General features: G+C 39.7%; 5 protein-coding genes across 6 annotated transcripts; all 5 read left to right on the plus strand.

Moving 5' to 3' along the window:
- The first annotated feature begins 7778 nt into the window (after positions 1–7778).
- Positions 7779–67805, plus strand: LOC115056355 (copine-8-like). Its single transcript, XM_029522719.1, has 20 exons — positions 7779–7855; positions 21638–21678; positions 25293–25339; positions 25985–26088; positions 35940–35985; positions 41898–41974; positions 48464–48527; positions 50786–50889; positions 51548–51652; positions 52288–52329; positions 53185–53260; positions 55694–55750; positions 56688–56749; positions 57028–57074; positions 58725–58906; positions 63145–63272; positions 64644–64746; positions 66008–66065; positions 66748–66821; positions 67346–67805. The coding sequence occupies exons 1-20, from the start codon at positions 7779–7781 to the stop codon at positions 67556–67558; spliced, it is 1707 nt and encodes a 568-aa protein (XP_029378579.1). The 3' UTR covers positions 67559–67805.
- Positions 67806–85591: 17786 nt separating this feature from the next.
- cpa4 (carboxypeptidase A4) lies at positions 85592–92775 on the plus strand. The gene is made up of 11 exons (XM_029523024.1): positions 85592–85656; positions 87464–87545; positions 88162–88296; positions 88433–88531; positions 89162–89263; positions 89536–89637; positions 90045–90155; positions 90387–90477; positions 91120–91319; positions 91600–91684; positions 92588–92775. Exons 1-11 carry the CDS (start codon positions 85592–85594, stop codon positions 92773–92775), a joined length of 1260 nt encoding a protein of 419 aa, XP_029378884.1.
- A 1025-nt stretch (positions 92776–93800) lies between these two features.
- On the plus strand, positions 93801–109517 carry smc1b (structural maintenance of chromosomes 1B). The gene is made up of 25 exons (XM_029522595.1): positions 93801–93909; positions 94383–94571; positions 95599–95711; positions 96197–96400; positions 97989–98227; positions 98434–98692; positions 99310–99450; positions 99602–99684; positions 100495–100702; positions 100983–101168; positions 102045–102236; positions 102590–102736; positions 102863–102984; positions 103156–103288; positions 103689–103795; positions 104120–104261; positions 104511–104656; positions 105845–105996; positions 106506–106606; positions 106726–106882; positions 107122–107276; positions 107957–108108; positions 108763–108832; positions 109160–109270; positions 109363–109517. The coding sequence occupies exons 1-25, from the start codon at positions 93801–93803 to the stop codon at positions 109477–109479; spliced, it is 3735 nt and encodes a 1244-aa protein (XP_029378455.1). The 3' UTR covers positions 109480–109517.
- An 876-nt stretch (positions 109518–110393) lies between these two features.
- borcs5 (BLOC-1 related complex subunit 5) lies at positions 110394–116548 on the plus strand. Of its 2 annotated transcripts, XM_029522381.1 has the most exons (4): positions 110394–110834; positions 111598–111741; positions 113970–114127; positions 114615–116548. In XM_029522381.1, exons 1-4 carry the CDS (start codon positions 110780–110782, stop codon positions 114846–114848), a joined length of 591 nt encoding a protein of 196 aa, XP_029378241.1. In that variant the 5' UTR covers positions 110394–110779; the 3' UTR covers positions 114849–116548. The 2 variants fall into 2 exon arrangements, with proteins under 2 accessions (XP_029378241.1, XP_029378242.1); XM_029522382.1 differs by lacking the exon at positions 111598–111741.
- A 1901-nt stretch (positions 116549–118449) lies between these two features.
- On the plus strand, positions 118450–121125 carry LOC115056569 (BLOC-1-related complex subunit 5-like; the record flags this gene model as incomplete). The annotated part of the gene is made up of 2 exons (XM_029523104.1): positions 118450–118704; positions 119192–121125. Coding segments are annotated over 2 exons (489 nt in total), but the record flags the coding sequence as incomplete, so codon positions are not given.
- Between the last annotated feature and the right edge of the window lie 23054 nt (positions 121126–144179).

The following is a 144179-nucleotide window of genomic DNA, read 5'->3' on the forward strand; positions in this document are numbered from 1 at the left end:
TTTGATAAGTGGAAAAGAACAAACTGAAATAGTAAGTAAACTACACATCATAAATAAAAAGCAAAAGAAAAATATAAAGATAGAAAGGAGCTACAATATAAAACAAACTATATTACAAGAAAATACACGCCAGATCAGCAAAGCAGAAGTTGAGTGTAACTGGGTCACGCAGTTGCTTACATCTTAGCTATGAGTTTGTTTTTTTTAATCTTCTTTTGAAAATATTAAGGTTATTGAATATCATCATGTACAGCAGAATTTAGAAATTGCTGAGAAAAATATAAATATAAATGCAGATTTCATCAACTATTGATATTTCTTTTTCAGGCAAAGTTTTAAAGAAAAGTTTAACAATTTTAAACATCTCAGAGTGAGACTGCGAGTCCAGTTTCTTAGCAATTGTATACCAGAACATTTCAGCCATTTTCATAGAATATGATCCGTCTGAAGACATCATCTTTTCTGCAGATAAAAAAGGAGAATGGGACACACTTTCCACTTCACTTCTTCTGTATGATTGTCTCCTGAAGGAGAAGCTGCTTTCTGTGAGGTTTAAGAAAGAAAAGGGTTTTCTCTTATATGTCTCAAGTGGTGACATTTGGTCACAAGATGGCAGTAGCAGCAAAAAGTATCAAGTAGAAATCAAAAACGGAATTGGAAAAAAGTCCCCTTTCAACAAACTAGCAGTAACAATGAATATAGAGCGCTGGAGCCAATCCCAGCGTATACTACACACTATGGACAGGTCACCAGTCAGACATAGGCCAACACAACTGTGACAAACAACCACTCAGACCTACAGGCTATTTAGAGTCACCAGTCAACCTAAACTGATGTCTTTGGACTGTGGGAGGAAATGCAGGCATGCAAACTCTACACAGAAAGGCCCCTGGATTGGGAATTGAACCCACGGCCTTCTTGGCGTGAGGCAACAGCGCTAACCACCATTGAGTTTCTGCAACTTTATAGGGGTAGTTATGAGGGAAAGCTAACTGTCATTTTTCAGATATCTGTGACAGTTCCCCCCTTAACTTCTCAGACGCTTCATTAATATAACTTTCAATCTCCAAGCGATGGCATTTTTTTACCAATTCATTATTTGAGGCTGGCCCTTTTTTTTTTTTCACATCAGATACCTGGTTTGTGTTGCGGCAGGGGTTTGAACTCAAGGCCTCTGCATCCAATGCATTCAGCTCAACGGAAATATTATAAGAGCTTTTTAATAACCATAAAGGTTTATTTAAACTAAATTATCTGACCTTATGCTGATTTTTTCTGTCACATTTAAAATACCAGGTACAACAAGAAAAGGGTAATGAGTGCCAGACTCAGCAGGAAAGTCTGTCCAAAACAATGCTAAAAATGATCTAATTACCTTAAATATTGTAAGACTAAATATTTCCACTGAAAGGTAAATAATACTGAATCTTTGTATGATGTATGGATTGTAAAGCTGAGGTGTTGGGTTGTAAAATAAAAAAGGCCATCAGAAATCTGCTGCACTGTTACAGGCAACACCTCATGTGACTTTGAGTGATTTATTGAGTGCGTTTGGATGTCATTGAGGTTATATGGAGGTGATTTTCACTCAGAACACTTCAGAAATTTGTCTGAGAGCTCCAGAAACACAAACTCCACACTCCAGATGCTGTAAATGTACTTTACTTTAAATCTTCTACTTCTGCTTCTGTGTTTTCACAGACAACATGTGCTCATTGGTCAGTGGCCTCTTTCTGTGATGTAGGCGTATCAATCTTCATTAAAAAACTGCACAATCAGCTGTTTCTCAAAACGCAGAGATACACACATTTTCACTCAAGCCCTTCTGCTGCTCATTACTGAAGCAATCTCAACCCCCTCAGAGAGAGATTCTGACCCATCTCAGCATAAATCCAGATGAAAGGCCCTTTTACAGTGTACGATGGAACGTCAGGTGATTTTTACTGAGGTTCCTTGATTTTTTTATTTTTTTTTCGCAATCAGCACAAATGTTTAACTAAAAGTAAACAGATTATGTTTCTTTTGAAGCCCTTGAACAGACTATAGAACACAACATCTATTCTACAGCACTACAGCTGCACTGATAACTGAATTCAGTGTTGAGCTGATCATTGTGGAATGGAGCACATCCTTATTATCACTATCAATTCTGCAAGATATTGGAAGGCCTTCGTTTCAAATACAAGGTTGCAGCCCTGTAGCACTGCAGCGGACTGAACGTCTGTGGCTCAGGACTTGGAATGTTGGTTGGACAGAACAAGACAGGGGTATCATCCTGGGGGCCTTTCTGGCCGAGTTGGTGGGCGGCCCTGCACCATGGCTTTATTGCCACAGTGTGGGCGACACCATCTGTGGTTGTGGGTGGGGACTCCTCTCAGTGTGTATGGCTCCCTAAGTTACCATTTCATCACCTGGCTCCTCAGAGCCCTGTCATTTTTTGTCATTTAGTGTGCAACTGCGTATGGTGTTTGCTTTTTATGTTTTCTCTGGTTCCTTGGCTTTCTCTGTTTCTGCGTGTGTGCTTCTGTTTTCATTTTGTTTTTGTTTTTTATCTTTTTTCTTTCTTCTTCCCTTTTCCACCTGTGAAGCACTTAGTGTTGCATGAAAAGTGCTACATTAATAAAGTTTGATTTAATTTGATGTAGAGTTAATCCACATATTTATCACATTAAATTAAGGAAAGGGGAAACGGAGGAGACAGTAATTAGGAGAAGTCAAAGCTGCTTCTCATGCTGATAATTTGAAATGTATTTGTGGCACTGAGGTGTAAATGTAATGCAGTTGTGCCAGTCTGGACCCACAGGCAAGTTCGATATGAATCTATAAAGACTTCATTTGAAAGTACAATGATGGTTAGAAATGACCTCTGGAGGAAGCAGAAGCACAAATACAGCTCATTCATCAGGTACCTCCAACAAGGAGTTTGATAAAGCTGTCTCTAAATCACAATCTACCTTTCTTATTACAAATCATCAAAATGTCTGCTGTAGAAAGATAATACTGCTCCTGTAGGAGACGCTGGGATGAAACACACCTGTCATCGCTCCCAATAGAACTGGAACAGATTGGAACAAGAGACAGCCAGGTTGGGAAATCTAGGTACTCTTTTGTCGGTACATATGATTATATATCATGTTTGCTTGGTTAGTTTGACTTGACCGGTTGTTGGAAGATTAAAAGTTATGAACCTGTTTTTTAGAATTACAATGAATATGAATACTAATTATTATTAGCTTTATTGTTGTAAAAGAAAACACAACAAAAAACAGTAGAATTCATCTGGAACATACTATATTTGTCAATGACTGCAATCTGTAAAAACAGTCATGAAACGTTTTCTTTTCACTGTCACTGGCTTTAAGTGGAATCAACAGAAATGTTTATTTTAACAAGTGCCTCCAACACCCTCTCCGCTCATTCTTCCTGCATTTTACCTGAATAAGAATCTCAAAGACAGAAAATACACAATCAGCTGAATTTAGAATGTTGTTCATTTCTAATGTCTCAGAGGAGGACAGGATTCAGATCACCCTGAAATCATCTGCACTTTGTGTGAACTGCCAGATCCTGAAATCAGATATAGATCATGAAACTCGTCAGCAACAACTAAATGCCAGTATAATCAGTCATATTCAGTCCTCTTATTCAAAAACTAATAATGATAATATTGGAATTACAGTTACAGTTTAAAGTCGAATGTCATAGTAACTAATTAGAGGCTGAGATCCAGATCACCATGCAGAAAGGACTGTCAGGTTTTGGGTTAAAGCTGGGGTTGGTGTTCTGTCCGTGTCACTTTCTGTTTTATTTTGTAGTCCTGTTCCCGGTTATGTTACTTCTTGGTTGTGTCCCATGTTGATTGTCTTCCCTCCCCTGATGTGGATCACCTGTGTCTTGTTTACCACTGTGTATTTAAGTCCTGTTTTCAGTCTTGTCCTTGTTGGATCATTGTCGCTGTTGTTGTCGCTGTCATTGCCATTGTCGCTGTCATTGTCCGGTCTCCGTGTTGTGGCCTTGTCCATGCCTTGTCCATGCCCTGCCTAGTTGTCTTGCCCATTCCCTGTAGATTTTTTTGCTCCTTGAGTAAAGTCCTTTTTCCACCTACCTGGTTTCCGGCTCCTGCATCTGGGTCCTACCCGCAACACGCTCACCGCGTTCTGCCCCCCCAGTCCTGACAAGGACACAGTTTTCCAACAGGTCAAATCAAATCAGATCTATTTGTTTAGCAAGGCACTTTACATGTAGAGCAGGTCTGGACCAAACTCTTTAAAGAGACTGTGTATATTCTCATTCATCCACGTCATAGTCAAAAATTTAATCGAAAGCAACTGGACTTAGGACTTAGGTATGTCAAAGACGTCACGCCTCTTATGCAAGGGGCTTCATCAGTTTGTCACACATCGGTCTGACTAGTCCTCAAAACAGTGGGAGTGTTCCCAAAGCTCCCTGTGACAATAGCCCGTTAGTGGAGGTTCAGTGAGTGAGCGACGGTCGCTGTGGTCGTTGGAGTCACATGAGGTCAGTTTCGGGCCTCCGTTGGAGGCTGAGTTGTTAATTCTCCTGGGTAAGGTTGACAGGGCAGCATTGTAGATGGCAGACAGGTGGTGTCACAGACCTCCTCCCCCGTTGAGAGAAGGTTTCTCCACTTCTACATAGATGGCTTCTTTTACTCCTCTTTCAAACCATCTGTCCTCCCTGTCCAGGATTTTCACATTGCTGTTCCTAAAGGAGTGTGCCTTTTCCTTTAAGTGTAAGTAGACAGCTGGAACTGGACCTGAGGAGGCGGGCCTTCTGTGTTGGGCCATGCGTTTGTTTCATTGTTGTTCAGTTTCACCAATGTGTAGGTCCTTCCACTCCTCGCTGCACTGGACTGCATATACCAGGTTGCATTTGTGAGTGTGTGGATCACTGGTTCATCTGAGCTATGGCTCTCTGTCAGCCTGGCTACAGTGCTGAAGAGAAACCTGGGGTTGTTCCTGTTTTCTTCTATCAGTGCTGAGTAATATGAGCTTCTAACACCACGGAGCAGTCTTTTATACCTTTTTAAGCTATCTTTCCAGGCTCAGTGAGACTTTTCTGAGTTACTGGAACACCAATTTCTTTCTAATTTCCTTGATGTCAGCTTTAAGGCACAGATTTGGGAATTATACCAGGAAGCCAGCCTCCTCTGTTTCATTACTTTCTTTTTGAGAGGGGCGGCATCATCAAGATTTGAACACAGTGTGGCCAAAGTGCTAATCACAAGATCATCAACCTGTGAATGAGAAATCCTCATTTGAATTTAGATATGGCATTGTTGGGAATGATGACCGAATGTGCTCTTTAAATTTAGCCACAGCAGCTTCAGATAAACATCTTCTACAGCTGACTTTATCCCTCGATGCTGTGCAGCCAATTAAACTCAAATGTAATGAGGCAGTGGTCAGTCAGAAGAGAGTTTTGAGGAGAAATTGCTAACTTGTCAATTTCAATGTCATATGTTAGAACAAGATCAAGGATTTGTAGCAGTGAGTGGGTTCATTCACATGCTGGGAAAAGCCAGTAGAGTCTAGCAGGGAAAGAAACCCAGAACGAAGGCTGTCGCTTTCTACAGCTACATTTATATTGAACTCTCCCAGTATAATGATTTTATCCGGGTACGAACAGGTGTTGACCTGCAGAATGAACTTTCTGCCTTTCTCCGCAGACTAACAGGAGCTGACACATGCACTTCCAGTTTTAGCTCTCTGCTTCATGCTGGCCTGCTTAATTGAGTTTGTTTTGCTCAGGTGGTTTTGTCATCGATCTTCATTGTGACACTTTCCGCTGCTGCCCAATCCCAAAGTCATCTTTTAAGTTTATATTGTTTATTAATTTATTAGAATATTTAATTCCCACTGTTAGACCAATTGCTTTTCAGTTACGCTGCCAAAACTTACAATTTTCTCCCACTCACAAGGATGAGTCACCTGGCTGTGCTAGGAATGAATGTTTGCTAGAATGCTTGCTTGATGGAGGGAACACCAGCTTTATTTTTTCTCATCAGCTTTTTAATATCAGTTTTCTTCATAATTCAAGAATGTGGTTGTGGTTGAAATAAGCTTTTGGATATCAGGCTCATCAATGTGATAAACTCATTAATGTACAACTACTATATAAAACCTGTAGGGAAAAGAGATTATTTCAGCCCTTCTGAATTATCACATGGAAACAACAATCTCATATTCATTCATATTGAGAAAAAAGGAGTGAAGAAAGTAGTTGCCCCTCCCCAAATAATAAGTGTTGAAGCATCAGTTTTATAATGTCAGATTGGTTTATGATCAGCAACCTTACCAGCCACCTGCTGAGCTATCGTAGCTGTTTTTTTCATCTTTTACTTTAGATACAGTTTCTCATCAGCTGTCTGATTGATCGTATTCTTTGAGGGTTTTCTTGAAAGTAGGTTTCCCTCATTAACATTAAACCTGCACTCACACATTGGTTTTCACACTTTACTGATGTCCCTGGAGGTTTCCTCCAACTTCAAGCATATCCTCTACATTTGGATGTTGTAATCTAACCATAGACCTTAAACCATAAACATCTTGACCCTCCAGCCCTTATTCTGCATGATTTAACCCTGAAACCAACCTGTGCCATTTGAAGGTCAAATACTTCCCATAACTCCACTTTACCTCCTTTTTGTCTCTTCACAGTCTTGACATTTATCTAACTTTTATTGTTGTAATCATGGTTTGACGGGGACAGTGTTAGCAGCATTTATGAACCTTTCAGGCTGATTTTGTAATTAAAATAATCGCTCACTTTTCTGTGGAGGTCTCCAAAATTCATACAGACTTCTCAATTTTTGTGAGACACATATGGTTTAATGATTTATTTTTGAAGTAGCATTTTCATGTTCTTAGTGAAAACAAAATGGCATTGGTTCCAAATTCCTGGTTTCTGAAGTTAAATTCTGGAAAAGTGTAAGAATAAAGGCTGCATAAGAATATTTTGTTCATTTTGAATATTGGACGAAGTACAATGATTGAATGCTTCACTTGCTACCCATTCTTAACAAACCAACACTTGACCATTCATTTTCCCATAATAATCCATCTAAAATATTTCTTCCCTTTGATAGTATATGTGGTCCCTCCAACTGGATGGATACTGTGTATGTGTGTGTATATGTGTGTGTGTGTATATATGTGTGTGTGTGTGTATATGTGTGTGTGTGTGTGTGTGTGTGTGTGTATGTGTGTGTGTGTGTGTGTGTGTGTGTGTGTGTGTGTATATATGTGTGTGTGTGTGTGTGTGTGTGTATATGTGTGTGTGTGTGTGTGTGTGTGTGTGTGTGTATGTGTGTGTGTGTGTATGTGTGTGTATATGTGTGTGTGTGTGTATATGTGTGTGTGTGTGTATATGTGTGTGTGTGTGTGTGTGTGTGTGTATGTGTGTGTGTGTGTGTGTGTGTATGTGTGTGTGTGTGTGTGTGTATATGTGTGTGTGTGTGTGTGTGTGTGTATATGTGTGTGTGTGTGTGTATGTGTGTGTGTATGTGTGTGTGTGTGTGTGTGTGTGTGTGTGTGTGTGTGTGTGTGTGTGTGTGTCCGCCCCCTCACGGCAGTCCTCTCTTGGAAAGCTCACTGAGACGCCAATCCGACGCGCTGCAGCTCCGCGGCGGTGTTTCCTCGGTCGAACCTCCGGCATCTGACGGCTCTTTGTGTCCTCGTCACCTCTCTGCTCCTTTCATGCCGCCGTGACGGCGCTGGATCCGGGCTATCAGTGACCGGCCCAGCGGCAGCTCGCTGAACATGGCGTGTATCGGGGACGCGGATCCTTTCACCGCTGCCATACCTGCAACCAAAGTTGAACTCACCGTTTCTTGTAGGTGAGTCCAAGCTCTGCGCTGACAGAGGGAAAGGGATCAGATGGAGGGATGCGTACTGACAGCTGGAGAGAGGAAATGATGGCATGACTGTAGGTTGTGAGTCTGTTGGCAGCGGTGCGTGGTCAGGTGGAGGTTGGTCGGCTCTGAGGGAATTGATAGAAATAGTGAAAAGTGGCAGTTTTACAGCTGCAGCAGGATTTCTGAAGCAAAGATAATAAATGGATACAGCGTAGATGGAGGAGAGAGTCAGTATTCCATAGAGATCACAGTTTATTATTGCATATTTTATTAACTTCTGTCTATCTATCTATCCCGATTAAGTGACAGTTGATTCATTATTCTACAACAGTCATTCTCTATTTGTGAGTAATACAGGATGTGGATATATACCATTGTTTCCATTGTATTTTCTGGTTTTGTCCATCTAACCTTCTGTAAGTGCACAGGGCTGGCCACAGCACTTATAAATGAAAAACGAAGACAAAATCAAACAAAATTTCTTGTTAAGATGATGGTCCACCAGGCACAGCCGTCACAGTTGGTTGCATTTAACAGCTGTTTTTATTATTGAGTAATTGTTGGTTATTCTTGACATGTTCATCCAATACCTCCCAGAAGTGTTTGTTTTATAGGAAACCTGATTAGATTAACAATAAGATTAAAGATAAACTGTAAGAATTACTCAGCAACACTCCTAACTGATAGTCATGTCCATTCAGGTGGAAACTGAGAGTCCATATAAAAACTTCTCAGCCAGGCTCTGTGGCTATTCTGACTCTATAAACTGCATGCCATAATCCTCATCAGCAGATGGAGTTGCAGCCTGTTTGTCATGAAATTGTTATTATGAGCATTTCTTTATGTCAATGATGGCTTTCGTTGAAGCTCAAATTTGGTTTCTGGGAAATATAGAATGATCTTGTTATATCATTAGATCTGATAATCAATTTGAGTCATCTGCATACTGTGCGAAATTGTAATATTTTTCAATAAGACCTGGTGTGTGGTCAGGAAAACAATACATTTATAAACTAGGAAATGCTGCAGACATAGGTGATATAAAAGGAGATCAGACTACTTTTTGTTTCATATTGATATTGTCATGCACAGGTGGTGTTGTAGCAAAGTTAAATGAACAGTGTACTGTACTGTAGATCAAAATCTACCTATTTTATTGGATGATCAAAAATATATTCATAATTACGATGATACAAAGAAATGTAGCAAATTTTCACATTTGATTGGTTGGAACCAGAGAACATTTGCAAATGTTTTATTAATCAATTGTCAAAAGAGTTGCTCTATTTTCTGATTTTAGGTCAGACCCATGAAGATTTTTCTTCCAAAATGGGGAATCTACCATCTGGGGAAAAATATTCTCTTGAAGAAAAGCTCTTGTGTTAAGAGTTATGACTCATCTCAGTTGTTGGACATTTTCTTGTCCAAATATGGCAACTTCTGGTTTCAAAATTCAAGATGGTGACACCCAAATTACAAATGACTGGAGGCTGATATTTTTGAAATATTTAATCTATTGTAGGTGAGTTTTGTTGCAGCATCAACATCAGTGACTGTATTTTGTTCCGTTATGTTCACACACAGGGACATTATTCCTCTCGGAGCACCTTGTCTTACTGTGTGCTGAATTGCTGTTGGTAATTTCACTTTTCAGTGTGGCAGCTGAGTGTAATTTCAAACTAAATTACAACCATGACAAGTTGTCAGTTGGAGGCAAACAAATCAACAGGAAACCTCCAGCCAGTTGCGCCGGAGGCTACCTCCTGTTATGCATTCAATTACGCTCAATTTAAGTCCACGAGGGATGGTTTAAGTTAACTGTTAAATTGTTCTCCCACAACACTAAGTCATAGTGTTATAATGATTTATTACAGGTGTTATTGTGATAGGTTTTTGCTGTAGAGGTGTGCTCTGGGAACAATAGTGCTGTCACCTTTCAAACTACCTCCTAATGCATTCAAAGTAATATGAACTTGATTGTGGAAGACTGTTGACATGATTAACCAATCAGCATCTTCTGATTATTAGCTTAGCTTTCAAAATCAGGTATATCACAGCATAGTTTCATGAAGTCATTTCATAAAGTTTAAATTTTGAATGAAATGTAACAGCCTTTCAGCCTGATATTATCCCACATTTAAATGATTAGATTGCATAAGAGCTGCAACTTGTGATTAGGTTTCTTGATTTGATGATAAAAACTGTTTTCACAACAACAACAACAACAAAAAAAAACAACAAACCGTATTCTAGAGCCCAGTGTGATACCCTCAAATGTCTTCTTATGTCAAATCAACATCACAAAACTCAACTGAGAAGGTAGAATTATAGAATATTTGAAATATTTGCTTGAAAAAATGCTGAACCATCAATCGCGCTAATGTACTTATAATTGTAATATTAACCCTGAAAAATCAAAGCTCGCCGGTTTTCACCCATAAAACAGAAATAACCAGTAAAGCGTTCTATTTTTTTAGGTGAAGGCAGACTCGACACCTTCAGCAGCCTCACAAACATGTAATTTACCAGCTGGTGGGTGGTGTGATTTTCCCACTTTGGCATGTTTGCAGAGCTATTGAAGCATTTGGTCTAGATGGTCCCATCTTTCAGTGAAAGGCTCCCTTTACTCTATAAATCCAAGCCATCGCCCGTCTGACCACGTGTGTAGTCAAGCAGAAGAAGTGGCAGATTGATTAACTCGAGTCCAATATTTTACATCAGTGAGAAGGAAATCCTGCTGTCTGCTTCCACAGTATTCTGATCTTCTTCTTCTGATCACAAAGCCTTGATGACCCACGCTGCTTATTGCAGTTAAGTCCTGTATATTGAGAGTAAACAGCAAGCCTGACAGGCTTTTCAAGCTACAGAGTCAATCAAATTACTGTAATCCTGCAGATGGTCAGTCATCAAGGAATGTTTTTGCACAAAGATGTCGGTGTTCACCTTGCTGTGGCTGTCTTTTGATCTGAGTGGTCCACAGCGGCAAGATGGCTGTGACCTTTGGGCACAAAAGGTGGGAAATGTACACTGTCAAAGGATTGACGTGTTGTGATGTGGCTGTATTGTGCCGGACGCTGACCTGCTGGGATTCAGGTCGATGTGTCACAGCCGATATTGTGCTTTGCACGAGGAAGGTGAAGAAAAAGACAGAAAGACTTGTTGGAGCAGAGAAGGAATCCTGTGCCATTTTTTTGTTTCAATTTGGGACACAAATGTTACTCCAGTAATCTGCAGCTATATGTTTTCAGTATTTAACTAATGGTTTTCTTGTCAGTTGGTCTATCGATTATACTTTCAATTAACTTCAGAATTATTTATTACCAAAAGAGTTTAAGGTGACCTGGTTGTTGTGATAGCTTGTGTTTTATGCTGCTTCTTTTCATGCACCAAACAACCCATAATGTTCTCTTCCTCGCTGCATTGGAGACATGAGTTTTTTGTGACACGTCACTAACCTGTGTTACCAGATATTGTTATTTGCTCCAAAACATAACGTACAGGACAGTTTAAATTAATGGGTGAGTAGTATTTATAATAATTAATGGATCAGACTTTATCAATGAAAAGAAGTACACCTATTCTCTGCTCTGCTGACACTTGAACTGACGCAAGTTTCTGCGTATCAATGCGAATCGGTTAATCTTCCCATCCTTATAACAAAAGGCTGGTGAGACAAAAATGCACCTTGCAACAGCTCCAGCAGCTGCAACATGTGATAGAAAACGACAAATACAAATACAGTTTCCACCTGGAGAAAGTTTGAGGATGCATTCAAATTCAAAATTCAAATATTCTGCTCTACATTACAAATATCTCCTGTCAAAATTAAAAAAATGTCAACATATGAACATGCAAATTCATAAATGTAATGTAATATCATATATAATTAGAATAATATAATTACCTGCCCTCACCCACTGTGAGCTGGGATTGGCTCCAGCACCCCCGAGACCTGGAAACAGATAGGCAGTAGAAGATGAATGAGTGAATGAATGAATGATTATGTAATTAGCCAGATCCGCTCCGAAAACAGGAGCCACCGGTTTACATATAATGTTAATAATGTTAATAAACATAAACTCAGCCTCCCACCTGTTTTCAAAATTCACTTTTTGACTTGTCATCAACTGTTAATATTAACTGTTTGCTGGTGTGTGTCAGGGAAGTAGAAATTAGGGTGTTCACAGGTAGGCTGTTGTTTGGCACGGCAGCTGTTGTGGTGCATTGTGGGATTTATAGTATGAGTGTTATCGGTGCCTCATACCACGAGGCCATTCAAAATGGATGTATGAAATGATCTTGTGGGCCGGACATAATTTTATCCCAGGTCGGCTGCGGGCCTTGAGTTTGACATGTATGCCTTGTGGATTTTGTTGCAGTCTACATGCAGCTTTACTTTGAGTGGCTTTCCAGTTGACATCAGTGTAACACAATGAAGATCTTGGACTGGAACTAATTTTGCTTGGAAAATGATGACAGGGTTAATGCTGATGTTAAATTTAGGTCACCTGACCTCACAACCAAATAAGCAAATATTACTGTCTAACCATGTTGGTGACAGGCGCATGCCTGGAGGGGTTGCTGCTAAATGAGGGACATCGTCCTTGAGAGCAAACCTGTCCTGTGTTTTGAAGTGGTAGGGTTGGGTTTGGTTAGGGATGATGGGAAGTGAACAAAACATTTGGCCTTTTATAATTTATCAAATCAAATCAGATTTATTTGTATAGGGCCAAATCATAACAAAGTTACATCAAGGCACCTTACATATTGAGCAGGTCTAGACCAAACTGTTTATAAAATTATTTAAAGAGACCCAACAGATCCCCCCATGAGCAAACACTTTCTTAAAGAGCCAGAAACCTCGGGCAGAACCAGGCTCAGGGGGGTGAAGATAGAGAGCTTAGGTTAACCCTAACCCTTAGAAAAATAACTTCAGTTTTGTCAGAATGTAGAAGTAAAAAGTTGCAGGTCATCAAGACATGTCTGCAGTCTGACTATCTCACTGACTTCATTTGGCTTCATTGATAAATACAGCTGAGTGTCATCTGCATAACAGTGAAAGTTGATGCTGTGTTTTCTGATAATGTTGCCTAAAGGAAGCAGATAGAGCGTAAAGAGGATTGGTCCAAGTACAGAACCCTGTGGGACTCTATAACTGACTACAGTGCATGAGGAGGAGCTTTTGTTAACATGAACAAACTGATGTCTGTCTGATAAATAGGATTTGAACCACCTTAGTGCAGTTCCTTTAATCCCAATTTCATGTTCCAGTCTCTGTAGTAAAATATTATGATCTATGGTGTCGAATGCAGCACTGAGATCTAGAAGGAGAAGTATGGAGGCTGATCCATTGTCTGAGGCCATTAGAATGTCATTGGAGACTTTAACCAGTGCTGTTTCTGTGCTGTGATGGGCTCTAAATCCTGACTGAAACTCTCCCATTCAGGTGGTCGTGGTTTGCTACTGCTTTCTCAATGATTTTAGAAATAAATGGAAGGTTCAATATGGATCTATAGTTTGCCAAAACATCTGGATCAAGATTCAGCTTTTTAAGCTGGGGTTTGATGACTGTGGTCTTAAGAGTCTGAGGCACATAACCCAAAGATAAGGTCAAATTAATAAGATCTAGAATGAAAGGTTCAATTAAGTAAAATATCTCTTTAAAGAGGCTAGTTGGTACTGAGTCTAATAGGCAGGTTGATGATCTGGATGATGAGACTATAGAAGCTAGCTCTGAGAGATTCAGAGGAGAGAAAGATTCCAGATGTACAATAGGTGTTGCAGTTGATTCAAGAGTTGCTGTATTGAGTAGAAGATTATTGTCTAATGTAGGTAAGAGCTGATGAATTCTTTCTCTTATTGGGAGAATTTTATCTGTAAAAAAGTCCCTAAAATCGTCACTGCTGAGAGCTGAGGGGATCACTGGTTCAGCTGAGCTATGGCTCTCTGTCAGCCTGGCTACAGTGCTGAAGAGAAACCTGGGGTTGTTCTTGTTTTCTTGTGTTTTCTGGGTAATATGAACTTCTAACACTGCTGAGAGCTCTTTTATGTTTTTAAGCTATCTTTCCAGGCTCAGTGAGACTTTTCTGAGTTACTGGAACGTCAACATCTTTCTAATTTCCTTGATGTCTCCTTTAATGCACGGATTTGGGAATTATACCAGGAAGCCAGCCTCCTCTGTTTCATTACTTTCTTTTTTAGAGGGGCGGCATCATCAAGATTTGAACACGGTGTGGCCATAGTGCTAATCACAAGGTCATCAACCTGTGTATGGGAGAAATCCTCATTTGAATTTAGATATGGCATTGTTGGAAATGATGACAGAATGTGCTCTTTAAATTTAGCCATAGCAGCTTCAGATAAACATCTTCTACAGCTGAATTTATTCCTCGATGCTGTGCAGCCAATTAAACTCAAATGTAATGAGGCACTGTACTGAGTACTAACTCTGATATAAACTCAGAAAACTCTGATAGGAATTCTGAGTACGGACCAGGTGGACGGTTAACTGTAACTAACAGAACTGTTTTTTCATCTTTCCAGTCTGAGTGGGAAAGACTAAGATGACCTGCAGCCAGATTTTGGTTTAGGGTTGATTAATAGGCTTGATTGAAATATCGCAGCCACTCTCCCTCCTCGACCTGTGGTACGAGGGCTTTGAAAGTTAACATGAGTGAGAGTGCAGCTTCGTTAATGCTAACATACTCATCCTGCTGCAGCCACGTTTCTGCTGTACAAAATAAATCAATACAATGATCAGCTATGAGATCAATAACTAGTAGGGATTTTGATGATAGTGATTGAATATCCAATGGTCCACATTTAATTGTTATTGAGAATGAATTTGTGGCTGTTTTGATTAAATTTTTGTCTTCTGAATGCTTATAATCTATCAGTCCTCTAATTTTCCACTACATAGTAGCTGGCCAACTGTTTATCTTAAAGTTTACTGTATTCCGCTAACAATCTTCATTCATTCATTCATTCATTCATTCATTCACCGCTTATGGGTCATGGGGGGTGCTGGAGCCAATCCCAGCTCACTCTGGGTGAGGTCACCCTGGACAGATCACCAGTCCATCACAGGGCCAACACACAGAGACCAGCAACCACTCACAGTCACACTCAGAACTACGGACATTAGAGTCACCAGTTCACCTAAACATGCTGTGTGGGAGGAAACCAACACAGACACAGCGGAGAACATGAAAACTGCACAGAAAGGCCCTAAGCCAGGAACTGAACTGGGGTAACAGCACTAACCACTATGCCGCCATGCTGCCTTCTGCTAACAATGTCTTTGATGAATAATTACCATCAGCAGTTGCTCTGGCACTCAATCACATATTTAAATGCAGCAGATTACAGTTCTAACCAGTTGAGAGCAGGCAAAACATGAACACAGTGTGTGCTTACAGGTTAAATGTTGATCCTACGATGGCAGAATGTACATGTTTGTACAAGTATCACAATTAATGTGATGAAATTACAAATGACACTTAAATTATGCACTCAAAATAAATCAAGGCCTGTTTTTCCTTGTCTGCTATTTGTTTCTGTGAAAAATGATTGCAACATGTGACCATGATTGTTGTCCACCAAACCGGCTGCTGGCTGTTTTGCTCAGAAGACTTCAAAGTGAATCCTTTCCTTTCCTTTGTGTGCCATTGTCACAAGACGTGCAGGCGATGTGTCCTCCAACCTTGTCTTCATTTTCAGAATATACTAATGCCCCTTGGTATGCCCCCACCGTATCACCAAGACTAGCTGTTGAAGGTCCAGCGTGTCCAGCGTTTCACAATCAACTTTGAAGTGTTTTGAATGTATCAGCCAGGTACTTGTATTACACTTCAGGATTCCAGTATTGCAGTGACCTATGCTCTCAAAAAGTGTGAGAATGGAGTACTTTCATTTTGATACAGAAATTGTGTGAATAAATTTAAAGCAGCGAAGCTGCAGAAAATCCCCAATAAGTACCTATTTACATGTATATGTGTCACTTTTCATGTGTTCCTTCTCAAACTGTCTCACTGGTTATGCATTTCTACTTGATTTTACTTTAATCAATAAGTGGAATTGTTTGCTAATTACTAAAACAAATGCAACTTCATGTTCCATCAGCTGAAATGGTTTTTCTTCTCAGTGTTACTTTTTGCAGCAGAAAACCAACAGATGAGGGTGCTGTCAGGTGGTAGGTCCAACCTGCAGGAGGGCCCGTGGGGGTCATGGTGAGCAGCTGCATTAAAGAGTGTCTGAAGGGGTCATTTAGCCTAATTACACCGGCCAACCACTGCAGGTTCACCTGGTTACCTCAGAGGACTGACATGGCTCCATCGCATAACAAACAAGCTCATCTCCTGCCTCGGCTCCTCTGCTTTCATTTTTGAATAGCCATTGTCCTCCTTCTCTCTGATGGCTTTAGGACATACACTATATTGCCAAACATATTCACTCACCTGCCTTGACTCGCATATGAACTTAAGTGACATCCCATTCTTAATCCACAGAGTTTAACATGACGTAGGTCCACCCTTTGCAGCTATAACAGCTTCAGCTTTTCTACGAAGGCTTTCCATGAGGTTTAGCAGTGTTTTTGACCATTCTTCCAGAGGTGTATTTGTGAGGTCACGCACTGATGTTGGATGAGAAGGCCTGGCTCTCAGTCTCTGCTCTAATTTATCCCAAAGTGTTCTATCAGATTGAAGTCAGGACTCCTCACCAAACTCTCTCATCATGTCTTTATGGACCTTGCTTTGTGCTCTGGTGCAGTCATGTCAGAACAGGAAGGGGCCACCCTCAAACTGTTAACACAATGTTGGAAGCATGAAATTGACCAAAATCTCTTGGTAAGCTACCATACCATATGGTATGGTATGGTCCCAGCCAACGTTCTGGGCGGCGGTTCACCCTGGACAGGTCGCCAGTCCATCACAGGGCCAATACACAAAGACACACAGAGGCGAACAACCACTCACACTCACATTCACACCTATGGACAATTTAGAGTCACCAGTTAGACCAAACATGATGTCTTTGGACGGTGGGAGGAAGATGCAAACTACACAGAAACTCCAGCTGTAACCACTACGCCGCTGTGCTGCCCCCTACCCTAGGCATGTTGGGAAAAGTTGCTGTTCCAAAGTTACTTCAAAAGCCTCTTTCTCTGTTTAGAGATGTACATTGACTGCTGATGTTGTTGGGTCCTCACAGTGACGGATTTGTTTGTCCATTACTGGATGCACAAGGCTTTCCCCTGAAGACACATACTGTTTGCATGAATGTGGGAAAATCATTGAGTGTTAAGAGCGTCTCTAAAGTGATTCAAAGGTGGATTGATCATAAGAGCTTAGAGTTGTCTTCAGACTCAATTGACCTTATTGATCTGGTGTTCCTCCCAGCAGGACAGGCTTGTGCTGTTCCTTTAGCTAATTAGCTAATCTATAAGTTTATAGCCAACTGCCACTACACTTAAGAGTAAGCAAATCTTCCCACTGGCTTGGAGGGCTAAATGTCAAGTTGTGGACCTGCGTGATGTGACGTGATGAGATTGAGAGAGCTTTTTGATTTTAAAGAAACAACCCGGTGAGAAGGTTTTCTGGCTGAGAACATTTCCTTTCTACTTGTTTCCTTTTTACTTCCCATGGAGTTCAGTGAGCCATCACTAACCCCCGCCAGGGTTAAAGTGGGGCCAGCCAGGCAAAAAATTCACACACATTCATCTAGCTGACGGTATGTGTGAAGTTTTTTGGAGGAAGCTAAATGGTATGTTAATGGATGTTTCATCTGATTAAAGTTATTGAAGTATTTAAATGTTTTGTTGGCATAGGTTTTTTAGTTTCTGTGGGCCGTTCCCTGGTAAGAGCTTTTATATCAGTTTATAATTATAGTTTAAATGACAGCTCCTGCACCCTCTTTTTACCTGCTTTCCCCTGTCATGGTGGGACATTGTCATTGTTCATTGACTTTGATGAAATCCTACAGGAAATCCTACAGACCTTTTGACTGGGTGTGCAGGGTTTTGATAGGATCATACCAATGATGCATTTTTTTTTTCAGTCCATTTAGTGAAACAACTTTGCGTTAGGGCTGAAATAATCAGTCAATTTAATGATGAGTTCATCAAAACAGTAGTGAACTTTGACTGTGCCCCTTTGATCAGTTCTGTCAGGTTTACTGTCTAAACAGTTACTTGGAAAAACAGCTGCCCACTTCAAAATGTAACTAATATTGTCAGTATTCAACCAATTCTCAGTAAAGAGAATTGTTTGTATATAACAGGAATACTGTAACATGCGTCGAGATCAACAGTGTAATCTTATCTTCATCCATTTTGTCAGTTTGAACCTAAAACATATTCACTTTCTTTTTCTTCTTCTTTTTTTTATATATCTTGTGAAATATCCGAATTTCCCCCACAAATGGGTGTCCCTCCCCTCTCCTCTCCTCCCTCCCCCTCCCGCACATACAGGTATTTAAAGCCCTTGCTGCCACGTTTAGGTGGCTTTGATGTAACTGTTGGGATTTCAAATGTAATTCTGGTGTTGAGGAGGGACCGCTTTCATAAATGTTTGATGAACAACGAGGCACTCCACTTCGGACTGCCCAGACGTTCCCAGGCTGCCCGTGGTGGAAAGGGCTTTTTAAAGAGTTGCCTGTCTCTTGTCAGAGCCAGGTGGAAACCCTTGGGTGCACAAGATTCGGGGGAGGTTGCCATATCCATACAAGTCTGTGCACGTTTGCCTGCAAATACACACATCTGTGCACGTTTGCCTGCAAATACACACATCTGTGTACAGTTGCGTGCTGTCTTTCGTGCACTCACATTCTTCATGTTCATCTTTCCGTAGGTACATCTTGTTCCCATTTATACTCCTCCAGGAGCCGACAGGTTACAGAATTTCTTTTTATTGGACATTTATCCCATTTGGCAGCTGTAGTCGCCCACTTTTCACTCCTCCACGATATTGCAGACTTTCTGTCAGTCATGGAACAGCCCTGACAGCCACAATTCCTTTGCTTATTATCATTTATTTAAGGTTTCAGAGCTGGGGACAGGCCAGTGGGCGTGCCCTGACAGAGAGGCAGCAAAGCGTGGTGTTTTACCATCTGGGCTTCACAGGGATCAGCACAGCACAAATGCCTGATCTAGATACATCGCTACACACTCAGTGCCTGTCATGCAGGACAGGATGGGCGACAGAGCGTTCACCCCGCAGTTAGCATGATAGCAGGAACCATCTCCCCCTCGTCTGTCTCTCTTTCTCGCTCTGTCAGCAGTGCACCCATAGGGAGAAAGTCATGTTGCTTTAATTATTCCATTCATTTATTATCTAGCCTGCTTATCCTGAGACAGGGGCTTGGGACCAATTTCAGCAGGGATTTGGTGCGGGTGGGATGCAATCTCACATCCACACCTATGGTCAATTTAATGTTACAGTATCAATTAACCAATTAATCAATTAATTTCTCTGGACTGTGGGAGGAAGCTGAAGTATCGAGACAGAACGTAAGCAAACTTCACAAAGATGGTGGCAGTTTTGATTCAGGAGCCTGAAGCAACAGTCCAAACCACTACTCTGCATTCACTCACTTACTCATCTTCATTCGCTTCATCCATATCTGGGTCGTGGGGCTGCTGGAGCCAATCCCAGCACACATCGGGCGAGGGGCGGGGACAGGTCGCCAGTCCATCGCAGGGCCAACACTCAAGGACATACAACCACTCACACTCGCATTCACACCTACGGTCAATTTAGAATCGCCAGTTATTTGGAAGGTGGGAGGAAACCCATGCAGACACAGGGAGAACATGCAAACTCCACACAGAAAGGACCCAGGCCAGGAACCGAACCCACGACCTTCTAACCACTACGCCGCCGTGCTGCCTGTTGTGTTGTGTTGTGTGTTGTGTTGTCAGTTTATCCAAAATGAGGTTAATCCTCAACTCTAAGTTTGTCTTTTAGCAATAACTCATGCCCTGCAGTTTTCACATTTTACACACTTCTTCACGTTCTGTCATCAATATGGCTCAATTCCTAACTTCATCATCTGATGTGACTTTGGTGTACTTGAGAGCACATGCTTTCTCCCACTCCAAAGTGGGAGATCCTTACTGTATCAACATATTTTGTTTGCACCATAAAAACAGCGTTATCAGATTTATTCAAATGTGTTGACACTGTTGTATATTTTCTTTAGCCAGGCTGACATGCTCCTGGTGTGTCTCATCACAACTATCTGTTGGGGAAGAAAAGCAGAACGTTGCATTGTCATATTATTGAAATTAAGCCATCTTCTCAGTACAGGCATGTACTGCACACTGAGTTACACACTGAGTCGTTTTGGAAAGAAATTTTAATTTGCTGTGAATTATTGAAAAATTACCTTTCGTCCTGGTGAAATTATCCTTCAATTCCAGAGAGAATACAGTATTAGCATTTTTTCTTTGGGTTGCTCTGAACTAAATTTTTCATCAGAGTCCTAATAACAGGTCACTTACATGAGAAGTGACTGAAAACTCCCATACGACATATGCAACAGAAAGCTGCTATGATTTACTTGTAGTGCCTTCCATGACACCTGGCCAGCATTCCAAGTATGATACCACGTGATGATGACATCTGCTTGTTGCCTTAGATACATTTTATTTTTCTGAGATCCAAATTAGATTTGGCTGGCCTATGTGCTGCATTGTTCTGTGTTGTCTGTTTTGTCACCGACCTATCAAATGAAAACACAAAAAGGAATCCAAAGTATTTTTCCTTGCAGGCTCAGTACAATAATACTGAAACAGCAGCCCTGTTGGTTTTGCCAGTTAGGTGGTCTATAAGTTTTATTGTAGAACCTAAACAAAATGTTTGAGAAATTCTGGTATAAATCAAGCTCATCATAAAGCAACGTTGCTTTATGATTCATTAGTGTAATAAATTATAGTGTTACAACTGTGTAACCTTCACGTTTTAGATTTTATTGTGATGATTGCTACTGGACTTGATGGCCATGCCACCTATATTATTAGATTTTTCCAGGTTAGTTCTAGAAAAGCTTTTTGTGGTTTTAATGTGGGATTTGGCAGGATTACAAGCTAAGGGAGTGAAGGTTCACGCCTGTCCCTTTGGCTGATTCGGCTTGTCCCTGTCTTTCTGGCTACCTCCTCCTGAGACCTGGACACTGTAAGGAAATTAGTCAGCTGACGTAACTGGCTGGGTCTCCCTTTCCCGAGCCAGGGCTGCTCCTCTCTTTCTTTCTTCTTGAGTCTCAGGCAGCTGTAGCTTGTCGTCATCATGTGCATATTTAATGCTTTCAGAGCTGTTTAGCTGCAGAGTACTTCGGTGGCACTGAGCATCTGCTCTGCAGTGGGAGTCTTTGGTGCATTTATCCCCCCGTGCAAAGAGCGCAGATCACAGTTTCATGTAAATTTGATGGCAACTTCCAATGTTGTTTGTAGCACCCAGGGAGAGAAAAAAGTGAAAAATAGGTCGCCTGTTCTGCTGTTCTCTCTGTATGTTTGAAAAATAAATGGGCTCCACTTTAAAATCAATTTTACAGTCTGTTTAATGTTGCCACGTTGACTGGATGAGGTAGCAATTCCTAATCAAGTCAGAGGAGGATTATGGGTAAACAAGTTGTCAGGGTAGTGATTGAGCTAATTAGGCAAAGTCTAATGATGTAATAACTTTCTAGTTCTTACTTTCTTTGTTGAAGTGGGACAGCTGTGCAATTAATTTTTGTGTCAACGTGTCTCCTTGTTTTCTTGTTTTTCAGAAATCTCCTGGACAGAGACACGTTCTCCAAGTCTGATCCAAGTAAGCTTGCCTTTCATCATGCATGTGCAACCACACAAATGCAAATATGAACATAAACACAAGCCCTTGGAAGGAGAAACACTATCCATAATACACACACACTCACATACATATGGAAAGTATACAAGCAGAAACATCCAAAGACAAAGACAAAGACCTGGTCACATACAACAAATACACACGCACACTCTGCATCACTTATATGAATTAGTAGACATTCGCATATGTCAGCGGTCATATTTGTCACTGTTCTTTGCTCTCAATATGAGTTAGCAGACCCAGATCATCCTCACACACGAGCAAGACACCTCCCTCCTGCAGATGAAGGCAACACAAACACACACATTCACAGATACACACTGCTCAGTAGGCGTTCCGGTTGCCAATCAGTCTGGTGGTTTTTAAAGGTCTGTTATGCAATCTATCATAAACTTGCCAAGAAAAATGGGTAGTGTTGTATTGAAGGTATTTCTCAGTTCACATTGACGGTGCGCCCTCATTGTAGAGTAGAGTAGAATATGACAACATGGTTATAATGTAGTTTTCACATTGCTTGTTACTTTAAATATTCTGCATGGCGACCACCTGTTTTTAGCGTTGGTTGGTCCATGAACATATAATTGATAAGCTCTGTATCGTGGATTGGACCTTTAAGTGTCAGATGGTGGGAGATGAGGATGAGCAACCCTGCCCACCCCAACATTTATGCAAGGAGGCACTTGTGCTGCGTCCATGTCTCTGCTCTGCTGACAGCACTGGCCCCAGTCACACAGCATTAGATCGCCTCAGCGGAGCCACACACACATGCAAAAAGTGCACACATCCAAGGCCTCAGGCAGGCTCACGTACCATATTCATATTAGCTTATAAAGCCGGAGAACAATCCAGTGTTTTTGTTTGGTCCATGTTTGTGTTCAGTTATATGAGTATTCATTTTAGCTGCTGCTTCTGTGGTCATGAATGTGCATGTACTTCAGATTGCTTCAGCATATTGGAAAATGGTTTTAAGCATACAGCAGCTTTATCAAAATAAGCGCTGTCAGTATCTCCTAGCTGTACTATCGTCAAGTTCCTGGCCTCATCACCACCCTTATGAATAGGAAAATTTTAATGTATGGCCGCACAAATGCGAGGAAGTATTGCTATTTAAAGGTGTGTGAATGATATGCAGCTTTTTGTCTGCAATAATGCAGAGACCATGTGTCATCTGATGCTTCATGGAAAGATTACAGGATGACTGTATATCCAACCAGCTGAGCCCCAGCTCACTGCACACCATTCACAATGTAACACACACCCCATCCACACTGATAGCCTCCCAAAGCATGGCAAGTTTAAACACTTGATCACCACCAGTGCAGACACCGGGGAATGAGGATTTCAGTTTGTGTTCTATTTTTCACATGGCTGTAAATCGGGAAACATGAAACAAGAAAAAATTTACAAAAAGCAAAACATTAAAATCATCAGAGAGGCCTGATGATTCGATACCAAAGATGATTTTCTTCCAAGATTAAATAAAAAAAAGAAAAGTAATTTTATCAGGTGGTGGTTGCTCATATGTGAACTCAGGCATACATTTAGAATTAATTAGTGCTGCGATTTATGGTAATGCATGTCTTTGCACAGGAAGTTGCTGCCTTGATAATCAGATCAGTCACATGATCAACTTAACTTCTGAGTGTGTCTATGTGATTTACTGATCTTATGTTTTTTTCTGTGGGTTTTTCTGCAGACAGCATCTTAGTTGATGCAACATTTCACCTTCATTTATGTGCAAAACCAATTTTAACTTACGGTGAAATTTTTTTCTACTTGAATTTTGTAATTATTGATCATTAGTTGGTTATTGAAAATGACCAAGACTGCTCCTCAAGAGGGGAGTTGTAAATCCCTGCCATGTGACAGCTTTGTTTGAAAAGACTGTTACAATTCAAATGTCAGTTCAGACCCAACTGGTTGCCTCATCATTTCGTTCCCACTGCTCTGACATTAAATATACTCTAATGCCCCCTCAGAAAAAAACGCTTGAATGTCAATATGGTGCAATTTTCTGTGACTGTTACTAGACAGTCATTACTGGAGAGCTCTTTCATGCTGGACATTAGTAGAATTAATTAATTAAGATAAGACAAGCTAATCCTTTATTTGTCCCTCAGTCTGGAAATGTGCAATTAACACCTTTTACCAGATACTTATATGCCACAACATTGCCACTGGTAGAGGAAAGATCCAAGCCTTACTTGAACACCAGCTCTTGTCCAACTTTGTTTTACTAGAGCTATTTGGTTGGACTCTTGGGTAGGACCCCTATGTATCATGAGGAATAGTTTGACGTTTCGAGAAGCTTAAATAATTAAAATTTAAATCTGCTCACAACCACATTATAATATGCTATAAACTATTTTGGAATATTTGTGTTGTGCTGATAACCGTTGAATACAATGATGGCAAAAACAGACAAAAACATTGTTACCTTCTGGAGTCTGTAACTCACTTTCTTCTATTTTTTTCTTCTTTCTGCAATGCAAACCATCTAAGTGGCTACTTGTCCCCCATTTATCATTCACAGGCAATTTTTTTTTCAGTTGATTTTTATTTATTTATTCATTTATTTTTTCAGACAGAGGTTGTAGTTTGAGTTGGACATGAGAGACTGAATGAATGAATATCTTATCTATCCGCTCTACCATCTAATTGCCATAAGCTCTGACAAATCAATAATATATATGCATACATGGCGACATATGCATTTCGCAGTTACTGGTATCAAGGTATTTAGACTTCTAGACGTCAGCACCAGGGAATTATCCAGTTGTCTTAACTGGACCTAACTAATTCAGTCATTTAGCTAGTCAGATTTTATTAGTATTCAGTGCTATAATTTGAGCAGTATGATTTCTTTGCAAGGGAGAAATTAGATTTAGAATTTGCCGGTTATCATTATTATTAACATCACAACAGTATTTTGATCATGTGTCGATATTGATTATATTCCAGTTTTGCCCCTCAGTATGCTGGTGTAGTTTTAATTCATCTTGACTAAATTAAATTACTATAAAACACAAATTCTAATATTAGCTCATTTTATTGGTAGTTACTACAACTAATAACTCCAGAAATCAACAAAAGTTCTTACTGTTTATACAAACATTTTAGCAGTTCCAGCAGATTTGTAAATGTTAATCCTGGGGGAGTTTTTTCTTGTGAGTCGTCGCCATGTGACAGGCCTGTGCGAATACAGTAACGGCTTGTGGAATGCAAATGAAATGTCATTTTAGTGCCAGCTCATTGCTTCACTCTTCCCCTCTGTTGTCGCTAGTGAACCGTCATCAAAAAAAAAAAAAAAAAATCTCTCGGATGGATATGCTTGAATGTCAATAAGGAGGACTTTCTTCCACCCACACAAACCCCCACCAACCCGTCTGAAATATCATTACGCTGCCAGGCAAAGTTCTAGTGACATTTAATTAGAGCACGTTCGGTTCTCTCATGTTGAGTCTGTTGAAAGAACACGCTCTCAGCTGTCTTCTCTGCGTTATTTGTTCACTGCTGATCAGTCAATCACTCTAAATCTCCCCTCGTTCTCTCCTTCCTTGTTTCTGATTCAACAGTTTGTGTGCTGTACACTCAAGGAATAGCCAACAGGGAATGGAGAGAGGTGAGTATGGGGTTGGGTTAGTTGAGGGGTGGACAAATGCTTGTAAGTTAAGTAGCAGAAAGGGAGCATTTCAAGCATGTTCTACACAATTGCATTTTGAAAAGTCTGGCGTGGAGATGGTATTTGTTCAATAAGACAGTGTATGAATTCTTGTTAATAATGCCCGCAATACCTTCAACATGCAAGGTTAGGCATGCTTATTGAATTGTGACCAAAGTAAATCAATATCATACTGAGTGAAACCCAATTAATTTGTCCAAATCATACTCACTGTGTTTTTACTCTGGTAACGGTTAAGTCTTCCAGTAAATAACAATAAACAAAATAAAATCTCACATTACAAATTACAGCTTCCATATTGTAAATGATGACACTCAGGGCCCTGTGTGTTATGTCTAGAAAAATCTATTTTAAACATATAGGATTAACTTTTTCTATCAGGTCTCAAGACCTAATGGGATCGTTTGTACTACAAGCTTCAATTACCTACAAATGAATTTAATCAGATGAGGCTAATGCCAACTTTTTTACTTTGAATGAGTAGCAGAGAGCACATTAAATAATCGCATGATCTGTATTTGATGAGTGTGATGAGTATTAATGGGAGCCATTAACCAAGTATCTCTCATCTCTCTTCTTTTGTAGTTTGGCAGGACAGAAGTCATAGACAACACCCTCAACCCTGACTTTGTTCGCAAATTCATCCTGGACTATTTCTTTGAGGAGAGGCAGAATCTACGCTTTGACCTGTGAGTTAACAATTGACTTATCCGTGTTGCTGCGTGTGTATTTGTGTGTATTGTGTAGACATGGGTGAAAGTGCAGCCCTGTGTGGAGGACTGAAAGATTTATGATCTTTGCAGAGGGAGATGTAAGTCTTCACCCCTTTAAATAAAAGACAAGTTCTTTGCCAGTATTTGCATTTGAACTTATCCCATTCATGCAGTGATAAAACAGGGCCAGAGGCTCAGATGCCATGTGAATTATACACGTGGCATTTTGAGCAATTCTATAAATGGATTATAATCATCACATTTAACCCGAGAGACAAGTGTGTCCCCACAGTATTATGTTAATGGCATGATCCAACTGATCTTTTTTTTTTTTTTTTAATATGCATGTGATGTGTTTGCTTTTACTCGTTTTACCGTTTGTTAAAAAAGAAGATCTGATGTTTGCTGTTACCCACAACTTTCTACGTAAATGTGTTATAATCGTCAGCTAATCTCCTTTGCCATGATCATACATTTACCTGAAAGACAAGATGTGGCATATCATGATGCTGATTACAGAATGGCACAAGGGTGTCGTGGGCTGCTCACAATAAAAGTCCTTTTCATTTTTTACAAAGGCCTCTGTTAGGCACTCAACAATGGGCTTTACATGAAGGGGCTACAGATGTGTGGTCAGTGACGTAACATGTAAAGCCTTCAAATCAAAATCAAATCAGATTTATTTGTATAGCGCCAAATCATAACAAAGTTACAAAGTTACATCAAGGCACTTTACGTGTAGAGCAGGTCTAGACCAAACTCTTTTTATAAAAACACTCAGGTCTCAGAACATTTGACAATCAGTAGAAATGATGAAACTGCAGATTTTAGATTAGCCTTTTCCTGTGACCAGCCCAAAGCACACATGTTAAGTAATCCTACCTTGTAATCAGCATTGTGATATGCCAACAGATGGATAGATCATCTTCATAAAGAAGGAATGCTCATCAAGCTAGATTTAAATACAGTAATAATCAAATATGTTTTGATGAATTGAGAATGGTTAGTTGTATTACAGACTTTAAATAAATGTCATTAATGTTGTTGAATGCCATGCAAAAAGTAACAAATGGCCTCCTTTGAGAAGCAGATTCAGGAGGCTGCTCTATCTTCATCCTTTTAGACCTAAGTGCAGATCTTGACATGTCATACAATTTGATTTATGTTCTTTAAACTCTGAGTATCTCTGTGTCATCAAAGAGTTTCCCACCGTCCCACCGTCTCAAAAAGAATTGCTCTGTTAAAATAATAACGGTTCTGATGTCCCTCAGAGATTATTTCTAGTCCTAACCATTTGCTGTCCTCTCATGAATTTTGTTTTGTTCCATCATTTGTAAACATATTCTTTGCACTTTACAATCACAGAGCACTATATTAGGAACACTTCTACACCTTCTTATTCATCAAATTAGCAAAACAGCTAATTGTGTTGCAGCAAATATTAAAGGTTGACTAATTAGTAATACTATCACTACTCTACTATCTCTTTTCCTTTGAGTGAATCCAATAGTAAAAATCATGCAATAGGAGCAGCTATGAGGATGGAAAAGCTTTGATGATAACTGAGGTTACAGAACGTAAGTGGAGAGGTTCAAGTAACTCTTTACACTCGATTATTGTGATTATTAGTGTTTGTTTAGCTTATTGGAAGAAAAGTGAGTGATATAGACTCAGGAGGTTGCTTTATTAATTTATATTTATTGTAGTGAATATAAAAATATTTACATCAGCTACACCTGTTCTTTGAGTTCTGTTGCTGATAAAAGTTTGTTACAAAGTCATATATCCAACTGTAGCTCTGAGAGTCAACCTGTCTAAGTAATTATGATAATCTGGATTTTTCTCTATTGTGTTCCAGCCTCACACATTTTCACTATATTTTCCCATGATAGCTCATGAAATATGGAACGGCTCTTTTGTTTGTTTACTTGTTGGCCTGTCAGTTGGGGCACATGCTGCTTACAGACTGCAGACTGTGGGAGCTTTCAGTGAAGGTCAAGGAGAGATGCTAGCTCTGTGTATGTGTGTGTGTGCCTGTGCGTGTTTGTTGGCCATATGCACATTGTGTTTCAGCTGAAGTGTGTACATACATGTAGGAGCGTAAGGAGTGTTCAGTTTGTTGTCTCTGAATTCACTGTGTGTCTCTTGACGTGTGCTTATTACTGATGTGTTTGTGTGTTTTCATTTTTTGTTGACCTGAGCAGACCTGTCAAGCTTTTTGTCTGCTTCACAAGACATATGTGCATGTGTGTATTCCCATTTGCATGTTCCAGAGGAATGTGTTGCAGGGTTAGGGTTAGTGCATGTGTGTGCGTCTGCACATCTAGCAAAGCTCCCCGCATGGCTTGTGGGTGAGCATCAGGCCCCGTTAGTGTCTTATGGGCTGATGAGCCTATAGTTACTTGCAGCGAAGACACACACACACACACACAGCACAAGTAACCAACGGTTACTCTCCTCAGATTGTCCTGAGGTCTGGAATTCTTTGCACTGTAGCTCCTGCAGCTCCTGCAACCCCTCATTACCTCCACTGCCCTCACTTCCACTCACATCCCTTTACAACATCCATAGACAGACAATGCTGAGCTGCCCACAAACCACCAGTGTAGCTGCTGCAGAACAATCCCACCCTCTCTTTACCCAAAGACCCCAAAGCCACCCACTTCCCCCTCCTCTGCTGTTTTCTGTGCCTGGAAATCCTGTTAACTCTCACATCACTACTGGCCATCTTCCCCGCTCCTCTCGGGTTAGTTCTTTCCTTCTTTGCTTGGAATCTAAATTTGTGATGCTCACTGAAGCCAGTTCACCGCCCCCTACATACAGACATGAACACATCGAGTAAAAAGGGATTTAGTTGTATTCATTGTGTTTATTACAATGGTTTGAAAAGCCTCCTCCCTAGAGTTGGAAATCGGCATATCCTGAGCTTGTTGAAGCTTGACAATACAATAGAAGAAGCTAGTGTTTTGAGAAAAGCTTTCCTAAATTTCTTGAAGTTTAGTAAAGGCCAGTTTACCTAAGAATCAATCAATAGAAAAAATAAATAAAGATTTTATGTATGATCAACAAGAACATAATATTTTTTGTCTTTGAACCAGAAAGAATCCCTGTCACACTCTTCGCTTCCTTGATACTATTCAAATGCAATAAAACCAGTTATTAAATAAAAATCCCAAATTATTTCCTTAGAAATACAGCATTTTGCAGCTGGGGAACAAAGTGGATACCAGTGAAAGCAGTTCAGTAGTTTTTGTGTAATCCTGTTGACAGACAAACAAACAAAAAAGTAAGGAGGTTAATCATTACCTCTTTTGTGGGTGTGAAAAGCTTTGAAGAAGTAGGATTGAATTCTAACACTCGTGATTTGCTGCATTATTCTCAAATTAAACATATGACAGACTAACCAAAATGGATTTTAAATGTATCACATGCAACAAATTGATCATTTCCCTTTGAAATGATACAATAATAATTTGCGCTGAAGTGAGTTTCAATATTGCCCATGTGACTGCATTCATGCTGAAACTACTTATATAGCAGTATTTTAGGTAAAATGCAATGTTCAGGAAAACCTGTCCTGATCAATCACAGCACCAAATATATCCCAATGAAACATTTTGCTGGCGTCTTACATGAAGGCAGACAGGCCTCATGAAGGTTTCATGAAACCATGAGGAAATGGAGCTCAAGTGTCAGTGCGTTGTTGTCTGTTGTTTGCCTTTCTCTCCAGGCCCTGTTTGTTTGTGTGCCATCATTAGTCATCATTGCTCAATTCAAACAGAGCTCTGAGCAGTGTCTATCCCCCCTACACACACACACACACACAAGACAGACAGCACAGGACCAAGAGAAACCCTGTCTGGCCGTGGAGTGCCGATGGAGCTGATGTCATCCACATAAACTCACACACAACAAATGTGCACTCAAAAGGCGCCCTGAGACATCTACTCCTGTGTCTGTGTGTGTGTGAATATGTGCAGTCAAACCATCCATCATCTATACACCGATAGTATCCTCTCTCCTCTCTCTATCTTCCTGTCTTTCTCTTTCCCTCCCTCTGTGAGTCTCCCATTATTAAATAAGATAAAATGAATCATTCATGAACATTTGGGAGTGACAGAGGCGAGGGGCGAATAGAACATGAAGTGCACCTGTGCATTTAGCTGGCGGCATGTTATGTAACGGAGCCATGTTGCCTTCTTATGGAATTACGTTAGTGTGGGCATTGTATTGGAAGTCCCTTCATTCCCGTAGTGATACACACTCGTAGGTCCTTGTCATGCATGGCATGCTATCTGTAGAATCTGTAGCTTCCATTGACACACATACTGACAAACGGCAGAGACAACTAGGAAGGTGACAGGTTACGTGAAGTAAATAAACCTGGATACGTTTCTCTCAGGAGAAGAAAGTGGATCATACCATCTGCATTGTGGTGCTGTTACTTATGGTACTGTTTGAATGAATGAGTGTGTCAACTGCACACAAATTAGCTTTTAAACTGTCAAAAATCTTTAAAAACTAGATTCCCAACACGCTAAACAAATGGCATTACCTTTTATTTTGCCACTTCTGGAGCTCATGGTGTACTTGTCCACTATCTGTCATGGCCCTTTCAAATTAGTTTCGATGCTCTTCTTTGTATACAATCTCAGTTTATTTTCTCTTCTCTTGAGAACTTCATGTCCACTTACTTCAAACATTCTTGGGTGATTCACACCTGGGCTCATGAGACCTTAATGACTCTCATGACACCAAGGTGGGTGTCTTAAATCACATCCTAATTTTTTGGTGATTGCCCCCACCACTCTAGGTTAAATACCTGGGTTTCCCACACTAGTACATAGATGACAATTCACTGCTCAGACAGCTCGGACACAGTTGTGCTTCAGCTGAAACTATTCAGCTGTTCCCTCAGCAATGAAAAACACACTGCCTGCAGTGTCTGCCCTGAAGAGAGAAAACAAATATGGAGAACAGCTTTTGGATCACATGGGAAAATGCAAAAGAAAAACCAGCTAATACAGCCCAAAACACAAATGACAAAAGTCCATCCAAGACAGACAGAGCCCCGACTCTCCAGAGGTATAAACATTCATTACCAACACACTCCAGCAATTAGAAATAATGGACCCTGGTACATCCCCAGAATCCAATCCAGCTGCCATCCCATCCCATCCAAATCCACCCACCTCTGTTGAGACATCAACCCCCTCCACCACCCATACACCCAGATACACCCAGTCCTCCCCTCAATGATGCTATCACAAAGATGAAATCCACTCTAACCACCATGGAGCAGATCCTGCTGCATGAACAAGACCCTCACACACCTCTTCCATCCCTTCCTGACAACTACTGAAACATTGTAAATGCAACCATGCAAAAATATCAAAAATTCAATACAGGATCCAGGAAACAAGCAAGAAGGGAATCAGATCACACCCATTGTACTGGAAAACTACAAAACCCCTAACCGCTCTTTTTCAACCAACACGTCCATTCTCAAAGAAATTTAAAGACTCAAACCACAAGTAAAACTTCAAAAACTGGTTCACATGCAATATTCTCATCGTCCCCAAGGACATCCCCTCCCTCAACAATCTACTCTCACCTTGACCCGAAGACTCATTCAATGGAACACTTACAGACTTGAATGGAAACATGGCACGAACCCCCCATCTGAAGCTCCATCCAAATTACCGGTCATCAAAGGAATACACACCAACATCACAGAAGAGAGAGAGACAAGAACTGGAAAAAAAACTGGAAAAACAAGGTACCAGCATCACCAGAATACACTGGATCATAAACAAAGCCACCCAGCAGCCAACAGTATTCATTAAGATCTATTTCACCAATCCTGACCATTCTGCTGACCTTCTCTGCAAGGGTTTCTACATGGACCTCTTCCAGTACCGAGTGGAGAAGCCCCAGCCTCCACCCACCGTTAAACAACGCTTCAAATGTCAACAGTTCAACCATTTATCCACCAACTGCCAGTTGTCTGCCTCAGATGTGGAGAAAACCGCCACCACAAAACCTGCACAAAGCAAAAAAGAGAACCCACATGTGACAACTGTGCTGGCGAACACTCTGCTGCCTCCAAATCCTGCCCAGTTTACCTCTCACACACAACTCCATCAACCAGAGAACCACTACTACCCCTCAGCCATCCTGTCATCACTAACGGCCCCAGCTGGCATCATGACAACACTGACTTCACACACTTACACAAGGACCTCGGAAAACTCACCAAGTAATCAGGAAACACACACACTTCAACATATGAACCACTCATTGTCTACCCATCTACTATTCTTCACAATGGCTTTCACCGCATTCCTGCACAGAATTATCAGAGGAATACGAGCAAACAAACAAGAAATCATCCAACTATGTAAAGAAAATGACGTCTCCATATCCTCCATATCTCATATTCTTATCCAAAACCTCATAAATTCACATCCATGGCTACAACATCATTAGAGAATAACGGCAGACAGGACGTGGAGGAGGAGTGGCAGTTCTGATATGCAAACACATTGAATACAGCCTCTCACCAGAACAACTCAAAGGAAATGAATGTGTTCCAATCAAAATGACAATCCATTCACATCACTCCATCAGAGTCCCCCCGGAACAAATCCCTCAGCTGACCTGTTCACGGCCATCTCCAACCTCAGCTACTCCCTTATCATGGGAGATTTTAATGCAAAGAATGTCACCTTTTAAAGCAATAAAACTTACACCATCGGCATAGAACTCCAACAGATCCAACAAACAAGAACAACAACAACCTATCAATCATCAACACCAACCAACCCACCTATATCTCGCCGGCAACAGGCAGCACCCATTTCCTGGAACCCCGACCTTGCCTCAAAACATCAGTTCTCCACTACAAACCTTCTCAGCAGTGGCCATCTACCTGTTCTCACCACTTTGTCCTTTCACCTACAAGTTGTCCCAAGCAAGAAATATGACAGAAAAACAGACTGATTATTTGTATCACTAAGCAACTATGCTAAGTCAACTACTCACCCAAGTCAAGAAACTATACAACAAAACACCAACAAAACATCAATGCAATCACTACCACCCCACATCCTTGAACTCATCAGGCAGAAAGGAAAACTGCAACGTAATTATATAAGGTTCAGATCACCCCATACCAAGACAGAAATAAACAGACTCCAAATTACATCAAAACACACTTCCATAAACAAAAAACCTGGAAAACCTCATACAGGAAACTGGACCATGACAGAAACCCCAAACCTTCTGGCAGAAAATCAAGAGCATAAACGGTGAGCCAAAAAACAACACTATCCCTCTGCTCAAATTCTCTGGTACAAGAGGTATTGTCATCACTGACAATAAAGAAAAAGCCATCCTCTTCCGCAGTCATCTTGAAAACATTCACTCGTGCCCAAACTATCCTCACTTCAATAAAACATGGAAAGTGGATAAGGAAATCGCAAAACACAAGATGTTCCAGACAAATCTAACAAGTCACATCACAGAGCACCACCCTCTCCCAAAGCCTGTCATCACCAAAGAAATAGAACTGCACCTGAAGAAGATGAAAAACAAAGCACCAATCACTGACCTTCAGCACCTGCCTCACCCTGGAAGACTGCACTGATCACCATGACCCACAAACCAGGACAATTATTAAGTTTCCTAGATAATCAACAGATCAAAATTAAAGTTAAAGATCATCTCAACACCCTTCACCCCCAAAGCAGGAGACCCCAAGGTACAGTCCTAAGTCTACATTTCTGGCATTTATTACCCCCCAGCAGGGCCAGCTGGAGTTTCCAGCCCTGGAGTTTCATGCTTCAGACCAACCCACTTTAGATCACGACTGACCTTCTCTTCATACATCCCCGACTGACTGTGTGCAATGTTTAAACATCCAAGGTGTGTACGAACACGGACGTGTTACTTCCCATGGGTATGTTAGGGTGCTTGACTGAAAAAAAAAAAAAAAAAAGGGAGCCTGGGGCAGCGGCCAGTAGGAGCATATGTGATATAGTTCAACCCAGTGCCATGAAATCACTTTAAAAAAGTGAACACCAGCCCTCGCATCCCAAACATCAGACCAGCCCACCGCTCCTCCCGTTTAGCCACTCTGGACCTGCCACCATAGCCAAAGTCTCCAAAACTCCACAACTCGCAAAACTCAAAACATATATACCAGAAATAGAAAACTGGTCAAACCTCTGGAGCATCAAAATGAACCCTGCCAAGACACAATGCATCCTCTTCACTAAAAATCAACACCTGCAACCCAACATCAATCTGTCACTATACAACCACTAAACCCTCTCAGCAAAGAAGCAACTTCCCCCAGAGTCACCTTCCAAAAAAACGTAACCTGGACCAAACACATCAATAACCTGGAACAAAAAGCCCCTCAACGCCCTCAAAGCCCTCTGGGGACCCTCAACAGTTATTAAAGTCTACTTGTCATACATCAGACCGCTCTTCGAATACTCTGTACCCACCTGGATCACCATCTATTACAAACAACTGCAATGACTACAAACCATTCAAAGCAAAGCACTAAAACTGGCCCATAGACTCCCGTTTTTCTATAGTAACCACTACGCACACACAATAACAGGCTTCCAGACCATACAACAATGCCATCAAACCTTAGCCCTGAAATACTTCAACCAACCCCACCCTGCAGAACACCACTAAGGAAGGCCAGCTCACAACCAACACCCCCCTGTCATTCATCACCCAGCTGGTGAACCCCCCTCCCCCCACCCATTAAATCAGATTTAATATACATACAAATAAACCAACACTAGATACACATGAGCACCTTTTTTTTCGGTCTTGGCCCACATACGTCCTCCTTCCTCTAGAGTCCTGCTCCTCCCACCCCTCCTGCCGCCACCAAGCTCCACCTACAATGGCTAGAAAAGGGCAGAAGCCCTGAGCTATCCTTCCAGGCTCAGAAATGAAGAAGCCTTTTGGTTGAGAGGCAAAATGTCTTCATACTAGATAAGAAGTACAGTTGCTTTGCACTAAACACTCCAAGACCACCTGCACATAATTTATTGTAAACGTCTGGATTTCGATTTTTTTTCAGCACTAAAAGATTTCATATGTGGCAAAAGCTGGAGTTTTAAAATGGAAAACTGCCAGAGGAAGTATTGAAGGAAAACAGAGTAAATAGACAAATGCTGGATCAATAAGTGACCACTCCTCTATCGAACAAAGACGGGAAACTGAGCATCCCACATTTCACCTTCTTTTAATTCAGTCCTCTGTCCCATGTCTTTGCATCGAATCAAAATAAAAAAATCTCTGGAAACACATTCTGATTAATCTTTGTTTTTATAACACCAGTTTTGGGCTGCCAGCAATGTTTGGGGCTGCTGTCTTAGATAATAATAAATCTCTCTAATTATTTCATCTTTATTTAATTAATTCAAATGATCAACTACTGAGAATTGCCATTTTTTATGAACTTAAACCAGAAAGTGGAAAATGTACAGTGGAAAGCAAACACTTTCATGCAGCAGCCATTTAAGATGCTGAGGCTTCAGATGTTGTACCCTCATGCATGAAATCAGATCAGTAAAGCTTTCGTTTGCTGTATTCACCGGCGTACTTTAAACCTGAGTAGCTTGTTTGCAGTGATTAGTGGAGAAGTGCCTTGTAAAAACAAAAAGTGATGAGGTCAAGAAGCTTGTGCTATAGACTACTAATTTGTGTTTATGGGAGCCTTTGAGTCACAGACTTCCTGTTCAGACAATTACGTCCCATCATGGCCTCTGCTCTGATGTGTCTTCTCTTCTCTGCAGGTATGATTTAGACTGCAAGAGCGACAACCTCTCTAAACACGTGAGTGTCTCCTTCACCTCGGCTGTTCAGCAATCAGTCGTGCATTCATGAAAATATTATACAGCCAAATGTTCACCCTTCCACGACAATGCAAGCCTGATTTGTATCTAAATGCCAGGAGTAAGGCTGGCCTAAGAGGAACAAAGTAATGGCAATAGTGTTTAACTCTTCCAAAGAAAAGATTTTGAAAATGTCAGACCTGTGCCAGGTATTTAGCAGAGTTTTAGAGTTTTAAACTGCTGTTGAGAAATGATTTTGGTCTTCCTGCCTTTTGTGCTTGTTTGCTAATAAGGACCAGCTTAAAGCTCAGATTCCCATACAGTTCCTTTGATATTGGGCCAGTTAAATGTGTCGAAAGACGGCTGCACTTTCTTATGGAAATCCAGGATTCATGTTAAATAATATTTTGACCTATCACTAGTGACAGGTATCACCATTTCATCCACCATTTAAGATACTTTTCCCTCCTACTCTTACCCATGTAGAAAACAGCTTGACCAGGCCATATAACTACCGTGTATGTGCTTATAAGCTTAACTGTCATGACTCGGCCCAGTGGCTTACAGGTAATGCCATCTTAATGCCGAGCCCACTCAGGACACAACCTTTACTCTGTAATAATTGCATCAGCAGATCTTTCCCACTCTGTGCCAGAGCACCTTTACTGTTAAGTCAGGGTTTCATTTTTAATGCTAGTGTTATATGTTATGGATTCCTGTCCTAACAAAAGCAGGGTGGATACCTCATGTTTGCATTGGTTTGTATTCATTTTGTATTATCATTATTATCATTACTGCACTCTCTTAGGTTAAGCTACAGGGACTGGTTCAGCTGACTTGTTAGACAGAAAGTCATTCCTCAACCTTCTCTGGTTAACCTGCTTAGTTAACTGCTGATCATAGAGCACACAGGCCGAGTCACCCCTCGAGACCAAACCAAAGATAAGCAAAGTAGAAGGTTTTACAGAAATAAGAAACAAACTAACATCATGCCTAATAACGCTATTTTAGAAATATACTTTTTCAATCCTTTAAATGTTTTATGAAGGTGATGAAGATGTGATATTGGAGTAAAAACATTATGTAGCTTTCAATCATGACTTCCAAAGAAAGATTTAGGGTTAGGGTTAGGGTTAGGGTTAAAGGTTAAAGGTCTTCAATAATGTGAAAAACCTTTCCTCAAGTGTAGATGACAAGCTTTAATAAAAATTCTTTACATTTATCATGCCCTCCTGCCACTGCTGATGATGGATACAGGTTATGATTATTCCCTTCAGATTTCCTTGTCCATGTCTGTGTAAAATCTGGCTTCCATGGCCACACCTAGAGCCTTTCCCATTACCCAGCTTCATACTCGTTGCCAACTGCAAGTGGGGTTATTTTCCTCAGCTCCAACCCCAGCATGCCCTCGAGCTTCTACTAAGAGCACTGAGCAATGTGAGCACAGCGACTCACTCTCAGCATGAAGGCTGAGGATGCTTGGATGCGTCCTGTCGCTGCTGTGGATGTGTGGGAATGGAGATCTGGCACACAGTGATGGCTCTATTGTTCAGGGACAGCCCATCCCCAGTCACGTGGCTACAGAAACAGAGAGTGGAAAATAGTACTCAGACGTACAGTATCTCTCTTCAGCTCCAGAGCCAGCATTTAAGGATGCCTCCTTCCTCCCATCACAGCAGATGTTGCTGCTGTGCCATATGGTTTGCATACCTTTGTGCAGATATGCCTGCAGGGGAAGATGTGCAGAAAAAGAGTATACGGTAAAGCCTAATTAAGAGATGGATGTCCTGATTCCTCCTAGATGAAGTTGATGTGGCGTTTTCAGGCTTGTGATATGATTGTCACAGCCTGGTGCACACCTCTTTGTTTTACTCATGTTCAATTGTGTGGTAAATTCACCAAGATTTCTGATACAACAGCAATCTCATTATTTCTTTTTTTATTTTTCATTTTATATCCAGGTAGGGAAATAGCCTCTTTTTTTGCAGGCAGTAATTAAGTTAACTGGCTGTGTTTTCCCTCCCATCTATGTTAGAGCAGACAAGATTTTGCTGCAAAATTTTAATTCCCCAATTAAACACACTGTTGCTAGAAAATTAATATTTGTTGGACTGTTCAAAGTTGCAGGGAAAGAAAGACTTTCCTGACTGTTTCCTGACAAACACAATATATAGAAAACATCCAGTGATTGCAGCCTGGTAGTGCATTAGTAAATTAGCAGTATTGGAGAAGAAGAGGTTACAATGCCAAGTGAGTAGTAGTTTGTAATGATAACTAAAGGTAACTACAGCAGCAGGTACTGAGCAGGAACATGGAGGAGAGATGATTCAGATGGGGACAGGGGGAGAGAGGACAAGAGGGACAAAACACAGACTACAGGAAGAAACAAAGTTAGAGATGTAAGGATGTAATGTACATGCAGAATGTACTCTCCCAAAGAGAAGGGGGGGGGGGGGGGGGGGGGGGGGGTGCAGTGCAATCCCCAGCAGTCTAAGCAGCACAACTAAAATAAAAAGAGTAGTTAAACTGTACATTTTTAATTGCCATTATCATAAAGGAAGGTGTCAAACCCGATCTTGAAAGCTGTGAGTCTGCCCCCCAGACCAAAACTGGGAGTTGCTTCCATTAAAAAGGAGCCTGATAGCTGAAAGATTTACTTTTTGAGACTCTAGGAACCACAAGTAAATCTCCATCTACGGAGCGGCGTGAACTCCTGGGACAGTAAGGAACTATGAGCTCTCTGAGATATGATGGAGCTTGGCCATTAAGAGCTTTATATGTGAACAGAAGGATTTTAAATTCTACTCTGTATTTTACTGGCAGCCAATGAAGAGCAGCTAACACAGGAGAGATGTGATCTCTTTTCCTAGTTCCTGTTAATATTCATGCAGCAGCGTTCTGAATTAACTGAAGACCTTTCAGAGATTTGTTTGGACATCCAGATAGTAATGAGTTACAGTAGTCCAGCCTAGAAGTTAGAAATGCATGGACTAGTTTTTCTGCAACATCCTGAGAAAGGGTGTTTCTGATCTTCCTAATGTTTCTCAGGTGGAACAAAGCTGCCTTACTGACTTGTTTTATGTGAGGGACAAAGGACACGTCCTGGTCAAAGGTTACTCCAAGGTTTCTTACAGTGGAGCTGGAAGCCAAAGTGATGCCGTCCAGAGTGCTTCGGGCCGAGTACAATAACTTCAGTTTCGTCAGAGTTGAGTGCCTTTTCCCAGTGCTGTTTCTGTGCTATGACTTACTCTAAAGTCTGACTGAAATTCTTCAAACAACCTATTCCCATGCAGATGTTCACATTATTGACCTGCAAATTGATTTATCAAGAATTTTGGCGCTGTCCCCCCACAATAAGAAGATCGCAGGTTCGATTCCCGGCCTGGGTTCTCTCTGTGTCTCACTGTGCATGTTCTCCCCGTTTCTGCGTGTGTTTCCTCCCGCTGTCCAAAGACATGCATGTCTAGGTTAACTGGTAACTCTAAAATTGAACGTAGGTGTGAATGCGAGCGTGAGTGTTTGTTTGTCTCTGTTTGTCTTTGTGTGTTGGCCCTGTGATGGACAGGCAACCTGTCCAGGCTGTACCCCGCCCCTTGCTGGATTGGCTCTAGCAGCCACTGTGACCCGGAAATGGAAAAAGCGATAGGATCTGGATCAAGATTAAGCATTTTGAGGGGAGGTTTAATAACTAGAATCTTGAAAGGCTGTGGTGCATAACCTAGAGATAAACACACATTGATCAGATCCAGGATGTACGTGTTAATTATTGGAAAAACATCTTTAAATAGTCTGGTACGTATTGGGTCCAAAAGACAAGTTGATGGTTTAGCTGATGAGACTTTAGAAACTAGCTTGGAGAGATTAAAAGGGAAAAAGATTCCAAATACAAAGCAGGTGTTACTGATTGAGGCGCTGCTTCATTTGATAGTGGACTGCTGCCAGTTGTTGGTAAAAGCTGTTGAATTCTGGCTCGCATGTTACAATTTTATTAGTAAAAAAAGCCCATAAAATCACCCCTGCTAAGAGCTCAAGTCATCCATGGTTCCTCTGAGCCTGGCTACAGTACTGAAGAGAAACCTGGGATTGTTCTTGTTTTTTTCAATCAGCACTGAATAGCAGGAGTTTCTGGCAATGCAAAGAGCTTTTTTTTATATATTTTTAAGCTTGCTTTCCAGGCTAAGTAGAATTCATTGCATTACTGGACCGCCACCGCCACTTCCTGTGACACTTGCTTTAAGGCAGAAATTTGAGGGTTCTACCAAGGTGCCAGCCTCCTCTGTTTCATTACTTTCTTTTTCAGAGGAGCCACAGAATAAAGATTGGAACACAGTGAGGCCATAGTGCTATTCACAAGGTTATCAACCTGTGTAGTGTGCTTGCTGGCTTTTGTGTTTTGTGCACACATATAGATTTAGCCATGAAACCACACAGTGTTGCGCATCTGGCCCTCAGGGGTCAGGACACCTCAAGACACATCGGCAAAAAGTATTGACATCCTTACACTTTTGTCAGATAAAACACCCCTTCTCCCTGAAAATCAATACCGTTCCGAATGCTTCAGTATTCACGTGTGTATTTTTGTGCTTTTTGCATTCAAGCAACACAAAAACAGCTGAGAAAAAAATGCTTATTTGATCTTGTTCCACACATAATGTAACCATGAATATCTTTTTTCGCAAACTGCTCCAGTTTGGACTCATTGCAATCCATTTCAGGACTTGTGTGTGCTGTCTTCAACAGTTTCTGAGTACATTCGGAAGTATGTATTGCCTGTATGTCCCAGGCCTGACACTGGGCCTTACACTGTACTGTGTCTTTGTTAGGATACTGGAGGCCTAAGAAACAGAGAAGGGATGTTGTACTTGTGGCATACAGCTGTGCTCTTTTCTTACTCAGAGATATCCTCTAAACCTTTTTCTTCCTGTCACCACTGAGCCTGTTAATTCAAGGCGCAGGCCTGAGCCTCCAGCTATAGATTTGTTAGGCGTAGCAGGCACTGGGCTGGGGCAGCTATGGAAAGGCTGGAAATTTTTTGTCATCTCTTTTTGTTTTGAGACCTTGGCTGGGAGAAGAATTCGATGAACACCGGCAAAGATCTCTGGAGCAGCTTTCTGCCTGCCGGACTCAACACAGTTCATCTGTCAAGCACTTACACACACACGCACACATTTACTCATGCACATGCATACACATTCTGGTAGGGGAGACCTCAGTATCAGTGCATGAACAGTCAGCCCAGGCTTCTTCTGCGCCTTCCGCTCCCTGTGTTACTCCTCTTTTTGGTCAAAGGCTTCTCCTCCTTAAACAAACTCTCCAGTAATCAACAAGGACACAGGTCCGTCTGCATGCTGCACTTACATGTCATCATGGAAAACAGAAGGGATGACATGTCTCTGTAATCTCGATCATATGTACAGAGCAAATATAGTAAAACATTTTTTTAGATATATTTAACAGGTTTTTTTCTCTCTTTTTCTCTATATGATGTCTGATCCTGTTTTCAATTGTGCATTTTGCTATTAAAGCAGACATCTCCATATTGAAGTACCATGATGTTTGCCCAATGTACACCAAATACATATTTAATTTTCCAAGATGATGAATGGTTATTTACCATATTTAATCAAGCAGCAGACAGTCGTGTAGAAAAATAAAGCTGACAGCAGGGCACCTTCTTCAGATTTTCAAATCTGCTGTTCAGAAAGCTCTGGGTGCTGTCCCTGAGGCTAGGTCCGGTTTTATGGTTTCTATGGTTGCTATACAGATAATGGCACTGAGTCTTTGGACAGAGTTCAGCTATTGCTAGTTTTTCATTCTTGTTCCTAGTTAATTTTGGCATAATTAAAATAACGTACAGATAAATACACTACAAATATGAAAGTGAAAACAAATACTGATGTACTGTGGTGTGTTTTTCAGGACTTCCTGGGCCAGGCTTTCTGCACATTGGGTGAAATTGTCGGCTCCCTGGGAAGCCGCTTGGAAAAACCTTTGGTGTGAGTAGCACACATTCCTGTGGGCATACATGCACTATGAATGCACTCAAACAATTTGGGTTCTGCTATTTTAAATGAAACACTCATAACCTACAGCAAAGGATTTACAGACTTGTATTTGGGAGAGTCACTGTATCAGGTACCATAGAAAAGCTTTTTGATTTTACTTCCTCACCTACACACATGATGATTGAAACGGTGATGAAAGCATGCACTGTCTCCATCAGCCAAATGAAATGAATAGTTAAACAGCAGCAGAATTAATGACAGACTGTAAACATTTTGAAATGGTAGACAGCAGGGAGTACCAGGGACATTTCAGCCAAATGGAAGATGCCATTAGTGAGCCTCCAGATCATTTTCTGAAGAAGCCCACGCTGAGCGAAAGCCTAACGAAATCATCAGTTATATTTTCCTTTGACGATGTGCCTGATAATCGGAACAACATTTTCAGATTTCAAATATGTCATGATTGTTGCTCTGTGTGTGGTTGGTGTAAGCATGGAAAACTCCCATGGTGCACTGAAAGTCTTCCCCCTCTGAGGTTTGGAATCACTCTCTAAATTTCAACAGTCTAATCCCAACAAAAAATTCGAGACAAAAAAAAAAAAAAAAAAAAATTGTGTCACCCACCGAATTGTCAATGTCATCAACAAAATGAACTTTATTTAATTTTGAACACAACAGGCTGTAAATGCCCCATAATAAAGAATGTTTATACCAACAGATTTTCAACATTTTGAAAGGGTTACAATCAATGGGGGAAACTCCAGCTCAGTGATGTGATGTCAACAACTTTTACAACTGCAGGGCTCTTCCAGTCTAGGTATGTGTTCATACTAAGAAAATGCAGGGATTTAAAAATCAAATAAGACTCAAACTCAGTTAAGAACACATGCAATGCTCGGTGTAAATGAGTACACCCTCACCGAAAAGTAACATTTAAAACAATATCTCAATGAACACAAAAACAATTTCAGCAATAAATCTGGGAATTCATGATGCCATCAATGAAATGCAACCACCACCACGTTTCACTGTAGGCACCATGCGTTTGTCTCTGTCTTCCTCACCTTTGTGACGCCATCAGTTCGGCTTTAAGAAAGGCACCCATGCATGCCATTCCTCTGCAGTGTACGCTGGATTGTGTCTGGGGAAATAGTCAACCCAGTTTGGCTTTCTACTTCTTTAGATAACTGCAGTGAGCTTGCATGCCGACTTTCTTCAACCCTTCTCATCAGAAGATGCTCCTGTCGATGTGAAAGAAGAGAAAGAAAATTATGTCTTTCTCAGGTCTTGTGACATTTCTTATCCATGTGGTGCCATTGCTGACAACATGAAATGGGAAGGGGTTTTCTTTAAGTGATACCATCTTATAGTCAACTGTCTGCTGGACACCTGTATAATGAATAGTTAGACTCACCTGCAGTTGAACCTTGTTAAATTAGACATTTGCGGTCTAACATTTATCTTTGCTCCAGAGACTTTCAGTGGAGTGTACTTATTGTTGCATCACCCTAATTTGAGTAAAACTGAAAATTTTGTTCTCTAAGTTATATTATTAGCCTTACCTTAACGTTATAAGTAAAAGAGATGTTATATTAAACTTTTTCTTATTTTTGTGTTCATTGAGATATTGTTACTTTTCAATGGGGATGCACTCGTGTGTTATTGTTGTTGCCACAGTTCTGTTTTCTTTTCCAATGTGTGTCTGTGTCTCTTTACTATGTTCTCTATCCTTGAACCTTCTGTGTCTTTCTGTATGTGTGTGCATGTACGTGTGCCTTTTTGTGTGTTTGTGTATTGCAGCACAACTGAGCAGTTGCAGTTGAATGGTTTTGATGAGAATGACACACAACAAAAATGATGCAAAAATTTGTCAACAGTGTTACACAATCCCCTATTCCAGTAGTCCAGTGGTTATTCACACAGCCATTGAGTGTGTGTGTGTGTGAGAGAGAGAGAGAGAGAGAGAGAGAGAGAGAGAGAGAGAGCAAGAGAACGCTTACCTGCACAATTTATTTTTATCCTTTCTATAAACAGCTGAAGATATTTTGGGGATTTTTTTTTTATCTCTGTCATTCTATAATTCTTAGTGCTTGTATGACTGTGTGTGTGTGTGTGTGTGTGTGTGTGTGCCTCTTTGTGTTTGTGTGTTTTGCACTGCACTGCCTTTAAGTACAAAAAAACAAAAGCAAAACTAAAACAAACAAAATAAACATCTGAAGCAAAGACATCACACACATCAGTCAAGTGGAGGTAGGTAACACAATTAAAGGGAAAAGCAGACATCAGGGTTGACAGCATATTGTAAACACATGCATCACAGTGACATATCACACATTTTCCCCAGTCACTAAAAGTGCATCATATGTTGTGCTTTGTCACAGCAGTCAACTTTTAAACACTTTTAACAGTTGGCAAAGTGCCAGAAAGCCCCAAGTTTCAGCATTTCAAATGAACTTTTCTCACCTTGGTGACTTAAGGTGAAGTAGCATAAGCCTTCCAGTCATAATCACAGAAAAAACGGAGAACAAATAGCTGTAAAGAAATAACTGTTGTTGATAAAAAAAACAATACAGTTTGCCGTGTGCTGGTAAGTTGGTGCATTCTTGGAGGTGTGCAACTTTAACTGTGAATAAAATATAAATTATATCCGCCTACAAGCAATTTTACACTCTAATGACTCCTTTTTTCCCCATGTGAAGGTCCATTTCACTCCTGCCCCTACTGCCCCAGAAAACCCACCAACCTATTTGCCTGTTACTGAGTCACATCTCTGCTCATACAGTGAATTCATTCTCTGCATCAAATGATAACTGTGTGTTTCAGGTAACAGTGTGGAGATGGGGGGCGGGGCTTAAATCTGCCATCATATGATCATGGGCTAACTCCTCATTACTGGACAGTTCTTAGCCAAAAGAAATCATCTCTGCCCTTCCTTGTTCATGTTCTGCTCTGTGGTTTTCATTTGGCCTGTTTTAGTCTTAAGATTCCCTTGGCTTTACTGGCTAAGTATAACGCTTCGCCAGCTCAGGATATAAACATCGAAAGTATTTAGACCCCCTTAAATTTTTCACTCTTTATTACATCGCAGCCATTTGCTAAAATCATTTAAGTACATTTTTCCCTCATTATTGTACACACAGCACCGCATATTGACAAAAAAACACCCACAGAATTGTTGACATTTTTTGTGAATGTATTTAAGAACAAAAACTGAAATATCACATGGTCACAGTTTTTCAGACTCTTTGCTCAGCATTGAGTAGAAACACCTTTTTGATTTAATACAGCCATGACTCTTCTTGGAAATGATCCAACACGTTTTTCACACCTGGATTTGAGGATCCCCTCCTTGCAGATACTTTCCGGTTCTGAATGTTGATGGACAGGCATTTTCAGGTCTCTCCAGAAATGCTCAATTGGATTTAAGTCTGGGCTCTGTTGTTCCGTTATTTTAGTTGCGTGCTGTGCTAACAAAGGGTGAAAAATTTAAGGGGGTACTCACTGAAGGAGCGGAAATGTCACCTACCTTGGTGACATAATTTTGATGTTATTTTTTCATTCAGCATTCATTAATATTTATTTTTGCAATTAGACAGCAAATGTTAAGAGCTGAGATGAAGCAAATTTGATTCAAGGTCAGCAGGGGGTTCTCAGAGATGAGATGATTTTATCCATTTGGTGTTTCCTCCGTATGGATAAGTTCAAACAGTTTATTTTCAGCAGATTAATGTTACATTCTCTAAGAGCTTGATCACCACTGATTCAAATGTTTTATTTCTCCTGAAGCAATAGTGTGTTGGATAAATGCTATGTGAAGAAACAAAACAGATTTGATGAGATTCATTGTCAGTCCAACAAAGGCAGTTTAGCATCAAATCAGGATGCATGCGTTTGAGTGAATGATTCTATTACATGTTCAGGATAAACAACAATCCAATAGGGCGTCAGTGCAGTCATTGATATACCATGTGAACAAATGAAAACAATTACCTCCTTCAGTGCAATGTAAGTAAAAGTTATGTAGGGTTAAGACCTGGTTAGATATTAATGTTGTCAATTGGCTCTCACTGTTGTAAGGTTTTAATATGCAGGACCCCTCGCACTTGAAAAGACTGTTTGCTCCGAAAGATTCCACTGGAATTCACTCAGGGTTAACACCTTTCTTGCTTTTCTTCCTTCTTTTGAAAGTTGCTGTGGTCAACAATCCTAACCTAACCTTCAACAAACAGCACTTTAAGGAGACATAAACCAAGACAAAATAGTCATTCAAAGATACACTGGACATAAATACTTGACTTTTAACTACCAGATATTGATCTTGAAAATACAGAGAAAATATTTAAAGTACAAAAAAAATAAAAAATTATGGAATCTTGATCAAAGTCAAAATCAACTTTATTGTCAATTCTTCTGTACATATGTAAGACGTTTGCTCTTTTGTTCTCTATGGTCTAACAACGTAGAACCAAAGAAAAAAAGGTGTAGAATGTAGAAGAGCAAAGGAAATTACTTAAAAAAGAGCAAAAAGGACAAAATTAATAAATATAGAAGTTGGAAATGAAAAATCTAGACTTTACAAGAACATATAAATAACATACCAAAGCAGCCAGAAACATTGTAATTTGGGATACAGATGATGCTGTGCAGGGAGTGAAAAGGGAATGTGCAATTTCTGCATATTATATGTATAAATATGTATAATATTATCTGTAAATAAAGACTTCATTGAGGTCAGGTGAGCAGTGGCACTGTTTCAGAAACAGCTTCAGAAAGCAGCAGTTCTTATAAAGCGGCTGGTGCCAGCATGGTGGGCTTTTGGTGTGTGTGGTGACAGATGTGCATGGGGTTCGGGGGGGGGTCAAGTCCTTTGTCAGTGGGGGTGCTGATAAGGAGTTCAGCTTCCTAACAGCCTGATGGATGAAGCTGTTTCCCAGTCTGGCAGAGCTCACCAATAGACTGCGGCAGCTTCTCCCAGATGGCAGGAGACTGAACAGGGGGTAGCAGGAGTGAGTTGGGTCTGTGGCAATGGTGACAGTGAGCCGGGTGCTGTAAAAGTCTGTGAGGGAGGAGAGATGATCCAGCTGGCTGCATTCACTATCTGCTGCAGCGTCTTCTTATCGCTGGCAGTGCAGCTGCCATACCAGACAGTGATGCAGCTCGTCAGGATGCTTTCTGTGGTGCCTCGGTAGAAGGTAATCATGATGGGGGCCGGTGCACTTGCTGTCCTCGTTTTGCGGAGAAGTAGAGTCTCTGATGAGACTTTCATTCCAGTGATTTGGCGTTGGCCCTCCAGAAGGTTGTTGTTTCTGCACCAGATGACCAGGAGGCTCATCTCCTTCCTGTAGTTGGCCTCGTTGTTGTTGCTGATAAGACCCACTATGGTGGTATCATCCACAAACTTTATAAGGTGGTTGGCTGTGAACCTGGTTGTACAGTTGTAGGTCAGCAGGGTGAAGAGTAGGGTACTCAGCACACATCCCTGGGGGGCTCCTGTACTCAGCATGGTGGTGCTAGAGGGATCTCCCTGTGTGAAAGTCTGGCAGCCAGTCACAGATCGAGGTAATGAGTCCGAGCCCAGTCCATTTATGGATGAGTTGTTGGGGGATGGTGGTGTTGAATGCTGAGCTGAAGTCTATGAGCAACATTCTCATATACGATCCTTTGCGGTCCAGGCAGGTGAGGGCAGAGTGGAGAGCAGATGAAATTGCATCATCGGTGGAGAAATTTAACTGATATGCAGATTGTAGAGGGTCCAGCTGAGGGGGAGGATGGACTTGATGTGTTTCACGACCAGTCGCTGATGGAGGTCAGTGCAACTGGGTGGGAGTCATTGAAGCATGATGGTGATGACTTCTTTGGCACAGGAACGATGGTGGTGGCTTTGAAGAGGTGTTAAAAATATCCACGAGGACAACTTTGACTTGACTTTTAACTTGAGACACATGAAGTGAATGAAACCTCACTGGCTTCTTCTTCCCTTAAACAAACTTCAGTTCTGCACAGTCTGATTTCTCCAGTCCAGTCTCTCTGGCCATTCCTTCCACACACTGCTGCGACTTAGAGTGTGAGTGTGTATCTCCAAGCTCCCCTGATCAGCCAATCATCTCCACATAGTTCATACAGCCTGCCGCCTCAGGCTGGAAGGCACACCCAAACCTGATGCACTCAGACAGGAAGGGCTGTGGCCCAAAACTTACCTCAATAAATGCAATACAGTTTGCATTAAGCTCACGTTTTAGCAGACAGAGTTAGTGCAAATAGCTGTCAGACAAAAAGATGGAAAATGATGGAAAAAGGTAAAAATTTATCCATAATTATTAAACAGTTTCAATAGATTATTTTTCATTAGTTGTGTTTGACCATAACTTCTTTAACACACTCAGACAGTTCCTCCCAGTAACTGCGTGCCATATGCCTACTGCTGGATGCATGCAGCTGCTTGAATTTAATGGAAATATTGTGTTCTCTGTTTATTTTTAGTGGGATCCCAGGGAAGAAATGTGGTACCATCATAGTGAGAGCGGAGGAGCTGAGCAACTGCAGGGTAAGAATTTGGTTTCCTTTCTAATGAATATAAAGTTAAACTTGCTGATGATGGCATGCTCTCTCCAAATCAGCGCAGTTCATTTCAAGAGACAGGTCTGGTATCCGCACAGTTTAAACTAAAATAAATTAAATATAAATACATTTGTAATGGTAAGTGCTTGGTCGGGAGCATGGTGGCATTTATAGCACTGTTTCCCCACAACAAGTGTATGGTTCCTGGGCCTGGGGCCTTTCCGTGTGGAGTTTACATGTTCTCCCCATGTTTCCTCCCACCGTCCAGACATTATTTGGGTTAACTGCTGACTCTAAATTGCCTGTGGGTCTGAGTGTGAGTGGTTGTTGGTCTCTGTCTGTCTCTGTGTGTTGGCCCTGTGATGGACTGGCGATCTGTCCAGGGTGACCCCGCCCTCACCCGGAGTGAGCTGGGATTGGCTCCAGCACCTCCCGCGACGTGGAAACGGATAAGTGGTAGAAGATGAATGAATGAATGAATGAATAAGTGCTTGTCATACCTTTCTATACATATTCCTAAAATGCTGTAACGAACAACAGTTTTGTGTAAATGTACACAAATCCCATCTAGATGCACTCACACACACACCCCTACACACATACAAACAAATAGTAAATACATAAACAAGGAAACACACTTGGCCACCAGTTTATTAGGTATGTCTAAACAAAGTTAACAGTCTAGACAATTAATATGAATAGCAGTGCTTCAATGTGTCAGTGTGACCATGGAGGCTATAGCAGGTAGTGCAGGGCTACATGTTTTTGATATGAATTCAACATGTTGGTTGTTTAGTGGCAGAGATCTTTTCTCAGTTGCATTGTAGCTATTCCTATTGCTACACATGTAATGTTCTTTCCTCCTGTTATCCAAAAATGTTAGTATTTCTGGACTCCTCCTCATCATTAGTGGTTTTGGCCACATCACGCTGTCCACTCATTCATTTTCTTTCTGCTCTCGGGCGTTGGGTCACAGGAGCAGCAAGCTAAAAATAGCTCTCTAGACGTAGTACAACAATGCTTTCCAGCTCCTCCTGAGGGATCGCAAGGCAGGATGCAATTTTCAATCCCTTCAGTGAGTGTTGGGTCTTCCCCAGGGCCTCCTCCCAGTTGGACGTGCAGAGAAAACTTCCAAATTAAGCAAAACATCCCAATCAGTGCCCTTCTGACGTGAAGGACCAAGTATCCTCTAGATTTACAAGCTCATCACCCTCTACGTTTCTCACAATTAAACACGTCTCCCACTCCAACTTACTCTGGTATGACCAAAGTCTCAAAAACAAAATGCAGTTTTAAAAACTTTTATCAGTCTTGGTCAATTCCTACGACTTGACCACTTGATGTTACTTTAAGAATACAGTGCTATTATGTCAGACACTTGTACAGTATGAGCTGTCTCTGTTTCAAACATCTTAAGAACGTTGGTTTTCAGTTGAACACAGTGGACTGTTTCAAGCTGCTGTCATGTCTTCAGTTGAACCAGACTGGCATTTGGACAAAGCAATATCGGTCATATCTCACTTCACAGCAACATATTTTGACTGAAACTACAATCAAATCTGAGATCAAAACATCAAACTGTAAATGGCACATTTTGGGATCATACCTTTAAAAATGCTCTGAGCTCTCATTCCACACTGGAATATGACATATATAAGGATGGAAAGTTCTGTGAAAGAGGCAAAGTGTCTAGCTCTGTCTCTCATCTGGAAATATGCCAGGATGTATTGCAGCTGTTCACCACCTCTTATTTTTGTTTGTTCATCATCATCATCACCAGTTTTTTCCTTGCAACTAAATGGAACATTATTTTTTTCTGGGCACTCTCTGGGAGACAAAATAAAAATGGCACAAATAAGGAGTAGAACACAGGAAAATTCCCTCATCCAAAAACATTTTGTAAAGCTCAAGGTAATTCTAAATGTCTTACGATCTCATGTTAATAATAGAAGTGTTTCAGGGTGGAATTATAATTTTTAATCTTTAATCCTTCTGTCTCTGTTTTTGGGGAGGTGAAAATCAAATATTAATGCCCATTTGAGTTCATTGCTGCTGAAGTAATGTAAAATCAGGAAAACCAGAAAGATGAATTTTTCGGTTTTTAAATACTGTTTAAATATTCTTCAAAATGTATCTGTGTGTAAAGGATGTCTCTAAGGTCTGAGGTGTAGATATGGATTTTACTGAGACCTAAAGCCACGTAACATACATTATATATTTTTGCTTCAATCTCTTTTTGTACAGGAGTCAGTGATGCTGCAGTTTTGTGGCAATAAGCTGGATAAGAAAGACTTCTTCGGGAAATCTGATCCATTTCTCGTCTTTTACCGCAGTAACGAAGACGGATCGTAAGTTGACAGGCAGCTTCCCCCCGTGGTGTTTGTGGACATCAATTTTCTGAATTACCATTAGCAGCTATCTCAGTTTTACATGCAGAAAAAACACCCATACAGGGGTTGTAAAAATGACTGAAATGCATATAGACGCTTTATGTAATTTTTCATGCTCCAAAAAGCTCCCATACACAGGATATAATGTCTGAAATGCCTATGTGATGTTACATAATGCTCACTGCTGTATATGTGACTTATGCCATCCAGCTGCCAACTGGGGAGGCAGCAGGAGGAGAGATGAGCCTAGATAATAGAATGGAGCTGACAAGAGGAAAATAAAGGGAGGTTGGATGGATAAGATGGACTTAAGTGAAAGCTATGTGTGGAGGTCACACGTTCTGCCCCTCAGATGCTTTAATTCAAGTCGACTTCAGTGTATCACATATAACACATTCTCTTTTTGTGCAGCTGGGTATTTACTGATGCAGCCTAAATGTGCAGCTGCAGGGCATGATAGCAGCGCACCGCAGCTACTGAAAGCCGAGGACTAGTTACCATATGAAAAAGAACAGGGAGCAGTTGTTTCAGCTGAGGATCAAGCGTTACGAAACACTTTTAACAAAAGACGAGGTGCATCTTTGAACACTTTTGTTCACTTTTGTGTGTTTCACAGGTACACCATCTGCCATAAAACAGAAGTGGTGAAGAATACTCTGGATCCAGTGTGGCAGGCTTTCAAAATTCCTGTCAGGGCGCTGTGTAATGGAGACTATGACAGGTACACCAGGAGAGAGGAGGCATTTAAGTGACAATGTTTACAGTGAAACTGCTTCCATCTCATACTGACAAGAAGTACTTAAATAAATTTGCATTATTTTACAGCTGATTTAAAAAGCTGTTGAATATTCTCAGGCATCTAATCAGCAGTGCTCAATCAAAAATCAAACAGGTTCAGTCATTTTATTTCCTCAACCTCAACAAGTTCAACAGAGCAGCAATTCATCCCATTTTCTCCGTTTTTCTCAATACCTTAATCTCTCATTGACTTTTCTCACAGACTTCATTTGAGTTGCTGGGTAGATCAGTGTCAAATATTAATGATACTCACTAAATTATAGGAAATATGACTTATGGGTCATATATCATATCATGGCACAACTAAGGAACTCTAAGATAGACCATGACAGAAAAATTTGATTAAATGTGTATCCACTTTCAGTCCAGTCATAATTATCATAAAAATAAAATCATGAATGAGTAAATGCCTTCTTTTGGGATGGGGTCTTGAGAAGAGATGAGTTAAAGAAGGTTGGAAAATATAGATTTTTTTCCAAGATTCTGTAAATCATTGGTGCCAGTTGGTTTTTTAATACAATTCCCCTGTCTCTTCTTCCCCTCTGTCTTTTCCTACAGGAGCATTAAGGTGGAGGTGTATGACTGGGACCGAGATGGAGGGTGAGGGAACAATCCTCGATCTTTTCTACTGTATCTGCTGTACTGCTCTGTGTACCATGTACAGTGTATCATATGACAGCATTATCATTTCATTTGACATACTGGACACTTTGCAACAAAGCTCTGGGGCATACTTATTGCTTTAACTGCCAATAAGCTATACGGTGTGGTAGCTGTAGCATTGTTATCTGATGACACTGATAATTAATGATCCTCAAAAAAAAAAAAAAAAAAATGCCCGCATAATATAAAGAGAATATGTGCAAAGGAAAGGTGGGGGGGCATCAGGGGTTAAAGGCACAGGTCGCCCTCTGAACTGGTTGTCCTAATACAGCCGATTTTTTCTTAGTGTGCTGCAGTTAAAATATCACCTCAGAGTGCATGTGACAACACCCCCCACTGCTTTAAATACACATTAACTATTAATAATGCTTGAACAGTCTCTTGACAGATAACTTCATACCATCTGGCAGGGAATGAGGGTTGTAAGCGAGCGGATTCAGAGAATAAAGGGGCCCAGTTTGTCCCATTTGTTAATTTGTCCCCATTGTTCATCTACAGACAGTTTTTGACATTTCAAAGGCACTTTGCCCCGAGCTCCCATTAAATTCTGACCCTGATTCCAACTGTGCTGATTATCTCCATGAAATTATGAAATTGGTTTCAACCACACTACACGCCTCCGGAAACCAAGTAGCCTGTCGATGGAGACTTTACAAAAGCCATGAATCCAGGAATGACAAGAATATCACCTGTTCTTATGTTTTCCTGAAACTGTTCCACAACAGCAACACAAAACAGAGCATGTAGTTTTTGTAATGAGATGGGGACATGTGTCTGTGTTCACTGTTGCAGCCATGACTTCATTGGGGAGTTCAGCACCAGCTACAGAGCAATGTCCAGAAGCCAGTCGCAATTCCACGTTTATGAGGTGATGTTCCTCTCTTTCACACACACACACACAGTCGTATTTCCACACTGTACATTAACAATGAACATTATCGAACTCCAATTAAAATCCTAATCCTCAGACGAGGATTTGAACAAGTGAGTACCAGACAGACTATCCTCACAAATAGAATTAGTGTTATATGTGGAGAAATCTAGGGCAAAAGATTTAAAAAATGTTGAAAGGAGACACACAACCCACATCAACCACATGTCTGTAACCACAAAGTGACAAGGCAAACAAAACAGTCTCTCACAGTCTGCAGCTTTTGTACACGTGTCCTTTCAGTGTTTAGGGAGTTCTTGAAACTAAGAGGTCTGAGGAGAAGGCTTCAGGAACCTATCAGAGTCAGCATGAATAAGAAATGAAAATTCATCAACAGACAAAAGCAGAACATCACATTTATTTTGGTTAATTAATGGAGACTTCCTTTTTATTGTGTAGTTATGGATGATTCAAAATCATTATCATTACACATTATTCATTAAAAACAATAAAAAAATTATACAATGGTGGAAGATTAAAACAAGCTGTTGTTCACAATAATGTGAATTTAGCTTCTCTCTCTCTTCCAGGCTGCAGTGTGTGGCTTTAGGGACAAATGAAATGTTACAAACAGCCTAATGAGACTAGAACTGAACAAATACAGGCAGAGCTTCTTGTCGAAGACATGTTGATTTGCAAGACATTACCGTTATGTAAATTTAATTTTGAGTCTCAGGAGAACCAACATTTTTCCAGAGCCTTCTTCAAGGTGAGCTTGTTTTATTGCATTTGACTTGTTTTCTCCCAGTAGGATGAAAAAAAAGCACCCCATATTTAATCAGTAGATTTTTTCTGGTTTACATTGAGATTGTACTCAATTCACTTCCACTACACACACTGGCATGGGGATATAGATCAGTGGATCTTCCTATTATTAACAGGATGCTGCACATCAACTGAAGTCAATGAAGGGTATACAGTACGTTCTGTTAAAATAGTTAGCAACCTCTGGAGCATTTCCTTGCTCATTATGGTCTACACCGGTTGGTGTAGTCCAAATTACTGTGAGGGTCAGTAAGGTTAGCATATAAAGCACAAGCTGATATTGTAGCAGACATAGTGCACACATGGTGTAGAGCAGGCTTCTCAAACCCCCAGCAAACAGGCCAAAAGCAGGGGGAGAAGAAGAAAAAAGTCACATTCGAAAAAATCTGTAAAAAACGCACAAAACACAAGCGCAAGAGAATTAGAGCAGAAACCACAAATGTGTTGAGGGATTGCCTGTGTTAGTTCAGTGACAGTCATCAGTAAGGAAAACTATTTGCAGTATCAGTCAAAACCTAATGTGAGTACCTATATCTGCATTTTTTTTTTAGAAAAAAATTAGCAAAAGTGGATGCTAATAAGAGATTGCCTTTCAGTTTTATTTGTCATTTTGCTAAAAGGCTTTATTTAGTTCTTTAAAAAGGAGGAATAAAAAATTGAGCTTATTGTTTGCAGTTTGGTAAAAATATACAGTATTCGAAACCAAAAAAACAGCACATTTTCAGAGATATTTGTTCTTTGTTGAGATGACAGCAGCAGCAGTGTCCCCCTGCTCATTTGTGTTAAGACCACTGGTGTAGATGTTGAAGGAGCAGGCATCACGCGCTCCGCATGTGATCATGAGTATTAGCTCAGCGCTGGAATTTTTTTTTTCCAGAGAAAAAATTTGGCAATACTAATTGTCTAATTAACTGGAATTTAATTTTGTGATAGAAATTCTCCCTGTACAAATCTGGAAAAACAGGAACCCTTTAGGTGCCGGAGTTTTTTAAGAAAATCCTGAGTTGTGACGACTGAGAGAGCGTGGGAGCCCACATACTGTAAATGAGAGAAAGATTCAGTTTGATGCAGAGTTTATGAAGGAACTATATTTACTCATCTGATTTGAATATTCTGAGTATCTCTGAGTAGGCTTCCATAATTACTTGGCATTGAACATATTTGAACAGTTGTGTGTGTGTGTGTGTGTGTGTGTTTTATATAGATAATAAACAACAAATGAACAGGAAAATGCTCAGCAGCACCACCCCCATGCAAGGATGCACTGTTGCAATCACTGTTATTAGATGAGTGATTATCTAATCATGATCTCATCTCCTTATGATAGACACTTCCCTTCAGAATATTTATTAATGAATAACACATCCAAAACTTCATCATTACTTAACTTTTTCTTCACCTTTTCGTTGTAAACACAGGGTGGGTGCATTGCATCGAATTGCTCTATAATCAGTAAAGGCACAGAGATCTACCTTTATAAAATTCGGGACCTTTAATTCTGCTGAATGAAAAGGGCACAAGTTGATGTTTGCAGATAAAATAGAATGACTCACTCCTTACTGACGCACAGTAAAGTGTATTCATGTAAGTGTGTATTCTTTACAGGTGCTAAATCCAAAGAAAAAGGGAAAGAAAAAGAAAAAGTACCAAAACTCAGGAACGGTGAGTCACTGGTCGGTCCAGCTTTCATTTCTCAGTTCTCAGCACTGTTTATCTGTCACTATCAAGTCGGATGCTGCACTTAGACTTGATTTGTTTGGCATCAGGAGTGATAGCTATCAAAAGACAACTTAGAGACACTTTATTTTATTTAAACATCAATGTCTCATTGTCATTGATGGTAAAAGATATCTGAATATGTACATCCACAGCAACACAGAGAAATACTAACATTAAGCAGGGTTAAATTTAGTTTGACACAAATATCCAATGAATTCAAGTTAGAAACCGAGCTGAATCAAAATCAGGAAGCTGCCCCTAAATAATGCCTCCAAAAGCCAATGTACAAATTCATTCCAGGTAATTGACTACTCAAACGATAACATATTATGCTGCATTTGTCTGTAGTCTTGTCTGGAGAAAGTCACAATTATCAGATGCTAATTATTTGTCTGTTCAAAGCCACACAGAACCAAAGTGCAGTGTAGAATCACTGCTTTTGCTGTTGCACTGAAAAGGAAACAGTAGACTTATTTAACATAAACATTCTGGCCTCCTAAACATATTTGTGCAGTAAAAGTAATTTACAACCTTTTTAATTGTGGCTAAACTGTTGATTTGACTAAATAACATTTTGCTTTTTATTACAAGCTTGTAGCAAATATATTACGGGAGGTAGTGAAACCTTTTTAGATTGCAGCTGTGAACAATTATAAAAGTAAAAACATGTGAAATACTGAAATTCAAAACAAGGCATGACAGATGGAACAGCATGTTAGAGGGACAAGTCTGTCATACCAGCCCAGCCATTCGTTTGACATCATAAAAGAACCACATGAGGACGTGTGATCCTTGGTTTAATCAGAGAATCAGGTTCTGGATAAACAAACTAAACTTTAGAAGGGATTCTGGTTTAACTCCAGCACTTCTCTGTCGGCAGGTCACCCTTCTGTCCTGCCTGGTGGACACTGAGCTCTCCTTCCTGGACTACATAAGAGGCGGGTAAGTTCATACTAACTGGCAAGCATATGAGACTGCTGGGATGAAGCACCTCATCATTAGACTCAGCTGCTGTTCTGATGCAGGGTAAACTCTCCAGAGACTTAGTTGAGAGGATTACTTCACCATGTTTATCTCCCAGCTCCAATATAGAGAAGGACCGGTGCTGATAACCCGCTGCTTAATTGCTCGCTGCTGGGTGCTTTGAAACATGCTGTGGTATAATCTAGCATGATTGATGATTCCCTGTTACTTCTGACATGGTTTATTTTCTCTTGTAGGACTCAGATCAATTTCACAGTGGCAATTGATTTCACAGCATCAAACGGTAAGTGTGTTAAAGCTTTGGTCTGATATTTGAAATCCCTTAAGTGTTTCAAGCACATCAAATGTTGGTGGTGATAGCTGAGATCTATGACTGATATAATCTCTTAAGTGATTTTTTATCAGTCAATTATAATTCCCTTGTTCTAAAAACACTTGACTGTCTTTACTCCACAGCCACAAGTTGTGTGGTAAAGCAGCACATAGTTGTAGTCAACAATTAGACAGTTATTTCATCATTTTCTGTAGCTTTAAATATCTGAGCTCATTTCGATGTTGGTTATTGTGTTTACAGAAAGCCATTCCGCTCACCTTTTTTCAAATAAAATTTGCAATTCAGTTGGAACAATGTAGGTAAAGTTTGTGAAGTCCCACAGGCAAACTCCTGATTGAATTCCAGTGACAAACAAATGCAATTATTGGCAGAATATTTGTGACAGATGAGTGATGTTCTCATTTTGATGATGTACCAAGTTAAAATAGGTGATAGAATTTTGGAGACATTAGTGGAGAGACATGTGGCTTTCTGTACTTCCATCAAATCAGCATCTCACGTTCCCAAAAGCTGAACTTGTGAAGTAACATTGTTGTTGTTTGTGTCTGCATTTTTCTTTGAGCTCCAGTTGGTAATATTTATTCACCAGTAACAGAAAGTGAATAAGAATATGCCTTGAGACACTTTTGCGCAAAGCAGCCCATACACACTCATTTTGTAGTAAGGGATAAGGGTGATTTTCTTTGTTTTCATCAAAGAAATAATAGGTAACTTTTCCACCCCAAAGTGACGTATGAGCTGTGTACGGACATCATCTTCATCTTCACATTTTCATTACATTTCCCAGAGAGAGACATCATTTGAATCATGTCGGTTGTCACTGGCGTGTGTACATTTTGTTGTATTTTGATGAAGGACTTCAGGGTATCTGAATCTTAAGGTATTGGAAAAATTAAATGTGAGTAAATGTGGGCAAAGTGGACATCTTCTTTCATCCAAACACACACAATCAACAAAATGTGAATGAATCTGCTGAAAACAGTCCTCATCAAATGCACATCTTACTTCCATTTTTGTGAATGACGTTACAGAGGAAGCTACTGTAAATTTTTTTAAAGAAGAAATTTAATATTTAAGACTAATTATTTAAATATCCACACACTGAGGGCCACAGGCAAGGCCACACATCACAATATATTCAAGGATGAAATCAAACATGGTTTGTTTTAGATTTGTCAAGGTTTTTTATGATGATAACAAAAAAAAATATGTAACACTGGCCTGACTTTGATGCATTTGTTTTATCCTTTGTGCCAAAACCAGGACGATATTTCTGAGTGATCACATTTACCAAATTGGTTCAGCAGCATTGAAGATGGTCCCTAAAGCAGCACCATCTTAAAATGTGGTAGTTCAAAGGCAATAGAGGTGTCAAATTGTAAAACCTCAAACTACCCACTGAGAGTATTTCTGCCTCTAGTGCAGCTGTGTCTTGGGGAAATATTTCTGTAACTAAATCTCCAGTCTATGGTTTAACCCTCTTCCACCCACTTTTTTCCTCCTTTTTATTTTAATATGAGTCAGAGCCTGGGGGGAGGAGGCATAATTACAGTTTGATGCTGATGTGTGTTTTGTTGTTTTGAACCGTTCGGGTCCCAGGCAACCCTTCCCAGCCGACCTCCCTCCATTACATGAGCCCCTACCAGCTGAACGACTACGCCATGGCACTGCGGGCTGTCGGAGAAATCATCCAGGACTACGACAGTGACAAGATGTTTCCTGCGCTGGGCTTTGGTGCCAAGCTCCCCCCAGATGGACGAGTCTCGCATGAGTTTGCCCTGGTGAGAAACAGCTTTGTCTGATCATTTGCCTCATCCAAACCTCCATCCTTTCAGTCATTAATCCATTTATCCTTTCAACTTTCAATTTAAAAGCAGATTCTGTCTGATGGCGAATGAAAATACATTTACATGTAATAAATTTGAGCATCGATTTCACCATTTAATATTTACACATAATTACGATAACCAAACAAAGCCACGGACACGAACAAGAATTTGCTCATGGGCAAAGTACTCCTGATTCTGTTTCTGATTCTGTAGATGAGACATTCACTTGCTACACAAAGTAACAGCGACATCATCCTTCAATGCAATAACAATTCTCAAAACTTTCTCTTGTGAAATAATACGCATTGAACAAATCGACAGTACCGTCTTGTGAATGCATGCAGGTCTAATATTTTCCGTAGTCATCACAGAGCATAGAACATAGTGAATACAGACTGAAGGTGAGGTGGATGAGATTGTTGTTACTATATTTTTCCATAAATCAAATGCTGGACAAACAAAATCTTCGAAAGAGGAAAATCACAAAAAGCTTTATGTCCAGTCTTTCATCAACCAGTCTTGCTTATATTCGTCTAAAAGATGAGGAATTATTTGATGATGATTAATTTAAAATTTCAAGCTTCAGTTAGCACAAGGAATAGTCCAAAGGACAAATGTCTTCACCAGATTACAAGAGTACTGGATTTCATAGTAATCCTTCCAATAAATTCATTGGTGTTCATTTGAAATGTGGTGCTGAGGAGCTGAGGATACATTTTTAATGGCTGTGGTGCCAGCTGGAGGAGCTTGTCCGTAGCATTGAGAGCACAGACATGTTTCTCAAACCACGTCGTACATGTAAAGTTTTACTAGAACAATATAAAAATTCAGTAAAAATAAAATGAAAAACACTGCCTGAGAGTTGGAACGTTCACAAACATCGAACCAATCACAAGCACCAGCCCAATGGTGGGCGATAACAGCTTCTGTCCAAAACCATGAATAAATTCAGCCAACAAGTCTGTGCACACTGTTCTGATGCAAACTGAATGAGCTGTTTAGTTTCTGGCTGTAAACAAGCCCTTTTGGCCATGGAAACTCACCACATTTACCAACATTTTCAAATCTTGGCGGCGGGACAAAGACAGTCAGAATTATTCAAATCATAGTTTCGAACAGGACAGTTGACAAACTCTGACAATTGGAAATCCTGTGATTATGCAGTGTTTAAAGTGACAGTGCGTGTTATCAGAAATGGTGTTGCATGGTATATTTTCACAGTCACTGTATTACTTGCATATATTTGGTGAAGGAAGCTACAGGATTGCAGAAAATAAAAGATTTTAGCCACTTGTAAACTCTTTTTTGAAGATTTTGACCCCATTGGTCACGCAAGCAGTCCTTTTTCTTGGGCTGATCTTCCATCCTTCCATTTTCCTATACACAAACACACCTACACTAAGCACTGCATATTGCCCCAGATTATCATTTAAGTCATAAATGCTTGTGTGACAGCAAAAAGAAAAAGACGAAAATATAACATGAACTCCATTTTTTTGTTTGTTTGTTTGTTTGTTTGTTTTCTCTTCTTTTTTTTCAAAATGGGAGCATTCTGACCCAAGTAAACCCAACCCGAGTAAACACAAGAAACTTTTCAACAAACTTTCACCCTGCCTTATGTGCCCTAAAGATAATATCTAACTAAGCCAGTGAGCAGTGATAGCTAACATGTCTTTAGGGTCATCAGGTAGGAACCTCCTTTCACTGGTGTTTCATCTAGTTCGGCCCACGACACCTCCAGGAGGGTAAACAGTGATCACTGCCGTCCCAGAGTCACCCCCCTAATGCCAGACATCACTGCTCCTCACACAAAGACAACTATCTCACTCTGACCTCTCACCAACTGCACCAGTGAAAGCAGGGTGGGGATACAGACCTGGTTCAGGTGGGGGCAGGAAAGTATAGAGGCTGCAGGAGGTGGAGGACAAGCTACACTAGCAGAGTCAGCAACCAAACTCACCTGAACAGTCCTATACTCAAACCAATCAAACCAATACAGGCCAGCTCACCTGGACTAACTGCCTGGTCTCAAAGAGGCTGGATTTCTTCCTCTGCTTTTCCCAAGAGTCTGTCTATCTTAAGAGCTCCCCCTGCTGGGCCCCCAGCTACTATTGCTTCTTCTAATCCAAATCCACTGACTAGATCTTACTGCCTCATCTGACATTTCCTTCACTATTTTCCTCACCCTCTGTCCCCTTCCTCCTAACTCCCTCAACAAAGCAACAACAGATCTGGCTACAAACCCTCGACAACCTACTTCCACTAGACAAATCATAGCCTTCCATCCTCGCTGCTCAGCATCCTTACCTACATCTGCATACCTCTGCTTTTTCTTTTCATATGCTTCTACAACTGAATCCTCCCACGGAACAGTCAGCTCTATGAAATATACTCTCATTCTACTCCTAGATCACAAAATTATATCAGGAACAACAAGCTTTCCTCCTAAATCCACCTGCAGCTCCCAGTCACTAGCATCCTCTAAGCTGCCTTTCCTCCTTGTTATCTTATTAACTTTCTCTCCTTCTTGAAGAAACCCACAGTAGGATAAATACCAAATCAAATAACCAAACTACCACTTTAAGAATAACTGCTCTGGATCATCTTCATCAGTATTCAATCATGCATCTCTTCAAACCTCCCATTACTCATCCTCCTCGAAGTCATCCATGACTCTGTTAATGTCAAGCACTCTGGAGCTGATATCCTGACCATTCCTCAACCGCCAATAATACTCTCCCTGCTCTACTGTCACTTCCAGATGTTGCTCCAGAGGCATTTACAGGCATTGCAGCTGCTCAGTGTTGGGTAACAGCCTCCCTGGAGGCAACAAACCTTGGGATGAGGCACATATGCATTAATGTAACCATTAAAGATTTAACTTAGTCAGCTCCTAAATAGGAGCTGCAGCTGTGTGACTGCGGAGGAAGAGGGCCACCATTGAATCCCAAACAATTATGCAAGCTTCATTTGCAGAGCAAAGTTCGTACTCGTGGACATCTAAGCAGTTGATGAAGATGGTTTGTTAGTGCGATAACTAGAAACACAAAAAATAAGCAGTTTAAATAATGGGCATCACAATAAACTAGCTGTAAGAATGTTGAGGCTGCATAGCTACAAAAACACCTCAGCAACTTTGGCTCTGAAAAAAAGTGACTCTGTGGATGAGACAATGGATGAGCTCCTCATAAATGTCATCCTGAAACAAATGACCATCAGGTTTTGTCCCTTTGCAACCTCTTGTACAAACAAATTGCTTCTCACCACAATAGCGTTTATCAAAATGCCACTCCCACTATCCATCTCTCATACAAAGTTAACATTTTCAGTGGCTTGCCTCAGGATATTCTTTACTGAAATTCAGAAATACAGAAATGAAACCGCCAACATTTTCCTAAAATATGTGCAATATTTTCAATATAAGATTGGATTTTACATCTGTAAAGGCTTGTATCCCTGTGGTGCCCCTTACTCAAGGTAATATTTTTTGATGACATTATTTGATAAGTATCATTGATGTTTTGGCCCTGGGGAGGCTATTTTTGATGTCTGTCTATGCATGTAATCCCGTAATCCTGCAATTTCCAGCCAAAATGTGTCTGTTTTTAAAACAAAATGCAATTACCTTCCAGTGTTTTTCCCCATAAAATGATATAAAAGATACAGCTACATTTTGTTCTTCAGGGTGATGCTGGTTTTATTATTTTATCTCTGAATATCACACCAAGCAATGCTTAATTCCACTCTAACTTTGATATTTCATTATAAAAAAAAATGATATAGATCTCCCTCAAACCACAGAGATGTACCGTAAGCAAGTTATTTTAATTGTCCTTGAATATATTTAACAGATTTTTCAAAGCATTGCCGGTCACTTCAGCAGTGAATGTGCTTGCTTGAGTCAAGAAAGTAGCTGAAGATACAGAGTTAAGGAAAATCATGAAACAAAATCTGACTATTGTCTTGTCTTGGAACAGCTATCTGAGTCTTCAGCTCAGTATTGCTACAAAGTGAACTTAATAAAAACTAAAAGCTCTTGAGATTTCCTGTGTGAAATCACTTGGCAGTTAAATTGTGTTGCAGCAGCTGTACCCTTTTTAATAAAATATGCATTTTAATTACAAATACAACTGAATGATCAGTCAAATGATGTTCTTGCTTTAATGCTTCATTCTCCTGTTTTCATGCAGAACGGTAATCCACAGAACCCATACTGCAATGGCATTGAGGGGGTGATGGAGGCGTATTACCAAAGTCTCAAATCCGTGCGTCTCTACGGACCAACCCACTTCTCCCCTGTTATTAACCATGTGGCCAGGTAAGTCCACTATAAGGGATGTAGAATGTGTAGGCAGATACATATGCAACTGTAATGGTGGGTGGGGGGGTCTGCAGTTCGCAGGCAAGCATCCAAATATAATTTAAGAGTAAGCAACACTTTGTGCTGGAAGATGAGCAGTTTGCATGGTGACTGATAGAGGTGTGTTAGGAAGAAAATGAAAATGTGAAAATGTCACACCCCCCACCACTGCTGAAATCCAGTCAATGAATCCTTATGGACTCAAGAAGAGATTTTCATGTTAAGTATCAAAAACATTTAAACCCAGTTAACACGATACTCAGCCTTTGAGTTCTTTTTTTAACTGGAACAACACATAAATGCAAGAAGCTGCTCTCCCACAGTTTTAATTACTTGAAACAAGTAATATACCTTTTCACCAGCTACCAGAAACAGTCAGGGGCACTTTACCCAATTTAGCTGATTAACCATGGGTCTGCCCGCTCAACCTGAGAATAGTTACACTGTAAAAAGTAAAAAAGCTCACTTCTGTTTGTGGAGTTTCTGACTTAAACCCAGGAGGACATTGCTTAAAAAAAAAAGGGTGACAAGTCCCGTCAAATTTCTGCTTGTCTGACTATGTGTACTATCAATGCTGCTCCAAGACTCTACAGTCCCAACATTTCCAATAATACTTTACAGTATCGCTTGTTCCTCCTGTATTAACTACATGATACATTCTTCATGAGATTCATTGGGATTTTGTAAATTTTACATGACTGGTGATTTTTAGATTTGTTGTGTTTCTGCATTAACCTCTTATTGCTGTCTTTTGCCCCTCTAAGCAGCCTAATGTATTTTAGGGCAAATCAAGTCAAGATGATGAGAATAGACACTCCGTGAAAACAACTTTGTGCTTCAGAACACTAATGTTGTGTAAAATTACTCTTGGCTTTTATTATTTCACTGTGTGTCTCTTCCCCTCACCAAACTGGTAACTGGGCTATTTGTCTTCGGTAAAATAAGAAATGTATCGACTTCTGGAGCTAATATGTAACATTATTTCATAGGGAAGTTACTGAACGAAGAATGGGAACTGCGACACACATCTCCCCCATGCCAGCAAGTTGAAATTGTATATTCATAAAGTTTGTGGACTTGAGTGAGCCAGTGCAGAACAAAGGGTCAATCTCACTGCAGTACAGGCCAAAAGATTTATTTTCTATCTCGGGTTTCTCTGCATGATAAGCAAACTGGTTAGTTCCCCTATTAAAATGGATAGAATGCAGCAGGAAAGAGTAAAACCTGAATTGTTAGTTAAATGTTTGTGCGTGTTGGAGAAGAACAGGCTGTGCCTATAATTTTTCTCTGTTCACATGTCTTCTGACCTCCCATCTGTTTCTGTTCAAGGTATGCGTCAGCAGTGACGGACGGTTCACAGTATTTCATCCTGCTCATCATTTCTGATGGCGTCATCACAGACATGGCACAGACCAAGGAGTCAATAGTCAATGTACAGTATCCCATCACATTCCCGGCTGCATATAATTAATTTATGGCCTTTAAAAAATCCAAACCAGTCAATATACAATGGAATTCAGTTTGAGGAGCATTAGCTTTTCATGTCTTATATTATATTTCTCTTGTAAATAATGTCAGCGTTATTAGTTTTATTCGTTTTATATATTTTATCTATTATGGTTCTTGTTTTTAGTACCTATTATTTATTGTACATATTCTTCTTTTTATTCTGCTCTTTTATTTGCTGTCCACTTGCTGCTGGAGCAATGCAATTTCCCCCCGTTGTGGGACAAATAAAGGAATATCTTATCTTATTCTAGTATTCATACAGTCAATTGGCTGTGAAGCATGTGAGGACCCCTGGAAGCCCGGCAATGATTAAGCCTCTAATTCTAATAAACTACCAAACAAACAGCATGACAGGGAGGATATGAAAATTAGTCCGTCTGGTATATCTCTTTGTGTTCATCTTTACTAATGAACATGTAAGGGCAAAGAGGGAGTAGCCCAGTCCCCCTCCACATCGCCCCGCACCCCCCACTCCCCCCGATATGTTCAGCTCTAATAACTGATTAGAGTGATCAGAGTTCATGTGTGTATACGGATGTGTGAGCTCACATATCTGGAGCCTGCACTTTCCTCATCAATTCCCCCCCACATCCCCATGTGAAGTAATGTTATTGTAAAGTGAGATTTGAGAGTAATTATTTGCTGGCCCGCGGGGGATCTATGCCCCTTATATTCCAAGCTATTTGGGCATCCATCTAATAACCACAGGAAGTTATGAAACCCTGAAAAACCTTCATTCATCATTCATCACTCGAACTGTTCTTTGCTGTCCCACCCGGATAAGATTTAATAAACAATATTGCGATGCAGGGCGGGAGTTCAGCTGCAGCTCAGGGCAGCGGAAGATGTAAATGAGAGTCATTTTTAAACTTCTCAAGCTTTAGGAGATTTAAACAAAGTTGTAGAAGCATGAAATTAGAACCTCCAAAACTGACTGGACAAGAGGCTTTATGAAACCAGGATACAGTGTAGAGCAGGCAGAAGCAGACAGAACATGTCTGTCTTAACAATGGTATTGAAACTTAAGTACTAAGTGTCGTGTCTCTGGATCGTTAACCTCCAGTTAGTAATTTGCAGTAATATTTCAGTGACAGCATGCAGAATTTAAGATAGCAAATGGTGAAAAGAATGAGCACTGCCTTCCCTGCCTTTGATGCACCTGTCGTCTCTATCCCCCTTTACAGGCTGCTGCTCTGCCCATGTCCATTATAATAGTTGGGGTTGGACCAGCAGAATTTGATGGTAAGCAGAGTGAAGAGGATGTGTGTGTGTGTCTGTGGTTATTTACATGCAGTAATCCTTTGCCTTCATTCTACCCCCTATCTCACCTCCCACATGGTTCAGCCCTTCCTTGTGCAGATCTTCTTTTCTCCTCTCATCCATTCTCCTTTGCCTTAATTCTTCCTCCCCATCTCCCTGAGAGCCAAGGTTAAGTGGATGCATTTTATTTCTTCATTTTTTTGGTCAACAGCTATATTTTTTCACTTCCCTTCTATGCCGTTGCAGATACATTAACGTTTACCATTCACACAACTTTCCTCCGTTAAAAACAAGCTCACTCATGGTGAGCAATTTGCCTGCAAAGCCGATAGGATTAAACAATTATCACGGCCGTGAAATCAACGTGTATGGCTGCATGATGTCCCTCTGGTGCACATCACTGGCTCTGCGAACATCTTGCATGTTTCCCCAGTTTCCCCCTGTGTGCAACTTAGAGCCCAATGGCTTCATTCAGCGACACAAATTCTGTGTACTTATGCCGCATTTGGCACTGTCAATACTCCAAGGCAATGTAACCCAGTGGCATGCTAATGGTCTCAGTAGATTTGAAGGCACAAACTGCGTGTCATGTTTGCTCGCCACAGTTCGACATGGTGGTTGGAGTTTCCTGACAGGGCGTAACAGATGTGCTTCCCCCCTTCAGAAATGATTGAGCTGGATGGAGACGAAGAGAGGATCTCATCCCAAGGCAGATACGCAGAGAGGGACATTGTACAGGTACAGAATATTCCCCAAAACTGGCTGACTGGTTGTGACGCTCTTGGCTCAGCAGAATGTAGGATTGGATGATTAATGGGAAAAGGTCACAGCTCTTCACCCTCAGCGGTGCACTTCACTCTCACCATTTTTCTGCTTCCCTTCTGCTGCATCGCTTCTCTGAACTTAACCTTTTTTCTGTCTATCATTTTCATGCTGCTCCATTTTAACTATGCATTCTATTCTCCTCCCTCTTTCCGTGTTTCCTCCTCTGCTTCTTTTCTTCTTTCCTGTTCCATGCCTTTCATCGTGTCCCCTCTCACTCCTTCATTCTTCTTCGCTTCTTGTTTTTCACTCCATAATTAATGTTGTCTTCTCTCCTACTTTCCTTGATTTCTGTTTTCCCTCTTTTTTCTTTCCTCTCCTTTTCATTCCACATTTTGTCCTTTCTCTGCTTTCTGTGTTTCATTTCCTCTCCTTTTTTCTGTCCTGCCATTTTCTTGTTTAAATTTCTCTTCTCTCTTTGTTTCCCTTTTGCTCCTCAGTTTGTTCCTTTCAGAGACTACATCGACCGGCGAGGAAACCACATCCTCAGCATGGCCCGTCTGGCTAAAGAAGTGCTTGCTGAAATCCCAGACCAGTTCCTGTCCTATATGAGAACCAGAGGCATCAAACCGGGGCCCTTGCCACCCCCTTACACCACCTGCCCACCACCAGCCATCCACCCTCTTCTCACCAGACGGGTAAGCCGAATTTAAAGGCTGAGGCCTCACTCCAGTGCCAACCAGCTGACTCTACTGGGCTCTGCTCTTTTCTTCTCTGCCTCTTCTTCCTGCTCTTCACCGGAGGCTTCGAGAACACGGCAAAACTTGTCTGCTCTCTCGTGTTGCACTTTCATGAACATTTGGCCGTGAGAGATGAAGCAGATAACCCCGGACTCTTCCACTTTTAAGAAGGATTGGGGTGTTCGAAGCGTGGTGGTGTGGGAAGTCTTAGATCACCTAACTGCACAATAAAGAGCGAACAGGACAGAAAGTGACCACTCACAGCTGTCAGACTGAAAGGGTCCTGTTTCTATTTCCACTCACAAAATCATGTCTTTCTCTGATATATACATGTTTACAAAATGGAGGACTGGAGTGGAGAATTTTTCAGGTGGGAATTTATACCAACTAATGTGAGAACCTTTCAGATTCCTATTTTTCAGCTGCAAAATTAAGCTTGTAGATTTGTACAAAAATATTTAGGCCGAGGTGCCACATTCTTCATTACAGAGCGTGTGTGTGTGTTTTTTTTTTTTTTTTTGTTTGTTTGTTTGTTTGTTTTTGTTCTTTTTTTAATGGAGCATGTGCTAGTTTAAGAAAAGCATGCACTGTTGTCCTGCACTCAGGGCTTTGTCCCTCCCACATGAAACCCACTGCCACCACTGCCATGTTCCATTAAGAACAAACCCATCACCCGCCTGAAATCTTCCCACGCTCCTACCTTCTGCTCCATCCACCTGCCTTGACTCAAAAGGAAGCTGTGCTTCCCAGGAGTCTGGTCAAATCAAATGCAGCAGGGACTTGAACCAGCCTTACTCTTTTGTCAGATAACATTAACAGTACAGTGTCCTCTGTGGGTTCTGGAAATGTGGATCTCCAAGCCCAGAAGTCAAAAACACACATCTCACAATCAAACCTGACTGTGTTACATTTTAAAGTCTCTTTTCATGAATAATGTTGTGCTTTAGAAGCATATATTGTTTTGTTTTATGTCTCTCTACCTCTCACTTTGTTTAGTATTGCCAAAAAAAAAAGAAAAGGTGTAAGCGTGTCAGTGATTTTTGATAAGTCTGTGGAGTTCACAGTTTTACCTTTTCACTAAGGATTCACAAAATATTTGCCAAACTGTAGACTGAGAGTTATAGCACTTTGTTTGCTGTCAGATCAGGGGACTTGCACCTTTGTGGTGGTAACACACTGTTAATACACACACAGATATCGGTTAACTCACACAGCAGACAGCACAGCTGATTTTCTTTGAACCCACCAGAAACACCAATATGGATCGAATCGTTGACCGTGAGTATAGTTTTAAGTTCCAAGTTGTCAGAGAACATTTTAACCAAAAGGTGAAGCCTGTAAAAATGAGTCAGGATCAACCTGTGTCCACAATAATGCAATTGACATTTTAATTCTGTATCAGAAACAACCTGCGCCCATATTGCACTCCTGAACACGCATTCACATACACAAAACATGAGTGAGCCAGTTTAATCAGTGAGCAGAATGTCCATTGCAGTTGAGCAGCAAAAGAGGTAAAGTGGCCTGTTGTACTGTGGAGAGTACCACGTCATTAATTAGAAGGTTTGGGGTTTAATCACCTAAATTGCCTTGGATGGCTTTTCCAGCGCTATATGAATGTTGGTATTTATAGTAGAAGCACACTGATGGCGGGGGGGGGTCTTAAGCCCCCCCTCAAAATAGTCTCAGCCCCCCCAAGCCCCCCTAAGCAAAAATAAAAATACTGTAAGCAGCTGCAACCAGAATGCTCTGACAGCTCGTCCGCAGACATCCCAGCCCTCCTGCGAGAGCGCAGAGGGGCTGTGTGTGCATTTGATTGATCAGGGGCGCATACGAGAGAGCTAGCATGTGTGTGTCTATGTGTGACCAACAGACAGGTAAAATTTGTTAACAACCCCAATGAAAGATCCAGCACCCCCCCCCGTAGAAGCACTATAAGAGTAGTATTTTGAGCAGTAGGTGACTGATTATTTTAGCTTTTCTTGTGAAGCCCTTTGACTGGTTGACAAGAAAAACACTACATAAATGCAGCACTATATTTTTGCCTCAAAATGCTCTTTTGCTAAATTTTTGTCTCCCATCAACACTGGTTTTCATTTGGATATTAGTTATGGAGTCCCAAAAATTGACTGAACTGATTGAATTCTCGGCTCAGCTAAGTTGTATTAGGGTGAGGGTTAGGGCAAAATAGAGACTTTTGGAAAGAATGGCATAAACTTCAGAGGATATAGTCTACAAAGGTTTGGCTCTCCATAGTTGCAAGGCCCTTGGTTTTTCGAAAAGTTGTACAGTTAAGCTGCAACCCAATACCAAATTAATCTTGCAATCCTTTGTCTCCCAGGAAAAGTAGGACATTTTTCTCAGCTGCATATGAAGGAGCCTTCAAAAAGGGAGTCTCTGCGATCCCTGAAAATTGGTAGACAGCATTCGATACACCTGAGCCCCCCCTGATCGGGTCTTATTAGCCTTGACTGCCAGCGATGAAAGCAAAATGAATAACAGAATACTGAGCTCACTGTGTTTGCTACCGGCTATTATGGAATTAGATTCTCAAGTTTTGCACTACAGTGGCCTTTACTGTTCCTCAATTGTAATATTTTCTTCAAATAATCAGATGAGTGCAATCTGCTTCCTGTTGGCACCAACTTCCGCTCTGTGAATAAGTACATCAAGTGTGCAGTCTGGGCGCAGATTGTTTTCAGATATGGGGCTAGAAGTCCCATCTGGACGGAGATTCTTTCATTTTAAAAGAGGATGTAATTGTGTGGACATAGCACTAGTAGCATGTAGCTGATCATCTGCTTACCAGTAAACCCGTGTTGTCAGTATCAAACTCATAGCACCTGAAGGTTCAGCAGGCTCTGAATTCTTTGTAGTTTATCAGTTTTGAACAAGGATCACAGCAGCTGCTCTTAACTTAGATTCACACCAGTTAGAGTGGGCTTCAGTGGAAATATCACTTTCCCTCAGCCCTTTTTACAAATAGGTCACAAAGTGTTGTGCTTAGTGACAATTCAAAAGAGTTTTGTAAGTTATTTAGTATGCAATATTAAAATAGATGTGTAGACGTCTGGTTCATTCATTCACGAAGAGAGTTTATTAAACTAAGCCCTTGGAGACAGAGCATGAGGGTCTGTGTTTCTGCTGAGTAACGAAACAACAGCAAGTTCACTTCAGTGACAGATGACACCTCACTTGCAAGTGACAATAATTTTTTTTTTGTCGCACAGTAGGATTAAAACTGAGTATATCCCAACAAACTGTCAACATAAAAATGACCTCCAAATTGGCAACATGCATTATTTAATAAAAACACAATACAGCTGCACGGGTTTTTATTCATTTGTCCTATAATGAATTTTATTTATCACAAGAAAAGTCAAAACCTACTTTCTCAAAGCAAGCTATGAGGTTCTACACAAATACACATCTCTTTCAGAGTTTAACTTTTTGTCGTAATAAAGCACAAGCATATACAGTATATTTGAATTGCAATTTTTACTGTTCTGTATCCAAGCTAAGAACAGCTGCTGCCCTTTTCAGTATTTTTTGATGAAAGCCTCAATTTTGGGATGATTTTTCCTTTAAAAATGTGAAATGCTCTAATCTGAAGCAATTAATTGCACTTTTTTAGCCATGTTTCAGGGTGACACGCTAATGCAGGCCCGCTATTTTGTGCAGCAATGTGTATGAAAACTTAAACGCAAAGCACAATTGATCTCCTATCAGCCAAAAACACCACATGCAGAGGCCCCATTTCGACTCATGTAAATGATGTGAGAAATAAAAGGTTTGTACATTTAACTCTGTATATGTGTCATACAAATTGTAGCTCTTAACAGAACTTTTTTTGGGCCCTATTCAGTCAAGGAATCAATGTAAAAGAAGGTTTACAACATTTTTCTAAACTCACGCCTCAGAGTCTTCATATTCTTGCTTAATTCAAATGTCTACTTGTAAACTGCTTGTTAAACATTTTTCTTAGACATTTATACGCTATACAAATTTTTGTCATTTGGTGTATTGGTCAATATACTGTATGTGTAATGCTGCTTCTTTATTGCAGATATAATGAAGTATTACATTTTGTACTGAGGCCTGTAATCATATTTAAATTATGACTAACAGGCCTTATTCACATTTATACATAAGTTATTCATATTTAAATCATGAACGACAGGCCTGTATTTTTTTATGAGTGAATGGTTGTTAGATCATAATGTATGTGTCTTGTGTGCAAGACGTTTAGAAGTAGACCTGATGTTCAAGTAGACACTGTAGCAACATTTGTCTGCCAAACGGGACATATTGTTAAGTGTAGCATGTATTTGTTGGCTGAGCCTCATCCCAGAAAAGCTGGTTATTCATTTTGACTGAATAGGGTCCCTCAGCATGGGGAGACGTGGTCTGATAGATTTTGTATGTCTTCTGTATTGTTGTTTCATTGCGGGGACCCCATATGGCAGTGGGGATGATGAATTGCACAATGTAGCACTGGTCTCAAGTCTGGTATCAGACTGGAGCAACACCAGACTGAACCAAATCAAATCAGATCAGGCAGGATCAGTCTTTTTATATGTGTCTGTGTAAATATATATTCTGTATAAATTGTAACATGTTTCCTGCAGACCTGACTTGCAGCAAACTGCCAGGACTTTCCTCCTGAAACACAAGACAGGGCCTTTCATTTATTTATCACGACATGATGTCAGCTTCATCTCACACCCACACAGTCATCTATACTATACATCCATTTCATGTATTTATATATGAAACATGCATGATGCTTACATAACAAGGCAGGCTTGAGTGAAGAGTTAGACTTTTCTGGCTTGTCTTCTCAGAGAAACCGTGGTTTCTGAGATTAAATAACTTGGTATTTGTATAATTGTATCGGTAAAATCAGAGTTTCTCAACCTTTTCACCCTTGTGATCACACTTCAATAGTGTTAAACAGTTTGGAGGTACTTGGGGAAAAAAGAAAAAATAACAGCTAAGACCTCTGAATGGTGGAAATTGATCATAGCTAGATGTTCATCGTAGTACGCAGTGATGGACGATCATCATGTGGATGAATCAGATTGAAGGGCTGAGAAACTCTTTTCAGATGACTGCAGAGCTATATCTCACCATTGCATGACTTCAATAATCCCCTGTGATATACAGTGCATATCTGAAAGCGTCTTCTCTTTGGAGTACATGGAATTGCCCTCAGGAAGATGAAGCTGTTTATACTGGAACCCAGTGGAGGTGGGAGCCGTCACATATAGCAATGGGTTTGTCACGTGTGGCTGTGAAATCACTGTTCCTCTGAGGCTGTGTCAGTGTAGAAGTCACAGTCATAAGCATTCATTGGGTAGGCGACTTACAAAGTGGAAAAAACAACAACAATAAATGAATCCCTGTGTTACCGGTGGACAAATGAGCCTGAATGAAGTAGCTGCCTCCAACGCTCATTGTTGCATCCATGTCAGCATGCCAGGCCATATGAACGCCCATGTAATCTTCGCACATATAACATGGAATTTGTTTACTGTACCTTATACTAACAAAGTGGTTTAACTGAATGCTTGTGATGAAACTCCTGTTTTATCCCCGTGTTTTTTATAGCATGCATTGAGTCTGCATGTTGGTTTTTTCTAACAGCAATGCAGCAGTGGGGTTAAAAAAAATTGTAATGTGACATCTTTAGATTTCAGAGAACTTTTTTGCCTTAAAAATCTCACTGATCAATCTTGGAATTGTGCAATGCCTTCGGATATTCATTTGTTTCTCATTTTATCTTTGTTTTCCAAATAGTTATTTCTTTTTTTATGTATATATTCTATGTTCATGTACAGCCAGTCCTCTGTCAGACTCATCTCAGCATGTTCTCTCAGAATCAGTGGCTCAAATCAGATGAACGATCCAGACAGAAAAAAAAAGAAAAGAAATGGAGGGTGGTCTTGCTCTCTGATATGAGACAATCCTCAGCTGGGAATAACATTGTCCAACCTCCAACAACCATGTTTACAGTCAGATTTTAATCAAAGCCCACATTCATGAACCTAGTTGTTATTTTTCATCAGTCCTAATTTTGATTCTCAAAAGAGTGATTGATGCTTTTGCATGATGCTTGTAATTACACTAGACCAATTAAAACATGAAAGTTGTCCATTGATACATGATATTTACTTCAGATCAGTTCTTGGGGTTAGTGATATTATAAGACAGCACAGGTTTTACTGTTCTAACTGGAGATATGGAAGCCACATAAATGATTATTTCTGCAATAGATGAAGTCTTTAAATAAATATTCATATCAAACTGTTTCTGTTCTTTATTCTCTCTTCGAGGGTGCCTCAGAGATCTGTCCATTGGGGCCAATACATGAAAAATGAAATCTAAAAATGTCAGTGGTGTTGATTAATACGTCATTAATATGTTCATCTGTGGGCTGCTGCAAAAGAAAACAGCTCTGCATGTTGACGGACACTTGTCCTGATTAACGATGCCAGTAAGATATGCTGAAGCAGCCAACACAATAGAATAGATGTGCTTCACACCATTACACCTTGAAAGATCTGCGCTGATATAACGAGGCGTCAGGCTGTCCCGTTCCAAAGACTGGCTGAGAAACGCAGCCTGAATTTTTGATGAAGAAACCTATGTGTCCTGCACAGCATCGCAATTCTATACTAACAGTAAAGTAGTCAAGTGTTCAGAAAATAGGACCACAGCTGTAAACAGATGTGATAAAGAAAGCAATCATGGATGAATTCATGTGTCTGTCACTCCTTTTCTCTACAGTGTCTGTGACTCTCACCCACCAAATTATTTGTTCCAAATATATCTACTAAAAAAAAACAACTGTTGTCTTATAAAGTAGCTGTTTTTTCTTTTAAGTCTTTGCAGTGATTTCCAGAAAGAGCAAAATGTTAAGCAAACATCATTCACCGGGGACGATTTTCAGCAGAGGCCTATTTAACATTTCATACTCTGCTGAGTATTTCTAGCAGCACAACAGTCCTTTGTGGGAATGAGTCCAAATAAATAACGGTGTGTTCAACATGTCTTCGAGTGCAAAGGTATCACCAATGTGTTTCTACTAGTTTGTGGTCACCAGTGAAGCTTCAGCCACAGAAGAATGAGATACATCAGGCTTTGAATACTATTTCTGCTACTACTGTTTCTACAACAACTTGTTTCTTCAACTCGTTAATCATAAAAATGATCCTCAAATGTAGAATCCGACTACGGAGCAGGATTTGAGGTTGTCAAGGTAACTTCAGGTCTGACTCTGCTTTTGGTCCTACAGCGGTGACAGCAGACAGGGGGTCAGGATGAGCAGAATACACCCTGCCACACTACAGGACCAACATATAGAGATAAATAACCTTTATCCACATTCACATTCCCACCTATGGGTGCTTTAGAGTCAGCTAACCTGAACCTAACCTGCATCTCCGTGACAGGAAGCCAAGAAACTTGTTACCAAGGTGTCAAGTGAACTTAAGAGGATCAGATCAAAACTTCACAGGCCTAAGTCACATTCATAACAGTCAGTAATAAGCTAATAATTCATGCAGTTTTTCAGTTCATCCTCAGTGTGACTTCAATGTGCAGAAGGTTGTCGTGTTTCATTACATACATTTTTTGTTTGTTCACCTTGTTTAAAATGACCTTTTGGTTGTCACTGTGACCATAATTACTGGCAATTTGTTTTAAGCCACTTTAACTTCTGGATTACTGATGATGTTGCTTACAAATCCAAACTCCTCAGATTCATGCTACAAGTTATCAGTACAGTCGATGTTCAGTTCAATTAAGCCAAATCAAGAAGAGGCTATACCACTGATAGAAAAGGCACTGCAGAATAAAAATAATGGCAAATGGCAAACCACAGCCTTCAATGTTGTGGTGCATTGTTTGTCAATTCTTGTGCAGTCTATCACACAGTTCTGTAAACTCATGCATCATCTCCAATTACCACAGTTTAAAGCAAAGGAGAAAAAAAACTGAATGGAAATGAAGAGTTTGGCTTCACAGTGATAATATCTGTCAGGTAAACATGTTGCAGTGTCATGTGCCAGATGAAGACATTACATGTGAAAACATTGTGAGTGAGCATTTCCACTGGTTTATACTGCTCTGTTGATTTAGTGGGAACTCTGTCCAAATGAACTTAGAAACACATGAATGAATGAGCTGGCAAGAGTAATTCAACTGCAACATGAACATTTGCATTACAGTGGAGGGATTCTCCCCGAGCTAACCTATGAACAAACAGCAATGTCCCAAAACTAATGTTACAGTCTACTCTAACATTTTCTCATCTCCCCTAAAATTCTCAGTTTATCAGATGAAATTACATCTAAACTGATTTTGCTGCCAAACTTGTAACCAAATGAAAGGCTGACACTAAATCCAGCGAACACTTTCAGTTCAAAGCCAAAATCTACGTTATTTGTTACTCTCAGCTTCATTCGAAAGCACAATTTCTTATTGAATCGCAGTGAAAGTAGTAGCATCCAGTCACTGTACTCCCAAATGTGTCATCAAATACAGAATACGATAGAGCTGTGTCGCAAAGCTGTTTTCACCGTTATCTGGAGAACAAAACTTTCCCAAACTGCATCTTCTGAAGGATCCAAAATTAGTTTGTTTAAATTGTATTATGACAAGTAAGACACAGTCTTCATTTCCAACTACTGCAGGAGACAGCCATAACTGAAGCGAAGTAAAGGGCCTGTCACTGTTCCAGTCTGTCTTTCCTGGCTTTTGGGTTTATGAGGTTTTCACGTGACCGCAGCAGCAGTAAGGCATTTGTGGGATTATTGTCAAATACTGTGAGGTTTCTCTCCTGCAAACTCAGCCATCTGGAGTTTACGGTTGAAAGATCTCACAAAGAACTTTTATTTTTTGACATTATATGACATTGGCATTCTCCGAATGATCATATTTTATGGAAGCTCTGCTTTATTATTTACTACCGTGTGGAGAGACAATAAAAAGCAAGTACATGGCTTATCAAGCACAAAACAGAACATCACGGTACCATCTGCTTCATGGTGCAGCAAATCATAATCTGTATAAAAATAAACAAATTTGGGCACAAAAGCAACACAAGAAACTTTTCTGTGTACTTTGCTGAAGTTATGTCCCGTGTGTAGGTCCTGGCTGTCTTTATAAATACACAGTTCAACATGTCTCCATTAAATGTGAAGCTTTTCTGCTTTATTATCTGGTACAGTTGTTACACACATTCACTCAAATGTCTCATGACAGACCCGCTGCAACTGTCCGATGGTGAGAGACACCCACGCTTGACAGATATGAGTTGTTTGCTCCCTGCTCTTCAGAATAGCAGCAAAACAATTGGATGATGTTGTCGGAAAGTGATCTGACATGCTAAGAGCGTGGGCTGCTGTGTAACAAGTGACAGTGTGCTAATTACAGTCAGCCGGCTTTATCTCTTCCTCTTTCCCGTCCTCTTCAAGATTTTAATGAGCGCTTGTTTCTATCTGTTCTGCATGTTTATCTGCAGATGACTTTTAACTTCATGTTGAATTATCATGTTATTCTGGTCATCTCCCACTTCAAAGGCTCTATAATAAGACCCTTTAATCGTCTCTGCCAGCCCGCCATGCACACAAAAAGTATGGTAGGTTAATATATTCTTTTTTTCTCTAGGGGACACTAGAAATGTATTGTGACTGAAATAAATAAATGAAAATTAATATTCAGCAAAACACAAGTAAAAACATCAATAATAAAAATGATGTAAAACTGGTTGCATACAATGAAACACCACATTATTTTATTCAAATACCTGTATAAAAAGAAATTGTTGAATGTAGTAGAAGCCTACTGCTGCCATGGGGAAAAAAAACAAAAACAACATACTTGTATTCCATTATGAGGTGAAAAAGTATTTCATGTTATCATCCATCCAGCCATCTTCTACCGACCAATCCCAGCCAACATTCCAGGCGAGGGGCGGGGTCACCATGGACAGGTCACCAGTCCATCACAGGGACAACACACAAGGACAAACAGAGACAAACAACCACTCATGCTCGCACTCAGACCTACGGACAATTTAGAATCACCAGTTAACATAGACATGCATTTCTTTGGATGGTGGGAGGAAACCGGAGCAGCCGGAAGAAACCCAAGCAGACACGGGGAGAACATGCAAACTCTGCACAGAAAGGACCCGAACCCACAACCTTCTTGTTGTGGGCCGACAGTGTTATACCCACTATTCCACCGTGCTGCCCTAACAGCAAACCTTTCTTGTTATAACAATGAAATATTTATATTGATAGATGATGTTAGAACCTGAAACATGAACGATGACATGTGGCATGTAGCTAAATTCATGTTTGAATGAAGAAACTGTTTGCATTTAATAAAGAGAGGAATATATGAAACAACAGCTCTATCTTACCACCGTAAGTAGACAACAGGCTACAAATGAAAGATATCAAAACAAGCCTGAGCCTGAGGAAGAACACCGGTCACTATGGTGGGCAACGTTTCACTGTCTGAGGGAGTAAAAAAGGATTATCTTATCTCTTTTAGCAAAGGTTGATGGAGAAAATTCTCTGTTACAACCCTCTTAAGGTCCAATCCGTCCTGGTCAGCTGGTGAATCGATTGGCACATTCAGCAGCTAAACAGCCTCCCTCAGTAGTTGGTGGAGGCCAAATCAGTGTTACCAGAGTAAATATTTATTTTTGTCATGTCGCCAAAGTCAAGTGTTCAAATAAATGTTCATGTCCCTTCGTATCAACAAACTCTGTAAACACAACATAGTTTACCATCATGTTCAAAATGCCCTCTTCACATATAAGCATAAATGGAAAAAACTAGGAAGATCACTGATTCCAACTTCACACCTTGTTGGTCTTTTTGGTCCTTTTTCACCTATTTTAAAATCATAGTCATCTTTTGCAAATGTTTGTCATAAAAAGATTAATTTCTTTTTTCATAGTTCCATCAAATACTTCATTGTAGAGAAAAATTTCCTTTAATGAGCACCTCAGGGAATCAGCAGACCTAGCTTTTCTCAGTGCAGAGGCAGCATCACTGAGCAGTAAGACTCTAAAGCAATAAGGCAGACTTGAACAAGATCAGCAGGAGTCTAATATCACTTGAGTCAATGTGGGGACCTACGCGAGTCTCCGAGCTGCTGTATCTGTCTGTTTTATTTCCCTCGCTCCCCTTTATAAGCTCATCAGTTGGGTAGTTCCTGCATGCTAGAATAGGTGGTGATGAGCATTGGAATGAAGAATGCTGTGTAAATTTTTTTATGACACACACCTCAGAAACTGTCCCTCATTCACCTCAGCACACAAACTTATACAACTTGCAGTAGGCAGAGTTTACTCGCTCAACTCAGGAAGTGCAAGGATAGAAATGCCCATGCAAGCACAGGGCACAGTCCTGGAGAGTATGAAACATCGCTTTTGCTATTCTTAGAAAAGGGCTGGGGGATGCTGCTAAATATAACCACATCGTTTTGTGCCTGCCATTCTATTTTTAGACAAGCTGAGCCTTTCTTCTGCCGTTACAGTTTTTTTTTTTTTTTTTTGCAGTATTATGTAATAGAAAGATCTTAGGATACAATGCTGCAGACACAGAATGAAATATTTCATCATCCATCAAGACTGAGAAATATGTCATGATAAATAATCATAATAATAAATAATCAGAAATGTTTTGATGCAGCATGTGTTGAAAGGATTTCTGTGAAACAATGTGGTTGTTTTAGCAAAGACACGTTTAATGTATGCTGGAATCTAAACAGGTTTAAACAGCCCAAAGGACACTTTGCTAGCTTGTTGTTAGATGGTTGGCAAAGATTGAAAGATAGTGAGTTTGTCATCGGGGGAGATGTGTTCTCTTGTGTGAATGTGAATGCAAGGGAAGCAAAAAAAAAAAAAAAAAGGAAAATGTAGCTTTTCAGCATTGGAGTATTTGCCTTGGGATAGTTCATGCTCACTGCTCATCCTCCTGTAGTGTGAAACAAGCCAGCAGAGCTTGTCAGCTCTCTGAATCTGCGAAGCAGCACAGATGTGTGTCTAGATAAAGACTTATTCGCCAACATGGATGATTTTTACCAGACATACTCTATTTCAGAATTTTTATAATCTTTAAACAGATGAGTGTAAATGTCTGAATGCATTTTTTCAACAAAGCCACTTACAAAAACACAAATACTATGGTACACAGCTACTATGACTGCTTGGATAATGGTTAATGATGCTTTCCTCAATTAGCTACTAATTGAGGAAAGGTAGATACTAGCTAATAGAGATAACCTCTCAAGAGACACATTCACCCTCAGGACACTTTGCACCTGAGTCCCACTGCTGTTTTTAGGTGTGATTTTGTGTACAATTTAAAAATTTGAAAGTTCTAAAAGTCTTGTATATTTAATTGTGCAAAGCATTTCAGGATCTTGTATCTGTGGATCCGAAATGGTTCAAACTTTTCATGCAAAACATACTAGTACAGGGTTTATATTCCCCTTTTATCATAAATAAGTTTCACCATGTTTACCGTATGCTTCTAAAACTTTGGTTCAAAAACTCCTTTACAACTAAGTGAAGGACAGTCTGATATGAATTTTGAACTCTTTGTTTTTGGGTTGTGAACATGTATGGTAAGTCTCCCTTAAGTTAAACCATGGAGCTCCATTGTTCTTTTTTTATATGAACAATAAGTCAAATGACCGAGTAAAGTGACATGTGTCACTTGAAGTGGCAAACATATTGCTGATTATCATTGATGGCTGTGAAGTTATGGAGGCCCTTGTACTTAATTATTTTGGCTGTGCAGCCACATATTCTGCTGACAGCAGTCCCATTTCCAGCGGCAGGGCAAAGCCGGAGTCTGCGAACAAAGTGTGATTAACCTTGCCCACCGAGCAGCAAGCAGCAAAGAGATAACACTGGCAACAAGCCCTGTACATGTAAAGATTTAGCCAAAGCCGGAGTTGGTGGAGGACAAATGTTTACATGAAATGACTATTTGGAACTATACAAACACGTGCCTTGGGCGGATGGTTTCTGTGACTGAGCTCAAGCTTGTAAGCAGCCATCCCGACTTCACATGGCAGAGAACTGAAGTAAAGAAGCATTCAGCAGCTAGGGAGGCTGATATTCTTTAGACAGTGTGTGGACCAAAACAGAGCTAGAAAGATAGGCCTATTTGTCACATGACAAAACACAGATATATCTGTGTATCTGCTAAGGCTAGCACCTACCTAGATATGTCACGGTGAATTTTAAGTTGGAGATCTGATGCTGACTTTTTCAGCATCAGCCGAGAAACAGTCACTTTCTCACTCGCACTGCGTCTTGTTCACACTCGCTGTTGAACATTATTCTGCTGCAGATGAAGCAGGGTGAGGGAAAGTTGGTATGACATGGAAGTGAATTAGAGTGCTTACTCATTAAAGGAGCACAGTGGATGTCACAGGCTGATATCCAACATTGTAGTCAGAGTGAAGACATTACCTTCCAAAAGGAAGTCACAGATGAGTGACAGTTGTTCATCATCGGTCCACCAGACATGAGCAGGTTAAGCTCAGGTGATGTATGAGCCAGGTGGCTCCCAAAGCAAACACTGAAAGTAAAGGGGTCCAAAGTCGTATTTTCTCTTTCACACTTTTTTTTTTTTTTCTTGACAGAGTACATTAAGAAATGCGTTATAATGTCTACACATATGCTATGTGCAAAATGAAATGACGGCGTGAGTAATAAATGATTAATGGTCAATTTACTGGTGGGCCTCTGAAATATTGAGAGCCAGCTCAGCCATGAAATGCAATGTAAATGGATCTATTTATAGTGCCGCTGTGGAAGTCATCAGGAACAAGCCTGCCGGTGCCTTGTTCATATAGCTTTTAGAGACAAATGACAGGAGAGGAAGGGAGGGAGGAAACACATACACACTACACCCACATTTGCATGTAAAGCCACTGTTCCCGGGTACATTAAACTTTTAAGCACGCACAGCAGGAATAGCAATAAATAATTTCCACATTGAGATAGATGGAAAGCCCCAGCTCAACTCCCATGTCCCCTGTAGCCTCCCACACCTATTAAACCCCTTCTGCCACTTTGTCTCATGGGATTGTTTGGGAGTTAAAAGGAAAGGAAGTGACTGGTTAAAACCTCTTTTTAAATTAATTCTGAGGAGAGAGAGGAGAGAGGGTTTGGCAGGGTGTCACAGCATCTGATGGGAACAGGGAGGCTGTGAGATGCACACTCTGATATCAAGCAACAGATATTGTGATAAATAACACAAAGCTCAAATCCTCTACTCACAATAATAAGTTAGGATTGTGTTTTGCCATCATGGCAGGCTGAATGCGATGTTTATCACTGACTCTTTCATCACATTATTGCCAAGAATTGGTCACTCAATGGCAGCAAAGAAATTTGATTTTACAACTATGACCTTCCAAAAATTGCCAGTGGCCATGACCACACTAAAGAGGCTTCATTCAACTCATACCCTGACTGCATATGGATGGGGGAATGCTAAGTGTATGCTGTTTGAAAGAGGTTTTAAGATAGAGATTTTCTCATGTATTAATCTAGTTAGTGGGTCTAAAATAATGATAAATATCCATCACAAGGTGACATCCTCAAACTTTGAACTTGTATTTTGTCTAAGCAGCTTCTTTACACCCAGAATATCCATCTTACAAACTGGATAAAACAGAGAAAATGGACAGAACCCAAAAATATTCAGAATTAAGAAGTTGCTAAGAAGCAATAAAGCTGATTTAATTATTTCAACTCATATACTGTAATGTATATTTAATGTACTTATTTGTATATTTGTATATTTAATGTATTTAATGTAATGTACTGAGTGTAGATTTAATGATGCTTTGGTCAAGATTAAAAAATGGCTGATGAATAATTTAAGATTTTGTGCAGTTATTGCTTCATTAAACTGGCCAGTCACTGCTCATATGAAGGGCCTTATGATACTGTGCTAACCTTTTGAAGAAATGTGGATGTGCACTGACACCTACTGGTTAGAGTATAAACTGAATATTTTAATTTCATTTCAGAGGTGGCAAATGAAAGGAAAACCTTTTTGAAATTCTGGTCATTTATTATGCCTCAATTCTTTGCTCCTGGCTGCTCATAGAAAATAGTAACATGCAGTCTGTCCCAACTGTCCAAAAGATGTCAAGGAAAGATTTTTATGTGGTTAGACAGCATTCAGCACGGTGTAATTGATTGATTTCTCAGAAATGCCACTCAGCTCTCATATCTTTAACAAGGTTAATGCATTCATGTCATTCATCTATTAAATGTAGACATCCCTGTCACCTTCTGTGTATGCTGTCCTGCACACGCTGTGTGTTAGACTGGGCTCAGATCAGTATAGCATTTGTACGGAATCACCAGACAAATGAAATTTGTTTTACACAGAGAAGTTAAGCTGAGCTGTGGTGCCACATGGGCATAACATAACGTCTTCAAGAAAGGATGTCCATAGTTTTACAGTTAGCTCTTATCAGTGATTATAATTTGGTTCACTCTGGCTAACTACAATTTTTATTGCATGTACAGTTTGTGCACTTTGTTTTTTCTAATTTCTACAAACTACATGTTGTCATAATGATAATATATTAGCAATCTCAGTATTGCTTTTCCTCAGGTTTGCAGAGTAACTGTAACAATTATTTTTAATTTCTACACAATAATTGAATTTTGTAATGAAACTATTTGCGGCTGGTGATGGAGGGTAAGAGGAGGTTCTGACAAAACAGTGGTTGATTTATTTAAAAAACTTGGACAAATGAACTTGAGCTAGTTAATTTTTATCTGCATCAACTAAACTTTGAGCCAGTTCTTTTAAAGTATGAACTGGCACAACCCCGCTAACCTGTGCTTTTTTGGATGCTGGTCTTGACTGTGATTTAGCTTGCATGGTCTTTCAACACCATACTGCTGTGTGTAGATGGTGTCGAGGTGTGTTTGTGACGCCTCCTTTAAAGTTAGTTTTTGCTTTTTCACTTGCTCACTTTGTCTAGCCTAAGTGACAACTTTTTGCAGTGTCATTTCAAGATCTAGTTTCAGCTAACCCATCAGGAGACCATATCATCATGTGGCATCATGTGTTCTGCTACACAATGTAGTGCAGTACTAAAACCTTTCTTGCTGCCGCTGATTAAACTTTTAAAAAATCATGTTTCTACGAGTGAAAAAGTGACCCTGTAGAGCAAAGCACTTTCCAAAACAAACAAACCATCAACTAAAGTAAGTTTAGTTATTCATATCTAAAATTACGATTGACTTAACAGACACCAAATCTTTGGAAGCCAGGTTTAAAGTCCACTCTGTAACACTACATTATTTGTGAACCACAGACTTCACAATTTTTCCTTGCAGAAGTAGCAGAACCTATTATGAAAATGTCTTAAATGTATTTGCCTGAATGGACACAGACAAAATCATACAGGGTTGTCATGGAGACGACACACTGTGATGGCAAATAGAGCATTATTTTCAAAGACGCACACTTCAACAGACAGAACTAAGGGCCTGGTCATAGTGTTGAGTCCTTTATAATGACTGCGCACTGACTGAATATTGTGAATATGGGGGTGCTGAGAGAGCAACTAATAAGCTAATGTATTGCAGTTGGCATAAGAGATGCTAAACTATCAGAAAACTTACAAATGAACATTGATTTAGTGAGTGAGTGAGTGCAGCATTGAATTAACAGCAGCCTGTGCTACTATGTTGAAGCAATAAACAAAAAGCACACAAAATGAGAGAAAACAGCTCAAGAAAGAGCAGACAAGTCATCTGAATGCAGCAGGAGCAGAGTTATGAGAGACCACGTGGAAGGACTGTCCTGCTTTTTTGGGGGGGGTTATTTATTTATTTATTTTATTTTATTTATTTATCTTTGCTGTAAAAGCGCTTAAGCTAATAAAGCGTATCCACAGAGTTCAATTCCAGTAAGAGGATCTCAAAGCCCAGTACCCTACACAGTTTTTTACCTTTGGCTAATTGAAATAGCTAAGCAGTTGAGCTGGAGCCAGGTGCTGTCATCACCACACTGTATGCCCTTCCTGTTGCGATACAAAGTGGAGGCCTAGATGAAACATACGGAGGTGATGGTCTAAAATGACCCAGAGTCTGGTTACTCCCCTGCAACACTCCTTATGGGGAGACAGCTGTGTATTACTATAACTCAGCTTACAGCATGAGGCAGGAATGCAGAAACAAGCTTAGGAGAATCAACAGCAACACTACAACCTGCATCATGGAGCCTGCCTACCACCACAATAGTTGGGCCTAACTGTCCTGCTTCACTGATAGGAAACGCAAAGGGGGTGTCCGTCAGCAGGCACACCTGTGCACATCCACAACTCAAAGTGCCACCTGATAAAACTGTCACGACTGCAGAGCTGTGTATCAGTGGTGCATAAGCTCAGCCAAACATGACCTCTGACACAAACAAACACAACCATGTAATTCACCATATGTGACAACCTCAGGAAAAGTGGGACACCTTCCTGAGTGAGAAACTGGTGTTAAGACAACAGAGAAATAGGGAAAAAAGGTGTATCTCAAAATGATGGGAAAAAAAATAATGAAATAAAAACTGGCATTGATTAATGTGTGTTCATAAATGCTATGTTGTAAGACATTCTGGTTGATAAAAACTGTTAAAACTGACCGTTAAAAGTATTCCACCTCAGATGTCTTCTCAAGGTAACTACATTTCAGCTGTTCAGGGTTGTGCTATGGACTATGTTGCACAGTAAATGTTTCAGTAAACGCCATCACTTGGTGTGTTTGTGTCTTTATCATTACACAGTGTACATATAACAAAACCCATCTTCAGCATTTTTCCTTTTCAGACAGCTGTGTCACTATCAGCTGAGTTGGATAACTGCTGCATGGGAATGGTCCACCTGTCTGCTGATGGTATAAAGAGAGCAGAGGAGCATGAGTGGGTCTCACTTATAGCCAAGATGAGAGGCCTCTGGGTGGTGTTGGTGCTTGTGGCTGTGGCTTATGCCGAGAGGGTTTTTATCGGGTGAGTTTATTTTCAGGATGAAACATTAGAACATTTGACATTTTCAGTTTGCCAGAGGTTTCGGTCTATAGAATCTTTGTTTGTGATTTATTAACCTCTTCCTGCAGTCCCCCTCTGGTTGGGACGCCGGCGTCCCAAACTAATAAACATCTGAAAGGCGCGCTTCATGCAGCGACAGTAGGCGGGGTTTAGGGAAAATTTCACAGCTGTCGTCTTTAACACACTTTCAGCTGCATGCACGAGAATTCTGACGTTTCTGGGTGCTCCGGTTTAATCATAGTTACTGAAAATGTGTCGGACAACAAGCGACATCACGTCAACCACAAAGGGAGAGTAAACATATGTGTACTGTCTTTACCCCGTTTCTTTCACCTCCTAAAAATCGTTTACTGTCAACGAAACAACACCAAAGTGCAGAAATAGAGTTTATTTCCCAGGAAAGGTTTCAACAAGCCTGCTCATCAAAAACAAAAAAAGTCGCACGTGAAATACGAACATTCTTCGATCAAACACCGACTAAAAAACTGAATAAAACCACAAGCTTGGCCTCATTTTAAAGCCGAAAATGTGCCCAACAATAATCCGCAGTTCAATTTTATCCATCGTGTCCGGTTAATCGGACATTTTGTCTTTTTTCCCCTCTGGGCTAACGCAAATTTAAAGGTCCGTCGGACTGCACATCTATTACGCGCAGGCAGCGTCTTCTGTGACGCACCCGGTGATGTCCCGGATGTCCCTTTAATGAGCTGCTGCAAATGTTGTACAGTAAGGACGAAAAAGGCGGCGATGTTGACGACGGCCGTCTGCAGCCAGCTGGTCCCTTTGTTTACTCCCCGCTCCGTGTCAACACGTAAACAATGGACATTTCGACTAAAAGTGTGTTTTTACTGCCCCAAGTTTTAATGTAATTATGAAACTTATAATAAAAGACAGTACAGTAAATTTCATAACTTCATTTTTCGAAGGTCTTTGTTAATTTCAGCCATCCCTGATAGTCGTGTGTTTACGTCTGGAGTCATAAAGCTTCAAAATAACAACATAAAACAGGCAAAAATAGGTCAAATTCGTGTTTGGATAGGTTTTGGACACCATATATTCAGCCCTATAAATGCAATTTTCAAATGAAATTTTACTTTTGTAATTGGTGTTCCTAAAAGCAGTCATGTCTGTGATTGGCCCCAAAAAGTTATCATTTAAAAAAAATGTGTATATCAGTGAAATCTTGCAGTGTGAATTTAGTCAAAATGGACTATTTTGGATAGGTTTGGCACACTGGAGATTGCCAAGGAGCACTGTTTGGTAAAAACTCTATAGTTCCTCAGTAGTTTTACCTATCAACCTAAAATTTGGTACACTTGCGGACAGGGAGTGTGTGAACCATATATGTAAAATTCAAACTATGTCGCTACACAGTGAAACTCGTGAATGTATTTAGAATCATAAAGTACATTTTCATTTTCAGACTCCATTAACTCTGACTGCTGATTAACTTGAAGATGCAATTATTTTAAGGCGGATTCCCTCATTAGACAATGTTTTCCACATCTCAAATAGCAACTGGCATTAATAGGTAGAATGTGACCCGACTTTGTGTTCACAGAAAGATTAACCATGATTATAGTCTTATTGAAGAAAGCAGAGTGGGAGTCATCAGTTCTGTACCATTAACTGCTGATTCATTGGTACTGTATGTAATGAAATTACTCTTGCCTCTGATACAGTGTGAAAAACATTCAATAAATAATCTAAAATTACATGACTAATAATCTAAATAAAGATGTTCAATACTGGAACCGATTTCTTTCAGAGATCAGGTCATCAGGGTCAATGTGCAGTCTGAGGAGGAGATCCAACTCCTGCAGGCTCTGGAGACCCAACAGGAGTGGGAGGTCTACAAGAACACACACAGACATACATACACACACACAAAGAAAGTATAAACACCTACACTTGAGTTTTATACTGCTGCTTGTGCTAAACAGTTTTCTCATGAACCTCAGAGAAGTGCAGGAGGCAAAACCAAGTTCATCTTGAAATAATCCAGTTGGGAGTTGATGTGGGTTGGGGCTTAACAGGGTCAAAGTGGTGTCAGGAATTTAGGAGCTATCAGAGGCCTTACCAGTGTTTTGTGCTTCAAATTAGGCATGAACCTACACTTAGTTTGTCCAGAGAGGTTAGTTTAAAGTTTTGCTTCTTGGAAAAAAAGGGAAACAGATTTTAAAGCAAACAAATGTCATAAATAAACATACAATAGATTTTAGAGTACATTTAAATAAATATTTTCTTATGAAGCTCTAAAAACTTCTGTGTGATCCCAGACTGGATTTTGGAGATTTGGAGACCTGTGATGAATGGTGCAGTGGGATTTTCCAGTTTATATATATATTTATTATCCATTTAAACATGGAGTGGTACCGTCATGTTTCACCTGATCTGTGCACTTAGGTCCAGTACTTTCTTGGTTTTGCAGTTCAGTCTGACGCTTCATTGTCTCTCTGATCCCAGCTGGATTTTTGGCTCCACCCAGTCTCCACTGAGCTTCCTGTTGACATCCATGTACCCCGCTCCAGCTTGAACTCTGTAAAGGAGTACCTCCATGCCCACAATATCCACTTCACGATCATGATCGACAACCTTCAGGTTGGTCACTCTCAGAGAGCAATCATTTATTGCTACTGCCCTTCTGTTTGACTGTCCCTCATAGTCTCCTCTTTGCTTTGGGGGGATTCTGAGATCGAATGATAACAACACTGAATATTAAAAATCTACTGTTCAGGAGGTTCTCAATGCAGAGAAAACTGAGATGGATGAGAACCTGATGAAGGAACGAAGCATCAGGAGCTTCAACTTTGGAGCCTATCATCCCCTGGAGACAGTAGGCTATTTCAACACAAGCATACGCCTTACTGCTGACACTGCGGGTTAGAACATACTCAAGGCCAAAACCCAACGTTTAATGAAAGCAACTACAAAGACCTTTTATTTGGCCTTCTGAAAGTGTCATTTAACAACTGCAGATGGATCCAGCACACCATTCCAGATGCACAACTGAGGACCAAAATCAGTGCATTTACTTTTTTAAGTTCCATGGTGCCAAGTATTTGCAGAGAATAATACAATCTGAATATAACTGAACACTAATTTAGGATCTTATCCACTGAGTTACTCGAGAAAACAGGGTGAGACGATATGTGTCCTTCAATATTACTGCATAGTAAGCTGTTACACAATCCATGGCTAATATTACAAAGAGTCAGAGACATAGAAAGACATATAACGATAAAGAAAGCTAAAGAGTTCAGATTACCAAATAGCACCATGTCACAGTTTATAAATCTGTAGTACTACCAATATAACATTATAATAATTCATAACACACCTTGTACAGGTGATACAGTATATTCACCTTTAAAACAGTTTTTCAACCAGGATTATTACCCTAAGATGCTTTCTAATAGTGTAAAGAGCTCAAAGATAATTTGCCCATTAACTATCTCCTGTACAGATCTACAGCTGGATGGACACCCTTGTGGCTCAGAACCCTAAACTGGTCACCAAGCAGGAAATCGGGAGGTCCTATGAGAACAGGCCCATGTATGTGCTGAAGGTAGGACAGCAATACCTCAAAATATGTGTTTGTAGTCTCCATCCATCTGTGCTCACAGGACTGAGACACAATGAAGGTGTAAATCAGTTTCAGTGTCGGGGCTCAACATCATCCATGTACCTCAACTAGTATTTACTATTAACAAGTTTAACTCTTCAGATGCAGATAAGATGCCATGTTATATCACACTGAGAGGTTAATGTCCAAGATGCCATTTTTTTATGGCAGCATCAAAATAAATTTGTTTTTAATAAGATTGTCTATGGCTTTAGTTCAGCACTGGAGGCAACAAACGGCCTGCAATCTGGATTGACACAGGAATCCACTCCAGGGAGTGGGTGTCTCAGGCTACTGGCGTGTGGACAGCCAACAAGGTACGACAATTGGCAAGGTTATGTTTACATTGAATTAATATGGGCAGGAACCATCAGAAAAAAATGAATGAATCTTTTGAGTAATTATAGAGATTTCTCTAGTTCCAGTTTCTTTTTGTATTTTTTCATTATAAATTGATAATCTTTGTAATTTTTGTTGTTTTAATTAAGAAGAAATTAACAGATGGTGGAAAAAAAATCAGCATCTACTCCAAAAATATGTTGTATGTTAATGGACCTGCTAATGCATCTACATGCAACTACATTTTTTAGATGATTGTCTCTGTGCTTTTCATTTCCTGTTTGATTTTCCTGTTTGGCATTAAATGCTATCATGGGTTGTTAAAGTACAAAAGATTTAACAAATCGTTTTCTGTTTTTGAGAATTATTGTGTGTTCTTCCTTAGATTGCCACTGATTACGGAAGAGATGCTTCCCTGACTTCCCTTCTGAACACCATGGACATTTACATGCTGATCCTTGCCAACCCTGATGGTTACGCTTACACCCACACCAACGTATGTCACCGTCATGACTCAGTAGGACAATGACATCACCATTTTTGTTCTACCATGACAAATTATTTATGTGTTGTAAATGTAATATTTTAAGAGATTATTTTGGAACATGTAGGAGTAGAATGAACTTCAATTTCACATGAGCAGGATTTGGACTAATGGTTTATATAACACACTTGCTCATAAAAAGCCACATAGGATACACACTAACTGAAGCTGTCTGTTTTACAGGACCGGATGTGGCGCAAGACTCGCTCCAGGATCCCAGGCTCTGTGTGCCGTGGAGTTGATCCCAACAGGAACTGGGACGCTGGCTTTGGAGGTCAGTACAGATGAGACAGTCAAAGGATCTCTGTAAATACACATTTATAGGCAACTAAGTGGTGCTTTTTGTCTTTCTGTCTGCTTCAGCACAAAAACAGTTGTAGAACACAGTTATTAGAATTATCATTAGCAATAATAATAATAATAATAATAAATAGTTTTCTTAGGTGAACAGAGAGGATCAGTTTATAGTTTGTGACCATTTATCTTTCGCATGCATAGATACAGAAAATACCTGCCATGTTCATCATCCTCACATCAGCGCTTAATATTAACACAAATGTTGATCTTTGTTTGGGCAAAAATAAAACATGAATCCATATAAGAAAGTGCATTGTAAGAACACATGAAAAGTTATTTCTAAGAACTAATTACAAATTTCTGTGGTAAATAGTTAATACATTTGTTCATTAATTAATGTTGTCTAATCATTTTGTTATGAATTCAACACAGCATATTGACACTTATTCAGTGGGCACTTGATTAGGTACAATATGGGTTTTTTCTACTAAGAGAATAGGGTCATAGTTAATGGTGATTTTATCCTCAACAACTTTATATTGAGAAGTGTGGCCTATAAATCCTTCTGCTCTCTGTTATCTGTCTCATCTCCTCGTGACGTGTTTCCAATACTTACCAGGTCCTGGAGCCAGCAGGAATCCTTGCTCTGATTCCTACCACGGCCCATCGGCTCATTCAGAGATCGAAGTAAAGAATGTGGTGAACCTGATCAGAAGCCACGGCAACTTCAAGTCATTCATTTCCGTCCACGCCTACTCCCAGCTGCTCATGTACCCCTATGGCTATACCTGCAATAAAGTACCTCATCAGCCTGAACTGGTAAGAAACACATGGTCAATCAGAGAGGCTATTTAAAGTAGATGATGAAGAAAGTCTTTAAAATGTTTGTAATTCCCTCCACATTTGTGATCATGGCCTTTCGTAAGATTGTAATCTGCAAAAGCCTCTCTATTTATTTATTTTTTTTTGTGTGTGAAGATGTGAACTGGGTTTTCTTCAAGTAAAAACTTAAAACACTGAAGCCTTTTTTCTTACTGTTCCAGTATTATCTGTGCACTTTGCTTAACTTCAGTATTATGTCCTTATCTGCTCTCTGTAGGACTCTGTCGGTAGAGCTGCAGTGCAGAAACTCACTTCTCTCTACGGTACCAGATACAAAGTTGGAAGCATCTGTAAAATCATCTGTAAGTCATCAGTGCTCATAACCCTTTAATCTGAACTCCACAGTTACAAACATTACATTTCAGCGGACATGGTGAACTGCTGAAATCAGAATAAATATTCACTGCTGGGAAGCACCAGAGTATATGTACATATTTGCTTAAGAACTGCACTTGTTTTAACGTCCTTATTTTTACATTTTATGGCCCTTTTGACTTTTTCAGCACCATACCAATATTGTACCAAAATACGAGTTAATTTTGTACTTTTAGCCAATTAATTTACAGTCAACAATTATGTAATTCGCAGATTTTACACATAAATGAACAGCTTATAAAATATGTTGCATTCCTATACTAAGCATACAGAATCTAAAAATATTGTATCATAATATACTTTATGAGTAATTTTGGTGCTTTAAGTACATTCTTCTGATTATGTTTGTTAAATGTTTGAAATATTATATTGTGGTAAATGTTGTTGGTAGTTTCTTTTGCAAATGTTGACCAACTGTAAGAAAAAAATATTTAAAATACCTAACAGTACAAAGTAGATGAAACTGAAATTGCAGTTATATATTTAACACTTTAAGTAGGTTTTGCTGATGACAGCATTTTTACCGAGGTAAAAGTATTTTATTTGCAATGGAGTATTTAAAAAAAATAATTTTTAGCTGTTATTTTTAGTTGAGTAATAAATCTGAACTCTTCCACTGAAATGTATGATAGTAATATCGACCCAATTCATTATTGAGACAAAACTTAAAAAAAAAAAAACACAATGGCAAACACCTTAAGCTGAGTCTGAAACAGAAAAAAAAATCTAATCAGAAATAGTCATATTGCTATTCTCAACACTGCTTTGTTGCACCGCTGCCGCTTAAACTGCTATTATTGACATCACGTCTCTGTGCTGCTTCTTGTCAGATCAAGCCAGTGGCGGCAGCATTGACTGGTCCTATAATCTTGGTATAAAGTACTCCTTTGCCTTCGAGCTGAGGGATACCGGTCGCTATGGTTTCATCCTGCCAGCCAATCAGATCATCCCCACCGCCTCTGAGACCTGGCTGGCCCTGAAGCACATCATGGAATACGTCCGTGACCATCCTTATTGATGGCCATGACCAAAGGTGGAGGACCTGATCCATAAGTGACCTAGCTTGTAATTTCACTCATCATACTGTGCTGATTTATTATGCCTGACTTCAATATTACCAATAAAGTAACAATTGATTCCTTTCTGGGGTCCTTTTTGCCTTCTTTCAAATTTATTTATTTATTTTACGTGTATGCATGTATTGTGGGCACCTGGATCTGTTTTATTTATTTTCTAGAAATTTGATCCAATTTGTCACTTGGTTGTTCATTTGTTCAATATATTTAAACAGACAGTATTCTGTGGAAAATGTTAAAATTAGTTTGTTACATATTTCCATTGACAAATGTATATAAATCTGTGCAAATACACAGCCTCCGTGTCCAGCCTGTTCCTTCATACATCATACTTTTTTGTCACACCTCTGAATAACAGAATTAACAGGTAAACACAATTTTAGTTAATAAGGGAATCATTCATCAAATCATTAATCATTAATACATTTAGACTGAACAATCTGAAACATTGTTAGTATCTTTTCACCATGAAATAATGGTGGAAAGCCATCTTACTGTCCTCTTCATTAAAAAAGACAATTTTCTAATAAAAGTTTTTCATGAGTTAATGGATTAATTTGCATAATGTAGATGTTCTGTTTTGTTTTTTTTTACAATTTCCATCCCAGTTTGTTTGAACACTGATTTGTTATAATCAAACTTTAGAGACGAAAAAACAAAAGAAATATTTGACAAATGAAAGTGGAAACCCGCAGAGAAGTTTCAATATTTTTTTAGATAGAAGAAACAATGTAGAGCCAACAGCTAAAAGTAAAACTGAGAAAATAATGCACCAATTTAAAAAGACTGGCTGTCGGCCTTTGTGTGTTTGTCTTGTAAAATACAGGAAGAATTGAGGTTAAACGTCTCACGTGGGGTCCAAACTTCATGTTCCCGCTTCTTTTAAATCCTGCACGGCTGACCGTCGGCTAGTCTGCTGCGGCTACAGCTAAACTGCTAGCTTCATCCCCCTTAAAAAGACATTAAAATGGGATACCTGAGACAGATTGATGTCGAAAACTTCAAGTCGTGGCGAGGGAAGCAGGTTATCGGTCCTTTCATGCGGTTTAACTGTATAATTGGCCCAAATGGCTCAGGTAAGGGATCCTTTTTCAGCTTGCACATCTGTTTAGCCAGCTAACTCCAGCTGCTAGCAGTCTAGAATGTAGTTATAAGCTGTGAATTCTGTGTTAAAACTGTGAATCATTGCTTCATATTGATGGCTGTAACTGATCCGTCTCTTTTTAAGTTAAAAATATATTTATTTATGTATTTATTTCTATCTCACGCTCCTGCTAATTTTTGAAAGTGGATTTAGTAACCGAACTGAACAGTTTGGAGAAGCGCTGGCGTGGTGAGCCCGACCGGCACTGTGCTCCATTTGGGCCGACCGAAAGGAGCACAATTTCCCTTTTAAAAATGTCTTATTCGAGTTCAATGATAAGGAATTTATTTTGTCTTTTTTTTTTACTGCCTTTATTCTCTCTGATGGTATATCACTGAACTGCACTATAAGACTTCAATGGTTTATTCAGATGAGCCATACATTTAATAAGTCCAATCAAACCAGGCAAGTCCAACGTGATGGACGCCCTCAGCTTTGCCCTGGGGGAGCGGGCTGCCACCCTCAGGGTGAAGCATCTCAGAGACCTGCTACATGGAGCCCACATCGGGCGACCTGTGTCGGACACCGCCCGAGTCGCCCTGCGGTACCGCGACGACAAAGAGCAGGAAACAATCTTCTGTCGGACCATCAGGGGTGAGTTGATCTCTGCTCCTATCCGCTATTGGCTGTCCTAAAAGTCGCCAGAAGAACGTCTTCCTACAATTTGCACCATTTATTCAGTTCATTTTATTCACATGCAGTGTTTTCCCCAGGATTGCAGCCTTGGGGGTGGGGGGAGTACAAAAAACCCAAAAAAGGAATCGGAATCATAATATATTTTAATGGCAGCGACTGGTGTTGCCATCATCGTCCTGTGAGCGTTTAAAAAACGCAGATATTTTGCTTTTCTGTGAAAATTTTCGACACACGCTGGCGGGAGTCTGCTCACCTGTGTGCGCGCATCGAGGCGGAACTCCGCGTGCGTGTTACAGAGTGCAGAGACAGAAATGACATTCTGTCGCGTAAATAAAATAAATACCATATTACTATGTTGTTTAAGAAAAGCGCAAGGTAGCTATATACATGTTCTATAGGAAAGTTAAATTATATTAAATTAAATTAAATATTAAATTATATTACATTAACTTGACCTTCTAGGGGGGGCGGGAGGTGCCCCCCTAATATAATGGTAGGTGAAACACTGACATATTTGTTGTTGTTTTTGTCAAACTGCGTAATGTTAACATTTTTGTAATTAATGTATCTTGATGCCACAATGCATTTGCATTAAAGTGTATAGCTTTATATAATCATCGTGGACTAACCCTAACCCTAACCCTGGCCAGAGACACTTATATTAGACGGGCAGAGCCGAGAATAAACAATAAACAAGTTCATTTAATTCAGAGCTGAGACCAGCAGAGAGCTGGATGTCCAGCCTGCACAATGTGTTTCAGGCTAAAGAGAATCAGACCATGGGCTGAGAATGAGCCAGGTGCACACAAATACACACACACGCTGCTTCAGTGATTCCAAAAACAAGAGAGAGTACGAAAAGAAGTATTTCTGTCTTTCGCTTCCCGAGTTTCAGCAATGCACTACTGTTGTCTCATTTCTCGTAATAAATGTATCAGTCAGTTTATGGTCATATCTTTGAACAATAACTTATTATATGTTTCAGGTGACTCCTCTGAGTATCACATAAATGGCGCACATGTCAATCTTTCCAAATACATGGTGGAGCTGGAGAGGATTGGCATTGTGACCAAAGCCCAGAACTGCCTGGTGTTCCAGGTAAGCACTGCTCGTGTGGACACACATAATTGAAGGCTGCTGTAAAAATATTAATAACTGTATGAAACTAAACTAAATACTGTATGAAAATATAGTCTTCTACATCACTGTAAAATAAAATGAGTATCAAATTATGTCTTCATATTAGAATTCTAAATGTTGAAAATTGCTGTACACTAATAAACTCATAAAATGGCCTTATATTTGCTGATAACCACATTGCTGAATGTAATAAGTAATTTATTATACTTGTATTTACTGCTTATAATTGGAAAATAGGGGGACATATTTAAAGTTTCGCCAGGGAGATCTACTAACGCAAATTAAACAGGGGCATAGGAAACATAAAAAATGAAAGTGAAAATAAAGGAAAGAATGCTGAATATCAGTACATTCACAAATAGAAAAAATTATCAAAACAGAGACAATAGCTGTTTGCACTTGGGCCTTCCAAAAGGAAGTCTGTTAATTATACTCTTCACTAGGGGGCAGTGGAGTCCATAGCTTTGAAGGATCCAAAAGAGAGGACCAAGATGTTTGAACTCATTAGTCAGTCAAAAGAGTATGCTGCAGAGTATGAGCAGAAGAAAGAAGCCCTGCTTAAGGCCAAAGAGGATACACAGTTTCACTTCAACAACAAGAAATCCGCCACTGTTGAGAAAAAGCATGTGACCCAGGAAAAAATGGAGGTAAGGTGGCACGACCCATCTGTCCCCTATCTTTATCCTTTGGAAGGGGGTACCTAGAAGTATTCAAGAAATGCCTCCAAGGTGCACTGAGACGCATCACGAGTATTATGAACTGGAGTTATAAGGTGTTTCATACACCCTCGCCCAGGCGACCCAGCCAAGCAGATTGAATGGCCTTCTTCTTGGTTTAGGGGGATTATTCTTTCTGTGTGGAGTTTGCATGTTCTCCCCGTGTCTGTGTGGGTTTCCTCTGAGTACTCTGGTTTCCTCCCACCCTCCAAAGACATGCATGTATAGGTTAACTGGTGATTCTAAATTGTCCGTAGGTCTGAGTGCGAGCATGAGTGGTTGTTTGTCTCTGTCCTTGTGTTGGCGACTGGCGACTGGCGACCTGTCCATGGTGTACCCCGCCCCTTGCCTAGAGCGTTGGCTGGCTCTTGATTAACTCCTGAATATGGGATGTGATCATATCCAGAAGTGTTTAGGTGGAATTCTTAATTTTGATGATTTCAATATCTGGATACTTCATCACATACTTAAGTCTGAGAAGCAGGCCCATATTATACTTGGTAAAAATGTGACAGTGTCATGTCGTGTGAATTTCTTTGGCTAGTGTTACTGGCGAATTACAGCTGTAATGTTCACAGGGAGCAAATTGTTTATACTCTGCACTTCGTCAGTTTGAGAAATGAATACTGAAACAACACATATGAATTTAGGCTCATGCTAACTTTCTAGTGATATATTCGTGAGCGATCTGGCTTTGAGGGCCGGCTTTGGATAGGGAGCCAATGATCTTATTTTTTTCCCAGCTCTTTTTTCTGTTAAACACAGCACAGACCCACTGAGCTGGTGGGAGAGGAAGGGTTCAGTCTGCCCATAGACACATACTCTGTGCCATCACATATGCATGATGAGATCTGTCCCCTCAGGGAGAAGCTTCTCCAAAACTGTGCAGATAATAATAACAGAAAAAAGAAACAAGATCAACCAACCAAGCTGTTTCATTCTACATATTTTAATTTATATTCTCTTGTGTGCATCTTTAAACTTGGCCATGTTTGAATGTAAATAGTTGAACGTTTATGAATGATATACATTGATTGAGAGATTGGACCTTTTTTATACTTGAGTTGGATTTTTGGGTTTTTGTACTTGACAATTTATTTTTTGTAGCATTGTGCTCCAATTTCAGTTTGTAAAATATATAGATGAAGCCATATGAGTAATAAACATTTGATGAATTAAACTAACAAAAAAATCTAAGGAGCTTCTTGGGAACCAAAGAGTCAGCTCACTAAAAAGAGCCAGAATTCCCATCACCATCTAGTTCTTTGTAGAACACAGATATCCAATACTGCCACTGCCACATTAAACAGATCATTAAAATCTTCTGCCTCTGTTGTGCCTCCTTCCAGGCCTATACACTATGATGTATCCAATTATCCATTTTTATAGACAAAAGAGAGAGGGACAGTGAAATGTCGTCAATGAATGATGTATGTGTGCTAACAGGAATAGCATTATGGACTGTTTAGTTTCTCTTCAGCATTATTGACTACCCACTCTCAACACCTCATTTTTCCAGGCCCAGAGGTACCAGGCTCTTGTGGATGAGCTCCATGAAAACTGCCTGCAACTGAGCCTGGCCGAGCTCTACAACAATGAGAGGGGCATCAAGGCTCAGACCATAAACCTGAGGGAGAAGCAACAGGCTGTAGCTGTAAAGAACAATAAAGTCGTGAATTCTGAGCAGATGGTCAAAACCCACAAGAAGAAACATGGACGCCTCACTAGAGAACAGCAGCAGATTGAGAAAGAGATCTGGTGTGTTAGTGTGTGTGGGAGAGCTTTTTAAGAATGGCTTTGTGCCAGTTAAGTATAATTTTAGGAGATGCTCTCCATTAAAAAAGTATTTCATTTTGACCTTTCTCTGGGGATTTAAATGACAGGCTATTTAACCTTAAACAAACTGACATTTAAGTAATAATCTTACGTTTACTAGAACTAATGTAGCCTTTTGTGCCACCCAGTGCTCAGGAGCACAGCTTGTCCCAATCTCGCTCCCAATTCATCAAAGCAAAGGTGAACATGTCCCACCATCTGAAGAAGGCTGAGGAGATCCGTGATACTCTGAAAAAGAGTCAGAAGCTGCTGAATAGTAAGAAGCAGGAGCTCTCAGAGGGTCAGCAGGAACTTGCTGAACTGAAAAGGACTTGGAATAATTATGAGAAGGAGGTCCAGCAACAGATAAGCTCCCGTGGAGAGGACATTGAGCTGCAGGAGGATCAGGTGCGTCAGTGTTTGTGAGTGTTGAATTAAGACAGTGCTTGCGGTGCAATGCCTGGGGGGCGGGGGTGGGGTGGTGGTGTGTTTGTAATTGCACCTCAACTACAGTAGATGACAGTGGTGCTCTGTCAGTGCGCAGGGAGTATTAGTTAGGTTTTGTAGGTTGCTGATCAATTTGAATTTATTATTATTTATTGATTTAATTTATGTAATTTTGCTTTTCAGTTTTAGTCAGTCAAAAAATGTTAAGGTTAAATAAGGGTTGTTTTTTTTTTTTTTTTTTTTTTTCAGGCAAATTTATGCACTCTAAATCTTTTCTTTTACAGACTAAACATTGTTAATATAGTTACTTGTTGTAAGTATCTTTTTTCCTTTTTTGTTTTCTTTAATGTTAATAATGCAATGTTATGCAGAGGTGTACTTAAAACAATTTTATAGACAAATGGTGCATCACACCGTATAATCTCAGTGTCTGCAAAAAGTTTTGCTTTAATAGGATTTATATCGCATACATTTATTTATTTATGTGCATCATAGAAAAATATTTTCAATAGTACTTTATTTGATCACTGAAAAATTGGTTGTAGCATCTTATGTTTTTGCTTGTATTTCTGCCATAGTTAAAGCAATACAAGGAGCTAAAGGAGCTGGCCCGAAAGGAGGGGGCTGCTTTTGCCCAGCAGGCAGAGAAATTAAACTGGGAGGTGAAAGCGGACTATGAAAAGTTGGCTTTTGACCAGCGCAGAAAGAAGGAAGTGGAGGTACTGTTCTACTGACACAACACGTCTTTTTAGGTTCAAGAATATCCACAGTTCAAGCAGCTGTTGAGAAAAAAATATAAATCTTTACCTGCTGCATCTGTGATGAATATATCCTTAATTAAGTCACACATTAAAAATTCATCTTTCCTAGGTCAATATCCGGAATACCTGGACTCAGCAGGACGATTTGACACGTAGAGCAAACAAGCTGGAAGAGTACACTGAAACCTGCAAGTATGTTATGTGCACCACATGCCTAGTATGATGTAATGTCAGGTTGTAAAACGCAATGGAAATAATAGGTTAAAATAAGCAGTGACTAACAATGTTATTTTTTTCAGTAATGGTTGATCTAAGTAATAACTTGCTTAGAATGGAACACCAGACAGTTCTGAGCTTTGGTCACAGTGCCAACCTTCTCCAGCTCCACCATTGTTACAATGAGGCAGATTACTATAATGCAGCTTCTTGAACTGTTGTCACCACCAACTCTTACATAAAGTGATGATAATTGGCTGAGTAAAATTTCATGGTAAGCCAATCAGAGGCAGAGGAGGGTGGGTGTTCAAGCACAAACCACACACACAAATGACTGGCACTCATGCACTAATGATTCATTGAGACAATTCAAAGGTAGCAATGTTTATTATTGATAATTTATTTGATTACTTTTTATTAAAAAATATATAATATTAAATTTTTATTTCAAATAATTGAATAAACGTTAAATTAAAAGTAAAGTTAAAAGTGATTTTTTTTTTACATTTTATTATTTTTTTTATACTGGTACATAAAAAAATTGCAACGTGAAGTGAAGTTTATAATGCCTAACTCAATTACTATCTCAGCTACCTTTGAGTAAGTAAATGGTACTATAAGTATAGTACCAACTATAACTAATTACTATTTTTAAGCTACATGCTGAACATTGCAAATCAAACGATCGATAGATAGCCTTTATTGTCATTGTATCAAACATATAAATGCTTTGACAGAGTGTAAAATCACAGAAGGAAACTAAAATGGAAACACTTTATGTCTCAGTTCATCTCTGCTGGAGTACCACCAGCAAGAGGAGAGTTTAAATGCAGAGCTGCAGCGGGGCCGTCAGCGTACTGAGGAGGTGAACCAGGAGCTGGGTCAGGTGCTGGAGGAACTGGGGAACGCCCACCTGTACACTCAGGACAGCAGCCGCAAGCTGCAGCGCAAAGAGCTTCTTGAGAAGCTCCGTAGATTCTACCCCGAATCTGTGGTAAAAGATAGGAATGAACAGTTTAAATTAGTAATGTGACTTCCTACTAATAGTAAATACCTTTGCAGCTGATATTATATTACTCAATTAGATTTTATTACTGCTAAATAAATTGAGGGTAAGGTGAGGGTTTTTTTTTTTTCTTCTTCCTCTTCTTCTTTTCTTTTTCTCTCAGCATCATTTTTGTGAGTCACCCGGTTGTTTGTCAGTATTATGCAGTAGTTTCTAAATTTAATGTGTGGAAATTACTCATAGACACTTTTTTCAAATTTTGTCCTAGTATGGTCGACTGTTTGACTTGTGCAGTCCCATCCATAAGAAGTATCAGCTGGCTGTCACCAAGGTGTTTGGCCACTACATGAATGCCATTGTTGTGACCATGGAAAAAGTGGCCCGTGACTGTATCTGTTTCATAAAGGAGGAACGACTTGAACCTGAAACCTTCTTGCCCATTGATTACTTGGATGTAAGTTGAAACTGTTGGAGGGTTGAACATGGAAAACATCAACAAATAATAATTTTATCATTTTAATTTGAATTATCTGTCAATTAGAGACATACCAATCCACTTTTTTCAAGTTCCAGTCCAATTCCAATGAATTGAATTTGGATATCTGCCCACACAAATACTGATTCCGGAGCTTTTTTTTTCCCTTGAATTTGATTATTTATCAAAATTTGATGTTGTTGCTGGTAGTATGTGCAATTTCCACAAGGCTGTAGTAAACCATCAAGCACTTCTTGTTAAAAGAGCAAAAAATATACAGAACTGCATTTAATGCATGACATTTTATTGTATTCCAAAGCAAAGCTTTTACTATTAATGTTGAATTGCAATGTGTGTCCAACCTAACAAAGTCCTTGCACAGTTAAGACAGATCACTGGTAAACATGTCTGAACAATGGATCGTGTTTGATGGCAACAGCCACCTCCTTCTCTCCTGGCATGTGTATCCATGACTTCACTCAGTTTTTGAGCAATGTTTGTTGAATTGCTATTCTTGTGCGTTTTAATAAGCTGCTATCTTTTTTATCCTGTTATTGTAATACACACAGACTGACAAAAAAACAAAAACAAAAAACACTGCTCAACTTGAACAATTGCAGTTGGGGCTGCACTATTAATAATTAATTAATTAATCAGATAATGAGCTTGTGGTACAGCATTTTAGCTATGGGCTTATAATTGTATTATTATATTTTTAGAATTCATAGAAACACAGGTACATGGATCAGTAATATCATTCCAATATCCTATGAGCGGATTAGTATTGGCACCTAATATCAATATTTGATTGGATTGGTCTACTGTCAATGATAACCTTCACTGCTGTGCTCCCAGGTGTGTCCTCTGAATGAGCGACTTCGGCAAGTGCCTGGTGCCAAAATGTTGGTGGATGTTGTCCAAATTAACAGTGCTACAGCGACTAGCCAGCTGAGAAAAGTCGTTCAGTTTGTCTGTGGCAACACTTTGGTGTGTGAGACAATGAAACACGCTCAGAGTTTGGCCTTTAATGGAGAGGAACGCCTCACGGTAAGCTGGACATTGAAGCTTTAACATTTTTTTAAGCATCTTTTGCAGTTTCCTTTCATCATATTTACAATATCCTACAATATTTATTGAATAATATTGATCACCACACTTTAAATTTCTAATGTTATATACACCACCAGTCAAAAGTTTGGAGACACTTTCTCATTCAAATTAATAAGAAAGTGTCTCCAAACTTTTGACTGGTAGTGCACATTTACATTAAAAGTCTTTTTTATTCAAAGAAATTAAAAATCTTAATAAACAGTTATAAAAGCCAACTTTAACTGTCTAAGTATTAATATGTTTATACTTTATTTAGCATGCCATAATCAGTGATCAAGTGTTGTCTGTAGACTGTGTCCCTGGACGGGACAATGTTTGCAAAGTCAGGTGTGATCTCTGGAGGCTCCAATAACTTGCGCAGCAAAGCTCGCTGCTGGGATGAGAAGGAGATGGCCTTGCTGATGGAACGCAAAAACCGGCTAACAGCTGAGCTACGTGTGAGTCAATACGTGTCCTGAGCAACCTTAACAAGTTTTTTTATTTATTTATTTATTTTTTATTTCCTCTTGCATGTACAAACACAAGAGTTTGTTCCCAATCAACTGGTGTTTTTTCCATAACAGGATCTGATGAGGCTGAAGCGGAAGGAGTCAGACCTGAAACTGATCACTGCTCAGGCTCAGGGAGCTCAGATCCGCCTCAAATATTCCAAAACTGAGCTGGAAAATATTCAGAAAAAAATCATCCCCAAATGCCAGGCGGTATTTACACAAAACAAAGTGTTTAATTTGAGTTTAACTGTTTGTGCTTATCTAAACCAGAGCCAGAGATGCTTCCCTTTTACTATTAAGCTCACAAACATTTGAATAACACTGGAGAAGATACAGATGCACGGTACTTACTGTGTCTTGTCCTGTCTGGCTGTTTTTCAGGAGATTTCTCGTATGGAGAGTGAATTAGCAAACCTGGTTTCTCAGATTCAGATGCAGCAGGAAAGCGTGAATGCTAAGGAAGCAGAGATGAAGAAGTTTAGAGACCAGATCGATCAGGTACTGTCTGGGGAGCTTTCACATCTGTTTACATATGTTGGTTTGAACTCCAATTTATTTTTGCAACAATTTTGAAGAATTTTTTTAAAAACTGACATAAAAAAGAATTACTGTAATTCAAGAAAACATAATTGAGAAACTTTAACTAAAACCATTCCTCAACACAGTGGTTTAAGTTCACGGTTTTTAGCCAGAACCAGAACCACAAGGTGTAAAAAAAGGCATTCATTAAGCTACTATATCTGTTATCATCACAATGTTTTTCAACTGAAATAACAGTATCTCACTGGTCTCCTGCTTTTTAAGCTGATTGAAAATCTTACTTCCCAAATCCTTCAGCAGCTTTTGTCTTGTCATTGTTTTTAGTGTATGTACCTAACCTAATGGTCTGCATATTTAGATTGAGGACTTGGTGTTTTCTGACTTCTGTGCTGGAATTGGTATCGTTACCATCCGAGAGTATGAGCATGAAAAGCTGAAACAGCAGACAGAGATCGACCGGAAACGGTATGACAACCACAGAGCAATACTTTCTGTCACCTGTGTGCTAAAGTTAACCAAGTCTATGATAAATTTGTATTGATAAAAATCTCAGTGATACAGATTTGCATGGCCTGTTCTCTGGTATTTGTATGATTTTATAAAGAATTGGAATAGTAATTTTATGTTATTTTCCAGCTAAAACTAACATAAACTTCATTTCTGACATCATATTACTGTTCATACATACAGTGCATACTGACTTGTGTTTTACAGTTACAGTGTTTTCCTCCTATCTCAGAAAATTCTCATGTATTTTGCAGCATTTTGATCATTCATCTCCCATTTCAGGCTGGAGTTTGAGAGTCAGTGTACTCGCCTGAATGCACAGCTCGACTATGAACGAGACCAATTGGAGCAGCAGCAGCAAAAAATCTACAAATTGGAGGACACCATCAACAAAGAGGAGAAAACTGTTGCAGAGCAGCGGCAGGTGATCATCCCAGGCTTAGTTTTTATGAACACAAGCTTATTTCTTTTATACTAGCGCTTGTAACTTGGCATGGATAGAATACTATGCAGAATGAAATGTTTAGTTTCCAAGGACCACAATAAAAATTAATACCCACATGGAATATTACTCCCCTTCCAAATCTGTAATAAAGGGATTTATAAGGGTTTGCAGGACACTCTCTGGCTGATATCAAACATTTGGCCTCTGCATGTTTCCATTCCCTGGCAGGATGAACAGAAACTGCTGGTGGCAGTGGAGGAAGCCCAGAACAAGCTGCTGGAGCTGAAGAGCCAGCTGCTCTCCAAGAAGAGCGATGTGGCCGCTGCCAAAGCCGAATTGGATCAGAAAGTCCAGAGCCTTAGAGAGATCAACAAGTAAGACGACAAACTAACATGGCTAGTGGTGTTCTACTCTACCTCTGTTATTAGCAATACTACAACTGCTGTAGATTATACTTTTGCTAGTCCTTTAGAATTTTATCAACAAGTTGACACTAATTATCAGGCATTAGTGTGTGCACTCACTATTACTATCAGAAGAGTTTGCTATGGGTTAGCCTTCAAGCAAGGAAGGCAGTGCTAATGCTGATAAAGAGAGTTAAGTAAGGAGTCTCAGCTCCTCACTTAACTCTCCTCTCTGTCCTTTTTTAGATAGGTTGTATCAAATAAACTTCAAACTCTATTGTTGTATGTACTAGGAACCAGTTCAAACACTACAATGAATTCCTTTTTCTGTAGTACTCATCAATTGAGACATGATCAAAAGGAGAAATGGAGCAACAATTAAAAACTGTAGAGGGAAAAGAATATATTAAAGACAGAGAAGAGTGCAAACGATAATTTCTGTGTTGGTTCCTGGTATATTACAATACCCTGAGTGTGTGAGAGATCAGAATGGCAGAGACACATTCACATGACAAACCTGACTATCATAATAATAAATATGAAAATAAATAGTGTTAAATAATGCATGGGAAGTGCTGTGTGGCTGCATAATCATAAAGTCAGAAACATTTGGCTTTGACTGCCTTGGGACAAAGCTGTTCCTGACTCAAGTCTAGTCCTTGATTTTGGACATCTGCAGCATCTGCCGCGGGACAACAGTTTGCACAGTGAGTGACCAGGCTGAGAGCAGTCCAGTGATATTTAAGGGGCTTTAGAGTAAAATCTAAAAGTTGGCGATATATCCTCTAATGAGGGAAGAGGACAGCTGACAATTTTTTGCGCTCTTTTAATCACTCAAGCAAATACAACAAGCGACAAAAGCATTCAGAAAACAATTAAAACAAAACATAGAAAGATAAATTATGTTAAATCTAAGATGATTTAAATTTCTGCAAATTTTCTTGCCCTTAGATATCTATGAATACAGTACTTTCCTGAGTTGTAACAGACCATTGTTGGGGGAAAAAAATAAATAAAAAAGAATTTATATATTTATGAACATATATAAAATATTCAGCTTTTTTTAAACGTTCCCTCACTTTTCTCTGATATCCTGTAACAGAACAAAAGAACCAAAGTTCTCTATAAATATATTTTTTCTTCTTCACTTTGTCTCAGTGAGGTGGTGAAGTTTCAGCGGGAGGTGATGATCACAGAGACAGCTTTAGAGCAGAAACGACATGACAAACACAGATTACTGATGGCCTGCAAGATCCAGGGTCTGCCTATCACTCTGCTGTCAGGGAGTCTGGATGACATCAGTGAGGTAGGCAGACAGTTTCCTTGTCTCAATTACGGTAAATCATAATTCCAACCAGTCCAAAATGTACTTAATCCAGTGTTTATCAATTATTTTCTGTTACCCCCCCCCCCCAGGAAGAAGAAAATACCCACTCTCTCTGCCGCGACTATAAATAGTGTCATTTGTCTGTAAAATTGTAAAATGTACACCTCTGTATAACATTGTATTCTTATTATCATTACAGAAAACAAAAAAAGAAAAAAGAAAGGAATATAGATCGCACTTTATTCTAGTACGGCAAATGAAGCATGTTCCACGGGATTACACATGCCCCACCAGCATCGCACTGGCGCCCCCCCAAGAAGCACTGACTTAATCAGACTCTTAATCAAGACACTGGAAATCCTCACATTAGACTCTGAACACATTGAAGTCTGAGATACCTTACTGAGCTTTGGGAAGCAAAAAAGGGAATGAAAGGATTTGAAAAACTTTTGGTCTCGTTGTTCCCTGATGACTTTTTGTTGTGGCTTCTCCAGCTGGACACAGAATCTGAGAGCATGTCAACAACCATGGATATCTTTGAAAGAGAGGCACAGCTAGTCATTGATTACTCTGAGCTGACGGAAGAGCTTAGGGTGAGACATTAAGCATCACTATTATCCGTATTTTCTCTCAGTGCTGTTTTCACATAAGACCCACATGTATCAAAAACAGTCGTGCAGCCCAAGTATGCACTGAATATTTTTGTTTATAGAGTCTGGAGGCAGATGAGGAGGTGGAGGCTTACCTTGAGAAGCTGAAAGAGTCGGTGTCCTCCATAGAACAAGTTCTGCATCACACATCTGCCCCCAACCTGAAAGCTCTGGAAAAAATGAGGGAGGTGACTGATAAATTGCAGGGATTGACAGAAGGTATTTCATATATGCATATATGTATAATTTGAAAACAGATTACTTGAAAGGTGGAATAGGCCTGCTATAATCTCTGCAACAATGTTTTGCCAGTCAAAACCACTGAATGGATATATTTACACTTTTATTCCCACACGGGATTTCTAACTGTTCTTTGATGCAGTAATAATATTAATATGTACAACCACAATATTAGTAGCTGAACTGGTGATTGAGCCTGTTTCCTCCCCCTCACTTAGCTTTTGATGTCAGCACCAAATTAACCAGGAAGTGCAGTCAGGAGTTCGAGCAAATAAAAGCCCAGCGCTTCCAACTCTTCAGTCAGTGCTTTGAGCATGTGTCTGTTATAATTGATCGAATCTATAAAAGGATTTGCAGGAACAGCAGCGCTCAGGTGAGGAAACAAAATTTTACCTGGCTTTTATTGCATTTATCTGCATTCTTAATCTCAACATACTCACAGGTTTTTATTTGTATTATTCCAACTGTGGCCAGTATGACCTCAAAACAGTTACAAAGTTAAATTCTATGTGATATTAAAAAAATCTTTAAATATAATGGGTTAATCTAGGGCTGGGTGAAATCTTTTTTCACAAATGTATGATCTATGATGATTGTTGCCTTCTTAAAAACAGAATACATTTTACATTTACTGTGATTATTTATTTATGTGGTTATTTATTTTCCCTTCTGGAATTTGTTCTGAATAATCTCTTTGTGTCAAAAGTTCCTATTTCGTATTTGACATTTTCTCACAAATTGTGAGTCCCCATACAAGATAGTGACCCCAACTGCAAAGACTTCTTTGTCACTGCACTTATTCAAGTAACATTGAGTTATGACAAGTACAGAGCATTCTGAACTACGGGAGCCCAAGGGGAACATCAGTGGCAGAAGTTAAACAGAAGATCTAATTTTCAATCCAAACTAGAAATGAGAACAAATTGATTTCAATTCATCTGCCAGCACTGACCTCGTCCTACAGGTAGCCTCCATTGAGAAGGACAAAGGGTGTTAAACGACAAGTTTCTGTAACAGGCATAAAAATAAAATAAGCGTCTGTCTGCACCCCAGGCCATTCTGAGTGCAGATAATCCAGATGAGCCGTACCTTGGAGGCATCAGCTACAACTGTGTGGCGCCAGGGAAACGCTTCATGTCCATGGACAATCTGTCTGGCGGAGAAAAGGCTGTTGCTGCTTTGGCCCTGTTGTTTGCCATTCACAGGTAATACCCTGAACCAAACTGGATTACATTAAATTACAACACAGTACAGGGTAATAGACAAAACCAGATAATGAGTAAACATAACTAGTCTACTGACAAATTAACTTGCTACCATCCTGTTTCCTGAAATCATTTAACAAAATGAAGGTTTGCTCACAAATTGTGAGCTGGACAGCTGGAAAACTACCCCCGGCAGAAGGCTATAACAAAACAAAGGGAATGGCTCCACAGCTGTTGACACACTATGCAATGCCTTTCAGACAGTTAAATTATTTCTTGGGGAAAAAAATAACAATTGGCTTGGGGTACTTAGCTTGTAATGAGGATGGGTTTTTAAACTGATGAATGGACCAATAAAATAAAAGCTTTGCAATATGGAGAGGCTTTTCATCTTCTGTTTTACATCATCAACTTTATGCAAAAGAATTTCATCTAAAGAGACTGACAATGCCCCTGAGACACATCCATGGCTGCTGATCGTTTCTTATCATCTTTTGTGCTTAACTGATTGGTCTTTTTCAAATTTAAGACTTCTTTTGACCGATCTCACTGAGTTTTCTTCTGAAACATTTGGCCTACTTTATTTAATAATGCATTATTTGTCTGAGTGTGTCTGTCCTGTTTGACACACTGATGTTGCTGTTTTTCTCTCAGCTACAGACCTGCTCCCTTCTTTGTCTTGGATGAAGTGGATGCAGCCTTGGACAACACTAACATTGGCAAGGTACGTTTCCAGCTGCATCTGACCATTCCTTAACCTACTCAGCATCAAACAGCAGCAAGAAACAGTCAGTGAGTAGCTAATCAACAAAGTTCGGAAGTTTCCCACTGGAGTTCGTGGAGACCAAACAGCATTTAATAAGGGCCACAGATTACCCAGGTGACCTGAAGCACAACTTCAAATCAAATGGACTTCTAAATAAATAACATTTAAAGAAATGACCTCATGATATACAAAAGTTTGGACACACTCTCTAATTCAAATAAACAGGAATGTGTCCAAACTTTTGACTGGTAGTGTACCTTCTGCCGTTGTTTTATTTGCATCCAGGTGACCAGTTTCATCAGGGAAGAATCAAGAAAGAACATGCAGATCATTGTCATCTCCCTAAAGGAGGAGTTTTTCTCCAAGGCAGACGCTTTGCAGGGAGTCTACTCAGATGTAATAAATGTTTCTGAAATGTTTAGGAATATATTTGATTTATTTATTGAAAGACAATACAGTAATGACACACTTATTAACTGTTCTTGCAGCTTGATGAGCAGATGCTCAGCAGCATTCTCACCTTGGACCTGCGACCCTACCCACTGGAAGAGAACAGTGGGGGAAAGCCCAATGGGGAGGACGGAGTGAAAAAAAAACAGGACTAGCCAGGCGTTATCTGCATGAAGGCCGCATGTGTGTTTTTCTTTCTTTGTTTTCATTTTGAGTATGAGTAAAAGCATAGTTAAATCTGTTATTAATATAAGGCTGTTTCCTGTATTGGTTTTTGGCTAAATTGATTCTTGTATTTCACTGAATTGATTCCACATTCAGTTTAAACTACAGGCTGTGTGGTGTTTATTTTGGTTGAACGAAAATTTAATTTTAATGTTAAAGGTCCTGGTTTGGCACAGTGGAAGGATCATTCTAGAGAATTAAAGATTTTGCCCGTAATGTCAAAGGCATAATCTGTTAGTATAACTGTTGTTTGCAGAAAATGGGGAAAAAATATTTATGCTAGGTCTCAAGAAGAGTTATTACTGGAACTTACCAAAGCCAATATTTGCATTCACTGGCATATATTAATTAAATGTTGAGGACGCTTAAGTGTTGATCCATCACTTTAAAAGCAGCTTTGCTAATTTCTTTTGTCTTTGTTGCCATTTGGTGTGTTCATTCACTGTTTGTGAAGTTGTTTTATATCTGTGATTCCATGTTGGCCTTTTGTAGTCTTCAAACTACAATGAAACGCAAACTTTCACTGCAGTCATTGTGTGTCTGTTTTGGTCATTTTGTTTGTCTCTGGGATGGTTTTACTTTTCTGATTGTTCATGTGGCTTTTAATCAATCAGCATATCACTTCATACAAAGCCTCTGGACCGGTAACAGTGCTGTCATCTACATATGGGTCCAGCTTATTTTTATTCATTATATCGGTAGAGGATTTGGTTAAGGCAGGAAATACAGCCAAATACGTGGCGTGATGTAAACAAATGTAAACTGCGGGGTCTGTTTGTGACAGCGGTGGCAGGAGTCGCTAATGTTCTGGTTTGGACACCACGTGATCAATATTTACGGAAGTGCTATCCAGTCGTGAGCTCCAAGTCAAGGCACTTCTTTGCTATATGATAACAAGGATTTCATATCTACAGAAGCTCCATGGGGTAACTAACTCACCGCCGGGGCTACTGGTAACTACAGTTCTGTTGTAGAAACATCGGGCAGCCGCTGTTAGCTTGGAAGCTAGCAGGAACAGCAGATTTCTAACCGTTATCCCATCTAGCTAGCATTGAAGTCGCAGAGCAGCCAACGACAGGGACTTTGGGTTTTTCTCATGTCAACATGGGAACCTCATCACCCTGAGTTTGTCTGGAGGTGTACCGCCGACGCTTTTGTGGTTATTTCAGTGCACTTTCCGACAACGTTGACGAAAGACGACCAGCAGCTTGCTAGCTAGACATTAGCATCATGGGAGCCGAACAGAGCGGAGAAGCGGAGAAACACTCCGACTACAGCTCAGCAGGTAAAACGCCACGATCACAGTGTTGTGGTTTAAAAAGTAAACCAATCAGTTTTTATATCAGCCAAGGGTTACGGACTTACTGTCAATAAAGGCGCCATAAAAGTCCATTATTTCATCGTCACTTCTCTACTGCACCCCAAAGGGACATTTTACTACACTACTGGACATCTACTGACCCAGTCATCAAAATTACATTACATTACATTACATTACATTTGTTCTGCATAATTATTACTTTTGATATGTTCTATTAGCTCTGTATGGAGCTACCTCTAACAATCATTTTATCATCCCATAAGTAAAATGTGAAGGTCAAGTAAAACGCTATTAAAATTGTGAGAAATGTAGATTATAGTTTTCCAATGACCAAAAAAGTAATAGAAATGATTACATTAAGTTACAGTCGTAGAAGACTGAGGAAAGCTAGTCACCACCAAATTTTCCCTGAACATAATGTCACAGAAGAAACTTTTAAAGATGAAGCGGCATGGTTACGTTTTTCTGGCATTTAACTGAATTATATTTTACTGAAGTTACATTTTGCATGGCGATATTATTTCTAATGACCAATTTTTTATTATGTCATTGCTTCTTTTAGATAAGGATGTGAGAACATCTTTCACCATTTTACCTCACAGTTCAACTAAATCTTCAAAAACATTTTTAAAATGTTCTAAGATTTTTGGTTTTACATTTTCAGCTAGACATTTGATATGAAGTCATTCCTGCCTGGTTATTATCAACCACAATGTTGTTGTTGCAGTGGTGCCATCTCCAGCAAAGCAGAAGGCAAAGATGGATGATATTGTAGTTGTGGCCCAGGGGACCCAGTCTCTGCGGAATATCCACAATGACCCAGATGTGATTAAGCTTCAAGAGATACCCACCTTTCAGCCCCTTTTAAAAGGTAATGTTTTAAGTTTTCCACTTGCTGAAAGTGATTATAGGAGCGTAAGATAGTTTGTCAACAACATCTTTCCAAAACTCACTCACTCATGTTTTACCGCTTATCTGTTTCCGGGTCATGGGGGGTGCTGGAGCCAATCGCAGCTGACATTGGGCGAGGGCGGGGTACGCCCCGAACAGGTCACCATTTTGTCCATTCCAAGGCCAACGTACAGAGACCAACAACCAGTCACACTCACACTCAAATCGGAGGAAACCCATGCAAGCAGAAAGGCCCAGGAACCAAACCCACAACCTTTTTATAGTGGAGCAACAGCACTCAGCACTACGCTGCCGTGCAGCCTTCTACTAATCCAATTTATTGCCAAGTGCATTATAAACACAAGGAATTTCTCTTGGGGTTGTTTTTTTTTCCCCAGGCATTAGCACATTATGAAATTTAAATGAAAATAATAAATACATATATATGTACACATATATATAAAATATATAAAATAAATTAAAGCAAAAATAATATCCAGATGGGCCACAAAGGTTTGCACAGTGGGGCAACAAATAATTTTATAATGCAAAGTAGTACAATTTTGGATAAAAGATGTTGTTAAGAATAATGTTTCACAATAATGTTTCACATGTTTTAAAATAAAATAGTTTTGAAAACATTAAAGATATGAATAAAATCTCTAGTCCAGCTAAAATATATTAAACCACTCCAGCATATTGAATTCGTTATTGCTCAAGTTTGTGCACTGGCAACATTTCAAATTTGCTCTAATGATGGCCTCCATTCAAATAGATCTCTCCATTGATAGCCAGGTACGTTGGCAATTTGAACAAATAAAAGCCTTCCTCTAACATACGGCACAGCACATACAGTGTGCAGACATGGCACCTGTCAGAAAGGGTTTGTTAATGTGGAGTTTGAAGAGAAAGGGCAATTCATTTCGTAAAGACCTCTTCTCTAAGCCTTCCTTCTACAACTGATTAAATAAAAGACCCCGCGTCAATTTTAGAGGAAATGTGGTATAATCTAGCTTCTGTGTTGTTACAGTATGAGGTTTGATGTGGGCCACCAATATTTTGGAGATTTTAAGTTGACCATGAGTTGGAAAAGGTTGCAAACTGTTACTGTGCATCTTTGAACCCCTCAAATGTTTGTGTAAACCAGTGGTTCTCAAAATTTTTTGGTCATTCCCCTCTTTGAACAAGTGGGGATTTTCAACCCTGTCGCCCCATCAAAAATTTGACAAATTACATTTCATTTTATTGAACTTACTAACACCAAGTACATCAGCCACATTTTATAATGAATCAGAATTAAAAACATCAACACCAAGTTCAAAAAGAAAACAAGAGTGCAGTTGTGCCATCATAACTGATATCTTGAATCAGAAACAAAAAGTACAGTAGTCAAAAAATTAAATAGTGTTTCATTTGCAATCTGTGCAAAAAACTCCTAATGCTCATTACTCATTTTAGCCATTAATTATTACTTTGTTTGCGTGTGGATGTTTTGTTTAGAGTTAATTTTCTTTATTGTTAATAGAGAAAAGCATTTACAGTAAGATAGGCATGAAATTGAGAATTTCCTCCCCACCTGTCAGGTCTCCGTTCCCCACCAGTGGGTTGCGCCCCACACTTTAAGCACTGGTGTAAACTATCCAACCCCCAGCAGTGATCTGGTCCATCATATGATTAACATTTCAGGTTTAGTCAAAGCGAGTATAGGGCACACTTTTCAACGTGTATAGCTGCAAGGTTAAAAAAAAAAAAAAAAAAAAAAAAATCAAATAGACAAAACATCTGCAAGCAGCTTCAAGATGAATACAGATGGCAAAATTAAAAAAATTTGGAATCCTGATTGTATCTGATAATGATTTATGCTCAGATGGAAATATTTATCTGGTAGATAAAATTCTTAAGTGATATATTTTTCATTTCTACCATTTCAGTTTTCACACAAAGATGCTGTTGGTTTCATCGTGTTTTCAACCTTTTTCAAATTCTACCCTGTGAAGCTAATTGTCACTGCAATTCATTAGCACTGTGGGAAAAGTGCATAATGAGCCAAGTTTCCTGTGTTGGCACACTCCTGAAATAGCAACAAGGGTAGCTCTGTCTGATCTGGTACTAATTCCAATAATTGCCAAGTGTTGTGCCCTTATCAAGTCTTAGTCTATTCCAACATTTCATGCTTAATTTCAAGTCTTTTGCATTTCTCTCTCACAGGAGTACTAAGTGGCCAGACGTCACCCAGCAGTGTTTGTCTGGAGAGGCTGGATGCTGCTCAGGTTCTGCAGCTCTGCATCCGGTACCAGGACCATCTACACCAGTGTGCGGAGGCTGTGGCCTTTGATCAGAATGCATTGGTCAAGAGGATCAAAGAGGTCAGAATACCCTGGTACAGCTTTGGACATCTAGTGTCCAAAAAACTATTCTCACAGTTTTGTAATGAGTAGGATTTCCACAGACATGGAAATGCATAAACTACCAACAGGAAGCTGTTTTAATTTTCTTTTACTTTTCTTCCGTTTTTAATTTATTTCTTTTTTACATTTTACTTTATTCTATTTACCCAATAGATTTCTCGTAACACATCCTGGAAATCAGTTATTTAAATGATCTGCAATGTAAAAAAGTCTTCGCTAAAGTCACGATGGAAACAAAAAAGTAGAGAAATGTATAAAAATTCAAAGTATGAATGATCTATCAACTTTGCTGTGTGAATTAGCCTGTATTTGGAATATGCCCAGCTAAAACTTGAATTAAAGGATATTTAGTGTTATATAATTGTTTTTTGTTTTTTTTTTCTCAATCAACTGGCATCATCAAAAGTCAAAGACTTGCACTGTCTCTCCATCTGTTTGATTCCAGATGGACTTGTCAGTGGAAACCTTGTTCAGCATAATGCAAGAGCGCCAGAAACGCTACGCAAAGTACGCTGAGCAAATCCAGAAGGTCAATGAGATGTCCATGATCCTGAGACGCATCCAGATGGGAATCGACCAGACAGTGCCACTGATGGAGCGCCTCAACAACATGCTGCCTGAGAACGAGCGCCTTGAGCCCTTCAGCATGAGGCCTGATGGGGACTCTGCCACAAAGTAGTCTTCAGAAAACCAGCAAAGAAGCGTCCTTCCTTAGTCGCCATCCAGTCATCTGTGTTGAAGGCAGTACAGGAGTGTCCAGCTGTAGGGATATTTTACATGCGAGGAAAAAAGGAGCCTTCGACTTAGAGGGGGAGCTCAGGTATAAATGTGCAAGTGTGCTTTTATCAGATGTCTGGACCCTGATCATCATTTCCTTTCATGTAATGCTAGCTATTTTGCTAAATGCACCTGGTCTTAGTAAGCAACATAATATTCAATATAACACTTTAAATCACAAACACACATTCAAACTTGAGTTTAACTGCATCCTCTTGCTACTGGCTGCAGGTGCGAATTTACTCAAATGTACCTCAAACGTATCTCTTCCCTGGAGGGAGTAGAACTGGCACTGAGTTATCAATGACTAATCTGAAGGCAGGGGTGGAAGAAACACACATGAAAGTGACAGAATGAACTATGCCTCAAAAACATGTCCTGCAGATGTGAGCTAGGTTTTAAAGACTGAAATAGGCATTTAAGCAGCCTAAGAGAATCTGTTTAATGCTCTTCTGTAGATGTATGTACTTCTGTCAAAACATCAGAGCCCCTTGAGGACTTGCAGGGGATTGATTCTGGATCATGGTCTTAAATTTCAAATATTGTAATGCTAATATTTCTTGTTCATGCTCCCAAGATTCATCTCACTCTCACACCATATGCTCTTGGAACAGAGTAACTGCTTTTAATTTTCTCAACTATACTTAGTCATCATCATTGGATGTTGAGACTCAGTGAGTCAGAAGAAGGATTTTTGCCATTGGATTTGACAGAGCATGGATGTGCTCTACAGCATCTTGGACAATATTGTCAATACTTTCATGAATTTGTGAAATTTAGCTCTTTCTGTGATGCAATTGACTTAATTTATTTGGATATAGCAGCAGCAGAGCAGTTGTTTCAAGCCATGTTGAGGGGGAAACTTTGAAGAGGGTTTTAATAAAGGGACTAAACAGACATCTTCACCTCTTGCAGAAAATTTTAACAAAAGAAAATATTTATCAAGTTACCCCACTTCATACTTCATACGTCACCTATCCCCCTTGAATCATGCTTTTAGACCATTGTACCAAATTTCTGCAATTAACCTTGTTCATTTGTTAACTTTCCACAATAATAGGCAACTATCACACATACCAAAGATTCATTTGTCCTCCAAGGTGATTAATTATATATAAGACTTATGAGACATAAGTCATAAGTCATAAGTCATATTTTGCCTCTTGGTGAGGACAGCAATCAACTGAATTTTGTTCGTTCATCAATTTAATATGTATTTACGTGTCCAAAATAGTGCTCTTGGGTTAAGAATGACTCCAATTTTAAAAAGATACCAATGTAATTCCTTCATGCACATAAGATTAGTTTTATTAGCCTAAATGTAGAAATATAAAGTTAATGATCACTTTCTGGAAAGAAAAGTCTGTCACTCAACATACTCCATAGGCCACTGTTGATAGATGTATGGGTTATAGTTAGAGTATGTGAGAAAGTAACTGGGATGTTGTTTCTGAGAAGATGCATCATGACAAACAATTTTTTTTTTTACTAACGTTGTATTCTGTGGAAGAAGAGAACTTCTGAGAAAATAATAAAAAAAGCTGTTAAATGAAATGATTCCCCCCTCTCTATGTTACTATTCAATTGTCAATTTGCACTGTGGCAAAGAAAAATAAATAAATAAGAAATAAGAAAATATAAAGTGTATATGTATATATATATATATATATATAAGAAAAACTTGTTGTAGTAGTGCATCAGTTTCCTGTATGGCCCGATGTGAAATCCACCAGGTGGTGCCACAGGTAACCTGAGCATGGCTCCTGGGCCGGAACCACACCCAGGGCACTAACCACTAACTCAACCACCCCCTCTGTCAGTCTGTGGCTTTTTGACTATTTAAAGGTTAAAAGTAAAAAAAAACAAAACAAAACAAAGTGGAGCCATGTCAGTGACTGTGGGAGAGTTTGGGTGTTTTTTTGTTTTTTTTTTTTAACGGCAGGGTAATATCGAACAATCACTGTTTCCATTTCCATTAGTTCTAGCAGTGCTTCAGAGAGACCTTCCGTTGCTCACTCACTGTACCGAGTGCTTTCATTTGATCAGTGTCCCATCATCGGAAACCATAGTAAGAGCTGACGAATCAAAATTTCCAAAAGATTTGTTTCAGAGTTTGAACAATTCAATTAATTGGTGATGGATATAAAATAATTCAGCAACCATTTTGATATTCAATAAATAATTTCAGTAATTTTTTGTGCAAAAATGCTAAATTTACACAACTTTCCAATCAGTTATTAGGACATGAGCTGTTTCAAATGCATGCCAGAAAATGTATTTCATTACCATGACAACCAGCAGTCACCCTAACCCTAACCCTAACCCTAACCTTCTCTAAGCCTTCCTTCTACAACTGATTAAATAAAAGACCCCGCGTCAATTTTAGAGGAAATGTGGTATAATCTAGCTTCTGTGTTGTTACAGTATGAGGTTTGATGTGGGCCACCAATATTTTGGAGATTTTAAGTTGACCATGAGTTGGAAAAGGTTGCAAACTGTTACTGTGCATCTTTGAACCCCTCAAATGTTTGTGTAAACCAGTGGTTCTCAAAATTTTTTGGTCATTCCCCTCTTTGAACAAGTGGGGATTTTCAACCCTGTCGCCCCATCAAAAATTTGACAAATTACATTTCATTTTATTGAACTTACTAACACCAAGTACATCAGCCACATTTTATAATGAATCAGAATTAAAAACATCAACACCAAGTTCAAAAAGAAAACAAGAGTGCAGTTGTGCCATCATAACTGATATCTTGAATCAGAAACAAAAAGTACAGTAGTCAAAAAATTAAATAGTGTTTCATTTGCAATCTGTGCAAAAAACTCCTAATGCTCATTACTCATTTTAGCCATTAATTATTACTTTGTTTGCGTGTGGATGTTTTGTTTAGAGTTAATTTTCTTTATTGTTAATAGAGAAAAGCATTTACAGTAAGATAGGCATGAAATTGAGAATTTCCTCCCCACCTGTCAGGTCTCCGTTCCCCACCAGTGGGTCGCGCCCCACACTTTAAGCACTGGTGTAAACTATCCAACCCCCAGCAGTGATCTGGTCCATCATATGATTAACATTTCAGGTTTAGTCAAAGCGAGTATAGGGCACACTTTTCAACGTGTATAGCTGCAAGGTTAAAAAAAAAAAAAAAAAAAAAAATCAAATAGACAAAACATCTGCAAGCAGCTTCAAGATGAATACAGATGGCAAAATTAAAAAAATTTGGAATCCTGATTGTATCTGATAATGATTTATGCTCAGATGGAAATATTTATCTGGTAGATAAAATTCTTAAGTGATATATTTTTTATTTCTACCATTTCAGTTTTCACACAAAGATGCTGTTGGTTTCATCGTGTTTTCAACCTTTTTCAAATTCTACCCTGTGAAGCTAATTGTCACTGCAATTCATTAGCACTGTGGGAAAAGTGCATAATGAGCCAAGTTTCCTGTGTTGGCACACTCCTGAAATAGCAACAAGGGTAGCTCTGTCTGATCTGGTACTAATTCCAATAATTGCCAAGTGTTGTGCCCTTATCAAGTCTTAGTCTATTCCAACATTTCATGCTTAATTTCAAGTCTTTTGCATTTCTCTCTCACAGGAGTACTAAGTGGCCAGACGTCACCCAGCAGTGTTTGTCTGGAGAGGCTGGATGCTGCTCAGGTTCTGCAGCTCTGCATCCGGTACCAGGACCATCTACACCAGTGTGCGGAGGCTGTGGCCTTTGATCAGAATGCATTGGTCAAGAGGATCAAAGAGGTCAGAATACCCTGGTACAGCTTTGGACATCTAGTGTCCAAAAAACTATTCTCACAGTTTTGTAATGAGTAGGATTTCCACAGACATGGAAATGCATAAACTACCAACAGGAAGCTGTTTTAATTTTCTTTTACTTTTCTTCCGTTTTTAATTTATTTCTTTTTTACATTTTACTTTATTCTATTTACCCAATAGATTTCTCGTAACACATCCTGGAAATCAGTTATTTAAATGATCTGCAATGTAAAAAAGTCTTCGCTAAAGTCACGATGGAAACAAAAAAGTAGAGAAATGTATAAAAATTCAAAGTATGAATGATCTATCAACTTTGCTGTGTGAATTAGCCTGTATTTGGAATATGCCCAGCTAAAACTTGAATTAAAGGATATTTAGTGTTATATAATTGTTTTTTGTTTTTTTTTTCTCAATCAACTGGCATCATCAAAAGTCAAAGACTTGCACTGTCTCTCCATCTGTTTGATTCCAGATGGACTTGTCAGTGGAAACCTTGTTCAGCATAATGCAAGAGCGCCAGAAACGCTACGCAAAGTACGCTGAGCAAATCCAGAAGGTCAATGAGATGTCCATGATCCTGAGACGCATCCAGATGGGAATCGACCAGACAGTGCCACTGATGGAGCGCCTCAACAACATGCTGCCTGAGAACGAGCGCCTTGAGCCCTTCAGCATGAGGCCTGATGGGGACTCTGCCACAAAGTAGTCTTCAGAAAACCAGCAAAGAAGCGTCCTTCCTTAGTCGCCATCCAGTCATCTGTGTTGAAGGCAGTACAGGAGTGTCCAGCTGTAGGGATATTTTACATGCGAGGAAAAAAGGAGCCTTCGACTTAGAGGGGGAGCTCAGGTATAAATGTGCAAGTGTGCTTTTATCAGATGTCTGGACCCTGATCATCATTTCCTTTCATGTAATGCTAGCTATTTTGCTAAATGCACCTGGTCTTAGTAAGCAACATAATATTCAATATAACACTTTAAATCACAAACACACATTCAAACTTGAGTTTAACTGCATCCTCTTGCTACTGGCTGCAGGTGCGAATTTACTCAAATGTACCTCAAACGTATCTCTTCCCTGGAGGGAGTAGAACTGGCACTGAGTTATCAATGACTAATCTGAAGGCAGGGGTGGAAGAAACACACATGAAAGTGACAGAATGAACTATGCCTCAAAAACATGTCCTGCAGATGTGAGCTAGGTTTTAAAGACTGAAATAGGCATTTAAGCAGCCTAAGAGAATCTGTTTAATGCTCTTCTGTAGATGTATGTACTTCTGTCAAAACATCAGAGCCCCTTGAGGACTTGCAGGGGATTGATTCTGGATCATGGTCTTAAATTTCAAATATTGTAATGCTAATATTTCTTGTTCATGCTCCCAAGATTCATCTCACTCTCACACCATATGCTCTTGGAACAGAGTAACTGCTTTTAATTTTCTCAACTATACTTAGTCATCATCATTGGATGTTGAGACTCAGTGAGTCAGAAGAAGGATTTTTGCCATTGGATTTGACAGAGCATGGATGTGCTCTACAGCATCTTGGACAATATTGTCAATACTTTCATGAATTTGTGAAATTTAGCTCTTTCTGTGATGCAATTGACTTAATTTATTTGGATATAGCAGCAGCAGAGCAGTTGTTTCAAGCCATGTTGAGGGGGAAACTTTGAAGAGGGTTTTAATAAAGGGACTAAACAGACATCTTCACCTCTTGCAGAAAATTTTAACAAAAGAAAATATTTATCAAGTTACCCCACTTCATACTTCATACGTCACCTATCCCCCTTGAATCATGCTTTTAGACCATTGTACCAAATTTCTGCAATTAACCTTGTTCATTTGTTAACTTTCCACAATAATAGGCAACTATCACACATACCAAAGATTCATTTGTCCTCCAAGGTGATTAATTATATATAAGACTTATGAGACATAAGTCATAAGTCATAAGTCATATTTTGCCTCTTGGTGAGGACAGCAATCAACTGAATTTTGTTCGTTCATCAATTTAATATGTATTTACGTGTCCAAAATAGTGCTCTTGGGTTAAGAATGACTCCAATTTTAAAAAGATACCAATGTAATTCCTTCATGCACATAAGATTAGTTTTATTAGCCTAAATGTAGAAATATAAAGTTAATGATCACTTTCTGGAAAGAAAAGTCTGTCACTCAACATACTCCATAGGCCACTGTTGATAGATGTATGGGTTATAGTTAGAGTATGTGAGAAAGTAACTGGGATGTTGTTTCTGAGAAGATGCATCATGACAAACAATTTTTTTTTTTACTAACGTTGTATTCTGTGGAAGAAGAGAACTTCTGAGAAAATAATAAAAAAAGCTGTTAAATGAAATGATTCCCCCCTCTCTATGTTACTATTCAATTGTCAATTTGCACTGTGGCAAAGAAAAATAAATAAATAAGAAATAAGAAAATATAAAGTGTATATGTATATATATATATATATATATATAAGAAAAACTTGTTGTAGTAGTGCATCAGTTTCCTGTATGGCCCGATGTGAAATCCACCAGGTGGTGCCACAGGTAACCTGAGCATGGCTCCTGGGCCGGAACCACACCCAGGGCACTAACCACTAACTCAACCACCCCCTCTGTCAGTCTGTGGCTTTTTGACTATTTAAAGGTTAAAAGTAAAAAAAAACAAAACAAAACAAAGTGGAGCCATGTCAGTGACTGTGGGAGAGTTTGGGTGTTTTTTTGTTTTTTTTTTTTAACGGCAGGGTAATATCGAACAATCACTGTTTCCATTTCCATTAGTTCTAGCAGTGCTTCAGAGAGACCTTCCGTTGCTCACTCACTGTACCGAGTGCTTTCATTTGATCAGTGTCCCATCATCGGAAACCATAGTAAGAGCTGACGAATCAAAATTTCCAAAAGATTTGTTTCAGAGTTTGAACAATTCAATTAATTGGTGATGGATATAAAATAATTCAGCAACCATTTTGATATTCAATAAATAATTTCAGTAATTTTTTGTGCAAAAATGCTAAATTTACACAACTTTCCAATCAGTTATTAGGACATGAGCTGTTTCAAATGCATGCCAGAAAATGTATTTCATTACCATGACAACCAGCAGTCATGTTCTGTCATGGTGTCAGCTGTGACACGAAGGCATAAATTAAAAGGTTTTTAAAAGGGTGATTTTGATTTTTATCACTGATTCTCTCAGTTTGGACTGAAAAATAATGTACTTGTGCCTGATTTAGTTATTCATTTAATTTTTATTCAGGAAAAAAATTGCTGGGTCAGGGCGCTGACCTTGGGGCGCTGACCTTGGGGCGCTGACCTTGGGGCGCTGACCTTGGGGCGCTGACCTCAGGGCGCTGACCTCGGGTCACTGACCTCAGGGTACTGACCTCGGGGCACTGACCTCAGGGTGCTGACCTCAAGGCGCTAACCTCAGGGCGCTGACCTCGGGGCGCTGACCTCGGGGCGCTGACCTCGGGGCACTGACCTCAGGGTGCTGACCTCAGGGCGCTGACCTCGGGGTGCTAACCTCAGGGCGCTGAACTCAACATAGGTCAGCGCCCCAAGGTCAACATACTGACCTTGGGGTGCTGACCTCAAGGCGCTCACCTCAGGGTGCTGACCTCAGGGTGCTGACCTCAGGGTGCTGACCTCGGGGCGCTGACCTCACAATACTGGCCGCTGGGCACTGAACTCAGGATACTGATGTCAGAGTACTGACCTTGCCAGAAGAAGCTCCAGCCACTGGTGAGTAACTTTTCTCTTGGTACAGCAGTACCCATGAGCCAGTGCAGTCTGGATAAACTCATAGTGTACATCACAAATTTGTCATCAGTGTAAACATGCAGAACTCAGTTACACAAACAAAAGGGTCATCCTCTGACTGGCCTGCTTTAGGTACAGAATTGGCTTGGTTCATTGGTAAAAGGTACATAAGGCACAGACAAGTTTTCTTTTGAATTTAAAGCAGAACTCCTTTGATATGTTATCGTCTTTCATGTGTAAATTAAAATGGCTGAGCAATGTCTTAAATGGCCTTGGGCATAATTGTTTGAACACTGGAACAGAAATGGAAATTGTCATTGCATTCTGAAGCTGGGAGGTATAAAAGTTCTTCAGAGTCTTTCGAATAAAGAATACCTCTTGATGCTCATAGCTGGATATTAACGGCAAAAGATGATACAATACAATCTGCCACCAGGAAATTCATTCTCTGAAATGAAAGAGGAAAAGAGGAAATCCAATTTCCCCTGTATACTTCTCATTTGAATATAAATCAAAGCCTGGTTTGCACACTCTTTCCTTCCTGCTTTGCCCACTCAAATTGGGAACATGAAAATAAGTTAAGGCTTCCTATCCCTGTCATCTTTCAGGGTGAAACACAAACCAACACTGGCTGTTTTCCCGTAAGCTGTGTTTTGACTCCTCGTACAACGCCTTACCGAAATGAAAAACATTCAGTGGAACTACTTAAATAACACAATCTAAAGGCATAGGAAATATTTTTCACGTGACTGAGGTCATTGTAATCATAGCTAAAACAATGAATTGATTGCTCAGTTGTATTCTGTTTATGATAAATAAATGGAAATAATCAGCAGACTGATGGAGAAGAAAATTGGGAGTTACAGCTGCATATAGCTTGATGCTGAATATGGATATGGATTTTGGACTGCGACATCTTAAAAAAGTGTGACATTTTGACTTTGTTGTGAAATTTGAGATTTTATTTCATATAGTTAAAGTTTGTTACATTTAGTGTGAACATTTGCAAGCCTTTTTTTTTTTTTTTAATTTTGATTATGGCTTAGAGCTCATGAAAATCGAAGCTTGAGTATCTCAAAACAAAATTATATTCACTAAGACCAATCAAAGTTTGGAAAATGATCTTTATTTATGAACTCAGTATTTGATCAGGGCTCACTCGAACAAATTCTCACATAAATACGAAAGCAGCCTTGAATGAAACAATGGAAAAAAAGTAAACTTTTCAATGATTTTCACATTTTTTGTGCATTTGTAAATATGAAATGGCATCCAGCAGCCAGTTAGCGCTGCATAAATACTATAAACAGAGGTAGAGGTAGACTGGTTCTGTGTAGAGCTTAAAAAAGTTTGCTCCTTAACATGTTATATCTATCCCTCCATAATCCCTCCTTGCTGTGAGGTGACAATGCCAACCACTGTATCATCTAAGCAGCCCCATGTTGTACATATCCTGTTACGTAGATGTCAAATCTTCTATTACTCTAATGTCAAAAAACAAATATAATATATACCATAAAACTAAGGTGTAAAAACGTCTTTATTGTTTTACTTGGTTGGGTAACATTTCTGGACACTCGGTGTGGTCACTGATGGTGATGATGGATGATAGCTAAGCTGTCATCCATGTTGGAGAACGACTCCCACCCCCTGCAGGACTTCTTAACAACACTGGGGAGCTCCTTCAGCGACAGACTGCTTCACCCAAAGTGTGTGAAGGAACAATATCACAGGTCCTTCTATCCTGCAGCTGTCAGACTTCACAACCAGCAGACCACACACAAGACGCTTTAAGCTGACTGTACTGTACATATTTTATCTCCATAGTACTGCTGTACATACTTTTTTATATTACTTATCTATATTACTTGTTTATATTGTCTATACTGTACATTATATTTATTGTCTAATTCTATTTCTTTTTCACCGATGCCCTCTTTTGCTGCTGTAAAACCGTAAATTTCCCCACTGTGGAACGTATAAATTAATGTCTTATCTTATTTATGAAACCTTAAATTTATATTTGCTATACAGCAATACAAGAGCCCACCTCTTAAAAAAAAAAAAAAAAGCCACTTAAAAAAAATCCTTTCAATTCCTTTGTTTTCCAGCTGCTGTTTTCCTGGAAAAGAGAAGAGGTTGGCTCTTGCACTACTACTTTGAATGGGCTGAGCTTTTTTTGAAACTACACTAGAATCCTGCTACAGTCTTACAACCATCTCTGAGCAGGTAAAAACCGTTTGGCCCAAGACTGTTGTAAATACTGTACCAGAGAGTAGCTAGGCATGCCCAAGATGATTGCCTGTATTGACTTTCATCCTGTAAAATTACCCTGCACTGCTTTTTTATTTGACACCCAGTCACCTCCAGTGATCGATACCTAACGGACCCTCCTTCTTGAGCTGCAGCCAAACACTATTCCTCTTACTCGAGACATCAAATCCCCGCAGACCAGATATACCTGGGGACATTTAATAAAGGACTTTGTTGCTTCATTGCACAGTTGTGTGTTCTCAAGGACACTGAGGCGCTACAGCAGAACAGGAGTGACATGTCCTTCCCCTGAAATAGCACTGCTCCAGTAGTGTTCAGGATGACAATGCTGTATATCAACCGGCTGCATATTTGAACATCTGGAATGTGCTGTTTGGTGTCGAAATCAACTAACAGCACATTATAATGAGGAATACTGAAGATGTCAGATTTCACCTGGAGGACCAGCTGTGGCTGTGCCCAGCTGTCTGGATTAGCATAGTCTATACAGACAGCTGGAGGAGCTTTGAAGGAGTTGACAGAAATGTCTCCTTTCATTCAGGTTTCTTTTTTTTCCCCCGTCAATCCTCTCGTGCACTGAAAAGTCCTTACTGAAGCAGGTCTAGAAAAAACCCATTTAGGTTAGAATCATCGACCACAAGCAGATATATCAAACAGAGTTTTATTTTGCTTCCATTCAGTGCCAGGCATTTCAGTTCCCTGTCAATTTTTTTGACCGTCAATTACTTGGAATAGTACACCTTTGAACTCTGAGTGCAAAACGGGATGGATACAAATGCAAATTGCATTCAAGAAACAAGTAGACACAATTATTGAATACAGATAATCAGCAAGTCAGACAAAGTTTTAAGAACATATTCTAACAACTGAGTGTAGTGAAACTCATTAAATTTCATTAGAATCAAGCGTTTTGCTGGAATATTCATCTAGAAATATTCTAGGTTGAGGAGTCCGCATGTCTCTAGAAGGTGGCAGGATTTCACACAAGTATTTACCTTTAATTGAACATAAAGCTCACAGGCTACTGTAAAGTTCCAAACAGTCTGGTTGAGTGTGACAAAGCATAATTTATGTGCCTTTTAGCATCCAGAAAAGTGACTAACAGGCCACGATCGCAACAAATGTGAGTATTGGCAAATTAATAATGTGTAACACATCCACCCCCGCAGTTAACTTAACAAGTTATCGGTGTAAATAACAATGTGTTCTGGACTTGTCTGGATAAACAAAGGTTTAACAGCAGTAATAAAAATGAGAATTAAAACCAGCACAAGGAAATTTCCACACCAGAGAAAATGTTGAAATTGTTGGAAAACTTGCCTTTGACCAAACATTTGACAGTGAGAGGCTCACATGCAGATTCGTTGCCACCGGAGCTGCTGCCATTAAATCCGAGTGACAGCATCATGTTCTCATCTGAGACAGCCTGTAGCCAAACAAACAGCAGCTCATTACAGCATTGGTTTAGATCGCCTGCTCTGAATAGGAGAGGTGACATTGGCTCATAAAGTGGAGGATGTGTGTGTGTGTGTGTGGATGAGTGGAGCAGTGAGCTGCCAAAAATGTTTCTTTACATCTCAGCAGCCACAATGTCAAATCAAAGGTGCTTGAACCTTGGATGTGCTGGAAAATCCAGTTGAGCACAAAGACTGTTTGTGGTAGCGGGAGGTCTTTATTCTGCCTGTAAATGTTTTTTGTTTACTTCCCTTCATGGTTTTTGTTCAAAAATGTTCAGCTGTTAAGTCCATCCAAATTTCCAGACCTAAATATTAGACAAGCAGTTGGTCCATCAGCAGCAGGTTCAGCACATGTACCCCATGTACCATGTCCACCCAAAACCAGTTTAAACACCATGAAACAGTTTCAACCCATTAACAGGAAAGACCTGGAGGACGTCTTACGTCAGCTGAACTCCTCCTCTTGCTGTTTAGACATTCTGCCAACGGTTTATTTATTTATTTTTTTTTCAAAAAGGTCTCAAAGGTTTTGGAGTCAGACCTGTTACAGATTGTGAACTTGTCCGTAATGTCAGGTGTGTTTCCACAGTGACTAAAAACAGCTGTAATTAAACCTCGGCTGAAAAAGGACAAGCTTGACAAGACACAAGTGAACAACTACAGGCCCATCTCAAATCTTCCAATTTTTGGTAAGATAACTGAAAAAGCGCTTTTCAACAGCTCAATCACTTTTTACCACAACATAACTGCTATGATGCCTTCCAGTCAAGTTTTAGGGCAGGTTTTTATGGAACTGCACTAAACTGGTTCAAAACACTATTAGAGAACAGGAAGTACTGTGTTAATAGCTAACTTTACATCTCAGCAGACAAGAATCACATTTGGAGTTCCCCAAGGTTCCATCCTGGGACCTCCTCTGTAACATTTACAAGCTCACACTGGCACAGATTATAAAGAACAGCAAAATAAACTACCATAGCTATGCAGATGACACGCAGATGTATATTACAATGTCTCAGGCTCTTGGTAAATGCATTGAGGAGATTAATGACTGGATGTGCCACAACTTTCTCCAGCTAAACAAAAACATAACTGTAATTGTCTTAAGGAGCCAAAGAGAAACGATTACAAGTGTTTCCATTGTGCTATGTCACATCTTTTACACAACAATTCCACTTTGTTTAAACATCCCAGCTTGTTCTCAAATCTTATTTTATGCAAAAATGTACATAAAAAGGAAACATTTGGAGACTTATGCAGGCAGTTAATTTGAGCCTCACTGAGACCTTTACTCCATTGTAATGTGGTAAAAAAAGACAGCACCTGGCTGTGTGTACTGATGGCTGTGTTTGTGAGGACTAAACATTTCATCCATAATTCATAGAGGACTTGAGGAAACCCAGTGAGATTGGAGCCAGGTTGATCACTGCTTACTTTATGTTTGACTCAGATGAGTGAAACAAGCTGTTTGCAAAACATCACTATTTGTAGCACCCTCTCTTTTTCTCATTTTAATGGGCCTTTAAATGGAACATGCATTAAATTTTTACTGTCGCAAATGCTAGTACAAATAGAACATTTTCGCAGTACTTGCAGTACTGTGCAACTTACAGTACCTATATGTACAACATTTAGAAAGAAGTAATATAAAAGGCCCAAAATGAAGTTATTAAAAAATAGTAAAGCAACATCTGCATGTCTGAATGCAGTGCACTGGGGATGCATATCAATCGAGGTCACTGAGCACCACGCTCTTCATTGTGGCTTCATTTCAAAGGGAGCATGTGTCCCTCTTCACCTCCAACAACAAGTGGGTGAAATTTAGTACTCACTGTCATTGAAATGTAAATGCAACAGCCCCTTCTTCTTCAGCTTCCACTTAGAGGGGTGCTCCAGCTGTGTAGATACATGTGTGCGCAAGCCTGGAAAAAAACAACAACAAAAAAACGGAATCCTGTTCTATACTAATTATGTCGAGTGGTCTTTTCACATTGACAAGCGGACAAGAGGTTGAGAGCCAAATGCTTTGTTCTAGAGACATGCTGTGGGCAGATGGGGTGGTGAACAGGCTGTGGGCATGATCAGAGCTGAACTCATTGAAAATGCTGGCCTGAAGTGACATGTGCTCTGTGTTTGGCTGTTTTCGAAACCTGAACAAATGCCAAAATCTGCAATATGATTATCGCCTCCTCCCCAGCACCACAATATCAACATCTCGTTGGTTTTCCACTGAAGCTTACTGTACCTGTTTGTGCCAAACCTCACTGGAAAGTCACATTGGTTTCTGCTGTACCCATCTGACTCTGACCCAGAGAGAGTTTGTCTGTCCAGAACTCTTTTCTCTCTTCTTTTGTCCTTCATGAATGTTTCGCCTTAAAGTACTTATTGTACAAAAAGACCAAGTGAATTTAGTGATCTTTTCCCCCATTTTTTGCAGATCAATTGCTGTTGAGAATATTATAAAAAAAAAAAAAAAAAACACCTCAAGGAGCCAGACCATTGCATCGCCCTCTCACAACACAACATTTTTGTAAATAAGAAGTGTGTATTCATCTGTAGCTACAAATAAGTGCTACAGTGTTTAACATTTACAGCAAGTTAGCTGTGAGTGTGAGTGAACAGCTATTTGTTTTATAAAACAGAAAGGTGAAATCCTCCAATCTGAGTGGTTGTTAACTGTGATATAATCAGCGTATACCACAGCTACTATTCTAAAACCTTATCACTGCATACCATTCCATGTCAGGGAACCAGCAACAACCAACTGTTATAGCAGGTAGCAAAACTTAGCGGCAGTGTTTTGATGAAATTAACAAATAGACTTGATTGGTTGAATTCACATGTTTAAGGTTAACTTTACAACGGTAGAGTTGATTGAACAGTGACTTTCTCCTGAGGAAAAAATAAGCAGAGGAAAAGACGATGTGCAGAGCTAATCAGGAGAGGTGGGGCTAGTTTTATTGGATAATATGTATTTCTGATTAAATAAAAACTACATGAAATAGATTGTGTATTCCTCTTTCTGCCAGGCCGAAGAACGCCCCTCAGCTGTGGTATAATGAGTGCATACTGCGGCCTGTCGTGATGTATTTATCTCTCTCTCTCTCTCCATCTCTCTTTCTCACCCATCACTCTGGAACAGTATTCATCTCATCAGACCACATGACCATTTTGTGTCGCTCCAGAGTCCAATCTTTATGCTCCCTAGAAAATTGCAGCCTTTTTTGTGATTAACCTCACTAAAAAGTGACTTTCTTCAGGCTACACAGCTGTTTAGTCTGTCATTTAAGATTTTTTGCATTGTTTCCATTAACATCTTGTCCTCAAAGATGATGGTTCTCTTCTATGAATGGTATAGAAGAAGGAACTTTCAAAAAACAAATTAATTAGTGACAGGTATTTATACGCTCCAGCTCCTCTCGATGCAAGAGCAAGTTGAGCTGGTTTGGGCATCTGGTCAGGATTCCTCCTTGACACTCCCCTGGGAAGGTGTTCCAGACATGCCAGTCTGGGAGGAGAGCCGACCTGCTGCAGAGATTATATCTCTCAGCTGGCGTGGGAGCACCTTGGGATCCTCCTGGAGGAGCTGGTGGAGGTGACCAGGGAGAGGAGTGTCTGGGCTTTCCCTTCCGAGAATGCTGTCGCTGCAACCTGGAACCAGATCAGCAAGTGAAAATGAAACATAACAAAATTTTGATGAAGGTTTAATTGGAGCCATTTGTTTCATGGAATCTTTTTTCTCTTTGCCAGTAATTGGTAGCCAGCTACAAATCTTATGTCTACATTCTGTTTTGCTATATCATGTCTTTTACTTAACATGACATAACATAACATAAAAAACTGAACCAATAACAAATAATAATACTAACCAACTCATGGTCAGGAGATCAAACAAGTCTCCTCATTCAATATTTGGGGGTCCATGTGGATAGGGATCACCTGTGAATGCAACAATCTACACAAACATGCTGATGTTCTACAGAGCAACAACAGAGTCAGGCCAGCATTATGGTATGAGCAGCTGGTTCATGTTGTGTGATTTTATGTTTTTATGTCTCAATGCAGCGATTCCCTCTGTCCACGAAACATTTTTTTCCATTGCATGGGATTTTTAGTTAAAGTGCTAGATGTACTATACTGCATATATGTATAATCCACAATGATACATCACAAGCAATCTATGATGTGATAGTATATGAGCACGTGATAGTAAAATAACCAGCAGCCAGTTTGAGTTTGTCATCTTTTCACTTTCACTTGCTGATTTTTAGAGAGAAAATGATATTTTTCTCTTCGATTAAGAATATTGCACTTTTGAGTCAAGTATGACTGCAGTCTCAGATGTTCCGAAGTTGTACCGGGATGGAACCTCCACAAGCATTTCTTTAAAGGCATAATGCAGCATTGCCAAATGTTCATTTACCGTTCCGTGTCAGGGCTTCTGTTTAACAAATAAATAAAAGTAGCCAGCAGCTGAGTTGGATAAAAGATTATTTGTCAGGTTTGGTTGTTATATCATCGTGGTTCATGGTGCTACAGACTCATTTGATCAGAGAAGTCAAAAGGTTGAGCGCCCGAGAGGATGGTGAGCCAGTAGGTTTTTGTGTCACGTTACTAGAGCACAGCATGCAACCTGCTTCAGGATATATACCAAGATAAATGTGAGGGCAACGAAAAGCAGAACCAAAAAGTTAGCATCTGAGATAAATGGACCAACTAGAATAACACAAACAATCTGATTAAAGCAATATTAGCGAATTTGATAACAGGTGTTCATTCTTCCCACTTTATTCTTAAATTTCTTTACTCTGCTTAATTTGTGTTTTATTACTAGTATCCAACATTACTGGCTAAAAAGCAATGACATGTATATTTTTAGTACATGTATATACTGATCTATTGATATACTTTGTGTTGACTTGCTCTTGTAAATATTTTTTGCATTCTATTTTATGTTGTGTAGTTCATCTGTAATGTGTTATATCTGAATTTCCCAATTTGGGATCAATTAAGTATTTATCTATGAATTCATTTACTAATGATGACAATTCAAATCAGATTTCAGATTTCACTTTTCATGTCATTTTTATGGGACACTTAAAAATGACATTTTTCTGTGTTGAGAGAGGTTCTGCAACTTACACAAAATTCTCAGGGTCTCCAACTCATCCCTATAAGCTGCCTTATCTCCATGTATCATCAGCAAATTTTATTATGTGGTTGGTGTTCAAGCCGAATCTTGATCCACATGTTTTGGCCAACTATAGACCCATATCGAACCTTCCATTTATTTCTAAAATCATTGAGAAAGCAGTAGCAAACCACGAGCATCTGGATGGGAACGGTTTGCTTGAAGATTTTCAGTCAGGATTTAGAGCCCATCATAGCACAGAAACAGCGCTGGTTAAAGTCTCCAATGACATTCTAATGGCCTCAGACAATGGATCAGCCTCCATACTTCTCCTTCTAGATCTTAGTGCTGCATTCGACACCATAGATCAGAATATTTTACTACAGAGACTGGAACATGAAATTGGGATTAAAGGAACTGCACTAAGGTGGTTCCAATCCAGTCAGTTTGTTCATGTTAACAACAGCTCCTCACGCACGATAGCCAGTTATGGAGTCCCACAAGGCTCAGTACTTGGACCAATCGTCTTCATTTTATGTTTCTTTTAGGCAACATTATCAGGAAACACAGCATCAACTTTTACTGTTATGCAGACGACAGACAGCTGTATTTATCAATGAGGCCAAATGAACTCAGTCAGATAGTCAAACTGCAGACATGTCTGGAAGACATAAAAGTCTGGATGACCCAAAATTTTTTACTCCCTAACTCTGACGAAACTGAAGTTATTGTACTCGGCCCTAAGCAGCTCAGAGAAACGCTATCTAATCATCTAATCAGTCTGGACGGCATCACTTTGGCTTCCAGCTCCACTGTAAGAAACCTTGGAGTAACCTTTGACCAGGACGTGTCCTTTGTCCCTCACATAAAACAAGTCAGGAGGGGAGCTTTGTTCCACCTGAGAAACATTAGGAAAGTCAGAAACATCCTTTCTCAGGATGATACAGAAAAACTAGTCCATGCATTTGTAACTTCTAGGCTGGACTACTGTAACTCATTACTATCTGGATGTCCAAACAAATCTCTAAAAGGCCTTCAGTTAATTCAGAATGCTGCTGCATGAATATTAACAGGAACTAGGAAAAGAGATCACATCTCTCCTGTTAGCTGCTCTTCATTGGCTTCTGGTAAAATTCCCATTTCTCCCAGCTCTAAGCATGTGTACTGTATTCACGAACCATGTTTCCCGAAGTCTCTGTCTCTCCCAGTTCCTCTCCTCGCTCTTCCTGTCCTCATCCCGCAGATGGTGAATCATTGCCTTCCCCATGCTTCTGCAATGCCTGCTGCTCCAATATTTCTATGAAGTTCATGCAGCATCATATGTTCCTGCCTGCACCTGTATTGAATATCCCTTCCTCCTGCTCTCATTCTCTCCCAACTTTACCCCCCCACACACCCTCCCCGCCCCCAGCGTCTCTGTCTCTCTCTCTCTCCCTCTCTCAACCCAACCGGTCGAGGCAGATGGGGTCACCCTGAATGGTATAAGAAGTTTGTCATGTTTTTTTGGTGCTTCACCTCAGAGTTAATTTGTAATTCTAATACTCAACTCGCTTGATGAAATTACTGATTAATTTATGTCTATGAAATTGTCTTTTGCAGTTATTTGCTTCTTTATTGCTGTTTTCAAAATATCTCTAACAATATCTCTAAGTTTTCTGATAAAGGTAAAATATTTCAAAAAACTATTTTCAGATCAGATCAGATTTATCTGTGTAGCGCCAAATCATTCAAAGTTACATCAAGGCACTTTACATATAGAGCAGGTCTAGACCAAACTCTTTATAAAATTATTCAAAGAGACCCAACAGATCCCCCCCAAAAGATTTTGCAGCTATCTGATTGTTATTCCACATTTCTGTCATCCTCATAACGCTGAATCTCAAAAAACAGCAGAATAAAATGTCCGAAAGTGATGAAAATCTATTCACATGATAAATAGCATGCATTCGGTTTTCCTGCAGTCTTTTTTTTTTTTTGATGAATCAATCTGTTTAAGCATTACAGCCAATCAATAATTCTTGAATCTTGAATCTCTTCACAATCCTAAATATATGCACCTTGGGGTCCTTTCCTGAAGCTGTAGAAACTCTGGCATGATGTTGGCTATTACTAATTAGTCGCTGTTTACGTGGAGGTATAAATCTCTTACTGAATAATTATCTCATTTTAGAAAATCTGCCCCTGAGAATCAGCGAAGGGATTTCTAGCTGGTCCTTCAGGTGGAGAAGAGTGTCTCACGCCTTGTCCTCACTGCTGCCTTTCATCCTGTTCCACCAGCTTAAAATGCGAGCAGCAGTTCACTGAATATTTAGTCACACTGGGAGCTCTTGCAACCCTTAAAATTATAGGTTATGAAATATTCAGACCTCCCCTCTGTGGGGATGGAGCAGAAGCACAGCAGGAGCCCCAACAGTTGATTGGATGACAGCATTTCCCTTTAGCTCATGTTGAATTCTGCACCCATCTTTTCTACTGACGAGGCTAACATTAATGGATACCCTTCACACCTTTCAAGCATGTAATTATGGTGCAGGCAGTTAGAAAATACAGTAATTGGCAGTTCAGATAGAGGGGCATTGTGACTAAATGAACTTTTATCCATTATGGGTGATAAAAATAAAACAAGTGGAAGCTTGACATTAAAAGTCTATAGCTGACATTTTAATCAAAACGGAGTTGAGCAATTATTCATGAGGTTTCAATCAGTTTACACTTATTTGGTGTCATTTTTTTTTTTCACACTACTTGAGGGGACTAAATATTTCCAAGATAAATGAAATACGCAGAGCAACAACTTTCCCAGCTGAAAAGCAAATGTTCAAAATCTCTTAACGGCAACAAATTTCAAGGATAGAACTGCGGTTTGGGCATTAAATGTAGCTTTACTGAGCTATAGTTACATACACAAAGAAAAGTTTAACTGGCTACATTTTTTGGTCCCTTCTAGCCTTCAAGTGTTTCACTTCAGTATGAAAAGCCTTGAACACTATAAAAAGCCCCTGTTATGTGATCGCATACATTGATACCTATAAAACTTTCTTCTTACCTTCAAGCGTCTAACCTCCTAAAACAGTATCTGTTTGCGCCCTATTGCCATCCCTGTCATACCTCTTATAACATGTTTTTATTCAATATGCATTTGTAATACAGGTTAAGTAGTCCGTGGCAGTTCTACACAGTGCCATAGCAATGTGCAAATTTTTGGGGGCGGGGTTAATGATCAGTTCTAATTGGATGCATTTCTTATTTTTTTTTTTTTTTTTTTTTTTTTAAATAAGAATTTCCCTAAGAAGATTTCACTGACCTGCTTTGACTATTTCTAGTAGCCCAAATATGGCAGTGTTTTTGAAAATTCCTTTTCGATAATTCAGGTACTCCTGTGGCTGCAGCGTCTTTTTAAAGTTAATCAGAAAATGTAGCTGCTGCAGCCATTGTAAGTACAGCGTGTTCACTTATGCTGAAGAGAGAAGACAGCATGAGATGGCAGCGTTTAAAATAACCTCCCTGTACATCCTCTTGGCTTTAAAGCACCCTGGATCCAAAATATAACTCATTCACATTGCAACTGACTGATTTATTAATCTATTCTCTCAGTGACAGGACTCGTGCTTAGGCTGGAAAGACGTAGGTAAGATACTGTTACATTGTGTGCAGACATCTTTAATCCAGGATCATTCCTTCTTCTTCCACTTCTGCAGTGCAGCTGAACTGTGTCAGCAGCATTTTTTCCAGACAGTGCCTTTTTTTGCTTTTTGCCAGGCATTTAACTCATTTGATGTTTTTCATTCCTGGCATGCAGTCTTAAAGCTCACTGTCCCCCATTCAAGTAGCAGGAACTTTACATCATCCAGCCCAGTGAACACGAAGCTGCTTTTTTTGACTCAGCGGGTTGTCTATGAAGGTTCTTGTTCATCCAGGTCATAGTTTTCCAAAGAGAATGGAGTCGACTGGACTTGGTTCGAACACCACACTCTTTTGAGGACAGTAATGTACAAAGTTAACGGTTAACGGTACATAGGGAACGTAGATGGTTTGAAAGAGAGGCCAGGGAAGCCGTCTTTGTGCACTTGGAAAAACCATCCCTCAGCAGCGGAGGAGGTCTGTGACGCCACCTGTCTACCACTTAAAATCCCGTCCTTTCAGTTATTTCCAGGAGACTTAAAATCTTAGCCTCCAAGAACAACAGTCGTCCGTGAATGGGTCTAACAGCTCTCTGTCGAAACTAATGCCTCCAACAATGGCCATTCCATATATCCCGTCTAACAAGCCGTTGAGATTCAATAGTGTGGATAATGATTCCACCGAGGCTATATATCTGAGTTACATCACCAGCCAGTCAGACTAGCTTCACTTAATAAGGAGGCACAATCTGAGGAAGCCCCGTGGATGAGAGGCAAAACATCTTCAACGATACAGAACCAAGTCCAGTCGTTCTCCACTCAGTTCTTTTTAATAGGGTTGTTTTTCAGTGTCTCCATAATCATTCCTCTTCTATATTCCATGCCACTCACACAACGATAGCTTTTGTGATATGAAATGCAAAATAAAGGGCGAAACACTGCATTAGATTTGACAATGTGGTAGATTTCACAGAGCTCGTTGTTCCAAACACAAAAGCTATTTGACCATTCAGAAGTAATTTTATTAGTATTTACTGTTGAGCTCAGGTTTTAATCTGATCATCTTCTCTCTTGTTGGTTTTTTCCATGTCATACTTGATAACCCTGGCACAGACTGTGTTTTTGTTTGCTAACTGAATGATTAATCTATTTATGGCTAATTACTTGAGTGGATATGACTCCCAATTTCTCAAATAGTGAGACGACCCTCTCTGCCCAGTCTGCCTGTGGCTGCTCTGTTTCTGCAGGTACTGGAGGTGGGTGTCTCTGGGTGCCAGTGCCTCTTCGAAAACCCTTGGTAGTGCAGCTGCTGCTCTCTCTCCTCCCTGAGACACCTTTTTGCCTGTTGGGTTGACATTTTGATTTGCTTTGCTGCACCCTACAACATTACATTCATACACTGTTGCACTCATGCACTCACCTATGCTACTGATTTCATTCACACACATGCCATTGTTAGGTTAGGTTTTTCTCTTAGGTTACTTCCTTTTTCTAAATAAATTGGTTATTAACTGGCTCTGTGTGCATCTCCCTTCTTTGTCGTGAGTATATCAACATGAGAAGATCATCCCAAAGGTGGGTGAATGAAGTGTGCGGCCAGTGATCAGTGATTTGGATCCTGGATTCAGGCAGCTGCAAATCATACACGGGGAAATGTACTCCCAAGTTTATCAAGAAACCAGAGGTTCCTGAAGTCAGGGTGGCTGTCAACTGAGAAATGGAGAGTAACCCGAAACATCAAAGTTAATTTATCATAGAAAGACTTCGTACTGGAAATCCACCCTCTGCAGAAGCCCATTCTGTAACCCATCAAAGATACTGCTGGAGAACAAATCATACCATACATCCGAGAGGGCACTTCGTTTGTCCACCAGCACTGGGAATGTTTAATAATGTTCACAGAACACCCAAAAGAAAAGATTACTTAGGTGATGACAGAAGATTACATTCTTTATACCACAGTATTTTCTCAAAAATTCACTAACCGCAATCTTGTGTCATTTTGGCTTCCTTTGTCCGCTTGAATGACTACAACGACATCTAAGGACTAAAATACAGACTAGTCACAGTTGGTTTTGGGGCTATTTATTTCAAAGCTCCCTTTTCTAGCTAAAATTCTGGAAAAGGTAGTAGTCAAACAATTCAATGCCTTTTTGAATGCAAACTAGAGCTTCGACACCTTCCAATCAGGCTTTCAGAAGAAGCGCTCCACTGAGAATGCCTTAACTAGAGTTTCAAGCATTGTCCTGATGGAGCAGACTCTGGTAAATATGCAGTCCTGGCACTCTTAGATCTCACCGCTGCATTCAACATGGTGAATCATAAAATCTTACTCAGTAGACTCAGAGACAATTTTGGGTTTTCTGGTACAGTCTTGAGTTCCGATCCTACTTGACTGACAGGAGTTTTTTGGTCCATGCCAATGAGTGCTTATCTGACCTGACAGAGCTAGCCTGTGAGGTCCCACAGAGATCAGTCCTTGGCCCTTTTACTCTTTTTACTTTACAAGACCCCTTATCGTCTATATGCTGATGATGTTCAGCTCTACTGCTCTTTCAAGCAGACAGAGCTACACAAACTTGATAGCTTAACAGCCTGCTTGACTGTCATCAAAAAATGAAAAAATAACAATCTCCTTCAACTGAACTCTGCTAAATCGGAAACACTGATTATTGCCGCAGATACTGCTATTCCTTTCATAAAGCAGCATTTAGGTCAGTTAGGTCTCTCTGTCCACCCTAGCTTACGTAACCTAGGAGTTGTGTTTGATGGACATGTCCCTGCATCACCACTGTCAACAGTTGGTGAAGAACTGCTTCTGGAACATTGCTAAACAGAGGTCTATGATTTCAAAAACTGAAATGGAAATGATAATTCATGCCTTGTAGCCTTCCAGGCTTGTAACTAGAGCCAGGAAAAGGGATCATATCACCCCAAGTTTATACTCTTTACATTGGCTATCAGTTAAATTTAGGATTCATTTTAAGATTTTATTACTTACTTTTAGAGTCCTTAATGATCAAGCTCTAGTGTACATTACTGAAGTGCTGAGATCCTACTCTCCCTCATGTTCATTAAGGTTGTCAGATCAAAAACTTTTGATGGTACCCCGCGACCATTTTAAAACGGCCCTCGCCTTTGGAATGCACTCCCACTGAAGAGAGAACTTAAAACTTATCTCTTTAGACAGGCTTTTCCCTGATGTTGATGTTCTCAGGCATCTGTGAAATTACTTGTTGTTGTGCCATTGTTGTGTTTTTTGTTATCTCTGTATTTTACTGCATTTTATCCTTGCTGTAAAGCACTTTGCAATTTTATCTATGAAAAGTTCTTTATAAATAAATTTTACTTACTTACTTACTTATTTACACCTCGGTCTGAATTCTACATCTTAAAATCTAAAACAAAAGTCAACAGTATTGTCATGACAATAAATAATCAAGACATATGAATAATTACTCCAAGGTGAATCAATTCTAATTCAAAGTTTCTGACAAGCAAATGGATGGAGCTGGGGTTGGGTCGTGGTTGTGATGTAAAGTGCTGCCAGTCGGAGGAGATGAGGGGAAAAATCTCAACGCTGGTGCTATGATCCACTACGTTCTCTCTGTGATAGGAAATCTCATGATGTATGGTGCAGATGAAGTATTGACTTTTCTACCTTGTACAATCAGCGATCTCATTGCAGGTCTGGTATTAATCATTCATTGCATCAGGTTTTCAGTGAATGCCTTTTCTGGTAGCGGATAAAGTACTCTGAACTTTTACTTAACCAATGTCACAATGTAAAATGTACTTTATTACAAGTAGGATTGACGTTGTGTTGACTTTAATTCTTCATGTTGTTACGATACAATAGCGAAATAAGCAGCATTTTACTGCTGAAGCTGACCAAGGTTGAGCTGGTTTTAACCATTTAATGGTTTTGTTGCCACAGTCAAAAGAACTGCTGCTGCTGTTAAAGCAATCTGTACTCATTTCTTTTGACATTCTCTTCACTTCCTTTTTTCATCTCTTAGACATCTGAATGATGACCCAGGGCCCCAACCAGACACTATTTTGGTAAATGGTCACCAACCAAATATGTTAGTTTAAATTGATTTTGATACCATGCCTGACTGTATTCCATTTGTCAGGCTAAAAAGTTCCATGTCATATACATGTAGTGAAGTAAAAAACACAATATTTCCATCTGAAATGCAGTGGAACTTAAGTTTGAAACATAAAATCAAAATACTAAGTGAAATCACCTTACCATTATGCTTTCGTTCTTTGCTACTTGCTGTCACAGGCAGTTTTTTTATATGAAAGGAGGAAAGCAAAGTCAGAACAGTTGCCTCCCTCAGAAAAAAAAAGTAAACAAAAACTTTAAATTAGACTTTTGTGTTTGTAACTCTGGCTGTTACTCATTCTCTATCTGGCCGTGACACTTGCACTCAACCAAGTCGTCATCATTCTAACTTTGTTTGGCAGCAAAACATAATAAGATCTTCATAGTAATGCCTCCCAAATGGAGGAAATAGTCATTTCCATCCGTTATCGGCAACACAAGCTGAGACTGTGTCAACCTGCTTGATAAAATTGTATCTCTTTCTGTCTTTTCACCCCTCCTCCCTTTCCTGTAGTACGTGTGATAGTTGGTGTCATCTGTCGACCTCAAAACGCTGACAGAACAACTTGAACTTTTAAAACTGTTAATTAAGACTTTTTTCTGACACATTCAGAGCTGATTTCTCAGGTAGGAAATCCATATTCATATTTCAGAGAGAAGAAGGTCACACAGTGCAATGCCAAGAGAGCAGTCACCCGTGGATGTCTTTGGGCAGGACTTTGCATTGCCTCATCAATTTTTAATTGATTTATTCATCTATTCATGAATTAGCTCAGCTTGTCTCCAATGTACACATGAATATCTAAAGCACACACCAGACCCCTAACATATAATTGCATTTGCTTTTGTATCAATAGTCTGCTGGCTCTCACTCATCGTCATGGCTGCCAATGGCTGCAGGCTGCCGGATGCTCACAGGAGTTGACGGGAAACTTTTATTTATTTTTTTTTTCAAATGCCATTGTTCCCAATAGTGGATTGTTGAATTATGAATCAATGTCTCCCAAGAAAATAATATAGGACTGGTTTTAATCAGGCGTGCAGCGAATATTGAGGTATTGATGTGTCTACTGGGCGCTGAAACCTGTTTTCTGTCTGAGTACTGTCAGTTGCTTGAGGCTTGTGGCTCATTACTGTGTTGCGGTACTATGGGTGTGGTCCAATTCCGAACTACTTAGAAGTCATGTAATAATGCAGCCTACTGAGAATACTCATGAAAGAAAATGGGTCTTGTGGCCGGTCGGATCTCAACACATTGCTAGTTGTGAGTCAGTTGACTGATTCTGCTGTTAGTACAGCCATTTGTAACAGGTTAAAGTTGTGAATTTGATGTAAAATGCACGGATGCGACTCGTGAATTCTTAAAACCTAAAATCAGAAAACAGTGGGTTCATGTGAATAGTTTTGTACATTTTATACCTTAATGATGATAGATGGCTTGTTCTTTTCATGACCAGTGACGATTTCCCTAAAGCATACCTTTGGTCATTGATTTTTATTACTTGCAGGCACTGGTTTCAGCTCATTTCACAACAGTATGAAAATCAACCAGCAGTGACCTAAATGTTCTTCAGATAGATAATCCATCCCAGTGAGCATCCCTTAAGCTTTATCTACCATGCAAAAAAGTTGTGCATTATTGTAGAATAATTCATTATTGCAGAGGAATGGTGTTGTATATATAAGCTCGAACATCTTGAAAGGCAACACATAACATATATGTTATGTGAGAAGGAAGTTGGCTGCTGACCTGCTATATTTAAATGAAAAAGAAAAAAAACAACAACAACAACAAAACACCCTGAAGAATGATTTTTCATTTGGTCTAAGCAACAACGACAAAATAATGATGTGACAGATGTTCAGGAAATATAAAATATATACATTAAATACATTTTGTGTAAGATTGAGAGCAGATATAGGACCCTTCAACTGTGGAATTGCACCAATGTTGGAATTTGCAGTGATAAAATATAAGGTGTAAGCAACACAGACACAAAGTCAATTTAGACTATCCAAAGTCAGTCAGTATCAACTGCAGGTAGATCATACTGTATCTCTCCTATTAGAAAGCCACATGCACGATGTGATGTTTTATTGTGTTCTACAAACACAAACATGTCAAAAAATTGTTTTGTTGGATGGCTCAAAATTTCTGTTATGGATTAGTTTGGCAAAGATAAGTGCATTCAACTGGGAAAGTGCAGACACACAAAGCCAGCTTATTCAGTACAGCGAGTCCTTGGTTAAGACTCAAAAGACTCCAGCAAGAGCAGTCCAAACATGCAAAAAAGTCCAGTAAGCAGAAGCAAAACCAATCCAAAAAAGAGGCAACAACATACAGTGAAGACTGGTAATTCAGAACCAGGTCACAGAGCACATACTATCTTAACATAATGCTCTGGCAACTGAAGAGGAGAAACACACTGCACTGGGAACTAATTAATGAATGAGGTGGAGCAGAAAAATGGCGGGCAAAACACAATAACAGGAGTTGAATAGATAAATAAAGAAGGAAAGTAATTTCAAAATAAAACAGCAAACTAAGTTGGTGTGCTGGCAGGAATTTTACAAGGACGGACAGATCTAGACAACTTTATCAGTGGCACTATGTTGAACAAACATTGCCATGAAAATGGAAAAAAAAATACAATAACAATGCTTGAAAACAAGCCTGCTGGCATTAAATTATACGTATACATCCGGTGTGGTTCTGAATAAGCAATCCATGTGTCCAATCTGGCCTTCAGAAAATAATAGTTCATAGACAAAATGATAAACATGTGAAGGAAAAACTAATATTCAGTAGCAGGTATTAATTGGTATTAAGTATCTTCCTCTTTAATCTTATCTTTATCAGGTAGTCTGTAAGTTTCTGATATAGTATTAAAAACAAGATAACAAACTCTAAGGAGCTAAGAATTAAAGTAAAGTGTTCATTCATTCATTCATCTTCTACCACTTATCTGTTTCCGGGTCGCGGCGGGTGCTGGAGCCAATCCCAGCTCACATTGGGTGAGGGGGGGGTCACCTGGACAGGTCAAAGTCAAGTGTGTTACTCTTATTTATTCTTACACAAAAAGTCAAGATAGAAATGCAAGCCAGGGCATCAAGTTGTTCAAAGTGTGATTGTATAAGCAGAACATATTAATGCTTTCATTTTTTTTTTACTTTTCTCATGAAGATTTTTCTTCTGGCTCCTCTATATGTGTGAAAAACTCTATTGTCTATGTTTACATCCCACAAAACCTCTTGTGAATACTCCTTTCCCACACAAAACAACAAGCTGCTTTTAGAAAGGCAAAAATCTGTTAGAAGTACACACACACACACACACACACACACACACACACAAAACAAAACAAAACAAAACACAAACAAACAAAAAACAAGAACTGTACACTGTACAAACAGCATTCATTTTATAAGAACCATCTACAGAAACAGGCCCCAGCTCTTTACAGCAGAATGTGTTTAATTTCTGCCCTCCAGGCTTCACTGTCATGAACATTGTGACATTTCAGCATGTTAAACAACGTACCATGGAGCAAAGCTCTGGAAAAAGTCACTCAAGGAAATTTTAGTTTCCACAATTAAACCCCTAATTAAAACCAAACAAGGGCAATAAGATGACTCTACAGTCAGTAAGAGAAGTGCAGATGTTCAACCCTTCCTCTTTCATTTCCTCTCACTATCAAAGCTGGGCAAATGTTTACAGAAGTGCTGTAGCAGGGTTAGCAGAGACTCTTTGTTGGTGCAGTTTTACATTGTGCGATCTGAATGATTTAGGATGCATACATTTTAAAACAGCTGCAGCATATTTCAGTTGCCCCTGTACACGACAACAGTCAGCAGCTCAGGTGTCTGCGAGCCAGACATTAATCTGTTTTTCACTCCAAATTACAATGAATATCACACAAAGTCAAGGCAGCATGAAGAATATATGTAATCTACATATTAAGGAGCTTGGAAGCTAATTATAATTGCAAATTGACAACTTGACTCCTGGCCCTCTTTCAGTGCAGACCCAGTGTGAAATGATCATTAAAGGCAACAGCCACTCAAAATTCAGCTCCGTTCAGTCTCATGTTCTGTTTTGAGTTTTTCATGTCTGCATCTTTTAAAGTGCAGCATCATTCATCTGAATTTTTCTGTCTTTATATCTTGCTGTATATCAGATCAGTGTAAAGGATATTGCACGATTGGACTCCCATCTTTTTTGGGCCTTGTTTATTTCATGTTCCCTGACTTTTTGTTTTTTAAATTATTATTATTTGTATGTTTTATCAGAGAATATGCTTACAGGAACTGCGTTCTGTCACTCAGATGCACACCTCTAAATTTAGCATTCAGCAAGTGTGGACTGCATTGTACAGCTGTGGCGTGATGCATTGCCCCTTTAAGACAATCCAAATTAAGAGGCAGTGGGTGCAGACACTCTGTTTGTGACACCTTGTGGTGGAGAGTGAGGGGGTGGCAGAGATGGAGAGAGAGGGGGCAACAGTGGATAGAGAGAGAGAGAGAGACAGAGGAGAGCAGGAGATCAAAGCAAAGGAAGAGACAGAGGAGGAGGAACGCTAGTGAGAGATAGCAGCTCTGCAGTGAGAGCGAGCGCTCTGCCTCTCTTTGCAACGCATGTTTACTCCACTTTCCCTGAGAGCTGGTTATCTTTCCTCTGCGTGAGTCATGGAAGTGATTTAGGTGAGTGGAGCAGTGCGGAGAAGCAGCAGAAAGCAACAGATCTGTTTGTGCGTCTGCGCCCTGGGCAGGTAAGCTCCTTCTGCCTCCCTCAGAGTGTGATTTTCACTCCTTTCTGCTTTTCTAGGCTTCTTCTTCTCTGTCTCCTGTGAAGAGGAGTGACCAACTTCTGAAGAGTTTGGGTCTTGTTCAGCTTACTCTCCTCCTTTCACCTAATTCCCCTGCAGCAGACTTTATATCCCTAATTCCTGCTCTTGAAGGATAGTTTGTGCTGATGCAGGCTGAACAGAGAGAATATGTGAAAGTATAAGAGGTGTGTTGACAGTCTGAGCAGCTTTTAGTGTCTCTGTATTGACAGGCAGCTCAGAGGCTGTGGGTTGGAGGAGGATAAGAGGGAGATGAGGCA

The sequence above is a fragment of the Echeneis naucrates genome, chromosome 16, assembly GCF_900963305.1.
Source record: "Echeneis naucrates chromosome 16, fEcheNa1.1, whole genome shotgun sequence".
NCBI classification, from domain to species: domain Eukaryota; kingdom Metazoa; phylum Chordata; class Actinopteri; order Carangiformes; family Echeneidae; genus Echeneis; species Echeneis naucrates.

Excerpts from the sequence above, each read along its gene's own strand:
- borcs5 (XM_029522381.1), top strand. The coding sequence starts at position 110,780 with ATGGGAGCCGAACAGAGCGGAGAAGCGGAGAAACACTCCGACTACAGC. Across the intron at positions 110,835-111,597 it reads CTCCGACTACAGCTCAGCAG|TGGTGCCATCTCCAGCAAAG; the intron begins GTAAAACGCCAC and ends TTGTTGTTGCAG. Across the intron at positions 114,128-114,614 it reads TGGTCAAGAGGATCAAAGAG|ATGGACTTGTCAGTGGAAAC; the intron begins GTCAGAATACCC and ends GTTTGATTCCAG.
- smc1b (XM_029522595.1), top strand. The coding sequence starts at position 93,801 with ATGGGATACCTGAGACAGATTGATGTCGAAAACTTCAAGTCGTGGCGA. Across the intron at positions 103,289-103,688 it reads TTAGAGACCAGATCGATCAG|ATTGAGGACTTGGTGTTTTC; the intron begins GTACTGTCTGGG and ends CTGCATATTTAG. Across the intron at positions 105,997-106,505 it reads GGATGACATCAGTGAGGTAG|AGCTGGACACAGAATCTGAG; the intron begins GCAGACAGTTTC and ends TGTGGCTTCTCC.
- cpa4 (XM_029523024.1), top strand. The coding sequence starts at position 85,592 with ATGAGAGGCCTCTGGGTGGTGTTGGTGCTTGTGGCTGTGGCTTATGCC. Across the intron at positions 85,657-87,463 it reads GCCGAGAGGGTTTTTATCGG|AGATCAGGTCATCAGGGTCA; the intron begins GTGAGTTTATTT and ends GATTTCTTTCAG. Across the intron at positions 91,685-92,587 it reads AAGCATCTGTAAAATCATCT|ATCAAGCCAGTGGCGGCAGC; the intron begins GTAAGTCATCAG and ends GCTTCTTGTCAG.
- LOC115056355 (XM_029522719.1), top strand. The coding sequence starts at position 7,779 with ATGGCGTGTATCGGGGACGCGGATCCTTTCACCGCTGCCATACCTGCA. Across the intron at positions 21,679-25,292 it reads GTTCTCCAAGTCTGATCCAA|TTTGTGTGCTGTACACTCAA; the intron begins GTAAGCTTGCCT and ends CTGATTCAACAG. Across the intron at positions 58,907-63,144 it reads TCTCGCATGAGTTTGCCCTG|AACGGTAATCCACAGAACCC; the intron begins GTGAGAAACAGC and ends GTTTTCATGCAG.